This window comes from Anabrus simplex, chromosome 1 (assembly GCF_040414725.1).
Source record: "Anabrus simplex isolate iqAnaSimp1 chromosome 1, ASM4041472v1, whole genome shotgun sequence".
Taxonomy (NCBI): Eukaryota; Metazoa; Arthropoda; class Insecta; order Orthoptera; family Tettigoniidae; genus Anabrus; species Anabrus simplex.
In genome coordinates, this window is record NC_090265.1 from 31,312,511 (window position 1) to 31,456,689 (window position 144,179).

Here is a 144,179-nt window from a genome sequence, read left to right on the forward strand (position 1 = left end):
GTCAGTGCTTTCTGATCACACTAGTCACATTTGAATGCCTCAATGAACTTTGGAACAACAAAAACGTTAAGTTTTAAAACTAAATTCCTACTTCCCAGATAACGTAATGAGTGACCCGTAAAATTCAACATATTTTGCAGGAAGTAAACACATTTTTTTTTAGGGGTAGCGTATTGCTCCACGATCTTTCATCAAAATGAGGCACATCAATGGACTGTCAGTAGTGGCCGAGGATATCTGTCCCAAGCATGATTGTCAGTTGGAATTTTCTTCCCCAACTCGAACCAGATAACCACATAACATGACCAAGGAAGACAACTCCAGAGTGACAGGTTTTTCTGAAAAGGCATGGTGTCATTCTTAAATAAATAATTGGTAAATAAAAATGTAAACAGACTCTGGGATGGGTTTAAAGAAATTGTTGAGGAATGCGAAAACAGGTTTGAACCTTTAAGGGTGGTAAGAAATGGTAAAGACCCACCTTATTATAATAGAGAAATAAAGAGACTAAGAAGGAGGTGCAGACTGGAAAGAAATAGAGTTAGAAATGGCTGTGGAAGTAAGGAGAAATTGAAGGAACTTACTAGAAAATTGAATCTAGCAAAGAAGGCAGCTAAGGATAACATGATGGCAAGCATAATTGGCAGTCATACAAATTTTAGTGAAAAATGTAAGGGTATGTATAGGTATTTTAAGGCAGAAACAGGTTCCAAGAAGGACATTCCAGGAATAATTAATGAACAAGGGGAGTGTGTATGTGAGGATCTTCAAAAGGCAGAAGTATTCAGTCAGCAGTATGTAAAGATTGTTGGTTACAAGGATGATGTCGAGATAGAGGAGGAGACTAAGGCCAAAGAAGTAATAAAATTTACATATGATAACTATGACATTTACAATAAGATACAAAAGTTGAAAACTAGAAAAGCGGCTGGAATTGATCAGATTTCTGGGGATATACTAAAGACAATGGGTTGGGATATAGTACCATATCTGAAGTACTTATTTGATTATTGTTTGGTCGGAGGAGCTATACCAGATGAATGGAGAGTTGCTATTGTAGCCCCTGTGTATAAAGGAAAGGGTGATAGACATAAGGCTCAAAATTACAGGCCAGTAAGTTTGACATGCATTGCATGTAAGCTTTGGGAAGGCATTATTTCTGATTATATTAGACATGTTTGTGAAATTAATAACTGGTTCGATAGAAGGCAATTCGGTTTTAGGAAAGGTTATTCCACTGAAGCTCAACTTGTAGGATTCCAGCAAGATATAGCAAATATCTTGGATTCTGGAGGTCAAATGGACTGTATCGCGATTGACCTGTCTAAAGCATTTGATAGGGTGGATCATGGGAGACTACTGGCAAAAATGAGTGCAATTGGACTAGACAAAAGAGTGACTGAATGGGTTGCTATATTTCTAGAAAATAGATCTCAGAGAATTAGAGTAGGTGAAGCTTTATATGACCCTGTAATAATTAAGAGGGGAATTCCTCAAGGGAGTATTATCGGACCTTTATGTTTTCTTATATCCGCTTTTTGCAGATGATGTTATTCTCTATAGAGTGATAAATAAGTTACAACATTGTGAGAAACTGCAACGTGACCTCGAAAATGTTGTGAGATGGACAGCAGGCAATGGTATGTTGATAAACGGGGTTAAAAGTCAGGTTGTGAGTTTCACAAATAGGAAAATTCCTCTCAGTTTTAATTACTGCGTTGATGGGGTGAAAGTTTTTTTGGGGATCATTGTAAATATCTAGGTGTTAATATAAGGAAAGATCTTCATTGGGGTAATCACATAAATATGCTTGTAAATAAAGGGTACATATCTCTGCACATGGTTATGAGGGTGTTTAGGGATTGTAGTAAGGATGTAAAGGAGAGGGCATATAAGTCACTGGTAAGACCCCAACTAGAGTATGGTTCCAGTGTATGGGACCCTCACCAGGATTACCTGATTCAAGAACTGGAAAAAATCCAAAGAAAAGCAGCTCGATTTGTTCTGGGTGATTCCCGACAAAAGAGTAGCGTTACAAAAATGTTGCAATGTTTGGGTTGGGAAGAATTGAGAGAAAGAAGAAGAGCTGCTCGACTAAGTGTTATGTTCCGAACTGTCAGCGGAGAGATGGCGTGGAATGACATTAGTAGACGAATAAGTTTGAATGGCGTTTATAAAAGTAGGAAAGATCAAGAGGACAAATTGGGGCAAATATTCATTTATAGGAAGGGGAGTTAGGGATTGGAATAACTTATCAAGGGAGATGTTCAATAAATTTCCAATTTCTTTGAAATCATTTAGGAAAAGGCTAGGAAAGCAACAGATAGGGAATCTGCCACTTGGGCGACTGCCCTAAATGCAGATCAGTATTTACTGATTGATTAATATCAATACCATCTAAGATAATATAAAACTACCGCGCGAGTTGGCCGTGCGGTTACGAGCGCGCAGCTGTGACCTTGCATCTGGGAGATAGTGGGTTCGAATCCCACTGTCGGCAGCCCTGAAGATGGTTTTCCGTGGTTTCCAATTTTCACACCAGGCAAATGCTGGGGCTGTACCTTAATTAAGGCCACGACCGCTTCCTTCCCACCTAGCCCTTTCCTATCCCGTCTGTGTCGGTGCGACGTAAAGCCATTATCAAAAACGTGTAGATATTTTAGGCCTATTAAAAATAGTACATATGAAAGAAAATGCAATAATCGTGAATTGATTAGCTAGCTTACCTTCGAGCGTGTCATCAAGTAGGGAGACCTATTTCCAGAACTGTTGCTGATCAGGATTACGATTATGGTGTACTCTCTGCTTGATTACCATTTCATCTATGATAAGGGATCCTAACGTTTCCTCCACGCATGTCAATTTCGTGGCTTCGTAATGGAGGTTTTCTTTAATGAGGTGGTGGTGGTGGTGGTGGTTATTGTTTTAAGAGGAAGTACAACTAGGCAACCATCCTCTGAAAAATGAAAACCTGCAACCTGTTTTCCAGTCATTGACCGGGTCAGGGATGTAATGAATGAATCATATATAGGCTATTAGTACGATGGGGTCGCCACTCCCAAAGTGATTTATTAACGATTGATAGATGCTATGAAATGAGAATGGAGAGTGTTGCTGGAATGAATGATGACAGGGAAAAACGGAGTACCCGGAGAAAAACCTGTCCCGCCTCCGCTTTGTCCAGCACAAATCTCACATGGAGTGACCGGGATTTGAACCACGGTATCCAGCGGTGAGAAGCCGACGCGTTGCCGTCTGCCGACTGAGCCTCTATATAACACTAATCTGAGGGGAAAAAAATGAACGGATCCGATACTTCGAAAAATGAAGATATAGGCGAAAGGAAGACAAAGGCCACGGGAACCTAATACCGTCGAGGTCGTAAAAAACAAGAGTTGATCAAGAAAAGTCGGCTAGGATAGATTAAAGTGAGGAGCTAGCACAAGTAAGTGAAATCAATGCCAGGACTCAGCTAAGCGCCCCGTGATCGCTAACCCACGCTTCAAAGTTCAGAGCCCCTCGGGCCCCTTTTAGTCGCCTCTTACGACAGGTTGGAGATACCGTGGTTGTTATTCTACCGCTCCCACCCACAGGTGGATCTTTAATGAGGGATGTTATTCTAGTTTTCTTCCATTCAAAAAGGCAACATAGGCCTAATTCTTAAGTGTCTTTTGATGCGGTATTCGGAGGCAGTGAAGTGTTCTAATGAATCTGTAACCCATAAACTGAAGTCTCAATATTTAAAATGTAAATTACAGACTCTGGATGACGTCCCAGGGGACCAAAGCGAACCTAATCCCCCCCCCCCCACCTCCCTGTCTGGATGTAGCAATTATCCACTTCTCCTGACGAATTGGACTTACAGTACGATATACTATATTTTATAGTATATATGAAATTTACTTGGAGTTCACTTGAACACTAACAGTAAGTGAAATCTATAAGTAAACGTATTAAAAACACTTTTCTCCATATGTTAATGCACTACAGCAAATGCAAACTATAGCAAGATGTTGAGACATCTGGCGGTTGTACTTCGAACCTGTTTGGGGACGGTTTTTATGCTCAGAACTAGCGCACACTCTATCCTAGGCAGTAAGGAACCTGGGAAACGCACTTCATTCATATTCTCAACAATGCAAGGAAACAGGCGGCGTACGAAATTGAATACAACAATCAGCCTGAAGCGATACCTCCCATCACCAAAGCAGAGGTGTCAGACACTATCAAAGCTACAAAATGCAAAAGAGCCGTTGGACCAGACGGGTTTTATAATGAGCACCTTAAAGAATCCGCGCAGCATCTAGCAGAAATATGGTCCAAACTGTTTAATAAATGCCTAGAATTAGGAAATATTCCCGATGAATGGAGAAAATCAACATTTATAACCCTCTATAAAGGGAAAGGTGAAACCAGCGACCCAAACTCATACAGAGGAATCGCTCTAGAAAGCAATATCTTCAAGCTGTTAACAAGAATCCTAACCAACAGGATAGTTGAAGAAGTAGACCCCAAAATGCCAGAAGAGCAATTTGGATTTAGAAGAGGAAGAGGAACCCTGCATGCAATCCAAAACCTACTCAGTGACATAGAAGAAGCACAACGGCTTCACAAAGGAAAATTTTATGCAGTCTTCATAGACTATACAAAAGCCTTCGACATAATAGACAGGAATATACTAATGTCAAAACTCCAAACTATGGCTGGAAATACTCCCCTTACAGCTCTAATAAGAAATATTCTGGCATACAACCAGATCACCATAGATGATGCGACCCATAAAACAAAGGAAATCACCCAAACTAATGGAGTGCTGCAAGGTGATCCACTCAGCCCCATACTATTCAATATTGCCACCGCGGACGTAACAAAAGCAATCAGAGAAAGAGCAAAGGATGCAGTGATCTGCATATATGCAGACGACATGGTCCTAGGGTCACAAAGAAGGAAGAGCTCCAACACGCTTTCTCAGCGCTGGCTGAATGGGCAGGAAATAACAGCCTGAAAATAAACTGAAAAAAAAACTCAACAGATGGTCTTTCGGAAAGGCGGACGAAACGCAGCAAACGACAACGTAGAATACGAAGACGGCAAAGTGGAAATAGTAAACTCATTCAAATACCTGGGAATAACCTTACAGACTACTGGGACGTTCAGACTACACATAAAAGACAAAGCAGTTGCAGCCATGAAAGCCATGTACGACATCAACAATCTACAGCAGTTATCCTTAAAAACAGCTATGCGCCTATTTGACACAACGATCCTACCAATACTCACCTATGGAATCCACTTGATATGGGAAAGACTAACAAAGAGAGACCTCGCCACCATAGAAGGAGTTAAGGCAAAATTCCTAAAGACCATAATGGGCATCTCAAAATACACGCGTTCCCGCCTAACATACGAACTAGCACGGGAACCCTTTCTTATTGAAGAACTGAGGATAAAACTACCACTGCCATCCACAATGAATGTAGAAGCACACCTAGAGGAGAGGCGGAAGAAGAGAGAAGAAATTCCGCTAGAGTTCTACAGCACAGATGCCATGTTGGATCGAAATTGGACGAACGCCAACCAGAAGCTAAGACATGTGATAATAAAACTAGCAGTACACGGGTACCACCATAAAATATGTAAAAATATGTCTTATCACGACCCAAATGAAAAATGTGAATGTTCACTGTGTGATCAGTTCTGTGACATGTATCACATCACAAGATGTAAAAACAACAACAAATCTCTATGCGATTATAGCAAAGACTAAAACGGTCAATGATCTTTGTAATGCACATTCGTGCGCTTTTCTAATAATAATAATAAGGAAATGTTCTGAGTTCAACGGATAAGACAATCACAGTCTTAAAGAATAGTTCAGTAAGGAAATGCTCCGAGTTTAGCGGATAAGAACATCACAGTCTCAGTGAATAGTTCAGTAAGGAAATGTTAATAAAGTTATTTGCGTTACGTCTCACTAACTACTTTTACGGTTTTAGGAGACGCCTAGGTGCCGAAAATTAGTCCCGCATTAGTTCTTTTATGTGCCAGTAAATATACCGACATGAGGTTGACGTATTTGAGCACTTCCAAATACCACCGGACTGAGCCAGGATCGAACCTGCCTAGCTGGGGTCAGAAGGCCAACGCCTCAACCGTCTGAGCCACTCGGCCCGTCAGTAAGGAAATTTTTCGAGTTTAGTGCTATCCAGATTTGACTATATCGGTCCGTATATTATCGAGAATGGTCAAAGAAATGGACTTAGGTTAACCAAAGAGAGATACATTGTCTGAAGATTTGTACGCGATTTGAAGCGTTTTTGTTTAGTTCGAAATCTGTGCTTTAACACAAAATGATTCCAACAGGACAGATCAACTCCAAACACCGCTAGAGAAAACTTACACCTTCTGCAGCGTTATTTTCAACAGCGCCTCATCTCAAAGGGAACAAGCGAGTTCACCTCGTCTGCTGATGCTTATTTGTGGGAAATACTGGCGGAAGTGTCTAGCGTGATCCAGTGCCTAGTGAGATTGAGGAGCTGCAAATGAACATCTCAAGCGTATTGCATTCAGTTACACGAGCCAAAACTGCAGCGATATTTAACAAATTACTGAGTCGCTAGAAAACGTTTGGTATTGGATGGATGACTTTTGGAACATCTATATTACACTTCTCTTTAGATGTGTTGAAACACGTAACGTCTCCCATTCAAATTACTTAACTTTTCTTTGTTCCTTAAGATGGTTAATAAATCGCCAAATGTTCACTTGATGTGCGACCGCAAGTCTCTGAAAGTGAGAGCAAAATCCTTCAAGTGCGTTATTGGTGCGCGGCCTTTCATTTAGCACTCTACTCTTCTCCTTCTTCCTTTCCTACCCCTTTTCCCGCGGGTGCGAACTGAGTCGAACATGTGGATTTGGCCTTGTTTTGCGTCTGGATGCCCTTCCTAACGCCAGCCCTACATGGAGGGATGTAATCACTAAATCATGTTTCTGTGGTGGTTGGTAGTGTAGTGTGTTGTCTGAATATGAAGAGGAAAGCGTTGGGACAAACACAAACACCCAGTCCCCGGGCCAGAAGAATTAATCGAGACGATTAAAATCCCCGACCCGGCCGGGAATCGAACCCAGGACCCTCTGAACCAAAGGCCTCAACGCTGACCATTCAAGCCAATGAGTCGGATTATTTAGTAGTCTACTAAATGGTAGATATTCCATGTCTTCGTCCTCGTGCTGGGTGGCCAGTAGTATAATTATGCCAATTCAACATAAGATGAATGCTACAAAACATCTTCAAGAAATCTGTCACTTAAAATATCCCAAAGCATTCGCAAGTCATTTAGTGAAATGAACGACAGTCACATAATTTCCCTCAGTATTCGGGAGATAGTAGGTTCGAACCCCACTGTCGGCAGCCCTGAAAATGGTTTTCCGTAGTTTCCCATTTTCACACCAGGCAAATGCTGGAGCTGTACCTTAATTAAGGCCACGGCCGCTTCCTTCCCACTCCTAGCCCTTCGCTGTCCCATTGTCGCCACAAGACTTATCTGTGTCGGTTCGACGTAAAGCAAAAAAAAAAAAAAAAAAAAAAAAAAAAAAAAAAAAAAACCAACATAATTTCCAGTATTTGATGTCTTATTTCAGGGCCGTCGACCTTGATTGAAGTGGCACCCACTGACTATTGTCTGAGTGATTGCCACTCGAAAAGCGTTCATTTTGGCGAGCTCAAAGCTGCACATTGCATAGGTAGGATACATTTGAGATTTAAGTCCACAGGAAAGCAGCTCGATTTGTTCTGGGTGATTTCCGATAGGAGAGTACCCTTAGAAAAATGTTGCAAAGTTTGGGCTGGGAAGACTTGGGAGAAAGGAGAAGAGCTGCTCGACTATGTGGTATGTTCCGAGCTGTCAGAGGAGAGATGGAGTGGAATGACATTAGTAGATGAGTAAGTTTGAGTGGCGTCTTTAAAAGTAGGATAGATCACAACTTGAAGATGAAGTTGGAATTCAAGGGGACAAATTGAAGTAAATATTCGTTTATAGGGAGAGGAGTTAGGAATTGGAATAATTAACCAACGGAGATGTTCAATATTTTTCCAATTTCTTTGCAATTATTTAAGAAAAGTCTAGGGAAGCAACAGATAGGGAATCTGTCACCTGGTCGACTGCCCTAAATGCAGATCAGTGAAACGTCGTTATCTCGAACCACCTCGAGAGCTAAATTTTATTTTGAGTTATCGAAACTTCCAGATATAGAGAATACCGTTTTTGAGCATGTATAGCACATAATTGAATCATATATATCTGCGGGTTTATACTGAATACATTATTTTTAACAGTATTGAAAGATATAGAAACAAACTCTTGTTACGACATCACTTTAATTATAACACTTATTATAGTAACTTTTTAGAAGACAGAATACAGTACATACCGTAGTGAAACAAGAAACATATCTCCGTTAACATCTTTGGAAAAAAATCCGTTAGTCTCTCCTGTTTGTTACGGTTAACCTTTCCTGCCTTCGCGGTGGAACTTCTTGTCATTGCCACGCAGCCGAGATTCGTAAATGGAGCTTGTCATCCGCGACTTCGTGGGTTGCTTTCGTACGTGACCGGTAATTAATTCACATCCGAGAAACAGCGAGACTTCGCCGATTTTCCGATCACTAGAAGTTTTAGTTTATCGGTTCCCGAGCATCACTGTAACCCTTGTTAACTGTTCCTCACAAACCACCAATGCGTATTGCACACAATTCCAGTTACAGAGTATATTCTACTTCAAGGGAGGAAATGTTCGCTTCGAGAATTCGAGAAATTTGTATAACCAAATTTCGAGTAATAGAGAAATAAATACACGTTAAGAATTGGACAAATGGCCGGGAAATTTGAGTTACTTCGAGATACTGAAAATTTGCAAGACCGACTACAATATATATATCAGACCGCAATATCAAAACCAAGATGGTGGACGTCGTGGGTGCAGTAGCTGCCGACTGATGAAGGTTAGGATAGCAGGCAATAACTTCATTTCGACGATAAACCAACTCACGATTTTCGGAGATGTCGGAATTTCGTCCCAAAGAAGTTCTTTTACCTGCCAGTAAATTTACTGACACGAGGCTGACGTATTTGAGCACCTTCAAATTCTACCGGACTGAGCCGGGATCAAACCCGCGAAGTTGGGGTCAGAAGGCCAGAGCTTCAACCACCTGAGCCACTCAGCCCGGCGTCACATTAAATTACTTGTGTTGATACCACTGAAAGAGCTACACAATATCTGGTTCAATCCGCCAGAAATTAAGAAATAATCGCGTACTTATTTTGCAAACGGTGGTAGGTAATTTAATATGATAAATGTAACATCATAAGGAAAATCACTCTTGTACCTATGAAAACACTTCGCGAACAAGTACTCATCACATATGATCAACTAGAATCACGCATATTCTGCTAGAATTGATGGACAGCCCCACAGCAAAAGAGAACAACAAGCTGATTATTTCGAAATGTCACTTAGTCAAATAACATTTTCTCTTAGATTACACTTCGCTGGATAGATGGAAATACATTATAAAACTGTTAAAATGATATTTATAACATTATTTTGAATGTTTAAAAATAATTTAAGGTGCGAAATTCCTCGATTTATTCACTCTCATAAGAACTATGAAACATAACGTGTTGTCTTAGTTTCGCAGTGGTGGACAATTTCTAATGTTCAGCACTCGATGAAAATGAAAATGAAAATGACGAAAATGAACTACACCCGAAATGATTATGCCAGCCCAATGAACAGCCCCGGTGATGTTAAGCCTTCCTTACTGGAAACTCTTATATCATATGTTGACATATGATATAGTAGCACTTCCAACCATGGTGGTAAACTTAGCAATGAAGAGTTCAGACACGAAATATATAATAGGATTTTCCCCATTGAAGAGCATGAGTAAAACAACTCTATTGACTCTAAACCATGATGTCTTCAACCTACATGGACGAGCTACAATTTGGTGTAGACTGCTTGATAACAGATATCCGCAGCATGAATCGGAAGGTATTGGTACAATAAAACCCCTGAGTTACAAACAAATCTAATCCCTGCAAATCCCCCCTGTGGGTGGGGGCGGTAGAATAACACCCACGGTATCCCCTGCCTGTCGTAAGAGGCGACTAAAAGGGGCCCCAGGGGCTCTGAACTCTGAAGCGACCACGGGGCCCTCAGCTGAGTCCTGGCACTGCTTCCACTTACTTGTGCCAGGCTCCTCACTTTCATCTATCATATCCGGCATCCCTTGGTCAACACTTGTTCTTTTCTGACCCCGATGGTATTACGTATGGATGCCTAGGGAGTCTTTCATTTTCATGCCCTTCGTGGCCCTTGTCTTCCTTCGGCCGATACCTTCATTTTTCGAAGTGTCGGACCCCTTCCATTCTTTCTCTGTGATTAATGTTATATAGAGGATGGTTGCCTAGTTGTATTTCCTCTTAAAACAATAATCACCACCAACACCATCCCTGCAAATCACTATTTCTTCTGTGTAACAGTTTTCAGATTGCTCCATCTATCACACTATAAGTTTTGTCATACACCAAGATCTAGCCAAATGTTCCCGCAGGCAAGCACAGATTCTTTCAAAATACAATTGCATCTAAATCACACGACACTCTGAAGCACATAGACACTGAGGGAACATCACCATATCAATTATCAATATCTAAATGAATTGTTTTTTGAGGAATACGAATAGGTCAACCATTTAGAATTAGAAAAAATAGTCTTCCCTAATCTCAGACTTACTCTCAGATGACATATGCATCCTACTGTTTTGTAGAAATATTCACGATGTATGTTCCTAATCCACTTCTCTCTTAATGTTTTATTCCGTAGAGAACTTAAGAATAGATGTATGAGAGGCACTGCCATAGTTCGATTTAAATCCGGTTCACAACAAGATCAAAACTAATATATTCTCACATGACTGCGTATAATTCCAGATCCTAGTGACCAGTGACCCATATAAATACACTCACACACTTATATTCTACATAGAAACTAATACTTATCGTCAACTTACATGAAATTACTCCGACTGAATGAGAAAACTAAAACGAATAGGCTCACCGTTATCGGTTGGAAAGAGATCTTCCCTAACCACAAATTTTGGTTACACACACAGCCTAGTACGATAGTTTGGTCTTTGACTTCCAAATTTTCCGGGTGAATATTCCTTATCCATTTCTCCTGTAGAGATCTATCTTCAGGGAATTTAAAAGCTTCAGCAACGGTATAATTAGATCTACAACCACGAACGCAGCAGGAACGACCCATTTTGTGCTACGTTACAGCACGACAATACAAACACTATTATACATCAAAACTACCATCATATAAATTTCTAACAAAACACCATACTGATAAACCGTTATAGATTACTATTTTACCAAACATATACTTAATACTTCAATAACTCAATCAAAATAACACTCTTTAACAGAATGTAAACACAGATATGAACCAACCACATGTCTCAAACGCTCGCCCACGAAGTCGCCATTTTCCTCCTAATCGATAGTAACATTAAGGTCTGATATTATTGTAGTCGGTCTTGAAATTTGAGTAATGGAGGTTCGAGATATCGAGGTTCGACTGTATTTACACGCCTAAATAAAACAGGCCATGTATTGTACTTCAGTGTACTTCTTTCCTGAGCGTACTGTATTATCATGTATAATACACACCCTAAGTACTCGTAATGATTCATCTGTTCCAGCCATCTTAGGTCTCTTATCGGCGGACATCACCTTTGTATTGGACATGCTAATTGACATACACATGCCTTAGAGCTGGCAGGCATCTGAAAATATTTGTGTAACGAAGTAGCGTCAAGTAACAAAAGGTTATTTCCAGCACAGTCCCTGTACCAGTACATGGCCACTTTGCTCATGCGCAACACGAAAAATCCTATTTAACACAGTCAAAATTGTGTTCATGCATTCGTCCGTGTACTACAGTCAGGCTTTCCAAATAATTCTAACGATCGGAACTAGCCCGCGGTCTCGTAGAAAATCTCCGTCCACCGAGGAAAATTTTCAGTTTGGGGAATAGATAAAAGTCTGATGGTGCCAAATCAGGTGAATAAGGTGGATGTGGCAACAATTCGTACCCCAGTTCATGAAGTTTTGCCATGGCAATAACACTTGTGTGCGGCGGAGCGTTGTCCTGATAAAAGATGACCTTTTCCCTTGCCAAACCAGGCCTTGTTTCGCGTATCTTTTCCTGTAGTTGGTCTAGGAGGTTTGCATAGTATTGCCCCGTAATTGTTTAGCCAGTAGGAAGATAATCTATCAGCAGAATGCCTTTTGCATCCCAGAAAACTGAGGCCATGACCTTTCCGGCCGAACGCACTGCCTTTGCTTTCTTTGGTGGTGGTGAATCAGCCTGTTTCCACTGCTTTGACTGCTGTTTTGTCTCTGGGGTATAGTAGTTGACCCAAGTTCCATCTGTAGTCACAAACCGGCGCAAAAAATCTTGTTGGTTGCACTGAAAACGGGCCAGACTTTATTCGGACATTTCCAATCTGGTGCGTTTATTGTCCAATGTTAAGAGCCGCGGCACCCATCTTGTGGATAACTTTTTCATTCCCAATTCTTCGGTTAAAATATAATATAACCGTTCAGAAGACATCCCTACAGATTCAGCAATCTCCGGCACTTTCAGTCGACGATCCTCCATGACCATTTTATGCACTTTTGCGATAAAATCTGGGGTCGTAACACATTTTGGCCGTCCACTACGCGGACCATCATCCAAGCTCTCCCGACCAAATTTAAACTCGCTGGTCCACTTGGCAACAGTTGAAAATGAAGGAGCAGAGTCCCCCAATGTGTTCTGAAAGTCGGCATGAAATTCCTTTGCTTTCATACCTTTCTTTACAAAGTATTTAATCACTGCTCGAATCTCAGTTTTTTCCACTGTCACAAATCACTACGCGGGAACAACAACAAAGAGTCGTCACTACCACACTCCTGCAGCTAGAGCACTGACGCGCCACGTGTTCACTCACAAAGGATGTGTGATTATTGCGCGGGAATTTCGTTGCTCTAGCACTGACATCTAATGGTGATTCCGAGAACTTTTCAAACCGTCCCACGGCCGACTGGATACCTCGCTGCGCTCCTTATACCGGCCTTGGCAATCGCTTGTGAAGCCCAGCATAAAGCTGTAATTGGAAAGTTTCACCATAATGCCGGTGGAACGCTGGCCTACTACCCACTGACAGGAAGCTGTATACCGCAAATTGCCGCATTTCCAGTTTTATTTTTTGGTTTTGCTGTCGTAAATGTTGGCAATGTGTTCGCAATGAGGTGCTTGTTGGCTTGATAATTAAATCTGATAGTTATGCGCTAGTGAGTTAATTTTTTATTGTGTAGTGTGGTGATTATATTTTTTAAAATTGTGTTTACAAATTTTGGAATTTGAGACATTCTTGTGCACCTTTTCGTATTTCGAGCAGAAATTTTATGGAAACAAGAACAAAGTGATTTCTCGCTGTAACTTCGTCCTGAACAAGGATTTTAATTTATGTGCTAATTCGTTTTTAATGGTGTGTTGATTTGCTTTTCTTTAACTGTGTTAGGAAATATTCGAATGTATATTGCTGTGTGCCTTTTTTGTATTCCGAACAGGAAAAAAAGCAAAGGGACACTATCATTTCACGAATTCTCTGTAGACGAGGACAAAACAACGGAGTGGCTAAAAGCAGGTAACACTCTCGTCTTAGTTTTCCGTTTCTAAGTCGGTTATTTACCTTCGTTCTTTCTTTCTCTTTTCTTACTCTGTTTACCCCCCCAGCGTTAGCTTTTCTCTCGGACTCAGTGAGGGATCCCACCTCTACCACCTCAAGGGTAGTATTCTGGAGCGTGAGACTGCGGGTCGGGGGATACAACTGGCAAAGATGACCAGTACCTCGCCCAGGCGGCCGCAACTTCTATGCTGAACAGGGGCCTTGTGTCGGGGATGGGAAGATTGGAAGGCATATCCAAGGAAGAGGGAAGGAAGCAGCCATGGCCTTAAGTTAGTTACCATCCCGGCATTTGCTTGGAGGAGAAGTGGGAAACTATGGAAAACCACTTCGAGGATGTCTGAGGTGGGAATCGATACCACCCTCTACACAGTTGATCTCCCAAGGCTGAGTGGACCCCGTTCCAGCCTTCGTACTACTTTTGAAATTTCGTGGCAGGGCCAGGAATCGAACCCAGGCCTCTGTGAGTGGCCGCTAATCACGCTAATCAGGTATTTTTACCCATGAATTTTCTTTCATAGAATAATCCTTTAGGCGGTGTCGTATTTGCCATATGACAGCAACACAACACATTTTTGTTCAAGATAATCTGAACTTTAACATTTAAACATTGACGAGTAAGAATCACTACTGCTATGACGGTAAGGCCAGCGTATGAAGTGTTTTTACCTGAGCAATGGGGCCGATGACCTAGATGTTAGGCCCCTTTAGACAACAAGCATCATCATCATCGAGCAGAGAACAGTTTACATGTTATTTACTTAAAATACTCTTCTCTCACTGAATTTTTATTTAAAATTCTTCTTCTTCTTTCGCTATTTGTTTTACGTCGCACCGACACAGATAGGTCTTATGACGCCGGTGGAATAGGAAAGGGCTAGCAGTGGTAAGGAATCGGCCGTGGCTTTAGTTGAGGTACAGCCTGATGTGAAAATGGGAAACCACGGAAAACCATCTCCAGAGCTGCCGACAGTGGGGTTCGAACCCACTATCTCCTGGATGCAAGCTCACAGCTCACAGCTCCACGCCACGCGGCCAACTTGTTCCACCCTACTGCATTTCAAGTAAAATTATTTTCTGAATTTAGCATGGCCAGCTTGCCCGGTATTTAATATTCTAGTGAAAGGTATGAATGAAATGTAATCTGAAACTATATATATTGAAATTAACATTTAAACATGTTTGAGTCAAAATATTTATGTTCTGCATACAACGAATATGGAAAAAGTAAGACTCTTATGTTTTGTCCAGCCCCCTTCCTGAGAGCAGCGCTTGAAGAATTTTAAAACTTTACTTAATCTCAATATTAACATCAGAAGACAAAAGTATTGTGGTAAGTTCTGCTATGTATCTAAATGCCATGATAATAAAAACTATTACTATTATTCTTCACAATTAATTAACGTCAGTTGGACTACTCCATCCTCCGCAGTTTCATTTCACGACGTTGTTTTGGCACATATAAATGAAAGTAGCCTTTAGGGTTAATCATTTTAAGAATATTAGTCAATGTAACATACTATTTTATTCCCTAAATTAAGATACATCGGCAATCAGAGTCAATATCAGAACGTCAGCTGGACTAAGTATCTCCCCCCAGTTCCAGTTAAGATTAATCGTTTTAACAGTATTAACCCATGTAATATTCTCCATAGCTCTAAATTACGATAAATCGGCAACCAAAGTCAATATATTTTCCATAAAGAAGTATGCATTTCTACCGCAAATAGGTCGGCCGCCAGCGCCACGTGTCGAATTGTGTAACTACTCCGATTACAGTGCGTGGACCCGATTGTCAAGGCCGGTAAGGAGCTAGCTAGAACGACGCATCAAGTCGGCCGTGACCGTCCTCGTAAAAGCGTGTACTAATCAGTATATTTCTGTGGCATGCGCAGAAACACTTAACTACTGCCTCCCGATGTACGCTTGATTCTCCCTTGCGATACCTTGACCAGATCTTAGGACATTGAGGTTATTATGGAAAGTAACAACGACCTTTTACTGTCTTCGTGCAGTGAATATGAATAAGAGCTACTATTGTTTGCAAAAAGAAAAAGATTGAAGATCTGTCTTTAGTTATTTAGGTATTGTGTTATGTTAGGCCTATAAGAAGGATCTCTGCCTTTACTGGCAATCAATCAATCAATCAATCAATCAATCAATCAATCAATCAATCAATCAATCAATCAATCAATCAATCAATCAATCAATCAATCAATCAATAAATCAATCAATCAATCAATCAATCCTGATCTGCATTTAGGGCAGTCGCCCAGGTGGCAGATTCCCTATCGGTTGTTTTCCTAGCATTTTCTTAAATGACTGCAAAGAAATTGGAAATTTATTGAATATATCCCTTGGTAAGTTTTTCCAGTCCCTAACTGTCCTTCCTAAAAATGAATATTTGCTCCAATTTGTACTCTTAAATTCCAGCTTTATCTTCATATTGTGATCTTTCCTACTTTTAAAGACTCCGCTCAAACATACTGGTCTACTGATGTCATTCCACGCCATCTCTCCGCTGACCGCTCGGAACATTCCACTTAATCGAACAGCTTGTCTTCTTTCTCCCAAGTCTTCTAGCCCAAACGTTACAACGTTTTTGCAAAGCTACTATTTGTCGGAAATAACCCAGAACAAATCGAGTTGCTTTTCTTTGGATTTTTTCCAGTTCTTGAATCAAGTAATCCTGGTGAGGGTCCCATACACTGGAACCGTACTTTAGTTGGGGTCTTACCAGAGACTTATATGCCCTCTCCTTTACATCCTTACTACAATCCCTAAATACCCTCATAACCATGTGCAGAGTTCTGTACGCTTTATTTGCAATCATATTTATGTATTGTTTACAATGCGCTATGTCTTCTGGTACGGGCTAGAATAAATTTGTTACTGTCATTGACCTGTCTCGGTCTCGTCCTTGACTCTGACAATTATGAGAGTGACCGATATTTGAGCGATTCCTCATGCAGCCAGTCCCTGCTATGAATGGTGTGAAAATATCGTTCATAGTGTCGGTTGGTGCATGTATTTCAATGGGCTTGGCAGACTGATATGTAATAGTAACTTCTGGCTCAGTAAGGAAAGCAACGGGAAACTACCTCACTTCTCATTTTCCTAGTATGCCTCTTCAGTGACATCTAGGCTATGTATGACAGCTGTTGGCGGAGCTGTGGATGATCAGACCAGCCTCGGGCTGAATACATACATACATGAAGGATCTACGAGGTTAATAATCACAATATAATTGAAATATGATGCATTTTCAGAAGAAACTGTGCCTTATTATGCTGGAAAGGACTTTTTTCCATTCTCTTATTGTATTTTATTTAATTTATTTCGTATTGATATTTTCATGCACTGATAAATTATAGATTAAATCGCTAGATATGAAAACTTGTTTATAGGACTTAATATCAAAATTTCACGTTAAATAAAATCGTATAATTAAAGAAAAATTGTGTTTTTTAATATTTAAATGAAATATTGTGTTATAACTGGGGGCTCTGCCTGCTGTCATTTCTTGATGGATACAGTACTTTTGCATCCATCTCTTGGCACAGGCCAGAGTAAAGTGTAGCTTCCACCGAAGCCCCAGTCAACATCCATGGCTGTGACAATATGGAAGCTGCTGGTGTATGAGTAGTGCTGAGTAATGACATTCAGAGCACGGCTAGTGCGTCTGAGTGTTACGAAAGGTGCTGCTCATAGGGTCAGTCATGCTGCAATAGTACTTTCTGACCCAGTGAGGAAAGCAATGGCAAACTACCTCACTCCTCATCTTGCCTAGTACGCCTCATTTTGGTGCTGTCATTGGTTTTTGGGGTTTCCTTATAACCGCATAACCTTTAGTGGTGCTATTTGAGGATCCAACCAGCCTCTGGGCTGATGACCTAACAGACAGACAACTGGGGGCTAATATCAAGAAAGCTTTATATACTCCTTCCGTTCATATTGTAGCTTTCATTGGACTGTGTTACTCCAATTCCGTGGTAAAAGAAGGTATTCCTCCATGCCAGTTAATAACATGAACAAGAATCGATTCCAACACGCGTGCGTTAGTCCCGTAACCAATAAGGAGCCAGCGCACGCGTATAGAGCGATACGTGAATGCGTCCATGTACTATCCGTGAAACTTTTAGTGACACCTCGTGAGGGGCAAGGAGGGAGCACAATTCTTCCAGTAGAACTGCCAACTGAATGGAACTGAAATCTAAATTGCATCGATAGTGTTATCGATAAGAAATTTCTAAACCTTTATTGTCTAAAGCCCACAATTGCGTCACACACGTATACATGTACATAGTCATGTTGGGACATTTTTCTGTATTGTCGATATAATATCAATCATAATGAAATACAGTAGTATAGTGGCATACCTCATTTTACTAGAGGTGCTTGGATAGGCAGGAAATATTTTCATTCTCTTAATTGTGGAAATACATAGATTTTCCCCTATAAGCGGCAGATCGTTCAATCGACGTACTGTGGAGGAAAAGCAACTGTTTATTTCCTTTTTATCTGTATCACGGCAGTCTTCTACGTCTGCCCTCATTGTGTATAGACCGTGGTGTTCTTTTCCAAGTAGGAGTTCTAAGGTATTCATGTGACGTACTTGGATTTTCCTCATCCATTGCAATAGGTTTCATTGCTTTATTGTGAAAATAACAATAGTAGGTATTTGAAGTTTTGCGATCACACTACCAGATGTCTTACGGCGCTGCATAATCGATTCACTTTTCGTGTCATAGGTTGCCAATCCGTATCTCGAAGATAACCGAGGTCTACCGATTCAGCGCTAGGGAGCCGAAGTGTCATGAAAAGTCTCGCGGATATTACTGGAAACGAACTGCGTGTTGAAGCTGCGATGTTACCTAGCAACAGTACGTTGGGAGCTGAGGTGCACAAGACATGGCCATCCATCAATACTTCACATCGCATGCTGCAACTTGATTTCCTTAATGGGAAATTTAATAACATTAAAAAATAATGATGAATTTCGGATAAAATCTTACCCTAGTCAGCGATGCGGAAATAATGTCCCGATTTCAGCATATCTTAGTTAACATTTCGCTGTCAGTTAATACTGGTAATAACCTTTTTGAAATGAGCGCTGTGGAACAGAATTGAATATTTTATACGTTAGGTTTAAGTGTGTCCCTACTTCGGGCTCAGACTGTCACAGAAATTAGAACCTCCTTGTGATGTGAGAGGGCAGTGAGATGGCTAACATTTATCATGTCAGCCTGTTGTTTTCTACAACATTCATTTCTGTCAGACAACATCAAGCCATGTTTCTCCTTATCATACAGCAGGGTAAGCGCTGTAGGGTCGCCGATCTTCCCAGGTAGAAGAACAGCTTCACTACTGCAACACTCCCTAGTAACTCGAAGTCATTCCAGTGTCATCCGTGGGAGAAAATCTCAATTGAATAAACTTATATGGTGGAGTATATCTTATTTTTGACATAAATCAACCTATATCTTATCAATGGGGATCGTCTAAAAATTAGCGTCATGAAATTAGCTATGAAAAATGTGTGACACGACGTTACCTAGCAACCTTGCAGGCTGTGATTATGGATGGCCATGACTGAGAGACATATTAGAGTTAAGATAGTCGATATAATCGTGCAGGCTGTGATGTGGTCTTGATGGATGGCCAAGACTGGGAGCCATACTGAAAGGTCTTTTATCAAAGAGGCCTCATTTCATCATACTATAGAACAAATAGTGAGTCAGTATCCGCCGTTTCGATGGACAGAATCCTTCACTTGTCGCCTCCAAGTTCCACACAGGTGTCTCGCAAAAACTATTCGTTAAATGCAAATAAATTAATTCTTATCAATTTTTGTTTCATTTATTAAAATACATGTTTATGAAAATTTGATTTTTCCGAACGGGAATTCGATACATTTTTTCTCTTTAAGGGTTATTCTTTATTTTCAACAACCTCGTGAACTTCATAATATGAATGAAGTGCATTCCCACTAGAGAGATTTAATAATAATGTTATTGGCCTTACGTTCCACTTACTACTTTTACGGCTTCCGGGGACGCCGAGGTGCCGGAATTTAGTCCCACAGGAGTTCTTTTAGTGCTAGTAAATCTACCGACATGAGTCTGACATATTTGAGCACCTTCAGATACCACCGGACCGAGCCAGGATCGAACCTACCAAGTTGGGTTCAGAAGGCCAGCGCCTCAACCGTCTGAGCCACTGAGCCCGACTAGAGAGATTTGTATTTCAGTTTACTTCCGTATAATTTTCCTACTTCCAAACCACTAGCAGATATCGTGAATTCATCCCTTGAGTGGGGGTGGAAGATCAGTAGAATTCATCCACGGGATCACCTGCCTGTGATTTAAAGGGCAGCTAATAAAATCTCTGAGAGCCTCCGTGGCTCAGGCGGCAGCGCGCCGGGCTCTCACCACTGGGTTACGTGGTTAAAATGTGAGATTTGTACTAGACAAAGTGGAGGCAGGACAGGATTTTCTCTGGGTACTCAGGTTTTCCCTGTCATCTTTCATTCCAGCAACACTCTCCAACATCATTTCATTTCGTCTGTCATTCATCAATCATTGCCCCAGAGGAGTGCGTCAGACTTCGGCAGCCGGCACAATTCCTATCCTCGCCGCTAGATGGGGGCTTCATTCATTTCATCCCTGACCCGGTCAAATGACTGGAAACAGGCTGTGGATTTTCATATCTAATAAAAGCTCTCATCTTAGGATCGTGCGTTGGTGAGCACAGGGTTTCTAGCTCAATCTGTGCCAGGTTTTTCACTTTCATCTTTCCTATCCCATATCTCTTGGTCAACTCTTCTTCTTCTCCGACCTCGGCGACATTAGATCTGTGAGGCCTAGGGAGTCATTGGGTTTCACACCCTTCGTGGACCTTGTTTTTCTTCGGCCGATACCTTCATTCTGAAATGTGACGACCTTCGTTCCTTTTCCCTTCCTATTCTCAATGGGGAATAGGTGGCGAATTGTGCTTCCACTTAAAACAACAATAATCTTTCATATACATTGTGAAGCTTGGTGTGTGGCGATGGTAACAACAGGAGGCCTTAGTTAAGTATCGAGTTGCTTCTGTTTTCTAGTGCCAGGCAGCTCGCCTCATATTTTCTCACATGATTAATACGTGTTCATTTTGACCCTTTCATAGTTTCGGTAATACCATCCCCGCTCGTGTCTGTTCTCCTTCAGTAGCTGCTAGCAGGAAACGTGGAGCATTGCCTATCAGCCCTGCGCATTGAAAACGTAATCACAGACAATTCAAAGCGCATAAAAGTAGCTATTTGGTTTACGTCGCACTGACACAGATAGGTCTTATGGTGACGATGGGACAGGAAAGGCCTAGGTATTGGAAAGAAACGGCTGTGGCCTTAACTAAGGCACAGCCCAGGCATTTGCCTGGTGTGAAAATGGGAAACCACGGAAAACCATATTCAGGGCTGCCGACAGTGGGGCTCGAACCCACTATCTCCCGATTACTGGATACTGGCCGCACTTACGCGACTGCAGCTATCGAGTTCGGTGCATAAAAATAACGATGAAAATACTCTGTAAACGCACCGTGGAAAGCATGAAGTTCACAGGCATAGGGCTGTCTAATGCGTATGTGTGTGTTTCTGTAGTGAAATGGCGTATGGCTTTTAGTGCCGGGAGTGTCCGAGGACAAGTTCGGCTCGCCAGGTGAACGTTTTTTGATTTGACACCCGTGGGAGACCTGCGCGTTATGATGAGGATAAAGTGATGATGAAGACGACACATACACCCAGCCCCCGTGCCAGCGGAATTAACCAATGATGGTCAAAATTTCCAACCCTGCCGGGAATCGAACCTGGGACCTCTGTGGCCAAAGGCCAGCACGCAAACCATTTAGCCACGGAGCCTGACAAATTTCGTGTTCTCATCCCCAGGTGGTGCAGCTCTTTTCAGACACACCCCTCTGCATGAACCATTTCAACCACATATCAGCCCTCGTGCCATTCTTAAATTTCTGACAGTACCGGGAAACGACTCCCGGGCCCCCGAGAACGGCAGCTGATAAGAAGCCGTTACGCTACGGAGGTGGACAGCCTAGTGTGATGTGTGCAAGTACAAAGAGTGGCCGAGCCAGACTGACTGCCCCGGCCGGGAATCAATCGAATTCGGGACCCTGTGAGTCGAAGGTCTCACCATGCACTGTGTTGAACATGGCATGATCTTAGCGTTTGAGGAGGGAAGTCCTAGTTGTCTCATAACGTACTCGCTATAAGGAGCAATCTAACTACTTTTACGTTTTTCAGAGATGCCGAGGTGCTAGAATTTAGTCGCGCAGGAGTTCTTTAACGTGCCAATAAATCTACCGACACGAGGCTGTCGTATTTGAGCACCTCCAAATCCAGAGGGGTCAGAGCCAGAGCCTCAATCGTCTGAGCCAAAAGGATTGTAATTTTTAGGAACAAATAAAGAATATATTCTCACAATTTGTTATATTTTATTCACTTGGAATTCGTCACTCATATCCCTAGAGTGCTTTCAACATTGAGAGCAAGTGATCGTGAGGTTTTCATTCGAGAAATAGTGAGTTTGAACCCCACTGTCGGCAACCAGCCCTGATGATGGTTTTCCGTGGTTTCCCATTTTCACAACAGGCTAATGCTGGGGCTGTACCGTTCCTATCCCATGTCGCTGTAAGAGCTATCGAAGTCGGTGCAACGTAAAGAAAATTGTGAAGTAAAAAGAGATATGTACGTAGTTGGTTCAGCAGGCCGTGAAGGACCTTGGAGGAGTGGAAGATTAAGGCTTCCACCATTGTTAACCGCGGCACGTGATGGGGTGGAGTGGTTAGCTCTACGCCCGGCCACCTTTGCCCCCAGGTATTAACCTGGTACTCATTTTTGGTGTAGGCTGAGTGAACCTCAGGGCCATATGCACCTCCGGAACTGGAAATCTCGTTTCTTAAATTTTACGACTTCCTGACGGGGATTCGAACCCACGTCCTTCCGGGCGAACCGAGCACGCCTTCACCGCCTCGGCCAGGCAGCCTCTACTCTGCCGGACTAGTGCATCAAATATGGATTTCTTCTCTTTCATCTTAAAATGCCTTCCACGTATGACTAACCAGTAGTGCACTTTCCTTTTCTTTTTTTGCTTTACGTCGCACCGACAGAGATAGGTCTTATGGCGACGATGGGAGAGGAAAGGCCTAGGAATAGGAAGGAAGCGGCCGTGGCCTTAATTAAGGTATAGCCCCAGCATTTGCCTGGTGTGAAAATGGGAAACCACGGAAGACCATCTTCAGGGCTGCCAACAGTGGGATTCGAACCCAATGTCTCCCGGATGCAAGCTCACAGCTGTGCGCTCCTAAACGCATGGCCAACTCGCCCGGTACCCCATGTCCTTATACGGGGTCGGGGATAAGGTGAGATGAAATTATACGCAATGATTTTGCTGCCAGATGCCCTTCCTGACGCCAACTTCAGTTGAGGTGCTAACGGCTGTGAAATTAATTATTAATGGTCTGTGACTTCGGATGATGCCTGGTGCAGGTCATTTGATTTGACCCCCGTAGGCGACTTGCGCGTCGTGATGGAGATGACATTATGTTGAAGACACCCAGTCCCCGTGCTAGGAGAATTAACCAATTATGGTTAAAATTCTGGACCCTGCCGGGAATCGAACCTGTGACCCATGTGACCAAACCATTTATCCATGGAGCCGAACGTCGATGAAACGAAGGATGGTAAATGAAATTGGCTAAGGAGGTGGCACAGTAACTCTCCCGGCAATTGCCTTGAAGTGAAAACCATCATCAGGACGGCGACGGTGGGGTTTGAACCCATTTGCCTCCCGACTGCAGCACTTGGCTCCATAGCCTTAGCGCGGCCACTCTGCTTGTCTTTCAAATGCCTACTTATTGCTAAATTGAGGGAAGTTCGTTGCAACTAGTTGTAACCCACTAATTTTTGACGTCAGGGCGGTCTGCGATCCGAGATTTGTCATGAGCTGAATTAGAGTATACCTTGTGAAAATGTTAGGACTACAGCGCTGCTATTAGGACTCATGCGCTTGAGTTTTAAGTCGCTCAGGAAATGACCGGGCGCAGGGAACGTGCAGTACGAGGAGCACCCAGTCAGAAATTTCGTTTCACGCAGGATTCTCTCTAACCAAACTAAACCCATGGCACTACAGCCCTTGGAGGGCCTTGGCCTACCAAGTGACTACTACTCAGCCCGAAGACCTGCAGATTACTAGGTGCCGTGTGGTCAGCAAAACGAATCCTCTCGGCCGTTATTCTTGGCTTTCTAGACCGGGGTCGCTATCTCACCATCAGATAGCTCCTCAATTCTAATCACGTAGGCCGAGTGAACCTCGAACCAGCCCTCAGATCCAGGTAAAAATCCGTGACCTTGCCAGGAATCGAATCCGGCGTCTCCGGGTAGAAGGCAGACACGCTACCCCTACACCGCGGGGCCGGCCCTGCTTCCCTTTAGGTACAGTTTCATCATGAAGTTACTAATCAACAGAATTATACTGCACTTCTAGATTGAATATAGTTATCTACTAAACGAAAAATATTTTTAAAATGACCTATTATAGTATGCGCACTTTTTAGTGATAGATTTTTGTACTCGTTGGAGAAGTAAGAAGGGTTCCGTTAATACTGCCAACTGAATGGAAATGAAATCTGAATTGAATCGATAATATGATCGATCGATATGAATTTTATAAACCTTTATTATTTTAAGCAAACAACTGTGTCACACACACAATATATAATACTATATAACATTTCCCGTTGCGAAACGTGTTCCTAGCATGAATTTTATAGTTTGGCTTTGCTGTGTAAACAACAGTACGAGTACTTAACGTGTACGCCAGATGGCGCACAGCGATGATAAGCGATTCTTAGTTTGTGTTTCAAAGGTTGCCAATACGAATCTCGAAGATAACCGAAGTCGACCTCTTCAGCACTAGGGTGTAAATCTATCACTAAAAAGTGCGCAGATAGTATTTACCCATAATTGTTTTCTATTTACCTAATTTAATTTAAATAAAATTTTGCTCATTGAATTTGAATAAACGAAGTAGTTATTACTTCTCCGACTCATTGCTTGAATGGACAGCGTTGAAGCCTTCCGTTCTGATGGTCCCGGGTTCGATTCGCGGCCGGGTCAGAGATTTAATTGCCTTTGATTAATTCTTCAGGCCGGGGGACTGGGGGTTTGTGTTCGTCCCAACACTTTCCTCTACCAATCACCAGAGAAATACGCAACAATGATTACATCCCTCCATATAGGGTTGGTCTCAGAAAGGGCATCCGGCCGTAAAACAGGGCCGAATCCGCATGTGTGACACAGTTCGCACCCGCGACCGCACAGGTGTGGGAAAAGCGGCAGAAAAAGAAGAAGAAGAAATATTTACTTCTTAACCTGTTTACCCTCCAGGGTTGGTTTTACCCACGGACTCAGCGACTGATCCCACCTCTACCGCCTCAAGGGCAGTGTCCTGGATCGTGAGACTTTAGGGTCCGAGCATACAACTCGGGAGGAGACCAGTACCTCGCCAAGGCGGCCTCATCTGCTATGCTGAACAGGGGCCTTGTGTGTGGGGGGGGGGGGGCGGGGATGGGAATATTGGAAGAAATGGGCAAGAAAGAGGTAAGGAAACGGCTGTGGCTTTAGATTGCTTACCATCTCGGCATTTGCACGGAGAAGAAGTGGGAAACCACGGAAAACGACTTCGAGGATGGCTGAGGTGGGAATCGAACCCTCCTCTACTCGGTTGACCTCTCCGGGCTAAGTGGACCCCGTTCCAGCCCTCGCACGACTTTCCAAATTTCGTGGTAGAGCCGGGAATCGAACCCGGGCCTCCAAAGATGGCAGATAATCTCACTAACTACTACACCACAGAGGTGGTGGTGGTGGTGATTATTGTTTTAAGAGGAAGTACAACTGCGCAACCATCCTCTATATAACACTAATCAGAGGGAAAAATGGAAGAGATCCGACACTTCGAAAAATGAAGATATCGGTCAAAGAAAGGCAAGGGCCACGAAGGGCGTGAAAATGAAAGACTCCCTAGCCCTCGCAAACCTAATAGCGTCGGGGTCGGAAAAGAACAAGAGTTGACCAAAAGAGGTCGGATAGGATAGATGAAAGTGAGGAACCTGGCACAAGTAAGTGGAAGCAATGCGAGAACTCAGCTAAGGGCCCCGTGGTCGCCAACCCATGCCCCAAAGTTGAGAGCCCCTGAGGCCCCTTTTAGTCGCCTCTTACGACAGGCAGGGGATACCGTGGGTGTAATTCTACCGCCCCCACCCACAGGGGGTCTACACCACAGAGGCGGCGAAATAGTTTCCATTTAAATAATATAACATTTTGTTTACCACCTTGAGGGTGGTTTCAAGCGTTCACATTTAAAAAAAAATCATAATTATGGAGACTTTTTTCCAAACTGTGCTAAGGCAGTTGATGTGTCCATAATGTTCTTAGCCACAGTCTGCTATATTGCGCATGAGCAGTAGAACACGTAGTAGTAATGTTTTACCACGCCATTTCTTGCGGAACTGAGGAACAATGTGTGATTTAGATTTAGGGAGTGTTTAGTTAATGCACAGGAAAATGAGAAGAGTAGGAAGAGAAAACTGAATCCAGAAAATTGGGACAGAAACAAACGGAAGTATTCTCGGCAAAGACTGCAGTCATTATATAACGAAGTAATGCATGGCAGGGGATTTGAATATAGAAACAATTGTTGATTTCCACAGAAAGATTCGTGTTTTTAAAACCAAACCTGAGCAAGACAAGTTTCTTGTCACATACATCAGGCTCTTTCTAGAGATCCTGCTACGAATCCTGCTCAGAAATCGAAGAGAACAAGATAAGTGAGTTAAAGAAGGATGTGGAGAAACTATTAAAATTTTTGCAGGTCAATCCAAAGGATTGATAATGCTCTGGGCCACAGCACATCACTAGCTGCGGACAATGACGATATTCACTGGGATGAAGAAGAACCTTTTCTGTAATATAACCCTGAACTCAAACTGTAAGATTACTTTAGGCCTAGTTATGTTCCAATGAAGGTGGCACTCAGGAATGCTTTTGTTTTTATAATCTATGTACTTAACCACTCATACTTTTTCCATAATGAACTAAGTCAGCATGACTTAGTTCATTTTGAATCCCCCCCATGGCACTACAGCCCTTGAAGGGCCTTGGTCTACCAAGCGACCGCTGCTCAGCCCGAAGGCCTGCAGTTACGAGGTGTCGTGTGGTCAGCACGACGAATCCTCTCGGCCGTTATTCTTGGCTTCCTAGTCCGGGGCCGCTATCTCACCGTCAGATAGCTCCTCAATTCTAATCACGTAGGCTGAGTGGACCTCGAACCAGCCCTCAGGTCCAGGAAAAACTCCCTGACCTGGCCGGGAATCGAACCCGGGGCCTCCGGGTAAGAGGCAGGCACGCTACCCCTACACCACGGGGCCGGCATTCATTAAAAATCAGCCTTAAAATCCAGTACTTTTCCGAGAATAGACGTTTGTATTGCAAAAATAATAATCGTTCTATTTTTAAGAGGCAGTTAAGAAAGGCCATGGTACAAACATTATTAATAATACCTAAATATATAAAAATGCTTCTCCTGAAAAATACTATTTTTTGACTTAGTGCGTTTCAGTTTCATTAGTCTATCGTGAATAGGAGCCCAGCTGTATCAGTTTAAATTTTGCCCGAAGTAGGCTGACAAATTATGGCAGTTACCTACCTTCTGTCCTTAGTCGAAGTCTACCCTACTCGGTACTCGGATAGGCTGATCAGATGCATATAGATAAAAAGGAGGACAAAACTACTTAAAAAGGAGGACACTATCAGAAAATTGAGAACGTATACATTATCCATTGAGAGTCTCAATTTAGACATATATCCTAATATTTTCGCATACATGTATCCATTTCAATATTATAGAGTAAATTCTTACAAAATGTAAACAGTGAAACTAATTTAGGCCTACACACCTTGCTGGTACTTTTCTGAAGATCCAATTGTCTTTAAGAGTTTTGGCTTGTCTATGTAACTATCTTGAAATACTTTGCCCATTTATGATTGTTAAACTCAGGGTCATTAATACTCTCATACAGGAATTGTTTGACATTGCAAAACTGGTCAAAAGATTTCACATCGTCAATTTGAAAGGATTTATGCAGCTTACAAATAAAGAATATTTTTCTCAAAACTACAATCATCCATATCACTTTTCAGCGCCATCCATTTAAAACAGACCAAGACCCACCTTTTAAAGCATTCGTAGCATGATTCATACAACATAGCTTCCTCCATATAAAGACTAACTTCTTTATCAAAACCTTCTTTTATAGCATTTTCTAACTTCTCTTTCACTTTCAGATAAATTAACTCCCCTTGCGGCGAGGTATCCCACCTCTAACGCCTTTCGGTCAGGGGATACAACTGGGGAGGAGGACCAGTACCTCGCACAGGCTGCCTCACCTGCTATGCTGAACAGGGGCCTGGTAGTGAAGGGGGTGAGAAGTTTGGAAGGGAAGGACAAGGAAGAGGGAAGGAAGCTGCCGTGGCTTTAAGATAGGTACCATCCCGGCATTTGCTTGGAGGAGAAGTGCGAGTTCACAGAAAACCACTTCGAGGATGGCTGAGGTGGGAATCGAACCCTCCTCTACTCAGTTGACCCCCCGAGGCTGTGTGAACCCCGTTCCCGCCCTCGTACCACTTTTAAAATTTCGTGGGAGTGGCAGAATCACTCCGTTATATTTTCAAGAATATAGTATACTTTCCTTTCTATTTGCCTAATATGTACATGAAATACGGACATCAATGAATGTAAATGCCATAGGTAGACTTCACCTAATGGAACTAATATCTTAGGTGACATGCCATGTATTGTAAATACATAATCACGTTTCTAGTATATATAGTGATACGATATCGGTGATGCCGACGCGTAATGATGAACACTCGTATAAACAAAGGAGTATAATAAATTACCCCAAAATTAGGAGATTCATTATAAAAGAGACCATTTCGGGTTTTAAAAAAAGTCGACCAGGATCCCGGACAATGGTCTAAACAGGACTTGTCCGGATAAATAGGGATAAGGACGTATAGTCATCTCAACCTGGGTTAAAATAAACGACTTATAATGCGGTACGTTTCTGAATTTCTCATGTTAGGATACTGTTAAGTTTTCCAATTATCATAATTCAATTTATGATTTACGTCCTATATATATATATATATATATATATTTTTTTTTGAAATAATGTTAGATTTGAATTAAAAATCAACGAAGTGAAACAAAAATAGCGGGTACGTTTTCCAGCTGAAGCTCGGGAGGCTGAGAACACCACACTCTTGCCATCTAGTGTTGAACTAGTGAACTTATTCCCCAAGAGCTTCGCGTCCCGCTGCACTTTAACTGTGTGCCATCCAGTGTCAACACTCGCAACTACTGTCAGTGAAGCCGATAAAGCAGTTCTCTGCACTCTCCCGTCCAGCGGCCACTCGAGCTAATCCCCGAGGATGAAGCGAGCGGGAATCGCGTACTTCTATTGTTAGCGAGAGAATGGAGATTTGTCTGGTCTTGTCGAGATTAGTGGCTACAGGATTAACAAGTAGCAGGCAGTTTTCCTCTCAAAGAGTGAATGTTTTACGGATACAATGGCTTACATTTCTCCCTGCATTCAGCTTATCTGGGTTGTCGGTTCCCATTTAAAGTACGATATCGTAGTATTCTATGTCTGGGCATACATTTTATTTCACACTCAACGACTAAGATTTGAATACAGGGTACAGTGAAATGTGGCCGAAGGATGTATAATATCACTCTTATCAGCCCGCCTCTGTGGTGTAGTGGTTAGTGCGATTAGCTGCCACCCCCGGAGCCCGACTTCGATTTCCGGCTCTGCCACGGAATTTGAAACGTAGTACGAGGACTGAAACGGGATATACTCAGCCTCGGAAGGTCAACTCTGTAGAGGAGGGCGGGAGGGAGGTTCGATTCTCACCTCTGTCTTTCTCGAACTGGTTTTCCGTGGGTTTCCCCAGTTCTCCAGGTAAATGCTGGGATGGTACGTAACTTACGACCACGGCCGCTTCCTTCCTTCTTCCTTGCCTATTCCTTCCATTATTATCCCCATCACACACAAAGCCCCTGTTGAGCGTAGCAGGTTAAGCCGCCTGTGCGAGGTACTGTTCCTTCACCCCAATTGTATCCCCGATCAAATGTCTGACGTTCCAGGACACTAACCTTGACGCGGTAGAGGTGGGATCCCTCGCTGAGTCCGGGGGAAGAACCAATCCTGGAGGTTAAACGGATTAAATAATAATAATAATAATAATAATAATAATAATAATAATAATAATAATAATAATAATAATAATAATAATAATAATAATAATAATAATAATAATAATAACAGCTGTCTCTAAATGCCAACACAGGACTCCTTGAAGAACTGGAGAAAAAAGAGATCCAACGAGGAAGTCTACAGCAAAATAGAGAAAATTACCGACACAATCAGAAAAAGACGGGCACGATTTTATGGTCATCTGAAAAGAATGGACGGAAGAAAGTTAACTAAAGAAATCTTTCACTTTTTTGATTTAAACCCCAAAACTACAATTCCCTGGTTTAGAAATACCAAAGAAGACCTGCAAATGTTACATATCTCAGCTAAAGACGCCCTTAACAGAGATCGCTTCCGCAAGATAATATTGACGAACGGGCTAAACCGAGACGAGCAACCGAACCCCTTGGACAGAGGAGCGTAAGCAGGCCCACTCACAAAGAATGAGGAATGAGGGAAATTTGGGCTCTAAAGAAGGCCAAGTTCAGTGTCAAATGCAACAATACTTAAAGTCCTTGATGGCCCCAGCGAATTATATAATAATAATAATAATAATAATAATAATAATAATAATAATAATAATAATAATAATAATAATAATAATAATAATAATAATAATAATAATAATAATAATAATATTAAGCATGGCTAAAATGGAACCGTAACAAAAGTCTGGAAAACCATAAAAACTTCTTAGAAGTTAGGAAAACTGCAACTAAAATTATCAGGAACACCAAGAGGCAGTACAATAAAAATATCATTGAACAAGCAGAGAGGGATTTTGAAAGAAACAACACTAGAGACTTCTACCAAACTTTTAAATCTCAAATAACACCCTACTCAGCCCCTACACTTCACCTTCGGGGAGCTGACGGAAATCTGAAAATGAACAATGAAGAGTGCACCACAGTTCTAGCAGAGTATTTCAACAACCTTCTAAATTCAAGGGAACCCAAGGAGAAACTGCATTTCGAACCTCAGAATGTTACTAAGTCGGACTCTCTCCCACCAACAAAGGGGGAGATCAAGAAAGCCATTTCAGAATTGAAATGTAACAAAGCAGCGGGCGAGGATGGAATCATAGCAGAGCTCTGGAAATACGCTGATGAGGAGTCAATCCAAAGTATCCATGAAATCATATCAAACATCTGGGTGACAGAAGCGTTACCTAGCGACTGGACTTCAGCTATCATCCACCCGTTACACAAAAAAGGCGACAAATCAGATCTCAACAACTACAGAGGGATTTCCCTTGTATCAGTGACGTATAAGATACTCTCCAAAGTATTACTCACAAGAGTAGAGGCTCAACTAGACTCCTGCATCGGAGAGTACCAGGCTGGGTTTCGCAAGTCAAGGTCATGCGCCGAACAAATCCTGAACCTCAAAACCATCATCACTTACAAAAACCTAAGCGCCTCACCCTACGTGGCAACATTTGTTGACTTTCAGAAGGCCTACGATTCAGTAGATAGAGAGTCACTCTTCCAGGCACTCGCTGAACTGGGACTAGATAAGAAAACCTTGAATCTAGTGAAAGCAACTCTTACCAACACTACTGCCAGAATCAAATTCAGAGGGGAACTGTCCCAGAGATTTGAGATCAAAACAGGTGTTAGACAAGGGGATGGCCTATCTCCAATCCTCTTTAATTGCCTACTTGAAAAAGTCATTCGTGAGTGGACGAAAATGCTACAGGATGACTCTGGATTGAGAATTGGCTACAAGAAAGACAAGTTAACAGTCAACTGTTTAGCCTTCGCAGACGACCTTACACTCCTGGCATCCAGTGTGGAGGAAGCTATCCATCAACTATCCTCTCTCGACCACATAGCAGCTAAAGTAGGGCTGAAGATCGCCATCAACAAAACACAGTTTATCACCAACATCAAAGATGCACCCAAATCAATCCCACTGGGGGACAAAACAATACAAAGGACTAAGTCCTTCAAATACCTAGGAGAATGGATAACCCCAAACATGAATGAAGATCAGGCCATGAACAGCAGATGCATCAAATTGGAAAATGCCTACCACCTATGTAAGAGTATGTACAAATCCAAATCCCTCTCCCTTAACCTCAAAATCAGGCATTACACTACTGTAGTGAGACCGTCAGTACTATATGCCTCAGAATGCCTAAACATGGTAAGAAAAGGGCAACTTAGAAAACTGGAGCTGAAGGAAAGGAAGATCCTGAGAAAAATCATGGGCCCCATTAAAGAAGAAGGCAAGTACAGAATCAGGCACAACAACGAACTGTACCAACAATTGGAGAGCATTACAACATCTATGAGGAAGAGGAGATTGAACTTCTACGGTCATGTCATGAGAATGGACAATCAGAGGCTCACCTCCAGAATCTTTCACACCATCTCTAGAGGGAAAGCGACTAATGCCAAGTGGGCAAGACTCGTCAGAAAAGACCTTCAAGAATTGGACATTGCTCCCAGTGAAATTTATGACAGGAATAGGTACAGAACGTTGATCAGAACATCAAACTCTCTCCAGTCACTAACAGAAAAAACAGTACGTCCGGGAGGAGGTGTGAAATGGACTCAGGAGCGAAAAGACATTCACAGTGCAAGAATGAAGGAGTACTGGTCAAAGAAGAAAGCTGCTAGAGATAAGAACCACGTGGTCCATAGCAGGCCCAAACGGAACTAAAAAAAATAAATAATAATAATAATAATAATAATAATAATAATAATAATAATAATAATAATAATAATTGTACCGGGCGGTACACCTCCACTCCGCTAATTTAAAAATTGCGCCAGGTGAAACTCCTCTGCTGGAGGAAGTCTGAACTTTATTGACAGTATTAATTTTCTACCGTCTCAGAAAATGTCACCACGTGGAAAATTTTGAGTTTTTGAACTGTGTCATTTTTGATGTGTTTTTGTTTCGCTTGAAGTAAGAAGTGTGAACTTTCTCTTCTAGAGGACACTACTGAAGATCTACAATAGTGCAACCTAGTGCGGAGTCAAAGAACTATTTTTTTGGAGAAAATTTAATTTCAAGAGTTTGTTCTTTGTTAAATTTCTTTCTGTCATTGTTTAAGTTGGCAATATTTACCCCTTTCTTCCCCTTGTTATGAATGTATCCAATCCCGAATTTCTTCAATTAATTTCTATCCAATCAGATGTATCTTCCCCCAACTTGAATCTGTTGCGGGGTCCTATCCAATAAAGAGTTTGTGGGAGGGTGTTTTCATTCCCCTAACGCCTAGAAACTTCCGCGAGAGTATTTAAACAGCTGATTTTTGGGTCTCTCGGCCACTTCTGTTCCATCTTTCAGTGTGTTAAGTACATAGCAGGGGGCGGGAAGCGCCTCTTTCTTCTCCAGCCGTTCAACACAAGGTAATGGCCGATTAATAACTTCTTTCTTTGCTAGCTCAGCAGTTTAACTTTCGGGGCGGGTTCTAAGCGTTCAACCATGTAACCTTTTCCTAAAATGTAACTTCTCTTTTCATCTATTCTCTTGTAAAACGACATATTGGGATAGAGAGTGCTAACCCTCTCGAGCTCCCACTCACATTGTCTTCAGGTGAACTTATTTTCTCGACCTATTTTTCGTTAATGTAAAACAAATTGTTCTTTTCTTAAGTCACCTCTTTAGCATGGGATTAGCCCTTGTATTAACGGCCTAGTGCCAAGTAGGTCTTAATCAAAGTGTATTAGGAGTGCAAGTTCGCCTCCTCTCAAATTGTTATTTTAGAGGTCATTTAATTAACCTGCTTTTCTTTTAATAGACCTCAGTAGATTGGGTATTTTACCCCTGTGTTTATGTCCGTTGAGGACAACTTGAAGGTGGAGTTTGGTGTGGCCTGGGAGAGGCTTAAATTTTGAGAGCGAGTGGCTCTTTTGAAAATTCTGGGATGTATGCCTCATGGAGGTTTTTCAGTGTAATTTGGAGCAAGGGCTCCTAGGTATGAATGGGGTTTTCTCCCCCTCTGTTAAAACTTGTGTTTGAGGTAAAACTGAGCTGATTGCCCAAGCATTGTGAAGTCAGGGCGCGAAGCCCAAATTCTGTAAATATTGTAACTAACCCCTTTTGAATTGCTACTTTGTACCTGCCATGCTTGTTATTTCTTTGTTTTCGAAAAGAAAATATAACCTTGTTAACTTTTAAATTAATTTTACATTCCACTATAATTTCGTAGCTTGAAACCCATTCACACCCGCACCTTCTTTCACCTCTACCTACCACGGAAAAGTCCGTAACAATAATAATAATAATAATAATAATAATAATAATAATAATAATAATAATAATAATAATAATAATAATAATAATAATAATACATGGTGCATTGTACAGGGTGGAAACCGAAATTCCAAGTTAAGATTGTTAGTTCGAAATGATTATTTTTTCGTGGTTTACTCCACTAGGTTCTTCCTCTCTCTCTGCCGGTGGGAACCGAGATTCCTTCTCCGCCCTTCAACAGGGTGCTACCATCTGAAGCCAGATGGTCCCTGTTTTTTTTTTTTCACGAAGTCGATACTCCTCCCCCTCCCCCATCTCTTGCACGATGAGGACCCGGGCTTGGGAACGGCATAACAGTCTCAAAAGTTAAATTTATGGGTGAGATATCACGACCTTTAAAAATACAAACAGGTGTCAGACAAGGTGATGACTAATCTCCATTCCTTTTCAACTGTATTTTAGAGAAAGTTGTGAGAATTTGGATCGAAAAACTGAAGCACCATAATATATCACCATTTATGCTGGGGAGGAAGAAGAAAGGTGTTGCAATAAATTGCCTAGCATTTCCCGGGGTTTTTGCCATATTCTCTGTAAGCAATGCAGCAATACAAGTAAATCTTCTGGAAGAGACAACCGACATGGCAGGCTTAAGAATTTCGGCAGATAAAACAAAATTCAAAACAAATATAAAAAATGCTCCAAAATTGCAAGGAGCAGATGTTGGTTCAATCGAAGGATACAGCAATTCAAATATTTGGGGAAAACAATCCAAGAAAATGGTTTGGAAAAATCTGCTATAGAGACAAGGATACACAAAATGCAAAGAGCATATCGTCGCTGGAACGGTAAAAGGTTGTATCCCACAATACTCTTCCTATCCATTATTCTCCTTAAGACTGGTCACGCCTCCCAGCCACATATGGATACGCAGTCCGTCAGAACAATGTCCGTTGTGTTCGTTTTCCTATGTCGATAATTAAACGAAAATGAACCTTACATGCATTGTTCACTAGGAGTGCGTAAATACATAATGCAAACGTGCATTCCTACAGTACGGTACTGTAAGGTTCATTTTCCTTTACACATGGGCATAGGAAAATGAACGCAACAAAATTTGTTCTGATGGACTGCATATCCATACGTGGCTGGGAGGCGTGGCCAGTCTTAAGGAGAATAATTGATAGGAAGAGCTTTGTGGAATACAACCTTTTACCGTTCCAGCGACGATATGGTATAACGCAAAATACATACAACAAAAATGTTTATCTGAAAATCTAAAAATAAAGCACTACAACACACTTATGAAACCAGAATGCTTATATGCCAGTGCATGCTTAGTACTCAATCATAAACTTGAAAGATTGGAAGTACTAGAAAGGAGAATATAAGAAAAATATTAGGCCCTCTAAGATCTACAGAATTTTGTAAATTAAGAAGTAATAACGCATATTTATCAGAACATAGAAAACATGTCTATAACAGTTCGGACGAGGGGTCTGCTATTTTTTGGACATATTTACAGAATGGACAACAGTAGACTAGGCCTAACCAAAAGATCTTCACGTATCTTTGGAAGTATAAGTCAACAATCACCGGGATTCAAGAGATCAAACAAAGACTTGGAAAGAAACATCAGAGAAGAGGAAGTAATTGAAAGATAAATTTTCAGGAAGAAAGTTTTAAAGATGGAAGAATTCCAAGGGACGGAGGCAATAAAACCCGGCACAAAGTGGTCTGAAGAAAGAAAAAAAAAGCATAGTGAAATAATGAAGGAGCATTGGAAGAAAAGGAAGGAACAACAACAAAGGATGAAGAATTGAAATTAGAACATGGTCTCTAGTAGGCATTAACGCAAGAAGAAGAAGAAGAAGAAGAAGAAGAAGAAGAAGAAGGATACACGTTGCTCATTAGGCAGAGGAACACAAAAAGGGGCCACTCACAAAGGGAATTCTGGGCTCAAAAGAAAGCAAAGTTCAGTGCGAAATGTAACAAGACTTAACGTGTTCCTCGATGGCACCTGGTTTTACCCTTGTGCCTTTTTGCCAGGCGGATAAAGAGGAGGAGGGTGAGCCCTTTTGCCCTTTTAGCCTTTAGCCCCTTTGCCCTTTTGCCATTTAGCCTTTAGCCGGTTTGCCCTTTTGCCATGTAGCCTTTAGCCAGTTTGCCCTTTTGCCATGTAGCCTTTTTTGGCCTTTTATCCTTTAGCCATTCTTCTTTATGCGGTTGCTCAGCTCCAAGATCTAAGGTCGCCTCTCAGAGTTACGTCTTATGAATAAAGCATATGTATTAAGTCTTACACCATCTCCCTAGTACCATGTGTAGCTGCCACCTGCACGGGTTCGATTCCTAGTCAGGTCGGTGATTTCTTGTAGCTTGAACGTTATGTGTTTTTGAATGTAACTCACAATCATTTATGATACTCATCAGTCCATAGGAAAAACTGCTGAGTTCGATCCCCCGTTAAGTATAGCGCGATCATTTTTTTCGGTTCTGAACACAATGTTTTAATCTCTAAGTCATGTCAACAATATTGTAAGCCACTATAAGTCTCTTAGCTTCGAGCCACAAAGATGCTTCCCAATATTAAACGCCTATGAATAAGGCATATGTACTGTATTAAGCTTTACACCATTTCCCTAATCCCATGTGCAGCCTCCATCTTGTTCCAAGTTCAGCTCTAAGATATAAGGTCGCCTTCCAACGTTACAATCCTATGAATAAAGCACATGTATTACGTCTTACATTATCTCCTTAGTCCTAACAGTACAAAGTGTAGCTGCTAAGCTCGTGGAGGGGGAAGGGCAAGCGGTTAGGTTAACACCTGATCAGGGTGCGGTTAAGCCTGCACAATTAGGTAGGATGTAAAGTTTTGTCCTAGCTGGTATAGGGAAGGACAATCGGCGTACGAAAGTTACAAGTAGTGAGCCCCTGAGGCAGCCCTCTAGTTAAGTCTGTACGAATAGAGTATAGCAGCCATCTTGCATAGTACCCCTTGCCTCAATTCTCGAATGTGAGGCTGATAAAATTAATAGGGCATAAGTTACAAATTGTGAGTCCCTGTGGTAGCTCTGTAGAGTTGGGCTTATTCCAGACTCAGCTATAGACCCCTTTGTGCTAACAGATGCAGAGCTGTGTTCTAAGTCGAAGAGTTGAAGCCTGTTAGGGTCATGTCAATTTGTAACCGCATGCTATCTCCCTCTTCAGACTGTTATACTGGCAACTGTGTTCAAGGATGTTGCTTGCATAACATAACCAGGTACACCCTCAGCAGATTCCTAAAGCCTCGTCGCTATGAGTAGAAGATGGTTTTCGAGTCAAAAGAGTTAAAATCTACCATCCAGCTAAACCCTCCGAAGTTGTGACACTTGCACGGAGTGACACTTGCACGGAGATGGAATGTGTTGACACTTGCACGTAAAGACAAAAATTCCTGAAAATTACTAAGCATGACTATTTTAAACAGTGACACTTGCACGGAAGCCCAAAGAGGGTTGGAGAACCAGAAACAGGGGAGGGGAAGGCCCACTCGGTAAGTGGAATTCATTGCTACAGTTGATATGTGTGTGACAAGTCAACGAAAGATAATACAGTTTTAGGCGAGACAAGTCATGTTTGCATTCCGGACGACGCGGCGAATGAAGTGAAAAAAATGTAGTAAATGAAAAGAAAAAAAAAAGTGCAAGGGGAACAGACAGTATGATTTCAACAGTTTACACCGGAGAAGTAGGCCAGCTCTTCAATAGAGGCTATGGCATGTCACATACAAGTGCCAAACAGTCATTACATCGCATCCGACGGAAAAGAATGGGACCTACAAAAGACCCGATCGATTCTGGAGGTGTAATAATACAGGAAAGACACAGAAATGAACGATGGTGTAAAATTCCTACTTGAAGACGACAACAGGAGGATTAAAGACAGGATATTAGTGTTTGCCAGCGAGAAAGGAAAATCTGCTTTATCAAGTTGCTCTTCCTTCTTTGTCGACGAGACCTTCACAAGTTCAAGCAAGCAGTTTGGGCAGTTATTTAACATCCACGCCGATCTTGGCAGTTCTTGGGAAGAAACCAACACGATACCAGCTGTCTACGCGCTGTTACCAAACAAGAAACGGGAAACCTTATGCTCGTTTCTTCGAAGCTGTTAAAAACAACGTACCAGGATAGGACCCTGTGACACCCTGTAAAACGATGTTTCCTCAAGCTGAGATTTTTGGTTGCAACTATCATTTTAATCAATGTCTATACGAGATCGTGGCCGTGTTACTGCGTACAGGGAAAATGAAGAAATTAGACTTCATATTCGAATGTGTTCAGCACTAGCGCACATTTCCCTAGAAATGATTGATGATGGTATCCGACTCGTTGGCTGAATGGTCAGCGTACTGGCCTTCGGTTCAGAGGGTCCCGGGTTCGATTCCCGGCCGAGTTGGGGATTTTAACCCTCATTAGTTAATTCCAGTGGCCCGGGGGCTGGGTGTTTGTGCTGTCCTCAACATCCCTCCAACTCACACACCACACATAACACTATCCTCCACCACAGAAACACGCAGTTACCTACACATGGCAGATGCCGCCAACCCTCATCGGAGGGGCTGCACTCGGTAGAAATAGCCACACGAAATTATTATTATTGATGATGGTTGGCTATGTATTCAGGAGAGCTCGCCTGCAGAATCTACAGGTGTTTTACGACCATGTCGTCGATCAATGGCTGGATAACGAGCACATGCCAAGGAATTTGTGGAAGGCGGCATCGGACCAATAACGTTTCTGAAGGCTGGAACCAAAGAATAAACAGTTTAATTTCGAGAGCGCACCCGAATGTATATTCGCTGATCAAGACTCTTCGAGATGACGAAGAGTACTACGGTCACCAATTTGACAGGATAGTTTTGAATATCGATGGGAAGAGAAGAAAGAAATCAGCAGTGAAGATCGTTGAGAGTATTTCAAAGGTCTTAAAAATACTTGAAGTTGATGGCAAACTAAGATCATTAGTTTGTGTTGCTTACGCTCAGAAACTGCAGTGAAACTACCCTGGAATATTATAGGATTTGTAAATCATGTAAATATATAAATATACTGAATCATAATTAATAAAGAGAAAACGTGACAGTGGAATATCAATGCATAACCATGCAAATATCTTGAATCAGCACTTAAAAAATAAAACACTTGACAAACTTGCATAAAGTGAAAAAATATATCTACGAGGAACGCAAAGAGACTACCTCCCCGTGGTGTTCCCTGGAAACGGCGCTAAGTCGGCTAAATGTCTCTTACAATGTACAAAATTAACCAGAAAAACAAACCCCATGGCGCAACAGCCCTTGAAGGGTCTTGGTCTACCAAGTGACCGCTGCTCAGCCCGAAGGCCTGCAGATTACGAGGTGACGTGTGGTCAGCATGACGAATCGTCACAGTAGTTATTCTTGGCTCTCTACACCAGCGCCGCTATCTCGCCATCAGATAGCTCCTCAATTCCAATCTAACCACCTCGAACCAGCCTTCAGATTCAGGTAAAAATTCCTGACCCGGCCGGGAATCGAACCCGGAGCTTCCGGGTAAGAGGCAGGCACGCTACTCCTACACCATGGGGCCGGCATTTATAAAATTAACAGCTACTTATAAATTGCATCTAAATTCACTACCGTGATTACCAGAGCTAGGATTTTATGACATGTAATCTTTTAATCGATTCTAAATAGACATTGCTAACTTGAATAGAAATCCTTATCATAGTTCTCACATTGTAGTAATGCTAATTACCGAGCAAGTGGCCGTGCGGTTATGGTCGCGCAGACGTGAGCTTGCATTCGGGAGATAGTGGGTTCGAACCCCACTGTCGGCAGCCCTGAAGATGGTTTTCCGCGGTTTCCCATGTTCACACCAGGCAAATGCTGGGGCTCTACCTTAATGAAGGCCACGGCCGCTACCTTCCCCATCTCCCACCCTTCCGTCGCCGAAAACCTTCGACGTTAAACAAATAGCAAAAAAATGCTAATTTATTAGGTTATTTTTGTCATTTTTTGCCATTTTGTATTATTAGGTCATTTTACAAATGTGTTAGTCATTATGCGGTCATTTTATGGAATTTATTGTCCGGCTCCATGGCTAAATGGTTAACGTGCTGGCCTCTGGTCACAGGGGTCCCGGGTTCGATTCCCTGCATGGTCGGGAAGTTTAACCATAATGGGTTCTGGCTTCGTTCCGCTGGCACGGGGGCTGGTTGTACGACCCGCAGGTCGCCTACAGGAGTCAAATCAAAAAGACCTGCACCTGGCGAGCAGAATAATTTTTTAAAATACTTTTTGAGCTATTTTCTTACATGTTGAAGCATTTACGCGTGTGGAATTGGATATCCAGGAGGGGCCAGTATTTATGTGCATCTTCGTCAAAGTACGTAACAAATTAGATTAGGTATCCAAAATTTATGTTAGTATGACCATCCTACTTCTGACTCATCCGTGCAAGTGTCACCATCCTACTTCTGACTCATCAAGTAGAGTGAAAGGCTCCGTGCAAATGTCACTCCGTGCAAGTGTCACCATCCTACTTCTGACTCATCAAGTAGAGTGAAAGGCTCCGTGCAAATGTCACTCCGTGCAAGTGTCACCATCCTACTTCTGACTCATCAAGTAGAGTGAAAGGCTCCGTGCAAATGTCACTCCGTGCAAGTGTCACCATCCTACTTCTGACTCATCAAGTAGAGTGAAAGGCTCCGTGCAAATGTCACTCCGTGCAAGTGTCACTCCGTGCAAATGTCACTCCGTGCAAGTGTCACTCCGTGCAAGTGTTCCAACCCCAAACCCTCCATTCCCTATTCAGAGAAAGTTAAACAACTATAATTACTGTCAGACTCAGCTCGAGGCTCTCTAGCCGCTAAACCATGATCGGAAGTTAAGATCCCCTGGTACCCCTTTTAGTCGTTTCTTACAGGAGTATTTCATCACCCTCTGACCTATGTTACATCACTCTACCGAGAGCCGAAAATTAGGAAGGGCATCCGGTTAGGAGGATAGAACCTCGAATTAGGCCAATACGCGAAAAGCCCTAGCACAGCCCACATCGGGTTAGTGCCATAAAAGCCCATGTATATACAAGAGCCCCTCTTGCAGCAGCCATCTTGCTTCGGGGACCCTAGCACTAGGAAGTTGCACACGGCGGCCATCTTGCGCATTAATCCCTAGGCCGTCTCCTTAAGTCCTATGTATACCGCCTATCCTAATCTGGGCTAGCTTTCTCCACAAGAGCTCATGTATAGTCGCCATCTTGCGCATTAGCCCCTTTGCCAGCTCCGGCTTTTTTTCCCTACTGAGTGGAAAAGAAGCAGTCGTGGTCTAAATTAAGGTACGGCCCCAGCATTTGGCTGGTGTGAAAGTGGGAAACCACGGAAAACCATCTTCAGGGTTGCCGACAGTGGGGTTCAAACCCACTATCTCCCGGATACAAGCTTACAGCTGCGCGCCCCTAACCGCACGGCCAATTCGCCCGGTATCACCTTTTTTAAGCAAACACTTACGTACCCATGTTGTTTAAGTGAAGGTGCCAATCTCCTACACACCAATTACGATTCACAAATCTCACTCCCAGTTTTCCACATACCCACTCCATAGCCTCATTTAAATCCCGATCACCGTCCAATCAGTACCTTTCCAGTCCTAGCTCTTCACTATAACAGCGTCCGGCTCATGGCTTAATGGTTAGCGTATTGACCTTTGTCCAGGGTGTCCCGTGTTCGATTCCCGGTCGGGTTGCGGGTTTTAACCTTCATTGGTTAATTCTGAAGGCCCGGTGGTTCGGTGTTGTAGCGGATTCGACTTACCTCCACCTCATCCAGCTTTTGCCTCCGCACTTCACTTCGGGTGTCGAAAAATTGCCAACTTTCGTCTCTGCCAGCGCGCCGAACTACATCATCGGCGCTAGATTCTACTCCAAAATTCCAGCATGTTCTTCGCCGTGTGTTTGGGCAAGTGCGTCATAATTTCTCCTCTGTCCCTCTTCTCTCCATGTGGCTATATAAGCCGGCTCTATCGGCCTACTATTCGAGAGACGTTCTTCGACAATTGGAGAAAGAGGGGCTTGTTTATCATACTGATGCCAATTTCTACTTATTTTCCGAACCTTTCCACATCAGCATGGAACTTCATGATTGCACCATGAGGTATAGTAACTTGAACTCGTGCATTATGCATTCACGTGACTAAATATTCTCGGGTCATTGTACTCATTCAGATAACCAATATGAGAAATAGTGGATTCCTAATTCCTTCCACTTGTAACGCTACTTGAACATTTTTAATTGAATTTTATTCCGTCAATATTTTCGAAACTTCTGTACTTCAAAACTGCTTGTATATTTTACTGTGAAGATTCCATTTGACTGTTAATCAGGCAATCTATTTGGCCCCCATGTATCTGTGCCTTGTAACTTACTTCAAGAATCGTGCAGGCTAATGATTTCAAGTTTACTCTCCTCCTACGGCACGGCTTCACTTTGTTTTAACTTCTGGATAACTTTCCTTTCACGCATATTCTGTACATTCTTTGTAATATTTTTCATGTGGACTTTTCATTCCTGTTCGCGACCTTCACCTGTATTTTCCTACTACCTTCTTATGTACGTTCTCTGGGAAACATTGGTTTTGTTCCATGTGTATATTTTATAATGTCTGATGATATTCCTGTTGTGTAATACTGCATCGCATTTCCGTAACCATTCCTTTGTAATCATTCTGTAACGCATCACGGTATGAGCTGTAATATTCTATGTTTTTGGTCATGCTGTTGGTAACTCGTCATGTTTGTGCTGTGAATACATCTGTTTTGTAAAACCGATGTTGGTATTCTTGTTTTACACTCTTGTCTCTCATCCATATTTATTTTATTCTTTTCCCACTGCTCACCTTTCCTTGCCCAGCACTGGTTAATATGTTAATATGTTCCATATTTTTAATAATCATCATCCACGTGACTGTGGGTGTGCTGTGTTCATCACAGGCAGGGCCCCATTCTCATAGACTCGCAGGTCGCCAACATGGCGTCAACTCGGAAGACCTCTTCGGAGGCCACAATTACACCATGACAGCGTCGTTTCTGTGGAATTCAAACTATGAAAGGCACATTGAACTTAATTGCAGCTTCATGTCGTCTTGTACATGTCATTAGTCTCCAGGAAGAGCGACTTCACAGCAAGTTGCATGAAGGATGAATGGGAACGAACCTCATACATGCTTCATCGCTTGAGGTGGGGATGTGTATTGGAAGTCGATATATCAGCCTCGATAGCTGCATCACGACTGGCGCTCTGGGGGCATAGCCGCTTAAAAATATGTGACTCTTTCCTCTGAATCGGAAACCAGTGTGGCATGGATATATGAATTGTATTATAAAATTCAGAAACAAAATCACGGAAGGAATCCTCATATTAGTAGGTTATTTCCAGATGTATATGTCCACTGAAATGAGAAAACCGGTCGAGTTGGCCTTGCGGTTAGGGGCGCACAGCTGTGAGCTTGCATCCGGGAGATAGTGGGTTCGAGCCCCACTTTCGGCAGCCCTGAAGATGGTTTTCTGTGGTTTCCTATTTTCACACCAGGCAATTGCTGGGGCTGTACCTTAATTAAGACCACGGCCACTTACTTCCAACACCTAGGCCTTTTTTATCCCATCGCCACCATAAGACCTATCTGTGTCGGTGCGACGTAAAACAAACATACATACATACATACATACATACATTATCATTATAGACTGTTATGCCTTCCAACGTTCAGTCTGCAAGCCTCTGTGAATTTACTAAACGTCGCCACAATCCTCAATTTGCAACTAGTGTTGTGGCCTCATTTAGTTCTATACCTCTTATCTTTAAATCGTTAGAAACCGAGTCTAACCATCGTCGTCTTGGTCTCCCTCTACTTCTCTTACCTTCCGTAGCAGAGTCCATTATTCTCCTAGGTAACCTATCCTCCTCCATTCGCCTCACATGACCCCATTACCGAAGCCGGTTTATGCGTACAGCTTCATCCATCGAGTTCATTCCTAAATTAGCCTTTATCTCCTTATTCCGAGTACCCTCCTGCCATTGTTCCCACCTGTTTGTACCAGCAATCATTCTTGCTACTTTCATGTCTGTTACTTCTAACTTATGAATAAGATATCCTGAGTCCACCCAGCTTTCGCTCCCGTAAAGCAAAGTTGGTCTGAAAACAGACCGATGTAAAGATAGTTTCATAAAACAAATTATAAGAAGAAAGAAACGAGAAATGAAATATTACGGAATGTTTTTTTTAATTTCCCATTGGGAAAATCTGATGTTGATATTATGTCCTTCAATAAAATGTGTGATGCGATGTTAGCTAGCAACAGTGCAGGTTGTGATGTGTGCTGCGGCATGCAGCTCTCAAGGTACTGTTGCTAGGTAATACATTTCGTTACACGAATTTTCGGATGACCTCCAGCTCTAAGGGATATTCATGCCCAAACTGTTACAGAATGTTGTACTAAAATAATTAATCCGAGAACAATGATATACACAGTGAGTTATTCTGAATTAAAGGGCGGATGTGCTGCAGATCACACGCTCTTGTAGACCGTTAAAAAATATGTGTTGTGTTAGTCATGTTAAGTTCTGGAAATGACTTATGGACATTTCTGGACGTCTTAAGTTTTAGAACAGTATACAAAGTATTTTACAAACTTAAACAAAAATGTTGTACATTAATTGTGTCATTATAGTTGCACATATTTTAAAATTTACTTTGGTGATCCTTTTTGATTCACAACAAAGATGAATTGCGGGAGTGTCTTCAAAGTTCAAATAATGTCAACATCACACGTTGGCTTATCTTCGTGTTTAGGATGTATTCCAGTATAATCTCTGTTACATTGAAAAGTATTATCATAAATTTTGAGTTCTGGTACAGATTTCCAATCTTATCTATAGTTCTTAGTTATTAGTCTATAAGTTAGTATTTGTATGTATGATTTATTTTTTGTATATATAGTATTTTGTGTGTATAGTTGTCTTTCTTCCTTGTTTTGTGTCATTCCATTAATATGTATTTTAGTATTTGTAAGTTTTATTTGTTTATTATTTTTACTTAATATTTGTATGTATTATTATCTTCCATTATTTGTATTTATAGTGGTTTGTATGTATGCACAATTGTTTTTCTTCCTTCTGTAATGCCAAACGCTAAATAAATAATAAGGAACTTGTACCAAATAAGGCCCACCTAACGTTTAGTCGCTTTTCACTCCTCTTGTAAGGGAGACGAAATTTCTGAAAAAAAGCAGTAAAATATATTCCGGTGTTTGCGACATTAAATGTAAGCCTCAAACATTGTCTAACTTGAGTAGTATATCCACAATAAAAGAAATTAATAACTAATACCAATATGCCTTATAAGGAGCACCTGATCCAAATAAGGCCCTTAATTGACTCACAATAAGGCCCACCCGTATTTCTTAAAAAGGTAATGGTCTGAGCTCTTATTCTTTACTTCGCTTTATTGACACAAGGTAAAATAGATTAGCCTTAAAAATAATTGCAAAACATCCCAAAATCGGCAATTTGAGCCTTTGACGCAAATTAAAAAAAACAATCTTGTGTAAAAGTATAGAGTGTCTTTTGTGAAGAAATGTTTTGATTTATTTATTTCAGAACATTCAGAAAATGTACAATGCATTCTTAAAACATATAGGAAGATAGAAAATTACCATAAATTAAAATGCATTTTCACATGACGAACACCAGTCACTTGGAATGTTGGCCGTACGGTTAGGGGCGTGCAGCTGTGAACTTGCATCCGGGAGATAGAGGGTTCGAACCCCACTGTCGGCAGCCTTGAAGATGGTTTACCATGGTTTCCCATTTTAACACCAGGCAAATGCTGGACGGTACCTTTATTAAGGCACGGCCGCTTCCTTCCCGTTCCCAGCTTTTTCCTGTCCCATCGTCGCCATGAGACCTCTCTGTGTTGGTGCGACTTTAAGCAAATTGTAACCCCAGCATCAACGAGAGACACGTGAAATTTTGAATTGTGTTCTATCCTGCTATTCTCACCCATTCTTGATGAAGATATATTTTGTAGGTTTTACAGATACTCTGTCAGATACTGTGTATCCACAATAGATGTGGAAAATCCAGCTTAATAATTTATGCTCCACCCCATTCCTGGACTGACTAAACTCTCCTTGACAGGTGTTAGGTACAGCCTTACCAAGTTCTCTCTCTCGTGCTGAGTTTTCTTCAGACCTTTCCTCTTCACTCAAACATGCACGTATTCTCTTGAGTGAATTAATCTAAAATAAGAAGGAACGTGGAAATTCACAAACGGTAACGGTTATTTAATAAACGTTAAGATAAGAAATTTTGCTAAATTACACTTTTTCAAATTTTGTTTAACCCTCTTTACACCCTCCTCCTCCTAAACTACTTCCCCCATCAGAAAATTAGTTGAAATACCCTTACACTGTAATATCGTAGGTTAAAAATACCAGAATATTGTTTAATGTGTGAAAAGACTATACAAGGCCCAGGTGGGCCTTATTTGGAGTACTAGGTGTTGGTCTTATTGGGCGCCACCAAGTTTGAGTGTAGTTGCAACAAATATACTGTTGGTCCATTTTAAATTAAACTTACTTTTTTCAATAACTACACCCACAGTCTTAAAGTGCACAATGTCCTCTACAGCTAGATATACTTACAAGGGCACCACTTAACTGAAAGCGTGTGTTATAAAGTGTATAAACACACCTTGCAAATAAGAACCGCGCTTGCCTTTGTTGAGGGTTGTCACAAAACTGCCGAGGAAGTGACAGGGACATGAGGTGTCGTGGAAGTTGTTCCCGCCCCTCTCGTAAGGTGTCAGGAGGTAACGGAATCGCGGAGAAATTTCGTTTTAGTTCTATTTATGACGCCAGGGTGGTGGAGTACGCCTTATATGGAACCGGGCCTTATTTGGTACAGTTACCTTAGTGCTTTTTCAAAATATTTTTCTACACCTATCACATCTGTGGGCTTGTTCAGAATCTCTAAAATGAGTATTTCAGGTCCAAAAGTGAATAGGCCAACCACCAATGAAAACTGAACTAATGACAGGCCTGGAATTTGTAACATTGCCTCCTCAACGTACAGAAATGAGTTTTGAAATAGGCAGTCCTTTCTACAATTCAATAGCCCAAAAGTGGGGGGTGAACCATAATATAAATTACCACTTGTTATTGCAGAAAGATGCTATACAATACAAGGGTGAACCATCATATAATAGACATGCAGGAGAATCTAAAAGTCTTTGTAAATATGACAAATGTGTTAAATAACAAATTATACTTTCTACTACTTCAGCCATACAATATTGTTCCATTACTTCATCACAGTTCCATATACACTGATTCAATAAATTGTACTATTTACGCTATATCGGCGATGAGTATTTGTGAGCTCGAAAAATACTTGTAAACTCGTCGAAAATTATACAAAGTTTATCATCATTCTGGACCGGCAGTGTCTCGTATTTCTGTAAATTGTGCAGTTTAAAAAAACTGTACACAGAAAGCGTTTTATACAACAGTAAACATGTGAGCGTTGCTAGATCGCCATTGCGACAAGCACGTGATCTCATGATCTTTTCTAAAGAATCTTGGTTAAATTTCGCTGATAACAAATATTTAAAACTTTTCCGGGGATTCCGTGGTTACCAGAGGTGCATGAAGCTGCTGGGGTGAATGGGTGGACACGCAATTAACTAGAGTACAAGTTAACACACTAAATTTTGAAATTTTTCTTTCCTTCTTTTCATTTTAAAATTTTATTTTGAAATTTGATAAATAAAAGATTTGAATTGACAATAACAATCTTATAATGAGCTCGTCAGCGCCAACAACACTGACTTAAAGTGCAAAAATCAGGTGCAACTTGAGAGAATTACACGTAGTAATTTTCACAGAAAAGAGCTGGATTGTTCTTGGCAGGTACAAAATTTACAAGAGCATATTTGCTCCTATCCCTCACACTACAAGGGAGTCAGAGCTGCAACTACATCATAGTCCAGCCTCACATCAGGTTTTAATAACGCACTTACAACCCAACGGATGTCCTTAATTAGGGTGTTAATATAAAGTTGCCCCAATACGGGCTTATCTATTGGTCAACAGTTTATCACTTTCTGTTCCAGAAACATAAATGGGGGCAATGAGTTTCCATACGAAATGGCCTGTTTGTTTGTAATCGGCCGTAAACAAAATGCAAAGGAGGTGAAACACTTGCACTCCTTCTAGAAATATCTGAAACCTTAAGAGCGCTACTGGCCCAAGGATACACTGGAGTGGCTAATTGAGAAACAATAAATACCAAATGAATGTTGAGAATTTTAGAGGTTTAGAAACTTAGTCACCCCCATACCAAGTTGAATGGGAATCAACAGAGGGTAATCACTCTCTGTTCACTTAAATTACATATTTCCCAGCAGGGAATAGAACACAGTCCTCAGACCGGCCAAAAATTCTACATTTGAACTATCATATTTAGAAATTTACATAAAATAAAAAACGTTGAAACCTTCCCCTCAAGCTATCTGTTTATGAATGTTCTGGCGTTACCTTTAGTAGATGGGCCTTCCGAACGCTGATCGCAGCCTCTGCCGCTGAAGAACACGCAACACTCAATAAACTGGAGCGATGAAGATGACAACACGGCCCTAAAGCGCCCAGCTTTTATAGTAGTTCGAGGGGAAGTTTCCAGAACTTTTACAGATAGGATGGATTCCTGTACACACTCCCAATTTTAATTGGCTAGCGAAAATATTTACAAATTTCTGATAGGTTGATAGCTATTTAAGAATGAAGCAGCAGAAGTGTAGACAACTTTGATACATAAACGATCCTAAGAACCAGGTTGATAAACCTCAGAATTAAAAATTTCTTCATGTATTAATTATAGTTTATCCCTCAAGATGGAGCAGTTAAATCTATGGTAGAGACATCTAACAGTTGAAAACAAAAATATCTTGTAATACATCAGTTCAAGTTAGATTACACAGATGGCCTTATAGAAGGCGCGCAGTTTAACAGGCCGGGAAAGTGTGCCCCCGGTTCAAAAACCTCAACATTCTAGCAAATATTTTGCAAGGTCTGTTTTTAGTTTTAAAGGTTAATCTGAAACCATCTACTGTGCTACTTTCCCAAAGTTTACATACAATGCTTGTCAAACTGACTGGCCTGTTATTTTCAGCTTTATATCTATCATCTTTTCCTTTGTACACAAGGGCTACTATATCAACTCTCCATTCATTCGGTATAGCTCCTTCATGCAAACAATAATCAAATAAGTTCTTCAGATATGGTACGATATCCCAACCCATTGTCTGTAGTACAACCTATGACAATAAATTTCGGTGAATAGTCCTGTACTATCAACATAGATGAACAACGCATGACAGTGACCTTACTGTCCTTCGAAATAGTCCCCTCCCATAACTATGCAATGCTGAGATCGGCGATACATGTCCTGGAAACTTTTCAAGAAGGCTTCCTTTGGGATGGTGTTCAAAAGCCTCGTCACGTTTCGTTGGATGTCAGGAATATCGTCACATCTCTTTCCTTTCAAAGCGAGTTTGTTGCTTGCCTAAAAAGGCTCTAACCTTTTTCCGACGAGGGGATCCCGGAGAGCGCCATTCCACGCTTTTCCGTTTCGTTTTAGGGTCGTACCTGAGACACCAGGTTTCATCCTCAGTGACAATACAGTTCAAGAAATTTGGTGCCGCATCCGCCGTTTCGACAAAATCCTGCGAAGTCTCTGAACGTGCCTGCCTCTCATCGTCAGTCAAGTGATGTGGCACAAGACGAGAACACGTTTTCTTGTTCCTTAACTTCCGGGTAACGTTTGTCGCACGGATTCACGGTTAATCGGCAGTTCATCCGCTATCATGTGCACGGTAAATCACCGATCGTTCGTGATTAATGTCCTCACCTTCTCAATGTTTTCGTCACTGACGGCGGTCGCCGGTCTTCCGCTACGGGGTTTGTCAGAAACACTTTTCCGGCCTCCTCAAAAACGGGCGAACCACTCGTACACACACTTCAAGGACAGTGCTTGATCTTCATAAACACGTACCAGCATCGCATGCGTTTCTTTCCGTGTCTTGCCAAGCTTAAAACTAAACTATACATTGATATTTTGGTCGTTCATGTTCCTGTTCGCAGTTCAGAATAAACGCACTAAACACGCACTGTGTCAAACAGGTCTTACACGGCACACACACGATGCTCAACTGAACAACGTTGGGAGCAGATGGTCAAAACCTGCTGCTACACAGGTGCAGCGTTCTGTGTCGCCAGTAGTGCCGAATTGACCGTTCTGACTTCATTCACCGAACTTTAGTGTCACACGTATATCCCCGAAACCTTATCAATTCCAGATGTTTTTTTAGTTTTCAATTTTTGTATAACACTTCACACTGTAAATATCATTGTTATCATAGGTAAATTTTAGTACGAATTTAATATTAGTCACTTCCCGTATCTGGACATTATTCTTGTAATCAACAATCCTTACATACTGCTGACTGAATACTTCTGCCTTTTGAAGATCCTCGCATACACACTCCCCTTGTTCAATCTTTACATACTGCTGACTGAATACTTCTGCCTTTTTAAGATCCTCGCATACACACTCCCCTTGTTCATTAATGATTCCTGGAGTGTCCTTCTGGGAACCTGTTTCTGCCTTAAAGTACCTACAGTATATTATACCCTTCCATTTTTCACTAAAATTTTTATGATTGACAATTATGCTTCCCATCATGTTATCCTTTGCTGACTTCTTTGTTAGATTCAATATCGAAGTAAGTTCCTTCAATTTCTCCTTACCTTCACAGCCATTTCTAACCCTATTTCTTTCCAACCTGCATCGGCTTCCTAGTCTCTTTACTTTTCTGTTATTATATAGTGGGTCTTTACCATTCCTTACCAGCTTTAAAGAAGAACTAAACAAAGATCATCACATAGCCATAGAGGGTATAAAATTCATTAAACCTTTCCTTACAAGTTAAGCTCCGACTACCAAGTCGCTCATACGTAATATTAGCTAATGCAAATAAACCTGAAGACTATAACCCATGAGCAATCATAATAGTATAACTTCTGCTAAAATCTCAAATACTCAATGTTATCAAGGCCCCTAATACAATGTGTCATGTAATGTCATGCTTTCACATTCTTTAACAACTGCTTTTTAAACTCATCCCAGAGTCTGTTTACATTTTTCCTTACCGTTTTCCACCGATTATATTTACAGCACTTTGAGAAACTCCCTCATGCCATATGGTACTGCCTAAAGGACCTACTTTTAAGACCTTCCTTTCAATCACATTTTATCAGCGTGCTTCGCTGTGAGAAAACAGTGTATGTGCATATTACAGAAACTCACCAGACTGCTTTCAGTTCAAAAGAAACTCAAGATGTTTACGTCCGGCAAGAGAGAAATGATTCTACAAGCATTTCCGAGCGAAAACTGTCGTCGGCGAGGTTACTACTGGTGAAGCAGACAGGTGAGTCAGTGGGAGCTCGACTTAGGCTATTTATTTATGAAAATAGTACCTGATTTTCTAACTCTATATAACAATAGTGATTGATAGATTATAAAGTAATGTGGGCGTAATATTATTACTATCATTGTAATTCAACGAAAGTAATGATCAGTGTGCATGTCAAAAGAATTCGTTCGCAATGCTTTAAAAGTGAAATTAGAGATAATGCTAATTTAATAAAGTAACTTAATCACTTTAAGATGTAGCCATTAGGTAGTGGTATGGGACTTCACCAATACGCTAATGCATCAATTCTGTTGAAGTGGTGGTGATTACTGTTTTAAGAGGAAGTACAACTGGGAAACGATCCTTTATATTACACTAATCCGAGAGAAAGAATGGAAGGGATCCGACACTTCGAGAAATGAAGGTCTCGACAAAGGAAAGAAAAGGGCCACGAAGGGCGTGGAAATGAAAGTGCCTAGGTCACGGAAATCTAATCCAATACCATCTGGCTCGGTTAAAAACAAGAGTTGACCAAGGAATGTCGGATAGGGTAGATGAAAGTGGGGAGCATGGTACAAGTAAGTGGAAGCAACGCCAAGACTCAGCTAAGGGCCCCGTGGTTGCCTATCCGCACTGCCAAGTTAGGAGTAAATATGGCCTCTTTCATTCGCCTCTTACGTCTGGTAGGGATATTGTCGATGTTATTCTACCACTCGACACAGAGAGATGATAATAATAATAATAATAATAATAATAATAATAATAATAATAATAATAATAATAATAGGTAAGGTAAGGGTTATTCTGCCCGAAGGCAGGTCCGAACCTCCGCAGAGGTGTTCCTGAGCCGGAGTTTACGTGCGGTAGGGTGGCCAGTTTCTTTCCGCTCCTCCATTCCCTTACCCCCACCAACAGTGCGTGGCAACCCATCCAAATCCTGACCACGCCCAATGCTGCTTAACTTCGGAGATCTCACGGGATCCGGTGTTTCAACACGGCTACGGCCGTTGGCTAATAATAATAATAATAATAATAATAATAATAATAATAATAATAATAATAATAATAATAATAATAATTGTACCGGCTGGTACACCTCTACGCCGCACATTTGAATTTTCCGCCTTAAAGTACTCCTCTACAGGATAAACTCTGAACTTTAAAAACTGGATCAACTCATTAGTTTCTCAGAAAATGTCACTACAGTAAATTTTGTGATTACGAATTTGTCAATACTGTGTGGATTTCAACTTGTTTTGTTTTCCATTGATCAAGAAGTGTGGACATTCTCTCTAAAGTTTTCTCTTTAGTAAATTTCGTTCTTTCATTTGTGGGTTGGCAATATTAATCTTCTCTTTCCGCCTGTTTTGAATTGAGCCAATCCAGAATTTCTGTAATTAATTTTTGACCAATCATGTATTTTTTCTTCGACTTTAAACGTATTTTCAAGACGGACCAAGAAAGAAAGAGGGTGTGGCTTGATTATTCATGAGGAGTTTCGAATCTTCCACGAGAGTATAAAACTGCTGATTTTCTTGTCTCTGGGCCACTCGAACAACATCTAGCATAGTGTATGGAAGTGTAGCAGGAGGCGGGAAGCGCCTCTTTCATCCGGCAGCAGCTCTTTAACAAGGTAATGGCCACTTAACATCTTTATTTCTTGCTAGCTCAGCAGTTTAATCCGCGGGGAAGGTCCAAAACCTTTGCTATGTAATAAACATGTAATCTCCCTTCGTTTTTGTAAAACTTCAAATGTCTTTAACTGTAATTCGGGGATAGAGAGTGCTTTACCCTCTCGAGCTTCCCTGCATACTAGTTTGAGGTGACTACGTTTTATAACTGGTTTTCTACATTTCGGTAATGTCTTAAATTTTTCTTATACGAGTCACGTCCATAGTTTGGGAATAGCCCCTGTTTCATCGGCCTAGTGCCTCTTAGGTTTTAAAAGGCTTCATGTAGGAGTGCAAGCAACGCCTCCATTCATCTTGGTATTTTGGGCCATTTACCATCTGTTCTTTTACCTCTGAAGCCCAGTAGGTTGGGTACATGATAACCCCGTTTCATTTGATGTAAACTGTGCCTTGATGGCAATTTAGTGTAAAAGTCTGATTTTGCCTTTAATAGGCTGGAAAATTTGAGAGCGGGTCAGCTCTTTCTAGTATTTGGATATGTGCCTCTAGGAGGCCTGACATTGCTAGGTGGGAGCAAGTGCTCCATGTTATTAGGGGTTTTCTGCCCTTTGGTATATATGTGGTTGTGAGCGGAGAGCTCAGTAATTGTATAAAGTGGGGCTTGTAGCCCAGTGTGTTAAATTATCTCTATATCTTGGTATATCCGGTCTTGCACCTGATTTGTTAACTTGTTTTTTTTTTCTTTCTGAAAGTCTATGTGAAACTTGTTAATTTTTGCTATTTTCAAAAATATAACCTTTGATGCAATTTTAATCAATATCTCAGCCTTGTAGTTAGACCCATTCCAGCCCGCACCTTCTTTCACCTCTGCATTCCACGGGGAGCCCCGTAACAATAGTAATAATAATAATAATAATAATAATAATAATAATAATAATTAGTGAATTAGCCCACTCAAGCAGGCAAATACAGAAAAAAAGCCAATAACCACAGTGTTCAAAAAATGGCAATGGGGTAAGACATTAGCTCAGTTAGGCCCACAAGGTGGCGCTGGACACAGGGAGCCCCACACCAAACATCGATCAGGATTACTTCTCCAACACAATACATCATAACGAGCCAGGCCTCCCTTTGTAGGAGGACAACCAACTGCCCAACACATCAAGACCAGCGTCACCGCCTTCTGGATACTGGTGGGGGAGGGACGGTGATAAAATATCCTTCCTTATATTGTTTTATAATGGAAGCTTGAAAACTAACAAATTGTACACAGATTTTGTACGGTATGATCAAATATATCATAATATTTTAGCCATTTTTCTCCTAAGACGGTCACTTTAGCAACAGTCGGTGAACCACAATTAATTCTAGGATAGTTAGTTTGAATTAATCAGAGCTGCCAGATCTCAGCTTGGAAAAAAGAGGACACGTCGTAATGAGTGGAAACGTTATGTAGGTACTGAAAGAAAGTGTCAATACATAACACAGTGTGGGCATTCGGGAGATAGTGGGTTCGAACCCCACTGTCGGCAGCCCTGAATATGGTTTTCCGTGGTTTCCCATTTTCACACCAGGCAAATGCTGGGGCTGTGCCTTAATGCGACGTTAAGCAACTAGCAAAAATACATAACACATACAGTAAATACATAGGCTAATATCCGAATTCCTGTAAGCCACTGTATTTAATCTTAATTCTTCACTTCCACACTTGATTCGAGAACTGGAAAAAATTCCAAACATAGCTCCTTTTGTTCTGGGTGACTCCCAACAAGAGTAGAGTTACGAAATTATTGCAAAATTTGGGCTGGGAAGACTTAGGATTAAGGATAGTAGCGGTGATTAGGAGGGGGTGGGGGGTACAGTCCGCCCTCACTCCCACGCTGTGGAGAAAACATTACATTTGTATTCCATTTTAGCCGGCTGAAACAAGGAATTATAGGAATTATTAAAACAAGCAATGTGTACAAGCCCTGTTGTCTTATCAGCTAATTCTTTCCTTTATTATCTTTACTTATTAACCAAATTATTAGCGGAAATACTCATAAAATATCGTTCGTCGCGGCTAACATATTTTTAAAGTGCTACAGCAAGTAGTGGACACTGAGGAAGGGTAGCAGGGGTATATTTATGTCAAAGGTCATGGACACTGAGATATGATTCACCCGCTTGGTAGGCGCATTCATCAGCTTATTTTGCTATTTTTTTTTACATCCCACCGACAAAGATAGGCCTTATGGCGACGATGGGAGAGGGAAGGTCTAGGAATGGGAAGGAAGCGGCCGTGGCCTTAATTAAGGTACCAGCCCCAACATTTGCCTGGTGTGAAAATGGGAAACCAAGGAAAAGCATCTTCAGGGCTGCCGACAGTAGGGTTCGAACCCCCTATCTCCCGGATTCAAGCTCGCAGCTGCGCGCCTCTAACCGCACGGCCATTCATCAGTCTGGCAGTCTCTCTAGTGTCTGTCAGTTTCTTGGTGTGTGATCAAATACTAAATGATTTTAATTGTATAATCACGTCTTACATCTATTTAATTGTAATACATGTGCAATTATTGTTACTTTAGTGGAAGTTTTATTGTAGAGTATTGAATCAAAATATCAAAAATACTGTTATTGTCTCAGTCGGAAGGCTGTCAACCTTTACCTTTCTGTTAAAATTCGCTCAGAGGGCATGAAAACTTACCATTTTGTAGATTTTTCAATTTAATATATATACCCCCACCCGCTATGTCCCACAAACCCCGGTACGTTGTTGTCTGTACTTATTTTGCCTCACGACTTCTAATTTCCAATCGGCGCTACTGATTAAGGAGATGAGCTGCTCGGCTTAGCGCTATCCTCCGAGCTGTCAGTGGAATATGAAGTTGAATGACATTCGTACACGAATACCTTTGAGTGGTGATTTTAGATGTAGGAAAGATCACAATATGAAGATAAAGTTCGACTTCAAGAGGACAAATCGGGGTAAATATTCGGTTATAGGAAGAGGAGTTAGGGATTGGAATAATTTACCAGGAAATTTTTTCGATACATTTCCAAATTATTTGCAATTATTTGAAAGACTAGGTAGACAACAGATAGGGAATCTGCCACCTGGGCGACTGTCTTAAATACAGATCAGTGCTGACTGATGATTGATTGAGAGACTGAGTGTTTCTCAACGCAGCATGTAACATGCAGTCATCACAATGACCAGAGAAATACATACACTCGCGTGTTGATCTTCATCTCTGAGGCAAGGAGTAACTAAGTTCTTGACCAAAGATGGTGCAGACAAATAAATGAAGATCACAACCATCCATAATAACCCCAATGGGCTCGTATCCAAGGAATTTGGCTTTGGAAAACACGAATATGCACTGCTTGCCTGTTTCATAATGCCCGATATAATATTTTCAGCACAGAAGGTTACATTGTAATTAAATATATTACATTTCATGTTAATCAAAAGCGCAGGGACCCCATTAATATGATGAAGAGGTCATTCAGAAAGAAAGTCCTGCTCAAGACGCTGTTTCACTCCACAGCAGAACAATCGAGAGAACTTTATCTGAGAGGCCATGGTCATTAGTTCTAGTCGTTAAGTTTGAAGTACTGCACTCACTCCTTTTCCCAACATTGTATGGCTACTTGTTCAGTTGTTCAATTTTCTGTTATCTCAAACCTCTCCCAGAACCAACTGCATTCCAACCATTTCAATTATAGAAGAGTTTATAACAGGACTATCAGGAGTCTGAATTTTTTAAACTAGGTTGAGATATGAGCAACATTGATCTGAAGTCTGTATTGCCGTGTATAGCTCACTTCGACAGAGCTATGAAAAATATATACAGTATTTTCTAGTACCTACGTTATTCCACCAGTTGACCGGGCGGCGGAGTTTCTCTTCGTGACAGGCAAAACATTGTAACTTAAATGCGAGAATTTTATGTCACATCTGAAGTTCACTGTATTTTGCTGTAGATGGCTCTGAAGAGCGGTATCGATCATTGAATGCGATACACAAATGATCGACTGTTATTAAACAGCTTTAAAATCCAAGACTGAAATTTTTAGCTTCACTTTGTTCCTATTCACTCATACAAAATGGCAAATAATTTTGATAAGATTGCGGTATTAAACAGCCAATGCTCTTTAGGTGCGAATGAACTACTTTTGCGTTTGTGACCACAAATGCTGTCCTATAGAATTGACTATATAATGTGTTCAGCTGATGTCTTGTTAATACGAAATTTATCTTTGACTGCAAAGTCATTGAAATTGAAGTTTAGGTTAATATGTTGTCTAAAAATGCGGTGTGATCTTATTTCAATTTCAAAATTACCGTTACTAGAGTTCATTTTGAATTACAAAACATTTGCGGAAATAAACTCTCTAGTTATGTACACAATACAGGCTACATATGAAGGATTACCTATCACCTCTACAATGACAATTCTAAATTTTTTCAAATATATCAAAAGCTAATGACATATATCTGATTCATGATATGAACTTCATCATGGTTCTGTATTGACGATTAAGTTATCTAAGTTGAAAAAGCTAGTGTAATTGTTCCACGTAGTCAATAAGCTACATTCAAATGTATTCACAGTTCAAAACTGCAAAAACATCAGATTAAAAATAACAGTGCGTGTTGGGTTTCACTAGGCCATTTTCAGCTGCATAGAAATAACATTGGCTTGCCCGCCTGGTGGCCATGATCGTTAAGGCGCTGAAGTCTAAAAACGGTCTAACATCGAGGTTAGCCGGTTCGAGTCCCGTTGGTCGAAAAAATTTTCACCATCAGAATGTTGGCCGGCAGGGTAGGGGAGGTGGTGGTATACAATTTCTAATCACTAGATTGCGTGCCAAAAGCCTGGATTAAATTCCAAACCTCTCCGCAGTGCTCATATGGAGTGAGGGCATATGACGCTGTTGATTGTGATTCGTCCGTCGGATGGGGACGTTAAGCCTTGAGCAGACCCCTTGGTGCTATTCGACAGGAGTAGGCTATGTGCCGGCACCGGGTTTCACCCTCTCCCTACTATCATATATCACGTCATTCATTTCATCTCTCATTAACTCCTCTGATGAGGTTGACGTCAGGAAGGGCATCCGGTCATAAAAAACCGCCACGACAAATTCATCTCACCTCATACCCGACCCCGTAGGGAAACGGGACAAGGGTTGGACAAACAACATAGAAATAACATTGGCTTAGAATTAATGTATAGAAAATTACAAAATATGAGTAAAATGTACAATCATATGATATACTTTAAGATAAAATAGATGCGGTCTAAATTATCATTAGATGAGAGAGTCACTCTACATTATTTGCAAACTCAAACATTCTGGATATTTTCATATTAAGTGGAACAATAACACTAGCCAATATGATTTTGCGGTAAAGTAGAAAATATGTAATTCTTATGGAAATCACTGCCCTGATTCCGAAAATGATGATATTTGTTCCTATCACGTCTATTTTGGACGCAATTCGGTGTTTTAGTATCTGCATGAATTCGTAAGATGTAATGTTGCGAGATGATCAGGGCAACTTTTTTTTAGAATACAATTATGTGATTTGTTTTGTTACTGTTAGCATTTTATTATACGTTTATTGATGGCTAAATTTTCATTTTGTAGTTGGGGGTTTCCTGGTAAATTCATAACAAACTCCCCCAGATACGCAATAGACCGCGAGGTATGTAGGATTGAAGATAAGACAGTTGAGCGTTTGTCTTTCATCTTAGACCACTTGAATAAACAGACGTGTTAAAAGCCCCAGCCCTTACGCAATGTTTATGATGGACTGATAAATCAGTTTCCTTTCAAAGATAACAGTCCGAAAGTATTATACTCACGAAGATGAACTTGTATTTTGTACGGATGTTTCAAATCTTCTACGTAAATTGGGAGAGAAAGAGTACGATCCTAGTAACTGGTGTGTTTTTATTGACCCTTTGATTCATAATACAAATGTTCTGGCATCCGTACCACTTGCACACTCCACAAAAGTGTCTAAAATAGACCTTAAAGTTGGTGCTTGAAAAAAAAAATCACGATTATGGGTGGCAAATTTGCGGTGATTTGAAGATCATTGGATTGTTGCTGGGACAACAAAAAGGCTATACAGAATTTCCCTGTTTCTTATGCGAATGGGATAGCAGGGCACGGGATAAACACTGGGATACAGTGAATTGGCCAGAAAGGAAACAACTACAACCAGGATCCAAAAATGCCTTGAATGTAAGTCTTATTGACCGTGAAAAAATTCTACTTCCACCCTTGCACATCAAATTAGGATTGATGAAACCGTATGTCAAGGCATTAGATAAATGTAGCCTACGCCCCCAATATTTATCCACTAAATTTCCATCATTATCAGATGCTAAAATCAAAGAAGGTGTATTTGATGGACCACAGATTCGTAAACTGATGAAGGATAAAAATTTCACAGACACGATGACCAAAATTGAGAAAGAGGCATGAAACGCATTCAAAGATGTAGTGACTAAATTCCTTGGCAACATTAAGGACACTCAATACAAAGAAATTGTAAGGAAAATGTTGGTAAAGTTTAAGGAACTCGGTTATAATATAAGCCTTAAGCTTCATTTCTTAGCTTCGCATTTGGATTATTTCCCTTCAAATTTAGGAGCTGTCAGTGAAGAACAAGGTGAAAGGTTTTACCAGTATCTCAAAGATGCAGAACGACGCTATCAGGGACGTTGGGATGTGAATATTATGGCCAATTACTGTTGGTCGATTGCACGAGACGACCCTTCTAGAGATCATTCGAGAACTTCAAAAACGGAAATTCCACGGAAAACGGGAAAAGACGGAGGCGTGAATCTAACCTGCACATAATGTAAGTAACAAAACTTTGTATGTTTAACCATGTAATTTTTAATCAAGGTACGGTTATAGTAATTTAAAAGCAACTGTACAGCCGAAACTAAATAAGCCCTTTATGTTTCAGTTTCACAAATTTCAATATACATTAAAAATCTAATACAAACCATCTACTTGCTTACAAAGCAGCATTTATGTGTATTTAATGCATGCAAAATATGATTACGTTTGCAAGCTGAGATTTCCATTAATATATCAAATTTAATCAATACTAAGTATCAACAATTTTACGTAAGAACAAAATAACATTTTGTAAAATTGCCACTAAACCAGACGTGATACGCCAAAACTAATTTTTTTCTTGAATTCTGCGTTAAGAAATTCATAAAACCCAAATATTTTCGTTTTTACCGCACAAAAAAGTTTTCTTTTGCAGGCTAGTGTAATTCTACTGAATTAGACTTTCGAGCTGCCAGTTTTTATATGACACAAATTTCAAGAAGCAGGAAAAACTTTTATTATAATATCATTGTCATACATCACCTTAAACTGCTTATTGTCACACCCACTGTCATACTACAGTAAGTGAATTTCTCAACTAACGATGTTTTAATTCCATCTATTTCTTCTTAAAGTACATCATATGATTGTAAATTTTACTCATATTTTGCAATTTTCAATACAATAGTTCTAAGTCAAAGTTATTTCTATCAACTGAAGATGGCCTCATGAGGCCGAAACATGTACTGTTACTTCAAATCTGATGGATTTATCAATTTTGAATTGTGAACAACCTTGAATGTATCGACTAAGTGGGACAATTTTACTAGTTTTTTCAACTTAATATCTTTCACAACACTATAGGTAGGCTAAAATTTGACAAATTTGACAGCTTTTTAGCCGTCAGTTCAAAAGTTTTATGAAACACATATTTGTAAAACTGTCGTGAACATCTACGTGAGAATTTTATAAACTTGTAAGTTTTATAAAACTAAATTTGTCAAAATGTAAACCTGTCTGACAATATCCTGTCACCTGTAAGATTGTAACTTTATTGAAATAGAGCTCAGATGTTATTTCACTTGTCAGGAGGCTACTACAGTCTGCTGTCAATGACATCGTCGGTAAACAAGCCTTCGTTGTTGACACGTGTGCGGAACAAGAACGTTCTGTGAGGTCATGTGTTACTTTCGTGATTAAAGTCAGGCGAGTGTAAATGGTGGTGGTGGCGACTTTTGTTTTAAGAGGAAATACGTCCGGACAACCATCCTCTCTAAAATGGAAGAGGTCGACAATTTGAAGAATGAAGGTATCAGCAAGAGGAAGGGAAGGGCTCGAAGGACGGGAAAATAAAAACCTTCCTGGGCCTCACAAAACCTAATGCCATCGGGGTAAGAGAAGTATAGTCCGAGGAAGGTCGGATAGGAAAGATGAAACCGAGGAGCCTGGCACAAGTAAGTGAAAACAATGCTGGACTCAGTTAGAGGACCCGCCTACCCGCACTTACAAAATGAAACCCCCCGAATCCCTTTTTAGTCGCCTTTTACGTCAGGCAGGGGATACCGTGGATGGGAGGAGCGGTCTCTGCGGAAATAAGATGCAGTTATTTAAAACAGTCTGTGAGCGTGTTCTTATGTTGTAATTCATGTTAGTAATCACGTGCCCGATCCCTGAAGACACGGCCGTGATAAACGAAGCCATGGCTCTCTTTGATGCAAAGTAGATTAGAATTTCGTCCACATCTAAGGTGTAGTTTTAGTGTGATTAGCTGCCAACCCTGGAGGCCCGGGTTTGATTCCCGGCCCTGCCACGAAATTTGAAACGTGGTATGAGAACTGGAACGGGGCCTCGGGAAGTCAATGAGTAGACGGGGATAGATCCCCACCGCAGCAATCGTCGAAGTGGTTTCCGTGGTCTCCCACTTCTTCTCCAGGCACATGCCGGGATGGTACCTAACTTAAGGCCACGGCAGCTTTATTCCCTCTTCCTTCTCTATCCTTTCCAATCTTCCCATCCCTCCACAGGGCCCGTGTTCAGCATAGCAGGTGAGGCCGCCTGGACAAGGTTGTGGTGGCGAATATTGTTTTAAGAGTACAACTTGGCAACTATCCTCTATGTAATACTAATCAGATAGAAGAAGGGTGACCAGATATTCAGAGACAAAAATCAGGACCTGATCGTAAATATGATCTAGCAGCGAACTTGATCGCCGATTTTAAGCGATACCAAGCGTAAAACGCATACCAGGAATCATACATTATTACTCACTACTGCATGATAAAACTTAAAAACACTCTGATTTTAGATGCTATAGAAAAGGAAGTAATGTGTTCCAATAACAACAATTCTTCCTCTTTATCTGTTTACCCTCCAGGGTCGGTTTTTCCCTCGGACTCAGCGAGGGATCCCACCTCTACCGCCTCAAGGGCAGTGTCCTGGAGCTTCAGACTCTGAGTCGGGGGAAGAATCCGAACCGTCCAGACCAATCGTCGTCCGTGCAGAGGCAAGAATCTAATAATCACCACCACCAGGTATCGAAGCAAGCATAGTTCCTAAGTACAGAGGTTGGCAGCACTGAGAACTGCTACAGAACATCCTGTCCAACGACATGAAAGATGTCGTTGATCCTGTACGAGTAGGCCGCGAGCGAGGAAACAAACGACAGTCGCTATGCGTGGGTGGCTCCCGGGCTGGACTAATGATAACAAAAATTACCAAATTTTATTAACCTATTAACCTACTTATGCTATTACATCTGTTTACATTACAACACAGAGTGTTACATTAACACGTTGCAGTGTGAAGTCACTGTGACAGGTTCTCGTACTTTACACTTGAAGGAATTGTTTTCAACAGCGTTTAGTTTCCACGCAGTATGTCATAAAACTCTACGCAGTTATAATCCAAGTTGCACCTAGTGATTACCATGTGTTTTACATTTTCAGGCTTTAGCCTGGATTATTCATTTGTCCAAACATTGTTCGTTAATGAAAATACCCGTTCTGTATGAGCATTTGTAGCAGGGAAGCTTAACACAAATTCTAAAATAACACCAATATTCCTAATATTTCTATCTTCAAAATTAGTGAATATTTCCACCCACCTCAAATGAGTTGGTGTACGAGCCGATTTCCATTCCTTTACTTTAGTAGCTGTAACTTATTCCCTGACATTACCAATCTCATCAAAAAGCATTGTATCACATATGTCTTTCCCAGTGTACGTAAGTATAAAATCTAATGACCTTTGTACATCACTCCATTCGAACACAGACTTAAGATCTCCCCAAATTAACACACTGAGTTCAGATAAATGAAAATTCCACTTGTCTAAGTATTCCAAGCAAGTGGAGTAAAATGTTTCAACATTTTTCTTGAAATGTGAAACATTAACAAAGCCATCATTTTCAAGGTTCTTTAGTTTAGATTGAACAACTGAGGGTACAAACACACAGTCTTGCCTGTTTGGGAGCTTTTTCCTGAGTTCGTCAAGTACTTTACAAGCATCCAACATAACAACATGTTGCCCCTCTCATAACTGAATGACACTGTGAAAAATTGTTGCTTGAGTATGCACAAAATTCAACCACACCTCAGACAAGGGATCACATCAAAGAACTGTTTGATTACAGTTTGACACCTGCTTTTTGATTCATAATATGATTTCAGGGCTGGATACAACTTCAGTACTCGTTCAATGGAAGGTAACAAGGAAAGCCACCTTGTTCTACAGAAACCAAGAATTTTGGAATACTCAGTTTCGATGAAAACACAAAACTCAATCAAGGAGGCCTCACGTAAATGTGAAGATATGAGTAGATTTCTGCACTGCTCTTTGAATACAAACTGGAAGACAGTCCACAGCAGTTTGTATTGTATTGTTGACAATGTGAGCACTGCAACTAACACCAACAATCGATTTCTCAAGAGACTTCTACACGATGGAATAAACATTTTTAGAACCTTTCCGAGATGAGCCACCGAAGTTAGTGTTGTCTGCACAAAGTCCAACCACTTTACTTTCAAGATGAAAATCATTTAGCGTTTTCAGAACAAATGACGAAATGATGTCAGCAGTTTCTCCTAGTGCCTGTTCTTCAAAATCTAACAATTTTACCTGTACCTCCTTCTTTTAAATAAAATAGCGAACAAGAAAGGGAAAGTTTGGTGGATTTATGATTTGAAGAGTCTGTGTAGACCGAGACATGGTTCACATTTTCCAAGTCCTTTTTCACTTCATATATCGCAAATGGATTAATCACATTAGTGATAATAGCTTCACACTTTGTCTTAGCACACGAATATTTTGGTTCGAAACACTTCTGAAGCAGTTAAGACGTGCAGTCTGCCGATCGAGATGTTTGGTTATATTTAACAGTATGGAATGCAAAACTGCCTTCAGAAGCTGCCAGTTTCTGTTCAGCTGACCCCAGTTCAGCTCCTCGAAAGAAAGTAGCGATAAATGAGCTGGATGCAGCAGCATTGCCAGCTTTTTCCGCCGTTTGCTATAGAAAACAGAACTGAACATTTGGTGCAACGAACGTCACTTTTCGATTTATTTGGTACTATAAACGGGTAGAGAAACTGTAATTCGGCATTTAGTACACATTTACCTTTAACTTTTTTCATGGTTACCACGGCTAGCTTAAACCCACTTAAACCACACTACCTAATCATCTGGTTAATCACCAGTAACGTTGCTTACGTTATACTCATTCTTCTTCTTCTTCTTCTTCTGCGAAGGTGTGGTTAACCTCATGCGTTATCGTCTAGTCACAAACGTTATACTCAAAGCCGTGAAAGAGCTGTTGTCACAACTACACTGCTCCAAACTGCTCTTCCCGTCCAGCGCCCTCTACTGTGACTGCGCTAATACGCCTTCCCAATAGAGCAATATGAGCGATATGGGCCTAGTTCCCATTTTTACCACCGAGGGTTGCTTCCCTGGCATTGAAACATGATTGTTCATTACAGCACACGTTAAGTGCTTTGTATATTTCTGTTCAAATATATAGTAAATCACTCAATAAACATATTTGAATCACACCTTACCCCTTAGTAAAGAAATTCAGTGAAGAACGTACCCCTCTGCAGCGGAGAAACCGTACAAAATAATGTTAACGGTAGGTAGTAAATACTGTAGAAAATAAATAATTTCACACACTTTTCTATTTCTAAGTGTTTCGCGTTCAAATCTTTCAAAGATCCATGTTATTTAAGAATACAGGAATAGCACACTCGCAAATAACTTCACTCAATAACTATGAATGTCCTATTTCAGGACAACTGAAGTGAGGACGGTCACGCAACACAGGCACTAAATAGTTACTCATAGACGCAACAGGATTTTTATGCAAAACTGGTTGTGCTTTCAATACAACTTTCAAAATCCACAGTGGCGAATCAGATGGGTACTGCAGCCTGCTGTTTTCATCTATTTTATAAATCAAGTCTATTAGCAATGTAGAACACCTTGGTCTTGTCAAAAGAATCAAGCATCTTGTCCGGCTGCAATGTTGCTACATTTGTGCTACTGACACGTATGTCGAATCAACTTTTTATCGATAACAAGTATTTGACAATGGTACCTGCATCAAAGCATCGCTCGTATCTGTGTACGAATGGTCTTTTAAATATTCTAGGGCTGTTATTACTTCAGTCGCGAAAATATCTTTCTCGCGCCGCACATTCAATTTCTTAAACATAGACGGCTCGATGCTTTTGCATGTAAGAAGAAATGAACCGGTTTCACAGTTTCACTTGATTGCATCTGATACAGTTTCTTGATAAAACCACCATTTATATCCTGGGAACCATCAAACATAGATTTTTTGAGTAAAGAATTCTTTACTTTTCAGAATGTGCCATTTGTTGAAAGCAAGAACAGGCATTTCACTATCAACAGGATGACAGATTTTCGGTTTAATGTGTTTTGAAGAAGACATTCTTCTTATCCTGCTAACATTAGTCTTATGATTATCACCCACAATGCGCAACACGAAAAAACCGCAAGCTTCGACTTCCTTTATTGTTTTGAGCGTTAAAGTATGCAGCTCTGTATCTAAAAGCCTCTTAGAGAAGAAAAAGTCTGCCGTAACCTTTATTCTGTAGTCACAGCAGAAATTATAAAACAGAAAATGTTATTGACTAGTGTCATTCCATTTCTACTTTCGCTTGCATGGCAGTCATCTTGAGTAGTTTTTATTCGCTCAACATGGAATGAAGTATCTCTCTGTTGAAAGAAGGTGTCGAGTTTCTTGTCATATAACATCTGCTGTTCGATGGACTACCAACAATCATAATCTTTTTTTTTTTTTTTTTTTTGCTAGTTGCTTTACGTCGCACCGACACAGATAGGTCTTATGGCGACGATGGGACAAGGAAGGGCTAGGAGTGGGAAGGAAGCGGTCGTGGCCTTAATTAAGGTACAGCCCCAGCATTTGCCTGGTGTGAAAATGAGAAACCACGGAAAACCATTTTCAGGGCTGCCGATAGTGGGGTTCGAACCTACTATCTCCCGAATACTGGATACTGGCCACACTTAAGCGACTGCAGCTATCGAGCTCGGTCAATCATAATCTCTCTGCTTCATTTAGGCATTGCCTTTCTGCTAAGAGGCGCTCCTTTACTAAGGGCCGGTATTATGATGAGGGTTTAAACTGGAAGATTGAGTTAAACTGTAACTTGAGTTTAAACCGATGTTGAGTCTTATAATGGCCGGCCTAAGTTAAACTGAGGTGAAGAAGGAAATGTACGATCTTGGTAGCAGTGACTTGCGAGAAAAGACGACTGTCGATAATGTTTTGCAGTGACTTGCAAGAAAAGATGACAATCAATAATGTTTTGTTAACTTCTTGTAGGTAAAATGGCGGATAAAAGCAATAAACGTTGTCCTAATTTTACTTGTAAGGAAATAGAAATGCTTATGCAATTAGTACAGAAGTATTTATATATAGTCCGTGAAACAGTGGCCTTATGAATTCCTCCGAAATCCCCTATTTTAATAAACATACTACGGGAGGCATAAAACCGCAATGCTATTAGTAGCTGACTAAGGGGTTCTACAGCATGATGTTTGAAATAGAAGGAAGTTACTTTATTTTCTAAAATTTACACTTTTGACATTCAAACAGTTCAAAAAGTCATTTTTACATTCCTACCTTTTCGTTGCATGTTTTATTCTAGTACTAATTTGCTGAAATAGGGTTATGACAGTCTATTTTGTAAGCCTAAACCTATTTAAAAACTATTTTTCATTCCGTATATGAAAGTGACGTCGCCTTGCTCGGAAAACTCGTAGTGCTCATGGTCGTTCAATAATTTGAAGCACTTCTTCGTCATCGCTTAGTATTTCTTCAAACACCTCAAAAATATCTTCGAGATCCATTCGTTCTGCCATGTTGTAAGGTTATGTATTCTTAAACTTCAGTTTAAACGATAGATGAGTGGCAGTAAAATTAATCTCTAGTTAAACTTAAGATTAAGTTTTATAATATACGAGTAACAGATAAATCAAAGTTTAAACTGAACCAACAGCTTAAACCTTTATTATAATATCGGCCCTAAGTGTGTTACTCCAGTCTCGCAGTTTAAATCTCCTACGTAGCGTGAAAGTGTGGATTTATTCGGTGTGGCAAGCATATCGTTTCGATGATCTCGCATTGAATTTCGGTAAGAAATCCTTTCTTGAAATAACATTTAGCCATTTAGTAATTCATGAAACGAAATCCCACTTCCCGATCTGCTTTTCATCTTACATTAAGGTACACAGCAGTAAACAATATTGTGCACATACACATTAAGACGGTTCACGACCAAAGAAACAATCCAAATAAGGTAAACACAGGCTCAAATTATACAAGCACTCTTAGCAATGATCACAGTTGTGCACATACACATTAAGACGGTTCACGACCAAAGAAACAATCCAAATAAGGTAAACACAGGCTCAAATTACACAAGCACTCTTAGCAATGATCACAGAGCGTGTCTATCAAGCGGACTAATGCCAGCTTCTCAGCGCTCCAAGCGCCTGAACTGGTAACTACGCCGTGTTCGCTCGTTTACATGTGATACTGGGAGAATGAGAAGGCGTGTATTAGCGCAGTCATAGTAGAGGGCGATGTCCCGTCGTGAAAGTAACGACCGCAACAACCGGAAGCGGGAGTGTTTATATTTGAAGCTGTAGCCATCTTAAAATAAACATTCCTTATTTCTCGTTCCCTTTTATTCGTTTGAAACATTAATAATTACATATACCACATTCTGCAAAAGAAATGAAACCATTTATAATGCAAAAATATTTCGCAGTATTTTCGCAGGATATTTATACAATTGTTGATTCTGTTCGCTGACCGCAGGATAGGGTGTTAAAGAAAAGGAGTGTCCTGCGAGTGTCTGTTCACCCTAAATGGGAGGGATTCGACACTTCAAAAAATGGAGATATCGGCCAAAGAAAGAAAAGAGCCAGGAAGGGCGTGAAAATGAAAGACTCCCTAGGCCTCGAGTGCTCTAAAACTATCGGGGTCAGAAAAGAACAAGATTTGACCAAAGGAGGTCGGATAGGATAGATGAAAGTGAGGAGCCTGGCATAAGTAAGTGGAAGCAATGCCAGAACTCAAATAAGGTCCATGTCGTCACCAACACACGCTGTAAAGTGCAGAGCCTCTGGGGCCCCTATTAGTAGCCTCTTACGACAGGATACCGCCCTTGAGGCGGCAGAGATGGAATCCCTCACTGAGTCCGAGTGAACAACCAACCCTGGACGGTAAACAAATTAAGAAAGAATGAAAAATATTAGAATTTCTGAACGAGAGAGATTAATGTGGCAGTTGTGATAATCTGATCATCCATCCGCATTTCGACCTCGACCAATGTTTCCTAACTAATCTCGATTAGTTAAGTCTTTGTAGTGATGGAATGAATTTAGAATAAGCAGCTTTAGTGTCTGTGGTAAACTACCTTGTCTTCTTCACTTGATTTCAATGTTTCAGGAAAAGGTTTATGAGGAGGTTCTGGGCATTGAGTATTTATGACAGGAAATTGATATCAGTGGGGCTGGTTTGAAGACTAAGTAGGGGGGAGGGGATTTTTAGGAAGCGGCCGTGTCGTTAATTAAGGTACAGCCTTAGCATTTGCCTGGTGTGAACATGGGACCCTACGGCGAACCACCTTCAGGGCTGCCGATTTTGGGGTTCGAACCCACTATCTCTCTAATGCATGGTCACAGCTGCGCACCCTTAACCGCGCGACTATCTTGCTCAGTCCAGGAATTTCTTAAATATGTAGTGTATTTAAAAGGTAAATATGTTCATTTTAAGGGAGGAAACAGAGTAGTTTTAAAGCTATCACACAAAGATGTAGACGTAATAAGCCATTTATTGTTCTCCATTGTGTAACATGAAACTAAGACCACATGTTTGTAAGATGACGAGCAGCTGTTTCAGTTCTAGACAAACCGCAGACGAAGAATCGAAGAGAATGGAAAGTGGCCGTGGCTCGGTAAGATAGATGGACCGTGTCGCTGCAGGACGCTAATCTTGAGCTGGCAGGACGCCAGGGGCGTCGCGAGGCGGGGCTAATGGTGCGCAGGCAGGAAGCGAGCGAGGGCCCAGTCCACCGATAAGGGCCGCCAAGTGAAAAGAGCTCTTTTATGGGCCAACATGTAAGACGATTGAGAGATAAGGAAGTGGGAAGAAATCTCTGAGTGCACCGCGAACTCGGGGGGAGAACATCTAGCTATTGCTTTATGGAACGAGTGAATTGTACAGCAGGTTGATTGTTATTACTTTATGGGAATAATGACTACCCATTCATTTTGGGGCAATATGAGGACACTCTGTTGCTTTATGAGAGATAATAACAATAATTTTACAAAATAAAAGTTTTTAATACGTCCGTGGTGGTGGTGACTATTGTTTTAAAAGGAAATACAACTCCGCAACCATCCTCTATATAACACTAATCACAGAGCAAAAATGGAAGGGATCCAACACTTCGTAAAATGAAGGTATCGGCCAAAGAAAGACAAGAGCCAGGAAGGGCGTGAAAATGAAAGACTCCTTAGGCCTCAAGTGCTCTAAAACCGTTGGGGTCAGAAAAGAACAAGATTTGACCAAAGGAGGTCGGAAAGGATGGATGAAAGTGAGGAGCCTGGCGCAAGTAAGTGGAAGTAATGCCAGGACTCAGCTAAGGTCTTCATTGTCGCCAACCCACTCTCCCAACTTAAGAGCCCCTGGGTCCCTTTTAGTCGACACTTACGACAGGCAGGGGATAACGTGGGTGATATTCTTCCGCCTCCGTCCACAGGGGGATTTATTACGTCCTCCTGTTCAATATATGTATCCGTCTTTTGAGAGTGTGATTTTTATTCTAGCATATTTCGGCTCATTTTGAGCCATCTTCAGTGAAAACATATTAAAATATTAAATGTTAAAAGAGTGTCATTAAAACCATTGTGAACGAATATCTAAAAAGTAGTGAGACGTGATCAATGTAAAACCATACGAGGTTGTGGCAAGGTTGAAAACCTCTAAGTCTAAAAGTTATGTATGCCACTCTAAAACGAGGACGAAATCACACATTAAAACATAAGGACAGTCAATCTTCAGCGAGCATGTGACAGACGACAAGCTGCTCGACTAAGCGGTATGTTCCGAGCTGTCAGTGGAGAGACGGCGTGGAATGATATTAGTACACGAATAAGTTCGAGTGGTATCTTTAAAAGTAGGAAAGATCACAGTATAAAGATAAAGCTGGAATTCAGGAGGACAAATTGTGGAAAATATTCGTTTGTAGGAAGGGGAGTTAGGGATTGGAATAACTTACCAAGGGAGATGTTCAATAAATTTCCAATTTCTTTGAAATCATTTAAGGAAAGGCTAGAAAAACAACAGACAGGGAATCTGCCACCTGGGCGACTGCCCTAAATGCAGATCACTATTGACTGATTGATTGATTGATTGATTGATTGATTGATTGATTGATTGATTGATTGATTGATTGATTGATTGATTGATTGATATTGTCTACAGGCCAACAGAAATTAGTGGACGTAGTATGAAAGAGAGCAAAGGCCAGGTACAGCGTTGTGTGACTCGAAATAGTGGAAACCGTCAATGTTAAGTAAAGTCCAATCTGTAATGGAAAGAAGGAAAATGTATGTGAAAAGCTTGAGAAATAGACAAGAGGTAAAACGAAAAGAAAACCTGCGACTTACTTATTAAATAATTGCCCTCTCGAACGGTCTGACCTTTTTGTTTTAGATGTCTCGCTTCCACTAGTCGTGTTCGTGAACAGGAGGACGCAATACAAACTTTTCTTTTGTAAAGTGAAACCGTCAATACGGAATGATACTGATATCTTGTAAGCTATAATAATAATAATAATAATAATAATAATAATAATAATAATAATAATAATAATAATAATAATAATAATAATAATAATAATAATAATAATAATAATAATAATAATAATAATAATGTTATTTGCTTTACGTCCCATTAACTACTTTTACGGTTTTCTGAGACGCCGAGGTGCCGGAACTTAGTCCTCCAGGAGTTCTTTTACGTGGCATTAAATCTATCGACACGAGGCTGACGTATTTGAGCACTTTCAAGTACCATCGTACTGAGCCACGATCGAACCTGCCAAGTTGCCAGCCATTCAGTCCAGCGCTTTATGAAAGACTAGCAAATGTACCCGTGCTTCGCTACGGTATTCTACATTGTATACGGATTTCTCCGTAAATTACTGTAAAGGCAATGAGTAAGATTATATTAAATTTCATGCCTCTTAGCGCTATCCTTGAAACAAAACCGGGAGGACGCCATACGTTGTTTCCGATGTATGGTAGACATTAGGGAAGTTTTGAGGATAATGGCAGGCCACATTTCCTTCTGCCTATCACAATCGAGTTCTGGAGTTTCTATTATAACGGCAGGATCACTAAGCAACTGCCATTCATAATAGAGATGGAGAATTTTCATTATAAAGACATGTCCTAATGCAAGTCACAATCGGGTTCAAAAGATTTGATTATAATCGAGAAATGCAGCGCTATCTAACGTATCAACAATCGAGACATGACAGTAAGTCATAGGGTCAAAGTTGTTGATCTCTCCAAATAGAACGGCGATTGTGCTATCTTTTTTGTAATACGACTTACCGTTTAGTCACCAATTATCCTGAAACAAAGGTCTGCACCGTCATTAAAATGCATCCATATTTTGATAATTTCCGGTGCCAAAAGTTATACATTTGTACAGCTTGGAATTTTTCCTCAAATAAAAGAGTGTCCAGATATTGGGATTAGCATTCGCATACATGCGGAGAAATTAAGGAAAAATATGGTACAGTTAAGAAGTTGAAATTAATAGAGAATAGGATTATAACTGAGGACAGCAGGATAGGACATATACTTAATTACCAAGTGGATGTATTGGAAAATAAAATGTCCCTCAACAAATTGTGACGGTATGAGGTACGGATATAAGAAGACGGTAACAGATTAGAAATTTAGGCGCAGGGAGTCCTAGGTAAAGAGATAAGAAGATGCCTTTTGGTGTTATTACTTAAGCTATTCGAGGGCGGTTATAACCTCCAATGATATTCCTCCAATATCCCGCAGAATGGCCGATTTACGTCTCTGTTGTTTTCTATCCAAGGAACAACCCCGAGTTTACAGGAATGATGACGAAAATGGCAATACGTTACTTCCCTAGAGGCAAGCAGAGACGTTGCCATGGTAACCCATCGGTTTGCTGTCGGTCTGTCCATCAGTCAATGAAGAGCATGAGACTCGTAGAAAATAGTAATTTTCTCCGTCATTTGAAGAGTAAGCTAAATGATAAACAAAAAAAAGTTGTTTATAATGAAGAGACGTTTCACCTACAGTCGACGGATTTGAGAGAAAATCAATAGTATAAGAGAAAAAGGAGGACAACTGTTCTGGTTTTCCTATAAAACCCCGTCTACTCACAAATTTTTAAATCATATGCATATCAAAACCTTCCCCGAAATGAGTATACTCTAAATATGATGTTTGGTCGAGATCTATCCAGCATATTCGCCGTGATTGTGGAACAAACAGACAAGAAAAATTAAAACTACCGATACGGTCTACAGTTGACCTAAAACGGATAAATATCTGAAAATTTGGCAAATCAAACGCAATTACACAGAGCGGACCCCCTACAACTTTATTTATATAGTTGTACCCAGGCAGTTAATTAGGGAAAATATGAGGACCAGCTTTGATTTATAGAACAAGTGTCCAGCTGGTTAAATCAGTAAAATATGAGGAAAAGCTATTGCTTTGTGGAATGAGTAATTAGCTTGCTGGCAATATTCCAAAGGGAACCATCGAAAATATTCCTAAAACTTTGCATAAACAAAACATTCCCGTTATTACACTGTCCTGGTTAAAACGCGTGTTTGCCCAGTCCCTAGGCATTTCCTATCGGAATTCGTGATAAAATTCCCCGTTATATCGCCATTATTCGGTAAATAATACTTGTTAAAACTTTTACCCAGCGTTGGCTTGGGGTAAAAATGGGAAACTACTAAAAACCATCTTCGGAGCTGCAGGCAGTGGAGTTCGAAGCCGTATGCCGCTAACCACACCGTCTGCTCACTCATTTAATGAACAAACAACTTCTTACGGCACTGAAAGAGCTTCTTAAATGAATATAATTTACGATTAGTTATACTCAAATTTCCGGATATACTTGGTAACAAGACAACTTTCACTAATGAAAACAAACACACGCTAGCACCCCAATTGCCGCCAATTGGACAATTTCGATAGGTCGGTTAATGTCTGAGTAATTGCAGTTGCTCTTGGATAATCACCCCTGATAGGCAATTGTTTGAAAATTATCGAATGTGATTCGCATTTTTTTTCGATTTGTAACCTAGCGGTTAGTATTTACAAGGCAGCGAATAAATCAAATATGGCGGCAATTACAAAGAGATTTGAAGAAGCGATGTTACCACATTGGTATGCAATAATTAAACAGTATTATATTCTGTTTATTTTATTAATATTTTTTAGTAAATATAATTCAGTAAATGGTCGTACCGAATACAACTCTTGGTTTCGTCTTGTTCAGATAATCTCCCTCGCGCTGCGCTCTCGTGAAATTATCCGCAAGATGAAACACATACCTTATATTATGTATTTTAATCTTTTTACAGACGAATGAAGTCCCGTGATGGCAAGACATTAGATTTCTTGCTGGATGTTCCCGAATCGCTAAGAAACAGAAATATCAGAGTAGCTCAACAGTCCCTGTTCATTACGTCTGGCAGTTCCTTCTGCCGGGAGCGTATTCGTGGCTGATTTACTTCAAAGCAATAAGAGAGCTTCACGGAAATTCTTTCGAGTTTTAATTTCCTCCCTCTAGTAGCCCTGATGAAATTTCTACTTCACTTGAATGGTGGATTTCACTAACTGCTAGATGCTCTTTGTTCACTTTCGTAAGAAGTATTACAGTTTATTTCTTGTGGTATAACCGATACACTCCAACGTATTAGTAATAATTGATCACTTCTTTTTAACTGTATATTGTTGTATTAAATCATGAAAAGTAAGAAATCGTAAATAAGTGTCGTTCGATTATAGAGAGTTTATAAAAATCTATGTAAGTTTCAACTATCACGTATATCATGTGTAAGCCAATGTAAATTCCTCTACGGTAATACGGTACTCATATTTCCTTCCTCTTCCGCACATGTCTTTCACCCCCCTCCTGTTTCTATCACTCCTCCGCCAATCCACCGAATCTCCTGGCCAGAGACAAGGCGTTACCTTCTAGGTGGCCCGTCCCTCCCCGTTAGGGAGGGGATTGAAAACATTTATGATGAAAACGGATTGCCGAAAATTTGACGTGAGTAAATTGGGGAATTTCCCCTATGTTTGATGAGATAATTGGTGTCAATCATTAAAGGAATAAATTACTGCCAAGTGGCATTGTCAATGCTTTTCACCAAGGTTGCCGCCCTTCAAATTCCGGGCAATACTCATGGCTACCATGGTTCTGATCACCATACCCCTTTAGGTGGGAGTGGTGGAATAACACTCAACTTTAGCTGAGTCCTGGCATTGCTTCCACTTAATTGTACCAGGCTCCTCACTTTCATCTATCCTGTCCAACCTCCCTTGGTCAATTCTTGTTCTTTTCCGACCCCGACGGTATTAGAGCACTCGAGGCCTAGGCAGTCTTTCATTTTCACGCCTTTCATGGCCGTTGCCTTTGTTTGGCCGATATCTTCATTTTTCAAAGTGTCGGATATCTTCCATTTTTCTCTCTCTGATTAGTGTTATATAGACGATGGTTGCCTAGTTATACTTCCTCTTAAAACAATAATCACCACCGCCACCACCTGTACTTCCTCTTAAAACAATAATCACCACCACCACACCACCACCTGTACTTCCTCTTAAAACAATAATCACTACCACCACACCACCACCTGTACTTCCTCTTAAAACAATCACCACCACCACCACCACCACCACCACCACCACCACCACCACCACCACCACCACCACCTGTACTTCCTCTTAAAACAATAATCACCACCACCATCTGTACTTCCTCTTAAAACAATAATCACTATCATCACCACCTGTACTTCCTCTTAAACCAATAATCACCACCACCATCTGATCGCCTTATTAACAGTCAGGGTAAACTACAAGCTTCCTTGCTTCATTCCAAGATTTACGAATGATATTGTCTGGTGTTGGATGAACAGCAAATGTTGTGTGCATGTCTACGCCATAGTCCCGTTTTCTGATTCGAAGTCGGGGATAAAACGGGATGAAATTTTTCTGTCATGTTTTTTACGGCAGGATTCTCTTCCTGACGCCAGAAGTTAATGAAGGTGAAATGAGTGATGCTGAATGTAATTGGATAAGAGGTGGAAGGAATCTGCTATGGCTAGGGTTGCCAGATGACAACGGCTCGAAAGCAGGACTTTTGAGTTCAAAAAGCAGAACAAAACCAGGACAGCATGAAAATTGCTTATATTTTTTGTTAAAAACATTTATTTAGTGTACCTAATTCATATTGCTTGGCCACAAGTGAAGTCTCGAAAGCAGAAATGTCACTGACACCTTATTCATGTTGACTGTACTTATCAGAGCTACTTATTTTATTGAGCAACTCCTTATTGTCTTTTAAATAGTCATAAAACTGGTTACAAGTGAAGTCTTGCATGTTACATTTCACTGACACCAACCATTTCACAGAGTCAACACTTAACCTATTTCTTTCTTTGGTCCACTGTGCATTTATTACAGAAAATATTCTTTCTACGTTGGCATTATGTGCAGGAATTGCAAAATACTCTCCTGTCAATTTCAGTAGCTCGGAGGAACATGTATTGACACTATTTAGAAAACCAGCCCATTTATCATGGACTGGTTCCTTTAACATATTTTCATTCTGCTTTTGCACTTCAACATACGTTTGAAGATTTACAAATTGGTTAAATAATCTAAAATCATCAATGTGTACACCTTTAGTACTAAGATATGTAACAGTATCTTCAAGGTTAGTCCAGTTGAAATCTGAAGTTAAAGTCATCCATTTAAAAGTACTGAATTCTTCGAGTGATTGTAACCATTTTCCAAGGTAATCCAGGCATGTATTATATACAACATGGACTTCTTTCATGAAGGAATAACTGTCTTCCTGAAACCCTTCCTCTTTCAAAGTTTTCATCATTTCTTTCACTTTCATAGGAACAAAATTATTTGAAAAACGAGCTTGTAAAATGCCAACAGTTTCTTCAAGTGCCTGCTTCACTTCAATAATGGAATTATTCTCCTTTCAACATGAAGAATGTTCTTTTGAAAGACTGACATTAAAGACTGGCAAAATATTAAATACATTTCACTTAACTTATTGGTGAAAAACTTGTTCAAAATTGTTGGCGAGTTATCCACCGATAGGAAATAAGACCCAAGTGCTGGATACAGTTCAAGCATCCTTTCAACAGCTAGAAAAAATGACAACCAATGAGTCTTTGTATGCTTCAATAGGGATTTGTAATTCACATCAACAAATTCACAAAACGTTTTTAGTTCTTCATTCCTCATGGTGAATGTAGAAAAGTAGTTGAACACTTTTAACACAATGCTTTCAACGTCAATTGACAATAAATCAACTCCATGTTGAACACAATTATGAAACACGTGTGCTGGGCAGCCTACTCCAATAAAGGTTTCATTTGAGGTTAGAAAATACGTTATTATCTTCTCTTCTTTTCAGGCCACCAAAATTCGTATTGCAGTTATCTCCTCCAAAAGCAATGCACTTCTCCAAAATTCCATTTTGTTGTAAGACATCTAGCACCACTGAAGATATTGTTGCAGCTTTTTCACTACTAACACGGTGCACATCAACTAACCTTCCTTGCAGCCCTCCATTCCTGTAGTCGAAATACTGCATGAGCACAGGAAACAGTTTTATATTCCCATGATTGCTGCCATCCGTACAAACACCAATGTATGATACGTCTTTGACTTGTTTAATGGCACTTCCTACACAACACAGTCCAAGTACATAATTGACAATGGCCTCAGACTTTGTACGAGCACAGTGAATATTTTTCCCTATTTCAGAATCAGGAAATAATTTAGATGGAAGCTTAGACATACAATTCATAGTTTTGTAGCTCCCATGATGAATAGCATTGTGGTACACAAGAACTCCCTCTGCAACAATCGCCTTTTCATTTAGTGATGTGTTCTTTTAAAAAATGTCAACACATTATTTAAAGTTGAAGTTGATGCACTTAGAACATTAGCTTTATGTTTGTCCGTTGTAATGTGACTTTCTAAATCCATAGCTCCACGATTAGCCACAGAAACGTATGTTCCTGGTTCACATACTAGACACATGGCTTCTTCGAAGGTGCGGCCCTTTTTGAAGCATTTATATCTTTTCTCCAATTCAGCAGTGAACTTGCACTTTCATTTCCCCTTAATACATTTAACGTACCAACAGATCACAACGGATATTGTAGAGTAAATCACAAGGATTGCGGCACAACTAAGCAGCAATACGGACGAAAATTATTTGTCTTTAGCTTCCTTTTCCGTATGCTATCGCCAAGTTCGACTATCGACTTCGACCAGCGATAATATACTAGACAATTAGTACGTTTACATGGGGATTGAGATCCATTTAAGTACACTTACCGTATTGAATACTATCCCCGTTTATATGTAGTAGGCTATTTCAATATCGTATTGAATCCGCCAGGCAACATCGACGTATACGAACGATTCAGAATTGTAGTAAAATCGACATCACCTCTCAGAATTTAAAAACGCCAAATGCAGGAGAAGCCCAGGAGATAACTTTCAGTTTTGAAAGTATGTGTGGTATTCCAAATGTAATTGGTGCAATAGAGGGAACGCACATTCCAATTTTACCCCCCAACAGAAGGTTGTCGTGATTTTGTTAATCGCAAGGGCTGCCCATCTTATAATATGATTGCAGTTGTCGATCATTTAGGGCCTATACAGGTAAATATATTTACTGGCTTATTATATTTGTAATTTCGACAGAACTTTGATGATGATGATTTCATCAGAACAAACATGGAGTGTGTGCGCAGTCGTTTTCAATACGATTTCAGTACGATCCGCATTTACATGGAACTCAATTCGAACCGAGTACGATACGATCCCAGAGTTTACCGTATCGACCTTGAGACTCAATCCGAACTGAGTCCCCGTTTACATGGTGTTTTCAATACGGGAATTGTCCTCAGATCGATCTGAATCCTGCATGTAAACGTACTAAATACTAGGTAATGCGAACGAGAGGAAGCATGACCAACAAATGGCAAATAAGTTAATATGGGGAGGGCAGCTGATTCAGAAAGTGATGGAGCCAACTAGAGGGAAGAATATTTTGGATGTGGTGCTGATATAACCAGATGAGCTCTATAGAGAAACTGAAGTAATAGATGGTATTAGTGATCACGAAGCTGTTTTTGTGGTAGTTAAAAATAAATGTGATAGAAAGGAAAGTATTAAAATTAGGACTATTAGGCAGTAACATATGGCTGATAAAACAGGCATGAGGGAGTTTATAAAAAGTGATCGCTGGAAAATGGTACATAAAGTGTAAACAGACTCTGGGATGGGTTTAAAGCAATTGTTGAGGAATGTGAAAATAGGTTTGTACCTTTAAAGGTGGTAAGGAATGATCCACTATATTGTAACAGAGAAGTAAAGAGAGTAAGGTGGAGGTGCAGACTGGAAAGAAATAGAGTTAGAAATGGTTATCGAAGTAAGGAGAAACTGAACGAACTTACTAAGAAATTGAATCTAGCAAAGAAGTCAGCTAGGGTTAACATGATGGTAAGCATAATTAGTGGGCATACAAATTTTAGTGAAAAATGGAAGGGTATGTATAGGTACTTTAAGGCAGAAACAGGTTCTAAGAAGGACATTCCAGGAATCATTAATGAACAAGGGGAGTGTGTATGCGAGGATCTTCAAAAGGCAGAAGTATTCAGTCAGCAGTATGTAAAGACTGTTCGTTACAAGGACAATGTCCAGATAGGGGAGGTGAGTAATACTAAAGAAGCATTAAAATTTACCTATGATAACAATGACATTTACAGTAAGATACAAAAGTTGAAAACTAGAAAAGCAGCTGGAATTGATAACATTTCTGGGGATATACTAAAGGCAATGGGTTGGGATATAGTACCATATCTGAAATACTTATTTGATTATTGTTTGGTTGAAGGAGCTGTACCAAATGAATGGAGAGTTGCTATAGTAGCCCCTGTGTATAAAGGAAAGAGTGATAGACATAAAGCTGAAAACTACAGTCCACTCAGTTTGACATGCATTGCATGTAAGCTTTGGGAAAGCATTCTTTCTGATTATATTAGACATGTTTGTGAAATTAATAACTGGTTTGATAGAAGGCAGTTTGGGTTTAGGAAAGGCTATTCCACTGAAGCTCAGCTTGTAGGATTTCAGGAAGCTATAGCAGATATTCTGGATTCAGGAGGCCAAGTGGACTGTATAGCGATTGACCTATCTAAGGCATTTGATAGGGTAGATTAAGAAAGACTACTGGCATAAATGTGTGCTATTGGACTAGAAAAAAAGGAGTGACTGAATGGGTGGCTATATTTCTAGAAAATATAACTCAGATAATTAGAGTAGGCGAAGCTTTATCCGACCCTGTAATAGTTAAGAGGGGAATTCCTCAAGGCAGTATTATTGGACCTTTATGTTTTCTTATATATATGAATGATATGTGTAAAGAAGTGGAATCAGAGATAAGGCTGTTTGCAGATGATGCTATTATGTACAGAGTAATAAGTTACAAGATTGTGAGCGGTTGCAGGGTGACCTCGATAGTGTTGTGAGATGGACGGTGGGAAATGGTATGATGATAAACGGGCTTAAATGTCAGGTTGTGAGTTTCACAAATAGGAAAAGCCCCCTCAGTTTGAATTACAGCGTTTATGGGGTGAAAGTTCCTTTTGGGGATTGTTACCGTTGTTTGGTGGATTAGCAGAGGTGAAAGAAGGTGCTGGGATGAATAGGTCTCAATATACGATTTTAAAGTTAATTTAAAATTTAACAAGGTTATATTTTCTTTTTAAGATCAAGAAATAACAAATAAAACAGGTACCCAGTAGCCTAGCAACAAATCGAGAATGTACAATTACAGTGTCACAGGATTTAGGCTCCGAGAGCCAGACACATAATTCTTGAGCAATTAGCCCAACTTTAGCCAGATACCATGTTTGACAAAGGGGCAGAAAACCCCAATCATGCCCAGGAGCTCTTGTTCCCTATTACTCAGTAAAGCCTGCTCGAGGCACACAGAAATCAAAATTTTAAGAAAGAGCAACCCGCTCTTAAAGTTCAAGCCTATCAAAAGCCACACCAAACTCCACCTTCAAGCTGACCTCCAAGCACATGAAAACAGGGGTAAAAATACCCAACCTACTGAGGCCTACTCAATAAAGAAACAGGACAATTACATGGCCTCCAAAATGCCAACTTGAGAGGAGGCGTCCTTGCACTCCTAATACACTTTATTTAAAACCTATTTGGCACTAGGCCGCATATGCAAGGGCTAATCCCATACTAAAGAAGTGACATGATAGGAAAACTTATTACATTACGAAACGAAGAAAAATGGTTGAGAAAACGTAGTCACCTCAAAAACAATATGAAAGGGAGCTCGAGAGGGTTAGGCACTCTCTATCCCAATTTGTAGTTTAAAGAGATAGAATTTATACCAAGAGTCTATTACATTTTAGAGGAAAGTTACATGATAAAAGGTATCGAACCTGCCCCGAGAGTTAAACTGCTGAGCTAGCAAGAAAAGAAGTTATTAAAAGGCCATTACCTTATTGATGAACCGCTGCCCGACGAAAGAGGCGCTTCCCGCCCCCTGCTACATAATTTACACAATGATAGATGTTACTGAAGTGGCGCAGAGACCCGAAAATCAGCAGTTTATATATCCTCGCGGAACATTCGAGACCTGTCATGAATGATAACACCCACCCACAAGCATTTTATTGGACGGCCAAAACATTACAAGTCAAAACTGAAGAAGACATCTAGGATTGGTGGAAAATTAATTACAAAAATTACTCATTGGTCGAATTCAAAACTGGCGAAAAGAGAAGGGTTATACAGCCGACCTAAACAATGAATGAAAGAAATTTAACAAAGAACAAACTTATGCATACTAAAATTCTTCAAAAAAAGTTCTTTCACTTCGCACTAGGGTGCACCGTTGTATTTCTTCAGTAGTGCCATCTAGAAGAGAATGTTCACACTTCTCACTACAGAGAAAACAAAAATAAATCGAAAAAGACACAGTTCAGAACTCTTCAAAATTTACAGATAGCGACATCTTCTGATAACCTTTAGAATTAACATGGTTGTTAGAGTTCAGGCTTCCTCCAGTAGAGGAATTTCAACTGGCGCAAAGTTTGAATTAGCGGCGCGGAGGTGTACCGCCTGGTACAGGGATCATTGTACGTACCTAGGTGTTAATACAAGAAAAGACCTCCATTGGGGTAATCACATAAATATGTTTGTTAATAAAGGGTACAGATCTCTCCAAATGATTATGAGGGTATTTAGGGGTTGTAGTAAGAACGGGGAGAGGGCATAAAAGTCCCTGGTAAGACCCCAGCTAGAGTATGGTTCCAGTATAAGGGACCCCCACCAAGATTACTTGATTCAAGAACTGGATAAAATCCAAAGTAAAGCAGCTCGATTTGTTCTGGGTGATTTCCGACAAAAGAGAAGCGTTACAAAAATATTGCAAAGTTTGGGCTGGGAAGAGTTGGGAGAAAGGAGACGAGCTGCTCGATTAAGTGGTATGTTCCGAGCTGTCAGTGGAGAGATGGTGTGGGAGGACATCAGTAGACGAATAAGTTTGAGTGGTGTCTTTAAAAGTAGGAAAGATCGCAATATGAAGATAAAGTTGGAATTCAAGCGGACAAATTGAGGCAAATATTCGTTTATAGGAAGGGGAGTTAGGGACTGGAATAACTTAGCAAGGGAAATGTTCAATAATTTTCCAATTTCTTTGCGATCATTTAAGAAAAGGCTAGGAAAACAACAGATAGGGAATCTGCCACCTGTGCGACTGCCCTCAATGCAGATCAGTATGAATGATTGATTGATGATGATAATGTCAAATACTACAGGAATTTGAAACGTTTAAACTGCAGCTGAAGTCAAAGGTTATGGAACAAGCGAGTGTAAGTTTACGATAATGGGTTTCCAGTTGGAAAAGTTCATTTTAACATTATTAGACGAAAATACGAACAATCAGCAAATAATTAAAAAGTAAATACGGACGTCTGGTAACCATAGCTATGTCCTATGAGTTGGAACTGTGCGGGCATTTACCTGGAAGTGAAAAGAGGATACCACGGAAATCCAGTCTCAGGACAGCCGACGGTGGGGTTCCAACCCTAGCGTCTGCCGAATGCGGCCACTCCTTTTTATGAGGTGGTGGTGGTGGTGGTGATTATTGTTTTAAGCGGAAGTCCAACTAGGCAACTATCCTCTATATAACACTAATCAGAGAGAAAGATTGGAAGGGATCCAACACTTCGAGAAATGAAGGTATCAGCTAAAGAACGACAAGGGCCACGATGGGCATGAAAATGGAATACTCCCTAGCCGTCGAGTACTCCAATACCATCGGGGCCGGAAAAGAACAAGAGTTGACCAAGCGAGGTCGGATAGGATAGATGAAAGTAAGGTGCCTTGGACATTCCCCCTTGGTGGAGGCGGTAGAATAACACCCACGGTATCTCCTGCCTGTCGTAAGATGTGACTAAAATGGGCCCCAGGGGCTCTGAACTTTGGAGCGTGGATTGGAGAGCACGGGGCCCTTAGCTGAGTCCTGTGATTACTTTCACTTACTTGTGCCAGGCTCCTCACTATCCTATTTGATCTTCCCTGGTCAACCCTTTTTCTTTTCCGACCTCGACGCTGTTAGTTTCCCGAAGGCTAGAGACAATTTTTTATTTTCCCGCCCTTCATGGCCCTTGTCTTCCTTTGGTCGATACCTTCATTTTTCGAAGTGTCAGATCCCTTCCATATTTTCTCTCCGATTAGTGTTATGTAGAGGATGGTTGCCTAGTTGTACTTCCTCTTAAAACAATAATCACCACCACCATCATCATGGTACAAGTAAGTGGAAGTATCCCAGGACTCAGCTAAGGGTTCCGTGGTCGCCAAACCACATTCCCAAGTCCAGAGTCTTTGGGGCTCCTTTCAGTCGCCTCTTACAACAGACAGGGGATTCTCGTGTATTCAGCGAGATGCATCTTTGTAGGGAGGTTTTTACGACCGGATGCCCTTGCTGACGTCAACTGTTTCAGAGGAGTTAATGAGATGAAATGAATGACGTGATATATGAAAGTAGGAAGGGAGGATGAAACCTGGTGCCGCCACATAGCCTACTCCTCTCGAATAGCATCAAGTGTTCTGCCCAAGGCTTAACATCTACAGCACTATCGACCGGCGGTTGTTGCACGTTCCGCGTCCAATATGTCTGCCAAATTTTGAGAAACGAACGATTCATGGCCTCTTTTTGAACATTCAGAGGAATGCACGTGACGTGAAATTTTCTGCTTTAAAAGTCCACTTAAAGAATAGGACATTACTTCGATCGGCAACTATGTCGAGATTCTGCCTACGGCCTGTACGTAGATAAACACGCGCACTATTTTCTAAGTACTCTGGGTCGTAGGTGGGATTCTGGAGCAGCATGACTGTGTTCAGAATCTACATTCAAGTTGCGTGAGAACATCGAAGGAACAGCATTCAGAGTTAAGTGTGAACTGGACAAAAAATTTGCTCATGAATATTAAAGCAATTTCTTCTTCACACTTACAGTAAAGTGCAATCTATGTATAGAGGTGTACTTACAGTTTCTTGGCTTAGGACTTCGTGAAAAATTTCAGCAATTTTTCGCCAGACTCAACAGCAGACAGGAAGGACTTGCTAGTTTTTACTACTGTATGCAGTGCCACCTCAATGGTGATTTCGTGTAATATTAATTTCCTAAACTTTTGTCTTTTACTTCAAGATGTGTATATTTTTCACTGAACATAGATAATACGATCTTCCTAACTATCCTGCTTATATCACCGACAAACTGAAGAAATGAATGGACGATCCATGAGCATTACCGATGTTAGAGGTACCACCATCAACACCTTGCACACCGGAAAGGAAAGTGCCAAGTTAACTGAATTAATCGTGCTGGTGGTACCTCCAAAATTCAGCAATGAAGTACTTTTCAGACCCATCGATATATAATATAATACTCTTGGGAGACAAAACAGAATAAGCGGTTTAATATTTTAATGGGTGTGCAATGTTAACGCGTAACTCTGTATATATATAAAAGGTTAAATTTCACCATTCGTGTTATCGACTAGCCCATTCGTGGCATCAGACGAGAAGAACTGATTCCCTTCAGCTTTTCTTTCGATCGTTCCACTTGATAAGATTTTGAGTTCCCCTTCTTAAAGTCCGCCGTGTGCTCCGCACGTCATAAGTGGAACTGCCTGAGGAGTAGTCAAGGATTGTACCGGCATGAAATGAGATTTCGGAAGTAATTTCCACGTTCGTTAGCGCTCTGACAGTTGTTGTCGAGTTATTTGGCTAATATAATTGTTTGTTCAGACACGAGGAGGGAAATTACACAGTTACCATTACTAACATTTAGTTCGCTTAGCGCAGGTTGAGGTTCAACGAGAGTGCGGTAAACTTTGTAACCGTGGGATGTCTTCAGTTTGAAAAAATGACATCTGAGTTTTGTGTTGATAGTTCATAAGAAAAGAGTCGCCCGTTATATTTTCTTCTTCTTCTTCTTTTCATTCTTATTATTCCTAGTCCCGCGATGTAGTGTGTAGCGCGCCTGTCTCTAAGCTGGAGAACCTAGGTTCTTTACCCGTCCAGTCCAAGGATTTCAAGTACTAACTGAGGACTGGAATGTGGTTCACTCAGCCTTATGAGACAAGCTGAGGAGCTGCCTGATACCGAGATGCTGCGGACCGGTCACCAAAGTGTATGTCATAACGCTGACCATGTGACAATCAAATAGCCGCAGGTCATGTGGTTGGACAGCAATCGCCCTTAACGGGCTGTTGCACGACGGATAAACTATTATTATTATTATTATTATTATTATTATTATTATTATTATTATTATTATTATTATTCTTTCGATTCGGCCATCTAAGGACCACGTCTTGCTTCATCGAGCTTTTAACCTCCTCCCAGTACTTTCGCATTAGTTATCGATGTCGTTGCTTCTTTTCTTCAGTCCACATCTTGCCTCTTGTAAGCTTAGGTTTTTCTTGGAAATATCGGTGTCGTTGATAGTTTCTGTTAAAAAGGGCGGGGGGGCACGTTCCTAGATATCGTTGTATGTAATTCCCACTTCTTGTAAACCTTTGTCCACTTCAGTGAACCAAACTCCCTTGGTTTTATTTTCGAGAAAGTAGGTGAAAATCCTATTTGTCAATCGCATTGGCTTCATTCTTGTTATATGGCAGTAAAAGGTAGTTCTCCGTTTCCTCATGGTGTCAGTTACTTTTTCCACGTGTGTGTAAAATTCGTGGTTTTACCGTCGCCTATTTTCATTGTTTTCTTGTACTGGGCCCAAGATTTTTCTTAGAATTTTCCTTTCCTTTACTTCCAGGTTTTATATTAGTCCCTTCAGATGCATTGCAAGGCACTCTGCAGGGCACAAGGCCTCTGGGCGGATGAATGTGTGGTAATGTCTTAACTTGGTGTTTCTTGTTGTTAATGGCCTTTGTTAGATTATATGCCATTTTCATTTTCCTGATTCGCGACTCGAGAGCTGCCTTCTCACAGAGATTTTATTATTATTATTATTATTATTATTATTATTATTATTATTATTATTATTATTATTATTATTATTATTATTAGGGATCAAAAGTTGAAGACCTACCAATTGCCTAAAAAGACCTGTAAAAAGACCTAAAATATCCCCCAAAATGTAAAAAGTGGCAAAAAGAAGGTAAAAATGCTATCCAAATTCATTCAAAATTTTAGTTTAAATTACATATTTAATGAAGGAATACAATTTTTAAATGCCAAATTCTTGTGTTATGCAATATTCAATGAAAATATATGTGAGTGAAATACTTCTTTCTTCAGATATAATATATTTTTAGATTTCTTCTTCTTCTTAATCTGCTTAACCTCCATGGTTGTTTTTTCCCTCGGATTCAACTAGGGATCCCACCTCTACCGCCTCAAGGGCAGTGTACTGGAGTGTGATACTCTGGGTGGGGAATACAACTGGGGAGGAGGGCCATTACCTCTCCCAGGCGGCCTCACCTGCTATGCTGAACAGGGACCTTGAGGGGGATGGGAAGATTGGAAGGGATAGACAAGGAAGAGGGAAGGAAGCGGCCATGGCCGTAAGTTAGGTACCATCCCGGCATTTGCCAGGAGGAGAAGTGGGAAACCAAGGAAAACCACTTCGAGGATGGCGGAGGAGGGAATCGAACCCCCCTCTACTCAGTTGACTCACGAGGCTGAGTGGACGCCGTTCCAGCCTTTGTACAACTTTTCAAATTTCGTGCCAGAGCCAGGAATCGAACCGGGGCCTCTTGGGGTGACCGCTAATCACACTAACCACTACACCACAGAGGCAGACATATTTTTAGATTAACATAATTTAAAAAAGGAATTCTGTGTTCGTTAATGAAGTACTTGCAGAATTTAGAATGAAATATATCAACCAGAATGTATTCACTAAAGCCGCAATGGACATTCCGCAGGAAGTATAACTGGAATCATATTTCGCTTAACCACACCAGAGTTACGTATATCGGAATTTCGAAACCTTACCTCAGTTGGCTTTGCAGTAGCCTACATCACAATAGTCATGTCCAGGTTCTTAGGTGTAAAGAATCGTCGCTTTTCAGACAGCACACTGCGGTACTTCGAGAAACTTCCCTCCACATCACGGGTTCATACTTGAAGCAAGTGAGATCTTCCTCTTCAAAAATACTTACGTGAACATTTTCTCCTTTGAATATTTCACTTATTCTTCACATAATTTGATGACCTGTTTCTTTCAAGCATTAGTTTCATTGTTTAATTTCAGTTCGTTTTCTCTCCTACTACAGTAAAGATGTTTAAGAGCTAATTGTAACTCGAGTTGAGAATAGGAAGTACAAACGTAGTCAAGGAAGGTGAGTTGCAAATAAAGCCGTTAATAACTAAAAAATATCCTTTAAGCGAAAAAAGCCGTAAAAGGCAAAAAAGAAAGGACAAAACCCACCACTTTCTGGTCTGCAATGACCGACAATGAACATATATTATCTTGGGCCTCTACACCAAGAAAATTGACACCATCCAGAATCAGACAATGCGGATTATCAGCGGTGTCATCAAAACAACCCCACTACACTGGCTTCTAGGTCTTAGCCACACACTTCAGTATTTTTAATATTCAGAGTCTGACAACCTGACGTTAGATTTCAAAATTAGATTTATACATGGTGTACAAGTCACAATTATTTAAGAAGTTAGCAATTCTGTGTTGGTAGCTAGGCCTGTAATAACATTTATATTATAATACATGTGGCATACAATAGTATAGTCATTGTCTTGAACAACGTATGTGATGACTGTAAAGTTAGCTTACATGTAAAATTTAAAGAAATCAACATTACCATATTCCAGGTTACATGGTTTTATATATCAAAATATGCAACGCAGTATCATCAAACTATACACAGAAATGTACTTTTTATGTACTGTATGACTTATCGGTAAGTAGGCTATTTAATCGTAACACACGCAGAAGATAGAAAGTAATATGATTAGTTAATCGATGGGTAGACAAAATTGTATTACGTAGTTCCACATGATATACTGCAGTATTCTACTCGTGGCACTAATATAAATAATAACGAAAACCTGCTACTTTTTATTGGTTGAAACAAGCAACTGTCGTGGTCCCGTGTTAATGACGGCTACGGTGTGATCCCCGCAACGAGCAATTAAATATTGGTATCACTATACAACATAGTTTTTCAGAAAATACTACTTGTCGTTCAGTGAAAACAAGCAGTTATCATGACCCCGGAGTGTACTTGTATTCAGGACTCGTTTACGGACCACCCGCGGTTCGATCTCCGTGATGTGCGACTGATTCTGTTCCCCGGTTCGGTTAGTGCTCGTAGATATCCGCTGTATTTTATACATTCTATTTGCTAATATCGGTTTTGTAATACATTGTTATTACTGTTATCATTACCTTCTTTTTCTATCGCTCTTCCCACAACTGTGGGGTTGTGGTTGTGAACTGCGTCACCCATGTGGATTTGGCCCTGTTAAATGGCTTGACGTCCTTCCTGATGCTAATCCTATATAGAGGGATGTAATTACTATTCCGTGCTTCGGGTGGTTTTTCATGTGGTGTGTTATCTGTATATGAAGAGGAGAGTGTTGGGACAAGCCAGCACCCAAGCCTGAGCTATTAAAATACCCCACCGCCCGGGAATCGAACCCGAGACCCTCTGAACCGAAGGGCAGTACGCTGACCAATCAGCCATGGAGTCGGTCTATTATTGTTATCATTATAATGTATGGTAAAACTTAACTTGATGCTAGGTGGCAATTATAACCACGTCCTTAAAGAGATGAATAGCCATAAAAGCTTGAATTCGAGAATATATCAATAATGATATCTCACAGGGTGAAAATGAATAAGGCATAAATGATCGGGAGTGACCTTTTCTGCAAACCTTTTTAATGCACAGGTTTGAGATAAAATAGATATTTTCGGAGATATTTGGAAATTTGCTAAAAATAACACAATTGTGAAAATCTCTGTTATTATTCCTTACACGGTAAAATCGCATGAAACGTAAAAGATCGGAAATTATATTCTGAACAACTTTATGTACAGGTTTTCGATACGGCGAATATTAAGGGAGAAAGCTGACATTTACTGCCTTGACCTCCATAAAATTACTAACCCATTTTGTTATTATTCTTACCATTAGGCTTATAATGGATGTGACAACTTTACTCGTTGCTGGGAGCGTCTTATAAAGTGGTACTTTCAGAGCTGAAAACAAGCAATTGTCCAGATTAATTTTAAAACCCCTTCCAGATCTGTTTCTGCATCCGTAAGCACAACAGCCTGCCGTAATTTTATTCAAAACTCAGAAATACGTAAATTCCCTCACGTTTAGAAACTAATAATACTAAATAATCCTTAGTGTTTAATAAAAAGTTATTTTCGGTAGCATTAAAGTTATAACAAGTAGCCTGTAATTCGCTGAAACTGCATAAAGAGTGATCTTACCCTGTGCGGAATGCAATCAGAATCAAGAACTCGTTGGCCACACTGTACACATAGAGTCACTGTAGTGTATGAATTTAACGCATACTACAGTTTGTTCGCCTGACATTAACCTACCAACACACACAAGTTGAGTCCGCCAAACACTGGCGTCTGTGTTGTATCGTTCAGTGATCATGTCGACGTTCGTGTCTGAAAAAACGAACATTTGAGGCACGCATTGCTTTTCTTACTTAATGAAAAGAAATGGCTGTGAAAAGTCATTGTTTGCCGCTAAGAACATATGGTGAACACGCTATATCGATTAGAACATATGACACATGGTTTCAACAACTTAAACGTGGTGATTTCAATGTGAAAGGCATTGCGCGTTCTGGAGTCAAACTCAACAGCATTTGGCACAAACATTAAATGTGTCACATGAAACAATTAGCAGACGCTTACGATCAATGAGGAAGATCAATAAACTCGGAAAAATGGGTCCCACACGATTTGAATGAAAGGCAAATGGAAAATCGCAATGTCACGTGTGAAATGCTGCTTCAATACCACGAAAGAAGATCATTTCTGTACCGAATTGTGACGGGTGACGAAAATGGATTTATTTTGAAAACCCGAAGAGGGGAAAATTGTGGCTGTTACCTGGCGAAACCGGTCCTTCAACACTAAGGCCAAATCGCTTTGGCAAGAAGACCATACTTTGTGTGTGGTGGGACCAGAGTGGTATTGTGTATTACGAACTCTTGAAGCCCGGCGAAACCGTTAACGCACAACGCTATCGCTAACAAATTATTAATTTAAATCATGCATTGATCGTAAGACGACCGGAATGGGCCAGAAGACATAGCAAAGTGATTTTGTTACACGAAAATGCGCCACCTCACACAGCAAAACCAATTAAAGACTCCTTGAAATCGCTTGGATGAGACATCCTTCCGCACCCGCCGTACTGCCCCGACCTGGCCCCATCTATAACCTCTTCGCATCAATGGGGCACGCGCTCGCACAGCAGCAATTCAACAATTTCGAGGGAGTTGGAAAAAGGCTCCACGGATGGTTTGCCGCAAAAGACAAGCAGTTTTTCTGGCATGGTATTCATAACTTATCTGAAGGATGGGCGAATGGTATAAAAGCCGATGGCCAATATTTTGAAAAACCAAAAAGTGAATTTCCCTTGCAGATTATGTGTTTACTTTACCATAAAAACTGGCAAAAACTTATGCATACGCCTGGTATTTTCTTCTTCTGTGTGCAAGGAATGTGACCTGTAAGTTTGATCGTACTTTATTTTTACACCATGTATAATATCAGGTCACTTAATAAAGATGATGTACCTCATTATAGACTGCAAAAGGCAGGTTAAAGCCATTTCATTGTTAGATTAAGATGTCTAATATACTGCCATCAGATCTAAAAGGATTACTGTTCTACACATGGAAAGTTGTAGCGGAAACGTGGCGGATGTATCGGCAGTTTTATACAATATTAGCTGTTGTACCCGTGCTTCGCTACGGAATTCTACATTGTATACAGAATTCTGAGTTATGTAGTGCACACGTTGTGAGCAAGATTGTATTAAATTGCATAGCTCTTAACGTTACCCTAGAAACACGACAGGGTAGTCACCAAACGTCTTTTCTTATGTGATGACTGGGTTGGGGAATTTGCAATGTAATGGCAGGCTCACTTGTCTACCACCAGTCACAATCAAGTTGGGGAATTTTCATTATAATGGCAGACACTCACTCTCCACCTACCGTTTTACATCCTCAGAAAGACTGTCGTAGTGGTTTCCCAACTGAAATCAACATAGGTCACTACAATAACGCCAGTAGGAATGTCGCGATTAAAAGCAATGCCAGCATATGAAATACTCGATCAAATGAAAAAACACATATTTTCTCCCTTTTAATGAACAGTACTCGTTGCCGATCTAACAGTCCACAGTTCCAGAGCTGCAGACAGCCGTGAGTCGTGAACACTCTTTAATTTCGGGGGGCGGGGCGAATAATGGGTCCCAGGGCAAAATCTACGCCCTTTTACTCATCTGTTTAATAGGACTACCTAACCAGTCGGAAAATCTCAATTCACTACACTAGCGGGGAGGAACCTATTTGACTTGGAGGTAAATGAGGTTGACGTCAGGAAGGGCATAGGTCGTAAAAAACTCTCTAGGAAAATTCATCTCACTTCATACGCGAACCCGTAGAGAAACGCGACGCCGGATGAGTTGGCCGTGCGGTTAGGGGCGCGCAGTTGTGAGCTTGCAGATAGTGGGTTCGAGCCCCACTGTCGGCAGTACATACGATGCTTTTACTGTGGTTTCCCATTTTTCACACTAGACAAATGCTGGGGCTGTACCTTAATTAAGGCCACGGCCGCTTCCTTCCCACTCCTAGACTTTTCCTGTCCAAACATCGCCATAAGACCTATCTGTGTCGGTGCGACGTAAAGCCAATTGTAAAATATATGATGACCGGGCGAGTTCGCCGTGCGGTTAGAGGCGCGCTGCTGTGAGCTTGCATCCGGGAGACAGTGGGTTTCGACCTCACTGTCGGCAGCCCTGAAGGTGGTTTTCCGTGGTTTCCCATTTTCTTCACACCAGGTAAATGCTAGGGCTGTGCCTTAATTAATGCCACGGCCAATTCTTTTCAACTCCTAGGCCTTTCCTATCCCATCGTCGCCATAAGACGGTCGGTGCAACGTAACACAAATTTTAATATACATATATCATGATACCTGGTAACATTACCATCAAACTGCCCTAATTTGTGATGAGATGGAGTTGAAATTTATTTGGTCGTTAAGTAAGACGGATGTCCGCCTCTGTGGTGTAGTGGTTAGTGTGATTAGCTGCCATCCCCGGAGGCCCGGGTTCGATTCCCGGCTCTGCCACGAAATTTGAAAAGTGGTACGAGGGCTGGAACGGGGTCCACTCAGCTTCGAGAGGTCATCTGAGTAGAGGTGGTTTCGATTCCCACCTCAGCCATCCTGGAAGTGGTTTTTCTGTAGTTTCCCACTTCTCCTCCAGGCAAATACCAGGATGGTAGCCTTCCTAACCTAAGGCCACGGCCGCTTCCTTCCGTCTTCCTTTTCTATCCATTCCAATCTCCCCATCCCACACCAAAGCCCCTTTTCAACATAGCAGGTGCGGCTGTCTGGGCGAGGTACTGTTCCTCCTCCCCAGTTGTAACCCCCGACGCAAGGTCTCACGTCCCAGGACACTGCCCTTTAGGTGGTAGAGGTGGGATACCTCGCTGAGCCCGAGGGAGAAACCAACCCTGGAAGGTAAGCAGATGAAGAAAGAAAGAAAGAAAGAAAGTACGTCGGAGGCTCATCAAAGAACGTAAAACGAGCACGTACCCACAATATGTCAAACACTTCTCTCGTTTCTCTCTTTTTTCACAATTTGCTTTACGTCGCACCGACACAGATAGGTCTTCAGGGCTGCCGACAGTGGGGTTCGAACCCACTATCTCCCGGACTGCACAGCCAACTTGCCAAGTCATGATATATTTTAGAGTATAGAGATGATGAGAGGGGTAACTCAGATAAATCAGTGGTTTATTCCAGAATTTAAGGAAGTTACAGGCTTGTACAAGGACCGAATGTCTTAATTTGCATTTGAACTTAACTTTTGGGTTCATCAATTCAAACTTCTGAGACAGGGAGAAAAGTGGAGCAAGCGAAGGAGAAATTGACTCCCGCAAGTTGGTGTTCCTCAGTGTCCTCTACTAGACACAAATAGATTCATTTATTCAAAGGACCATGCGCTGCTTCATAGCCACAACTCCACTTTCCTGCTCTGTTTTTAAACCAAGTACCTCTACCCTGCTAATGGTTTAACGTCGTACTACCGCATCGAACGTTTTCGGCCACGGAATGTTGGGAAAGGGCTAGGATTGCGAAGGTAGGGGATTTGTCTTTATTAAGGTCTGGTCTGAAAATGTTAAAACACGGAAAACCATCTTCTGGTATACTGGGGGGGGGGGGTGAGATTCGAACCCATTATCCCCTCCGAAGAGAAGCTCACAGCAACGCGACCCTAACAACACCGCCAACTCGCTCATTGCTATCTTTACCATCAGCTCTTTTACAATGATTCAAAATCTTCTGGACAGAGAGAGTGTGTTTTCATTTTGGTGGCCCGCTTCGCCTCTTCAGGGTGAAAAATGAAGACACATATCACTATAGTCTGTTATGCTTTTCAGTATTCAGTCTGCAAGCCTCTGTGAATTTGCTAACCGATGCCACAGTCCTCTATGTGTAACTAGTTATATGGCCTCGTTTAGTTCGATATCTCTTGCCTTTAAATTGTTAGAAACTGAGTAAACATCGTCGTCCTGGTCTCCCTCTACTGCTCTTACCCTCCAAAACAGAGTCCAATATTCTCCTAGGTAACTTATCCTCCTTCATTCGCTTCACATGACCCCACCACCGAAAGCGATTTATGCGTACAGATTCGTTCATCGAGTTCATTCCTAACTTACCGTTTATCTCCTCATTCCGAGTACCCTGTTGCCATTGTTCCCAATGTTTGTACCTGCAATCATTCTCGCTACTTTCATGTCTGTTACTTCTAACTTATGAATAATATATCCTGAGTCCACCCAGCTTTCACCCGTAAAGCAAAGTTGGTCTGAAAACAGACCGGTGTAAAGATAGTTTCATCCGGGAACTGACTTCCTTCTTACAGAATACAGTTGATTGCAACTGCGAGCTCACTGTATTAACTTTACTGCACCTTGATTCATTCACACTGACTGTATTACCATCCTGGGAGAACACACATCCTAAATATTTGAAATGATCTACCTGTTTTAGATTTGTATCCCCAGCCTGACATTGAATTCTTGGACTTGTTATCTACTGACGAAAACGAAGACTTTCATAGGATAGGATAGGATAATACGTCCTCTATAGAATATTTCTACATCATAGGGCATGGCTTGCAATCAACAGTTTTAATCGTCGAGCACATAGTTATTTATATCTAACAAGATCCACATAATTTTTGCAGGGGAGAATATACGTAGAAACTTACAGTCAATAAATTCTCAGACTTGACGCCTGGAAGATAGGCACCCACTCGGCTCTGTTTGTTGCACACGATGCCGCATTACACGGCGTACACCGACACAGAACCACATCCACCCTCAAAATAATCGCTTTGGCCATTATGCACGTTTGCCAACGTTGGCATAGCTGCTGGAAGCACCGTTGAAAGGAAACACCATGTTTTGTCTCCAGTTATTATCCGGTTGAGAAACATCGGATCATCGTCAGCATTATTGATGAGGCCACCACAAATCGTCATGCGATCATCACGTTGGTCTTGCGACAGAATTCGTGGCACACTATGCTGGGTAACACGAGGCATGTTGAGGTCATCCGTCAGAATTTTGTGGCAAGTACCATGGCTGACTCCTATTGCTGCTGCGAGATCGTCTGCCGATTGCGAGCGGTTAGCACGCACCAACGTTGCAACTTCTTGGATTCTGCGTTCCGTTCGAACTGTTTGTGGCCGACCAGTACACACATCATCTTCCAAACTGTCCCGCCTTTGCACAAAACTTCGGTGCCTCCTAACAACAACACTGCGACTCAATGCCTCCTCACCGTAAACCTGCTGCCTCATTTGAAATGTTTCGGCAGCGGTTTCGCCTAATTTCTGGCAGAACTTGACTTTTGCCCGTTGCTCAAACTGTGACATGTCAAGGTCCGACGGGCGCATTCAAATCACCGTCACAGCAAGGACCGTACGTCTGCTTCCGGTGCATGCACTCAACTGTCTCTTGCAGGGACAAGAGACTAACTGACATGGTACCATACCACGGCGCCACCTATGTGCTGTAGTGCACCACAGCGCCATCATGCGGTCAGTCTCAGAATTTAATGACTCTCAGAACTCAATGACTGTACTACGTATAAGACTACTATCTGATATAAGATATCGAGACAAAAGCAAACATTAATCGTAAGTGGCTGTTGATATCGTAAGGATACCCACTAAACCTCCAGTTGTACTTGGAGTGCAAACCACAGTTATATGTCTTTTCGTTTCAAAAATCCCACATTCCATGGACGGGAATCGAACAGCGTCCACCTTACTGAGAAACGAGTTACAACGCTACTTAGCTATCTCGTCCCCTAGATATTGTAATCAGTGGTACCTGAAATATTACTGTATGTTGACTAACACTATTGGTGAGAAAAACTGTCAAGTCGACTCTCTGTGCTCAACGAATAGCTCTCATTGGCAGAACATGTAAAATAACCGGATCGAGAATGTATCGGTCTCTAGAACCAGTGCTAACATCTCAATCGAGCAACCTTCTGATTACTAGAGCAGAATTAAAAGAACTTTGTGGTTTAGACAGATGCTCGTAGGCATGTGTTTAGCGCAGTCGGCTAAAATTTGTCGACAGAAGGTAAGAAACGGCAAGATGAAGGAAGAAGATGATTGGCTGCTTTCAAGGACAGGTCTGGTGGGCTAAGTAACGCTTGGCTTTCACGTGCACTCGGACTGTCAGCAATAAATATGAGGACCACAACGTTATTTTAATAGAACTGTAGGAGAGGCTCCTCTTTCCGCCATCCCCATCCTGCAGGGGAAGAAATAAACCTCTCTTTCGTTTGAAAGATCTTTACTGTCAATGTCCAACTTCCTCCCTTTCATTTATGGTCATTCTCTTTCGCCGCTGGTACATGCAGAGTGGGTCTCGGCCCATAAGTGGCCATGGCTGGTCCGTGGTCCTCCGGCTCTGCACTCTGACCAGCTTTACCGTGGCTCTAGGCCTCTGCATTCGGGAGACGGGACTGCGCTGGACCTCACGGCTGGCCCCAACCGTCGGCTGTCCTGTGAATGGTTTTCCGTGGTTTTCCTTTCTCCTGCACTAAAGTGAATGCCGGGACAGTTCCTAGTATAGGCTACGGCCGCCAACTTCCTCACCTTCTCCGAGCATCTCCTTCACCGTAACAAATCTCCCGGCGTTACCGTCTGAGAGGCCCGCCTCCCCCTTCAGGGGAGGAATGAAAGCAGTTCAGTAGTTTTTTTTTGCTATGGGCTTTACGTCGCACCGACACAGATAGGTCTTATGGCGACGACGGAATAGGAAAGGCCTAGGAGTTGGAAGGAAGCGGCTGTGGCCTTAATTAAGGTACAGCCCCAGCATTTGCCTGGTGTGAAAATGGGAAACCACGGAAAACCATTTTCAGGGCTGCCGATAGTGGGATTCGAACCTACTATCTCCCGGATGCAAGCTCGCAGCCGCGCGCCTCTACACGAACGGCCAACTCGCCCGGTTGGTTCAGTAGTAGTAATCCTATCGCTCGCTCATCGAGATCATGGCACAGTCCAAACTGAAGATCGCCGGACTACCAAAACGTAAACAACATCTTACAGACCATGAAGATAACTGTACTCGGAAGTAGTATAATACAGGGATTCGGCCGCCTCCTCCTCCTCCCGCGGGAAATTTGAATTTTGGCGGGAAATTTGAATTTTGGCGCGAGATTTGAATTTGTAAACAAAGCCACGTGCTTTTTGACAGCTGTCATCGACAACAACGCATCGCTAACCTCACTGCTGCCATCTTGACGGGTCTAAACCTCAGTGGTACCAACTTAACCTCACAAGCGCGAGATTAGAATTGGTAAACAAATCCACGTGTTTTTTGACAGCCACGTGCTTTTTGACAGACAACAACGCATCGCTAACCGCAGTGCTGCCATCTTGACGGGCCTAAACCTCAGTAGTACCAACTTAACCTAACTAGCGCGAGATAAACAAATCCACGTGCTTTTTGACAGCCACGTGCTTTTTTGACAGCTGTCATCCGCCATCTTTAATCAAGAGAGCACCGTGCTACCCTCTTTATCGCAGTAGCTGTAAATTCGTCACCTATCATCGGCAGTGCTGTCATCTTGGCGGGCCTAAACCTTAGTGCTACCAACTTAACCTCACTAGCGTGAGATAAACAAATCCACGTGCAGCTGTCATCCACCATCTTTAATCTATAGAACACAGTGCTGCCCTCTTTAGCTAGATACCTGTGGTGGCAGGCAATTCTACGTGACAACAGCCATCTTTGAGCATCGTGCTGCCCTCTATATGGTGGCGGCAAATTCTACATGCTCTTGTTTGGAAACAAACCCACCGCTATTTTTGACAGCCATCATCCGCCATCTTTAGGCAACAGAGTACAGTGCTGCCCTCTTTATGGCGGCGGCAAATTCTACATGCTCTTGTTTGGAAACAAAGCTACATGCTTTTTTTTGACAGCCATCATCCGCCATCTTTAAGCAACAGAGTACAGTGCTGCCCTCTATGTGGTGGTGGCAAATTCCACGTGCTCTTGTTTGAAAACAAATCCACGTGCTTTGTTTTGACAGCTGTCACCCGCCATCTTTAACCAACAGAGCACTATGCTGCTATCATGCGGGCAATTTCGTTAGCTGTCATCCGACATCTTTAATGAACAGAGCACCGTGCTGCCCTCATGCGGGGCAATTTCGTTAGCTATCATCCGCCATCTTTAATGAACAGAGCACCGTGCTGCCCTCATGCGGGGCAATTTCGTTAGCTATCATCCGCCATCTTTAATGAACAGAGAACCGTGCTGCCCTCATGCGGGGCAATTTCGGTAGCTGTCATCCGCCATCTTTAATGAACAGAGCACCGTGCTGCCCTCATGCGGGGGCGATTTCGTTAGCTGTCATCCGCCATCATTAATGAACAGAGCACCGTGCTGCCATCTTTGTGTTGGCATCTTTATTCTTTGACATGTGGTGGCGGCAAATTCCACATCCGCCATCTGAGAGCACCGTGCTGCGCTCTTCATCGTAGTAGTGGACAATTTAAAAAGAACATGTCAAGGAATACCTTTGTTCTAGGAGAAGAAAAGACTACAGTTCTGAACGGCTTGCGTAAGATAGCGATTGTTATAACCTCCTTTTCCCTGCTCTGTTAGGGCATAGCTTTATCGAATACTTGAAGAATATAACAAAAGAAGTGATTAAGAATATAATCGATACAACATATGATCAGAACATTGAATGATGTGTTTTGGGGTGCACCTTCGTTCTAAGAGAATCGAACCCGAGACTGCTGGGTGAGAGGCAAGCACACTAAACCAAACCGTAGGAGCCGGCAATTCTCTTTCTATATCATAATTTCATGTGGCTATTTCTAGTCAAGTGCAGTCAAAAAATAAATCCTAGTCTTGTTGCATCAGGAAGGGTAACTGGCTAAATCCTGGTCTTTCAGCGTCAGGAAGGGCAACCGGTCGTAAAACAGATTCTTGCGATTTAAACTCTTACGTCAGGAGGGGGCACTCGGCTGTAAAACATATTTTTAATCCCAAGAGAATCGAACCCGAGACTGCCGGGTGAACGGCAAGCACACTAAACCAAACCGTAAGAGCCGGTAATTCTCTTTCTATATAATAATTTCGTGTGGCTATTTCTAGCCAAGTGCAGACTAAAAATAAATCCTAGTCTTGTTACATCAGGAAGGGTAACTGGCTAAATCCAGGTCTTTCAGCGTCAGGAAGGGCAACCAGCCGTAAAACAGATTCTTGCGATTTAAAATCTCATGTTAGGAAGGGCACTCGGCTGTAAAACATATTTTTAATCCCAAGATAATCGAACTCGAGACTACCAGGTGAGAGGCAAGCACACTAAACCAAACTGTAGGAGCCGGCAATTCTCTTTCTATATAATAGTTTCTTGTAGCTATTTCTAGCTAAGTGCAGTCTAAAAAAATAAATCCTAGTCTTGTTACATCAGGAAGTGTAACTGGCTAAATCCTGGTCTTTCAGCGTCAGGAAGGGCAACCGGCCGTAAAACAGATTCTTGCGATTTAAAATCTCATGTTAGGAAGGGGCACTCGGTTGTAAAACATATTTTTAATCGCGGCCCTGCCACGTTAGGAACCACATCTAGCTGTAAAAAAGGAGCTCCAAACATTTACAGTGTTAAGCTTTAGGAACAGGCTATGGGTTACATTTTTTTGTTCTACCGCATAGAACACTATCTTTGAAGTTGTATCGGCTCAGTCAGTCAGAGCGAGTGCGGAATGCATGCGTTGACTGAAATTGTACACTCGGCTTCCGGTTGTAGTAACCTTGAACGAGGACATTACGTGCTGATAAGCCACTTGTAACTCACGGACCGTTTTCTTAGCTGTGTAGCATTTAGCTGGTGTAAGTTCCTAACATAAAATATTATGATTGTACGGAGAGGTTAAAACACAGTGCCAGCACATAGCCTACCCCTATCGAAAGAGCCTGCACGGAGCCGGCATATAGGCTACTCCTGTTGAAGGAGTCTGCACAAGGTTTAACGCCCCCATCAACAACCCTTACTTAATGCTGGCTTTTTGCACGCCCTCGAAGCTGCTTAAGAATGTAATATACTACAGTACGGAGAGGGTAAAACCCAGTGCCGGCACATAGCCTACTCCTATCGAAGAAGCCTGCACACAGCTTATCGCCTCCATCCGACAGATGAATCACCATCAACATCTTATACTCACAATCATTTTCGAAGGAGTCTGCACAAGGTTTAACGCCCCCATCAACAACTCTTACTTAATGCTGGCTTTTTGCACGCCCTCGAAACTACCTAAGAATGTAATATACTACAGTAGGGAGAGGGTAAAACCCAGTGCCGGCACATAGCCTACTCCTACCGATGAAGCCTGCACACAGCTTATCGCCTCCATCCGACAGATGAATCGCCATCAACATCTTATACTCACAATCATTTTCGAAGGAGTCTGCACAAGGTTTAACGCCCCCGTCAACAACCCTTACTTAATGCTGGCTTTTTGCACGCCCTTGAAACTACCTAAGAATGTAATATACTACAGTAGGGAGAGGGTAAAACCCAGTGCCGGCATATAGCCTACTCCTACCGATGAAGCCTGCACACAGCTTATCGCCTCCATCCGACAGATGAATCACCATCAACATCATATACTCACAATCATTTTCGAAGGAGTCTGCACAAAGTTTAACGTCCCCATCAACAGCCCTTACTTAATGCTGGCTTTTTGCACGCCCCCGAAACTACCTAAGAATGTAATATACTACAGTAGGGAGAGGGTAAAACCCGGTGCCGGCACATAGCCTACTCCTGCCGAAAGAGCCTGCACAAGGCTTATCGCCTCCATCCGACTGATGAATCACAATCAACATCTTGTACTCACAATCATTTTTGAAGGAGTCTGCACAAGGTTTAACGTCCCCATCAACAGCCCTTACTTAATGCTGGCTTTTTGCACGCCCTCGAAACTACCTGAGAATGTAATATGCAACAGTAAGATCGCCTCCATCCGACAAATGAATCACCCTCAACACTCATGTGCCCGCTATCATTCTCGTTACTTCGAGAGATAGCGGGTTCGAACCCCTACTGTCGGAAGCCGTAAAAAAGCAAATGCTAGGCGAGGGACCTGCGCGATCGTCATAACGTGTAATTACATGATCTAGCCAGATGCGGTTTTAGCTCAATACCTTTAAGTGCCTACAGGTAAGGAATACCGCGGATGTAGCTTAGTACCCTCCCGTTTAAGTCTAGAGGTCGAGGATCGCGCGCTAACTTTCCAAGGCTCGATCCGCTGCAGAACTAATAAATTCTGACACCTCGGCATCAACAGCAGGTTCGATCCCGGCTTAAATGCGTCAGCCTGCAGAACTCAGCGTAAGACCCTCAGGAGAGCTCTTGTTGCATAAACATTTCGTTCCGACTGTACTGCAAACGTCTGCAATTCTTGATATCCGCTTGGTAACAAGCAGCATATTTACTCGCTGCAGTGTGCGTGAAGCGCTCACAGTTCTTTGTATGTGTTTATTACGTGCACATCTCCGGTCTAAGTACTGTCCGCTGTGAATATTATTCTTCGGCCTTCAACTTAAGGTAAGCCTGAACTGTTAGTTACTGTCTGCAAAACAACTTCTACGCTAGGTAATAAACATCTACATTCACATATGTTTGTTCTTTTCTTTTTAGGTACCGTTCGAGTTACAGGCTTGAAAGTACGCATTTTATTCATCCGAGTAACAGTCTGCAGCACGTGCATTTTTAAGGTATGTTTTCGAACTTTGTGTTGTAAAGATAGCTAGGCTAGCTGATGTACCCTACACTACATTCATATATGTTTCTTCTTTTTAGGTACGACCAGAATATTATCATTCGAGTTTTAGGCTTGAAAGTACGCATTTTATTCATCTGAGTAATAGTCTGCAGCACGTGCATTTTTAAGGTATGTTTCGAACTTTGAGTTGTAAAGATAGCTAGGCTAGCTGACGTACCCTACACTACATTCATATATGTTTCTGCTTTTTTAGGTACGAGTAGAATATTATCATTCGAGTTACAGGCTTGAAAGTACGCATTTTATTCATCCGAGTAACAGTCTGCAGCACGTGCATTTTTAAGGTATGTTTTCGAACTTTGAGTTGTAAAGATAGCTAGGCTAGCTGACGTACCCTACACTACATTCATATATGTTTGTTCTTTTCTTTTTTGGTACAACTAGAATATTATCATTCAAGTTTCAGGCTTAAACGCACGCATTTTATTCATCCGAGTAACAGTTTGCAGCGCGAAGATTTTAAGGTATGTCCGACCTCTATACGTTGAAACTTGGTTTCTTCCAAATATCACAACTTTAATCTAATCATAAATAGTTGTTCTCTTCAATCCTCATGCTATGGACGAGGTTAATCTTATAATTTCAAACTCACAGCAATGTCCGACCTCTATACGTTGAAACTTGGTTTCTTCCGCACATCGTAACTTTAGTCTATTGATAAATAGTCGTTCTCTTCAATCCTCATGCTATAGACGAGGTTAATTTTATAATTTCAAACACACATAGCTATGTCTGACCTCAACAGGCTGAAACTTGGTTTCTTCTAAAACATCGCAACTTTAGTCTATTGATAAATAGTTATTTTCTTTAATCTGCATGCCATAGAAGAGGTTAATCTTATAATTTCAAACTCACAGCTATGTCCGACCTCTATACGTTGAAACTTGGTTTCTTAAGAACATCGTAACTTTAAGCTAATCATAAATAGTTGTTCTCTTCAATCCTCATGCTATAGACGAGGTTAATCTTATAATTTCAAACTCACAGCAATGTCCGACCTCTATACGTTGAAACATGGTTTCTTCCGAACATCGTAACTTTAGTCTATTGATAAATAGTTATTTTCTTTGATATTTTATGCTGCAGAAGATGTTAATCTTATAATTTCAAACTCACAGCAATGTCTGACCTGTACAGGTTCAAACTTGATTTCTTCCGAACATAGCAACTTTAGTCTATTGATAAATAATTGTTCTCTTCAATGTTTTATGCTGTAGAAGAGGTTAATCTTATAATTTCAAACTCACAGCAATGTCTGACCTGTACAGGTTCAAACTTGGTTTCTTCCGAACATAGCAACTTTAGTCTAATGATACATAGTTGTTCTCTTCAATCTTTCATGCTGTAGAAGAGGTTAATCTTATAATTTCAAACTTTCAGCAATGTCTGACTCTATAGGTTGAAACTTGGTTTCTTCCGAACATAGCAACTTTAGACTATTGATAAATAGTTGTTCTCTTCAATCTTTCATGCTGTAGAAGAGGTTAATATTATAATTTCAAACTCACAGCAATGTCCGACCTCTATACGTTGAAACTTGGTTTCTTCCGAACATCATGACTTTAGTCTATTGATAAATAGTTGTTCTCTTCAATCCTCATGCTGTAGAAGAGGTTAATCTTGTAATTTCAAACTCACAGCCATGTCCGACCTCTATAGGTTGAAACTTGGTTTCTTCCGAACATCACAACTTTAGTCTAATGATAAATAGTTATTCTCTTCAGTCAGCATGCTGTAGAAGAGGTTAATCTTATAATTTCAAACTTTCAGCAATGTCTGACTTCTATAGGTTGAAACTTGGTTTCTTTCGAACATATCAACTTTCGCCTAATCTCTATTGGTTGTTCTGTTCAATCGTCATGCTGTAGAAGAGGTTAATCTTATAATTTCAAACTCACAGCCATGTCCGACCTCTATAGGTTGAAACTTGGTTTCTTCCGAACATCACAACTTTAGTCTAATGATAAATAGTTGTTCTCTTCAATGTTTTATGCTGTAGAAGAGGGTAATCTTATAATTTCAAACTCACAGCATTGTCTGATTTCTATAGGTTGAAACTTGGTTTCTTTCGAACTTAGCAACTTTCGCCTAATCTCTATTGGTCGTTCTCTTTTCAGATGTTCCCCTGCTGTGAGGAATGCAATGTAACGTCTACAAGGCGAGATAACTTCATGCGCCATATGAAATCAAAACACCCTAGCATAACATCTGCTTTATGTAAAGTTAGTAGTGTGTATTTCGCTAACGTAGAGCGATACGAGGCTCACTTAGTAGAAGCGCATCAGGTATCTACTTACCCTCAGGTAATAGGAGAAAAGCGTAAAAAACGGATGTAGCTGTAGAAAGTACTAGTAGTAAAAAACCTAGAAAAAATCATGAACTTCAAACTATTCACTGCGAGCACTGTAACACTGATGTACCATCTTCAGATTTTCAGGGACACTTACGGAGTAATGCGCATAAAAATAATGCGTGTAGAAGTGGTAGTAACGCAAACATCGAGGAAATTAATACAGCATTTAAAAGTAGGTTTTCTAGTTACAGAATTCGCACCAGTCAAAAGTTTCAGAGCACTTCAAACTTCTTAAATTGTGTTCAACCGGATGTACAATAGCTTCTTGCTAAATCTTTGTCCAATCATAATTTATTTAAAGTTAATTTTGAACTTTTCGCCTTGTACATTAAAAGCACGGATGAATCCGAAATAACGGAATTAAATCATTTAATACGAAGAATTTTGTCATAAGTGAGTCGACTAATTTTGGTGATGTACTTAGGGATGTCTCGAACATTATTTCAACTAAGAACGAGGAATTTCAGGAAAAGGAATCAGGGTGGGCTTTAGTTGAAATAATGTATCTAGAAGTTAACATCAATAAGTACAATCCCATGCGAGGTTCATCGTACATCGAGCTGCCGACATGGATTCAGCGAAAAGAAGCTGTTGTAAACATCCAAAACAATGACGAAGCATGTTTTGCATGGGCGGTGATGTCGGCTTTAAATCCTGCTAAATCGAATGTAGCGAATAGAACATCATCGTATCCACACTATTCAACGCAGCTAAATTTCGATAGTATAGAATTTCCTGTGCAGTTAAAGGATATTAAGCGCTTTGAGGAACTAAATAACATTAGCATTAATGTGTATGGTGTAGAGAAAAAGTCTGTAGTAGGTCATCTGTATTATATATGTCATAAGAAGAGTAATCATGTTAACTTACTCTATATCGAAAACAGTGAGAATAGCCACTTTTGCTGGATTAAAAATCTGAGTAGACTTGTTGGTAGTCAGTTGTCCAAAGAAAGGTATATAAAGTGGTTATGTGATGGATGCTTGCAGTATTTTAGAACTGAAGATCAGTTAACGAAGCATTCCAAGAGTGACTGCAATCATGTACGTACAGAGATACCTACTACAGGCAATGATGTTTTAAAATTTACAAATTTTCACAAGCAGATGTGGGTACCTTTCGTGATTTATGCAGACTTTGAAGCCATCCTCACGCCATGCAACACATACTTACCTAATCCTGACAACTCTTTCACTAATACTACGCAGATGCATGTCCCGTATAGCTTCGCGTATTACATCAATTGTAGTTATGATAGTACGCTTAACAATTTAGAGCTGTATCGAGGACCTAATGCTGCTAAAGTATTTTTAGAAAGACTTGAAAGTGATGCAGTTCGTCTTGGTCATATTCTAAATAGTAATATTCCTATGAAGCCACTCACCGAAATTCAGTTAAATGATCATGAACGTGCTACAAAGTGTAGCATTTGTGATGGGGAATTTTCCGAAAATGACCCTAAAGTTTTTGATCATGATCATTTAACTGGTTTCTACAGATGTGCCGCTAATTATAGCTGTAATCTTAAGTACAGAGTTCCTAAATTTATCCCTGTAATTTTTCATAACTTATCTGGTTACGACTCACATTTCATCATTTCACAATTTGGAGCTTCAGATGAAAAAGTAGATATAATCCCTCAGAATAAAGAGCGGTACATCGCGTTTGCAAAGTCTGTAAAAGTAGATGCGGAGCATTCCATAAAACTGAGATTCCTTGACTCGTTTCGCTTCATGGCGAGTAGCCTCGATGAACTTTCTAGTCATTTACAGCCAGAACAATTTACGGAAATTCGACGCGTTTGTCCTGAAGAATCGCAGTTTAATTTACTTCGGCGTAAGGGTGTTTTTTGTTATGAATATCTTGACTGCTTAGAACGCCTCGAAGAACGTGCTTTACCATCGAAACAATCCTTTTACAGCACGCTGAATTCAGCAGATATTAGTGATGATGACTATTTACATGCACAACATATCTGGGAGCAGTTCCACATTCAAACGCTGGGTGAATACTCAGACTTATACTTAAAAACGGATGTACTTTTGTTAGATGATGTTTTTGAAAATTTTCGCAGTGTTTGCAAGAAAACCTACAGCCTTGACCCATGTCAGTATTTTACTGCGCCTGGATTAAGTTGGGATGCTATGTTAAAATACACGCAGGTGAATTTGGAACTGCTAACCGATATTGATATGGTGCACTTTATAAAATCGTCTATTCGAGGCGGTCTAAGTCAGTGCAGCGGGCGGTATTCTAAAGCAAATAATAAGTACATGCCGAGTTTCGATTCTAGTCAGGAATCTCAGTATATTGTTTATCTCGATGCTAATAATCAGTATGGGTGGGCAATGAGTCAGCATCTACCGGTGAGTGGTTTCCGCTGGCTAACGCAGTGCGAAATTGATGCTTTACAGCTGCACGCCCTAGGCGATGAAGCTGATAAAGGCTATTTCCCCGAAGTTGATTTACAGTATCCTAAAGAGTTACACACTTCTCATAATGACTTACCGTTCTGCCCTGAAAATGTGAAGTCCCCGTACATCGCATCAACGACTAAAATGCTAATTGCTAATTTGTGTGATAAATCTAAGTATATCATTCATTACCGAAATTTAAAACAGTGTTTGCAGCATGGTTTGAAGTTATCCAAAATTCATCGCGTACTAGAATTTAATCAGTCACCGTGGCTAAAGCCATATATCGATCTGAACAATAATTTAAGAACGAATGCGGTTAACGAGTTTGTAAAGATTTCTACAAGCTCATGAATAACCGTGTGTTTGGTAAGACTATGGAAAATGTTGACAAACGCGTTGATGTAAAATTGATTACAAACTGGGAAAATATTAAGAAAAGGTATGGTGCTAACTATTTAATAAGTAAACCAAATTTCCACAGCTGCACCATCATACATGAGAATTTAGTTATTATACAGATGAATCGTGTTAAGGTTAAGTACGACAAACCTACCTACGTCGGCTTTGCAGTACTTGAATTGGCTAAAACACTCATGTATGAATTCCATTACGATTATATGATGAAGAAGTACGCGCATAATGCACAATTGCTCTACACAGATACCGATTCGTTTATTTATCAAATCAAAACTGATGACTATTACAATGATATAAAGCCAGACTTGGGTAGGTTTGATACAAGTAACTATCCTGCAAATAATCAATATCATCTACCGCTAGTGAAAAAAAAAGGTTCTAGGTAAAATGAAAGATGAATGTGCTGGGAATATTATCGATTCATTTGTAGGTACTAAATCCAAGTCGTATTGCATAAAACTCTTAAATGAACTACAAATAAAGAGATTGAAGGGGGTTGAAAAGAATGTCGTTCAGAATCAGCTAAGTTTTGAAAACTATAACAATTGCATTAAAAGTAATCCACCTGTTTTGCATAAGCAAATGTCTGTCATTAGAAGCATGAAGCACCAGTTGTACACTCATTTAATTAGTAAGGTAGCCCTTAATGATTGCAAACGGTTTGTCATTCCAAATTCTACCAACACTCTAGCCTGGGGGCATAGTAATATTGATAGGTACTACTTTACATAAAGCAGATGTGTGTAAACATTATGCTAGAGGTGTGTACTTTGTAATATATACGTAACGCTGTCTTACATCACAATTCACTGTACATATTGTATAAAGATGGGGAGAGGTACGCTGAAAGCGTAGTACGGCAAGTTTAAACTTGTACATACAAGAATTGCGTCGTGAATGGGAGAAGTACGCAAACATCACTACGGTAAAATGATTCGAGATAAAACTTGTACATACAAGATGTAAATAAATAATGTAGAATTGGCATATTCTTTTATTTTAGATTAGGTATTACCTTCCTCCCGCTCCTTATTTGCAAGATAGAGTTTCGTTTATTACTCAAAGAAGAAAAGCAAGAAAGAAGGTGATGAGCAGATTCGTAAGTATGTTATTGTCTAGCTCATGTTGAGAAGAGAAATTTTTTCTTTTTATAAACAGTGTTTGATTGCAATGCAGTGTTCAACAACACCGAACTATAAACGGTAGTATGTGTTCAAGTCTAAACTTGAAATACTCTTGATTTTGCAATGCATGTTCGATAGAGATGTAGCTTGATAGATGAAGAAGAGCAGCTTAGTAAGTATGTTGAGAAGATATTTTGTTTTTCTTTCTAAACAGTGCTCGATTCTAGTCATACAATGCAGTGTTCAACAACATCGAACTCTAGTATGCAGTTCAAGTTGTAATATGTTTTGAACAGTAGTATGTGTGTTCAAGTCTAAACATGCATCACTGCGGGTATGCGAGCGGATGACAGCTAACGAAATTGCCCCGCATGAGGGCAGCACGGTGCTCTGTTCATTAAAGATGGCGGATGATAGCTAACGAAATTGCCCCGCATGAGGGCAGCACGGTGCTCTGTTCATTAAAGATGTCGGATGACAGCTAACGAAATTGCCCGCATGATAGCAGCATAGTGCTCTGTTGGTTAAAGATGGCGGGTGACAGCTGTCAAAACAAAGCACGTGGATTTGTTTTCAAACAAGAGCACGTGGAATTTGCCACCACCACATAGAGGGCAGCACTGTACTCTGTTGCTTAAAGATGGCGGATGATGGCTGTCAAAAAAAAAAGCATGTAGCTTTGTTTCCAAACAAGAGCATGTAGAATTTGCCGCCACCATAAAGAGGGCAGCACTGTAATCTGTTGCTTAAAGATGGCGGATGATGGCTGTCAAAAAAAGCGCGTGGGTTTGTTTCCAAACAAGAGCATGTAGAATTTGCCGCCACCACATAGAGGGCAGCACGATGCTCAAAGATGGCTGTTGTCACGTAGAATTGCCTGCCACCACGGGTATCTAGCTAAAGAGGGCAGCACTGTGTTCTATAGATTAAAGATGGTGGATGACAGCTGCACGTGGATTTGTTTATCTCACGCTAGTGAGGTTAAGTTGGTAGCACTAAGGTTTAGGCCCGCCAAGATGACAGCACTGCCGATGATAGGTGACGAATTTACAGCTACTGCGATAAAGAGGGTAGCACGGTGCTCTCTTGATTAAAGATGACGGATGACAGCTGTCAAAAAGCACGTGGCTGTCAAAAAACACGTGGATTTGTTTATCTCGCGCTAGTTAGGTTAAGTTGGTACTACTGAGGTTTAGGCCCGTCAAGATGGCAGCACTGAGGTTAGCGATGCGTTGTTGTCTGTCAAAAAGCACGTGGCTGTCAAAAAACACGTGGATTTGTTTACCAATTGAAATCTCGCGCTTGTGAGGTTAAGTTGGTACCACTGAGGTTTAGACCCGTCAAGATGGCAGCAGTGAGATTATCGATGCGTTGTTGTCGATGACAGCTGTCAAAAAGCACGTGGCTTTGTTTACAAATTCAAATCTCGCGCCAAAATTCAAATGTCCCGCCAAAATTCACATTTCCCGCCAAAATTCAAATTTCCCGCGGGAGGAGGAGGAGGCGGCCGAATCCCTGTATTATACTACTCTCGGAGATCTGTACAGTGTGGACAAAAGCAGATGTTCGACTGCCTCTGGGAAGGCTACTATGGCATGGATCAAAGAAGCTCGGAAAGACCTTCAAAGGTACAACATCCCGAAGGTCTAAATGGTAAGAAGGAATACTTTTCTGACCACAGTACCACAAACAGGAAAGGCTTCAAGTTGAAAGAAAAACTAATAATAATGTTATTGTTTTTACGTTCCACTAACTACTTTTACGGTTTTCGGAGACGCCGAGGTGCCGGAATTTTGTCCCGCATGAGTTCTTTTACGTGCCAGTAAATCTACCGACACGAGGCTGACGTATTTGAGCAACTTCAAATACCACCGGACTGAGCCAGGATCGAACTTGCCAAGCTGGTGTCAGAAGGCCAGCACCTCAACCGTCTGAGTCACTCAGCCCGACGAAAGAAGGACTACAAAGACTCGAACAGCAAGGACGGAAGAGCCAAGGCAGCAGGTCAACGAACGTATGGAGTACTGGAGACAGATGAAACTCCTGACAAGGAAGACAAAATGAAGTTTTAGCGTGATCAATCCACAATTAATTACTTTAATTTATTCTTTTTTAAAGATTGCACTTCAGATGAATTTTTACAATATCTTATTTGTTTGACGCTACTACTATTTCCTTGAGTTCAGATCGAAAATTGAATTTGAAAGAAGATACACTTCAGGAGAAAACGTACCTTTGTACGAAAATAATTATATGTTGTGAAATTGATAGGAGTCCGCCTCTGTGGTGCAGTAGTTAGTGTGATTAGCTGCCACCCCCAGAGGCCCGGGTTCGATTCCCACCTCAGCCATACTCGAAATGGTTCTTCGTGGTTTCCTACTTCTCCTCGACGCAAATGACGGGATGGTAACTAACTTAAGGCCACGGCCGCTTCCTTCCCTGTTCCTTGTCTATCCCTTCCAATCTTCCCATCCCCCACAAGGCCCCTGTTCAGCATAGCAGGTGAGGCCGCCTGGGCGAGGTACTGGTCATTCTCTCCGGTTGTATCCCCCGACCCAATGTCTCACACTCCAGAACCCTGCCCTTGAGGCGGTTCCCCGCTGAGTCCGAGGGAAAAACCAATCCTGGAGGGTAAACATATTAAGAAAGAAAGAAAGAAATTGATAGGAAAGTCTGAAGTTGATCGTTGAGACTAGAATATTTAAATTCCACGCCACCGGGCGAGTTGGCCGTGCGCGTAGAGGCGCGCGGCTGTGAAGCTTGCATCCGGGAGATAGTAGGTTCGAATCCCACTATCGGCAGCCCTGAAAATGGTTTTCTGTGGTTTCCCATTTTCACACCAGGCAAATGCTGGGGCTGTACCTTAATTAAGGCCACGGCCGCTTCCTTCCAACTCCTACGTCTTTCCTATCCCATCGTCGCCATAAGACCTATCTGTGTCGGTGCGACGTAAAGCCCATAGCAAAAAAAAAAAAAAAAATTCCACGCCCACATTATATCATCATATTCAAAAGCTCACAACATAAAAACTAAGAGAGATACAATAAGAAATCAGGTTATTTAAATAGAGAATTGATACGGAACGTCGACTAACGCCCCTCTAAGAGGATGTGGTTCCCCCCTCTGGTTTAAAGATATCAGTTTTCATTTATTTATGTATTTGTGAATATTGCAAATTTGAAATATGTTTTATTATATACAATTAACTGGATTGTCCAGAAACATTCCTAATACACTCAAAAACAATTTAAATGACGTGTTGACACTTGAGGTTTCGCTCCCTTTTCTGTAATGAATTCAAATACATTCATATTTTAATTCCTATGGAGAAAATGTTGTTGAACATCTAAGCGAATGTTTGTGTTGTGGCTGCTGTGTTGAGGAGACTTGCTGATCCAGAACTACTGCTTAAGTGCTTGCATATTCGAACTCAGAACCCTAATGAATCATTCAACAGTGTCGTAAGGAAGAGTGTTCGAAAACCAGTGTTTGTAGCATATCAGCCATTTTTGCAGTAATGTTATTGATACTGTCATCATTTTCAGTAAGGGAGGAGTGTACTTGTGGGATGAAAGTAATGCGGCAATAAGGGATCGAGCCAGGCGAGAAAATCCTCCACATATTAAAAAAATTAATGATATAAGGAGGAAAATGTCAGACTTCGATGCTTATACTATCTCCAAAGCATCGAGAACTGTGCAGAGAATTCAGAAAAGGTCCACGAACGACACTGATGACTCCGATGTTCCAGAATATGGTGCTCGTATGCATTAAGGTAATATTGATCGCGCAGCTGTGAGCTTGCATTCGGGAAACAGAGGGTTCTAACCCCACTATCGGCAGCCACGAAGATTGTTTTCCACAGTTTCTCATTTCAACACCAAGCAAATGCTGGTGCTGTACCTTAATTAAGGCCACGGCCGCTTCCTTCCCATTTCTAACACTTTCCTATCCCATCGTCGCCATAAGACCTATCTGTTTCTGCGCGAGACGCAAAAAAAAAAAAAAAAAAAAACAGGAAAAAGAGTTAATCTTGATTTGTGGTATTTAGGAAGAGGTACCAGGCACATGAACATGGAATTTCAATCAATTATACTACTGGTTGATTTACACATTTTGTAGTTTTTAATTTAATGAATTACAAATTTAATTTTTTTGCTACTAACTCTTAAACTACCGGTACCTATAAAAATGGCTGTCGTTAATTTAAAAAATCAATCAATCAATCAATCAATCAATCAATCAATCAATCAATCAATCAATCAATCAATCAATCAATCAATCAATCCTGATCTGCATTTAAGGCTGTCACACAGGTGGCAGATTTCCTATCTGATACCTAACCTCTTCAAATGATTGGAAATAAATTGGAAATTTATTGAACATCTCCTTTGGTAAGTTATTCCAATCCCTAATTCCCCTTCCTAAGACGAATATTTGCCCCAATTTGTCCCCTTGAATTCCAGCTTTGTCTTCATATTGTGATCTTTCCTACTTTTAAATACACCACTCAAACGTATTCGTCTACTAATGTCATTCCACGCCATCTCTCCACTGACAGCGCGGAACATACACACTTAGTCGAGCAGCTGGTCTCCTTTTTTCCAAGTATTCCCACCCCAAACTCTGGAACATTTTCGTAACGCTACTCTTTTGTCGGAAATCACCAGAACAAATCGAACTGCTTTTCTTATTAGATTTTTTCCAGTTCTCTAATCAAGGAATTCTGGCGAGGGTCCCATACACTGGAACCATATTCTAGTAGGAGGGGGGGCGATGGGAAGATTGGAAGTGATAGGAAAGGAAGAGGGAAGGACGCAGCGGTATCGGTAAGTTAAGTACCATTCCGGCATTTGCTTGGAGGAGAAGTGGGAAACCACGGAAAACTACTTCGAGAATGGCTGAGGTGGAAATCTACTCAGTTGACCTCCGGAGGCTGAGTGAATCCCGTTCCAACCGTCGTACCGTACCACTTTTCAAATTTCGTGGCAGAGCCCAGAATCGAACGCGGGACTCCGGGGGTGGCAACTAATCACACTGACCACTACATCAGAGTGGTGCACTTAAATTAATGAATTAAATGAATTAAAAATTGTTCTTTTATGGTTATGTGTATGTTCAGTCTTCAGCCCTAAGGCTGGTTGGATCCTCAACAGCTCTGGCATCAGCTATCATAGGTGGCCAGCCTGAAGTTGCTATTATATTATTCTGCCAAGCCCACTGAAATGCATGCACCAACCGACCGTATGCGCGACATTTTCACACCATTCATAGCAGGGACTGGCTGCATAAGGAATGGCATTACTAGCATCGCTCTTACCTCAGTCACTTTCATATTGTCAAAGCCAAGGATAAGACAGAGACAGATCAATGAAAGTAACAAAATTGCTCTTGCCCATACCAGAAGACATAGTGCACTGTAAACACTAGGTCCTGCCAGCAAAGGCATCTTTTATGGTTACAAAGTCTTAAACTATCTATCAAGAATGCGTGGCAACTCTTCTTTAAAAATAAATTAGATCTACTTATTTTTCGAAGTCTAAATCTACCGTTGTCACAAAAGACCTCAAGCTATATGTCCACACAATTTTATAGTGATTTTACTGATAGTCTTCTCAAAATGTGTAATTATGTAGGTAAAATCAGCATTGCGAAGATGATGAGTACTACTTCCTCTTAAGAAACTTTCAAATGAAGGAATTTTGTCAGAGAAAGGAGTCTCCTATCTATCTGTGAATGTAATGACATGTGTCTACGCATTTAAGTAGTTCTTAATGTCAAGCGATGTCGCCGGTATTCGATCCTGCATCCTCAAATAGAGAAAGCAAGCACCTAATAAAGTCCGCTTCGCAGCCGGTAACGAACACAGAGTGTTTCTTAAATCCCACACCAGTGACCCTCAGTGACTCGGCGAATTCAAGCGTTCAGTATACCGGTTTTTCCTTGCCTGTCAAAACAGGCTCCGCCAGCAGAGCGTCGTTCAACTGTCAGATTGGCGCGAGCACAAGCTACGGTCGCCATATTGATTATTACATCAATTCCATCCCTGTTTTTTAACGACGTGCAACTGACGGAGAATGAGTCATGGTAGAGGAGGGGGTGTAGAAATTAATAGAGTACTACAAACGAGGAGAGACATTAGTGGAAAGTAAATGAAGTGACTTGCAGAGGAAACATTTCAGATTTAAAGGGAGATATCGTGGTAATCCAACAAGTAGTTGGTTCTGGGACACACTCTTACGTTCTTCACGCGTATTTAGCTAGGGTTGTATCGGACTTTCTTTTTCATTATTATTTCTCGCATGCATGTAAAGTAATTTTGTGGCATCCAGCGAGTTAGTAACGATGTTCACATCTTGCAGCTGTAAACTTGCATTCGGGGGGTAGTGGACTCGAACTCCACTGTTGGCATCCCTAAAGATAAGTTTCCTTGTTTTTCAATTTGTTTTGCTTGTGTTTTAACGTCGCATTAATACATCGAAGGATTTAGGCGACTCTGCAATGGTGGAGGTGGTGGTATTTATTGTTTTAAGAAGAAGTACAAATGGGAAACCATATTCTACTAACACTAATCAGAGGGAAAAGATAGAAGGGGTCCAACACCTCGAATAATGAAGATATATACCAAAGAAATACAAGGGCCGCGAAAGGCGTGAAAGAGGACTCAAAAGGCATCGCGAATCTAACACCGTCGGGGTCGGAAAAGAACAAGAGTTGACCAAGGGATGTCAGATAGGATAGATGAAAGTGAGGAGTCTGACACAAGTAAGTAGAAACAATGCCAGGACTCAGCAAATCCACGCTGCCAAGTTATGAGCCCCTGCGACTTCGGCGACTCTGCAATGGGAAAGGCAGCAGATGGAGGCGAAGGTTGTATCTGTGGCCTTAATTAAGGGCCACTCTCAACAATTGCTTGGTGTGAAGATGAGGGTCAAACCATCTCCAGGACTGAGAGCGAACCCTCTCCTAAATGCACGGTCATAGCAACGCGATCCTAACCTCATGGCCAAGACAATAGGTTTTCTTTCCAGGCAAATGTTGGGGCTGAATCTTAATTAAAGATCATGACAGCTTCCTTCGTATTTCTACAGTAGCACTATCCTGTTCCATCGTCGTCACAAGGCCAGCCTCAGGCGGTGCGACCGTAAAACCTATAATAAAGGAATAATAATAATAATAATAATAATAATAATAATAATAATAATAATAATAATATCAATAATAATAATAATAATAATAACAATAATATACCGGGCAAGTTGGCCATACGGTTAGTGGCGCGCAGCTGTGAACTTGCATCCGGGAGATAGTGGGTTCGAACCCCGCTGTCGGCAGCCGTGAAGATTGTTTTCCGTCGTTTCCCATTTTCACACCAGGCAAATGCTGGGGCTGTACTTTAATTAAGGCCACGGCCACTTTCTTCCTACTCGTAGCCCTTTCCTATCCCATTGTGTCGGTGCGGCGTAAAGCCAATTGTAAAAAAAAAAAAAAAAAAAAAAAAACAACCTGACTATGAATTGGATTGATGAACAGCGGAAACTGTCTCTACAGTCATGTTATATAACGTTGGTTTCTGTTGATTTGATGATAGAAGTTGAACAGTTTCAGATGTGAAAGAGTAGGGATATTGAGAAACTCTCAACCCATTACAAATCTGTGAAAGTGGACATAAAACACCCTGATTGGCAAGAAATGCTGCTATTGGCGCTTTTATGGGGGTACAGCTTACTGTACTATACTGAAATGTTGGTAAATTCTAACTTTTTTCTCTACTTGTATAATGTTCACATTGAAAATTAATGTAACGCTCACTTTATTCTACATTAGAAAAATAGTGTTGTAATTAAAAAGCGAAATAAAAAGAAATCAAAGTTGTTTTCAAATTCTCCTTGTACGACAGGCAGGGGTTACCGTGGGTGTTATTCTTCCGCTCCAACCCAAAGTGCGACGGCTAAAAGTGGCCACAGGGGCTCTTAACTAGGGAGCGTGTGTTGGCGACCACGGGGCCCCTAGCTGAGTCATGGCCTTCCTTCTACTTACTTGTGCCATGCTCCTCACTTTCATCTGTCGTGCCCGACCTCCCTTGGTCAACTCTTGTTATTTTCTGACATCGACGGTATTAGGTTTCCGAATCCTGGGTAGTTTTTCATGTTCACATCCTTCGTGGTCCTTGTCTTTCTTTGGCTGATACCTTCATTTCTCGACGAGTTGAACTCCTTCGATTTTTTCCCTCTGACTACTGTTTTTTTCTCTCTGATTAGTGTTATACAGAGAATGGTTTTCCAGTTATACTTCCACTTAAAACAATAATCACTACAACTACCACTCATCGTTGTAAAGTGCCACCGGTCTGACCACTCTGCCGTAGACTTTAGATTTTAGATGCAATAGCATTTTCTTATGGCACAGGACTCCAGTAACTTGGGGGCCTTTTGATCCATGCGGAACAATTCCCGTTTTCAAAAGTTTTCAAAAGTTTTTAGTATAAATAATTTTATTGAACTTTAACATGGAACTATTGGTATATTTCTACAGTTCGTAAGGAAGGCCATTCTAAGTCATTATCATCTAATTGCTCCGAGCCGTCCAGCCACATTCAGCAATTAATTATAAAACTACCTTTCCTTTAACAGGAACATTATTATTGTTGCATTTATGGTGTGTTAATTATTTTTCATAAAAGTTTAATTTTGCAAACCCTCTGGTCCACTTCAACAGTCCCCTGTCACTGCCAGCATTTACTTTCCGATTCCATAGCGGCCTTGATTCTCTATTCTGAAATCGCTTAGCTTTGCTATGCTCAGAAGTTTCCGAGCGCACAAGTAGGTTGCAGTGCAACCAGCATTGCCGTTATTGTAAGGCAAAATCTGAAAGATGAAATGTCGTGAAGTGACGCTAGTCTGTCGATGTGTACTCTGGCTCATCGTAGCTAAAGTACCCGTTTTTGTACGGATTTTATGAGCAATATTAAAGTGGTTAATGCGGCAAAATGAAAGCGAATTACAAATCTACTATATATGAATCCTAATAATATAAAAGAAGCAGGGTACTTATATGAATATAATACGAATGTGATGACGATGATGATGGAAACGGCTGAATAAACAAACTACAGCCCACAGCAGTTCTCATACGTTGATAAACACGATTAGGACTCTCAACAGTACAACCACGGCCGACTTGATGCGTCGCTTTAGCTAAGGAGCGCAGCGAGGGATCCAGTCAGCCGTGGTACAACTGTAGCTTTCCGCAGAATGGAGTGCTCATTCCTCAGCTGGCCTGATGACAAACGAACAACGACTTTACACTCTAGGGGAACTTTGCCCGCCGTAAGTGCAGTGCCTGTGCACGCGGAAACAAGTCTCCTCCCCTCACTCGGTTTGTAACTTCTCCATGTTGCTGACTCAGGGCTGTGACAGGCTCCACTTACCTGAATTGATCTACAAGCAATAGCTGAAACTTACGGCTACATAAGGATTGGCAAATTAGTCTGTTAGTGAGTGTATTTGTGTACTTTAGTACCAACACAGCTGCCTGAAGCATATTTTCTTTTGTTTAAGTTTATAAAATCATAATGTTTTGTTACAGAAGGGATGAAGGCATATTATTCGGCGTTATCCTGCTTCATAATTGTTCAAAGGAGAATTGAGCATCCTGCGCCCCTAAAAAAAAAATATATATATATATATATATTTTCTACTTCCTTGTTTATGACAGCCTTTAAAGTACGATAATTATTTACTTTCCTGTACACGGTGATTACAAAGCATGTTGTTTCGCACATTTGATGCAAACGTCGTGTGAACCCTCTTAATTACGAATGTCCTGATGGAATGAATGAAGCCCCATCTAGTGACGTGGATAAGAATTGTGCTGACTGTCGCACTCCTCTGTAGCAATGATTAATGGCCTACAGATGAAATAAAATAATACTGGAGAGCGTTGCTATGGAATGAAAGATGACATGGAAAATCGGAGTACTCGAAGAAAAACCTGCCCCGTCTCCGCTTTGTCCAACACAATTCTCATATGGAGTGACCCGGATTTGAACCACGGAACCCAGTGGTGAGAGGCCGGCGCTCTACCGTCCGAGACACGAAGGCCCTTGTATGTCCTTGTTGTTGTTTGAGTCATCAGTCCATAGGCTGGTTTGATGCAGCACTCCATGCCACCCTATCCTGTGCTAACCTTTTCATTTCTACGTAACTATTGCATCCTACATCTGCTCTAATCTGCTTGTCATATTCATACCTTGGTCTACCCCTACCGTTCTTGCCACCTACACTTCCTTCAAAAACCAACTGAACAAGTCCTGGGTGTCTTAAGATATGTTCTATCATTCTATCTCTTCTTCTCGTCAAATTTAGCCAAATCGATCTCCTCTCACCAATTCGATTCAGTATCTCTTCATTTGTACGTCCTTATATGAAGGAAATGTATTGTACGGCGTCCTGTAGTTATGGAAGTGTAATATGCAGCCCTCCAGGCTTACGCTGTCTGAGAACGTCCTGGGCTAGCGCTCGTGACACCTGTTTCTCATGCACGCAGAGCTGTCAGTCAGCTTGTGATCTTGACATGCCAAGCGATCGCAGTCAAAAGCACAAGAGAGCTCAATTTCTCGAAAACTTTTGAGATACGCAGAAAATGCATATGACGTTTATGTAGGAAATGTAATTTCAAGACCAATCGGTGCACTTCATTTTTGTTGGGGCCAGCCGTTTACCCGTTATTTTAATTGATGTAAGGCAAGAGTTGTCCGCTTCTGTGGAGTAGTGGTTAGTGTGATTGGCTGCCACCCCCAGAAGCCCAGCTTCCATCCCCGAAGTTAGTGGAGTATTACGAGGACTAGAACGCGGTTCGACTCTCACCTCAGCCATCCTTGAAGTGTTTTTCCGTGGTTTACCACTTCTCCTTCAGGCAAATGCCGGGATGGTACCTAACTTAACACCACGGCCACTTCCTATCCTGTCTATCCGTTCCATTCTTCCCATCTCCCCACAACGCCCCTGTTCAGCATGTGAGGTGAGGCCAGCTGGGCGATGTACTGGTCCTCCTCCCCATTTTAATCCCCCGACTCGAAGTCTGACTCTCGAGAACACTGTCCTTGAGGCGGTAGAGATGGGAGTCTTCACTGAGTTCGAAGGGAAGAAGGGTTCTGAAGGATAAACGGATTAAGAAAGAAAGAATGAAAGAAAGAAAGAAAGAAGTAAGGCAATAATTGCCCAAATTTGGGACATTTCTTTTTCTAATTGCTTTACGTCGCACCGACACAGATAGGTCTTATGGCGACGATGGGATAGGAAAGGCCTAGGAAAGGGAAGGAAGTGACCGTGGCCTTAATTAAGGTACAGTCCCAGCATTTGTGGGACATATCTAGTGAAGCGATAATCGAATAAAAAATAATCGCTTATTCGATTATTTCATTTTGTTCGATTACGGTATTCGATTATATTTCTCATTCGATTAATTTTCAATTATTAGTTCGAATGAATGAGGCAGTACGCCTCTGTGGTGTAGTGGTTATTGTGATTAGCTGCCAAACCCGGAGGCCCGGGTTCGATTCAAGGCTCTGCCACGAAATTTGAAACGTGGTACGAGGGTTGGAACGGGGTCCACTCAGCCTCGGGAGGTCAGCTGAATAGAGGTGGGTTCGATTCCCACCTCAGCCATCCTGGAAGTGGTTTTCTATAATTTCTCACTTCTCCTCCAGGCAAATGCCGAGATGGTACCTAACTTAAAGCCACGGCCGCTTCCTTCCCTCTTCCTTGTCTATCCCTTCCAGTCTTCCCATCCCCCACGAGGCCCCTGTTCAGCATAGAAGATGAGGCCGCCTGGGCGAGGTACTGGTCTTCCTCCCCAGTTGTATCCCCCGACCCAGAGTCTGAAGCTCCAGGACACTGCCCTTGAGGCCGTAGAGGTGGGATCCCTCGCTGAGTCGGAGGGAAAAACCCACCCTGGAGGGTAAACAGATTAAGAAAGTTCTTTTTTTTTTTTTGCTAGGGTGCTTTACGTCGCACCGACACAGATACAGTAGGTCTTATGGCGACGATGGGATAGGAAAGGCCTAGGAGTTGGAAGGAAGCGGTCGTGGCCTTAATTAAGGTACAGCCCCAGCATTTGCCTGGTGTGAAAATGGGAAACCACGGAAAACCATTTTCAGGGCTGCCGATAGTGGGATTCGAACCTACTATCTCCCGGATGCAACCTCACAGCCGCGCGCCTCTACGCGCACGGCCAACTCGCCCGGTAGATTAAGAAAGAAAGAAAGAATGAATGAGGCAATTGAATAGCGAATGTTTTTGAAATAATTGATGTTATTAAGACAGTGAATTCACTGATTTAGTTTCAACATTTGGGGATACGATTTGAAAAAGACGTAGGCTATTTCTGTTTTTCATGAGAGTTGATCTATTCGCTTATTTCAATCGATTATCCATCCGAACACTTAAACCGAAAAAAAAAATGGTTTTATGACGCATCCAAATATTCTATGCGATGCAACTGAATGATATTTGAAACTCATTCGATTATTTTATTCATCATCGTCATCATCATCATCATCATCATTATCATCTGTTTACCCTTCAGGTTCGGCTTTTTCCTTCGGACTCAGCGAGGGTTCCCACCTCTACCGCCTCAAGGGCAGTGTCCTGGAGCTTCAGACTCTTGGTCGGGGGATACAACTGGGGAGAATGACTAGTACCTCGCCCAGGCGGCCTCACCTGCTATGCTGAACAGGGGCCTTGTGGAGGGATGGTAAGATTGGAAGGGATAGACAAGGAAGAGGGAAGGAAGCGGCCGTGGCCTTAAGTCAGGTACCATCCCGGCATTCGCCTGGAGGAGAAGTGGGAAACCACGGAAAACCACTTCGAGGATGATTGAGGTGGGAATCGAACCCACCTCTACTCAGTTGACCTCCCGAGGCTGAGTGGACCCCGTTCCAGCCCTCGTACCACTTTTCAAATTTTCGTGGCAGAGCCGGGAATCGAACCCAGACCTCCGGGGGTGGCAGCTAATCACGCTAACCACTACACCACAGAGGCGGTTTATTTTATTCGATTATTTAAATAATCGGATTCAGGTTATTCGATTATTAAAAGTATTCGATTATCCCATCACTAGACATACCCCTGAAAATCCCCAACTAGTTCGAAACGGTGAAATATGTCAAAATCAAAATTATCCCTTGAGTGACTCGAGACTTCAAGCTATACCCTTATCACATTTCAGCACCATCGGTCCAATAATTTTCGAGCCTAACAAAAACAAACAAACAATCAAACAAACAAACAAAGAAACAAACTTGCCAGGCTGAGTGGCTCAGACGGTTGAGGCGCTGGCCTTCTGACCCCAGCTTGGCAGGTTCGATCCTGGCTCAGTCCGTGATTGGTGAAGGTGCTCAAATACGTCAGTCTAGTGGGTCGGTAGGTATATTGGCACGTAAAAGAACTCCTGCAGGACAAAATTTTCTGAAAAATGTCAAAAGTAGTTAGTGGGACGTATAGAACAATAACATTAAATTTATTTAAACTCTTTAAGTCTTTAGGCTTTTTCAATCGTGAAATTACCAGAGTTTCGCCCCAGTGTCTTGGAAAGGTGTAGAATTACAACTGATGAGCCCACTGCTACACTGGAACGAAACGCTGGTAATTTCACGATTGAAAAAGCCTAAAGAATTAAAGAATAAATGTTTTTAACATTTGCAATCGGTGAAATTAAATTATGGTTTCTTTCTAGGAAATTTATTTTTATATTAAATTCATTATTAACAAACAAACTGACAGATACGATCTCATTTTTATGTGAAGTTGTAATCCTCAGACCTCTTCAAATCGTAAAACTGACGACTTCACCGTACGTTAGTGTTTTATTTTATTCACTCAATCAATCACAGAGGCTACCAGAGATCATGCAGTCATTTATAACGGGACGTCTTTCTCCTTTTATTGTCTGCTTAAGCTTCCTTTCACTGGAAACATCTTCATAGTCAACAAAAGAATATTATTGTTTTTACGAGAGACATTTCGCCTTGGTGGGGTAATTTATTTTCTTACTGTTGTGTAAATTATATTTATGATGACTTCTGGAGGTCAGCTTCAGAATGAATGTCTTTGGTGTATACAACAGGCTGTATAATTTCGTATTTATCTGGTTAATAGGTTTCAAAGAAGCGACTCACTGATGAGAACACCAATTATTGTTTTCCATTTAGAATAGATTTCGATGGAAAAATGTAAATGTTCCAAGGTAACGGAAATTAAACAAGTGATAACAACAAGCTTGTAAACAACACTGAATGCGTATCAGTGCTCCGAAAAGAACAAGAGTTGACCAAGGGAGGTCGGATAGGATAGATGAAAGTGAGGAGCCTGGCACAAGTAAGTGGAAACAACTGAATTAAGAGCCCCGTGGTCGCCCCTGGGGCCCCTTTTAGTCATCTCTTACGGCAGGCAGGGGATACCGTGGGTGTTATTCTACCGCCCCCACCCACAGGGGAGAAGTCCAAGAGTCTCTGAATCTAAATGTAGTATAGCTACCAAGCAATTTATTACTGTTGGAATCATTTGGGTGGCACCGACGACTTTGTGTTGATGGCAGATTGTGTGGAAAATGTCTCCACAGATCGAGTTGGCCCTGCGATTAGGGTCGCGCAGCTGTGAGCTTGCATTCGGGAGATGTTGGGTTCGAAAACCAGCGTCGGTATCCCAGAAGATGGTTTTCCGTGGTTTCTCATTTTCACACACTGTACGTCAATTAAGGACTGCTACCTTCCCAATACTGGTCCTTTCCGACTGCACAGTCGCCGAAACCTTCGATATGTTACTGTGACGTTAAAACAGTGACATAAAATTAATAATAATAATAATAGTAATAATAATAATAATAATAATAATAATAATAATAATAATAATAATAATAATAATACCTGCAATCTAACGAGGTGCTGCGAGTATAAAGGGAAAATTAGCATTTCCGAGGTTTAATTGATGCCAGTAAGGGAGAATCCTAAGTGGGGTGAATGCCAAATAGATAATAATAATATTGTTTTTTTATGTTTCACTAACTACCTTTCATGGTTTTCGGAGACACCGAGTGATAATTAAGCTATTTTTAAAGAGTAATCTGGACAATCATCCTCCCTTAAGACTATTCAGAGAAAAATATGGAAAAGGTCTGATACTTCGCAGAATGACGAAGTCTGCAGAGGAAATTGAAGGACCACAGAGGGCGTAAAAGAATGAGATTCTTTTGGCTTCGAAAGCTAATACCAGCTGGGTCGGAAGAAAACTAGAGTTGACCAAGGGAGGTTAAAATGAGCGGCCTAGCAGCAATAAATCGGAGCAATGCGGGGTTCAATTGCAGGACCCATGTTCGCAATCCGGACTTGCTAACTTGAGAACCCCTGAGGGTTACTATTTTCAGCGGGGAATGAATAACGTGAATGTAATCTACCCTCACCTCCCGCCCACAAAGGAGGGGGGGGGGGCAGGATGTGTATTCTCTAAGGGTGTTATTTTCCTTCTTTCTTTATTAATCTGCTTACCCTGCAGGTTTGGTTTTTCCCTCGGACTCAGCTAGGGATCCCACCTCTACCACCTCAAGGGAAGTGTCCTGGAGCGTGAGACATTGGATCGGGAGATAGAAATGGGGAGGATGACCAGTACCTCGCCCAGGCGGCCTCACCTGCTATGCTGAACAGGGGTCTTGGTGGGGGATGGGAAGATTGGAAGGGATAGACAAGGAAGAGGAAAGGAAGCGACCGCGGCGTTAAGTTAGGTACCATCCCGGCATTTGCCTGGAGGAGAAGTGGGAAACCACAGAAAACCACTTCCAGGATGGCTGAGGGGGGAATCGAAACCACCTCTACTCTTTTGACCTCCCGAGGCTGAGCGGACCCCGTTCCAGCCCTCGTACCACTTTTCAAATTTGCTGGCAGAGCCGGGAATCGAACCCGGGCCTCCGGGGGTGGCAGCTAATCACACTAACTACTACACCACAGATGCGGACGGGTTTTATTTTACTACTTAAAATTGAATCAAGGTGCATGAAAGCAGTTGCAGTCAAACATTTATCTTCCAAAATATCGGGAATGACAGTGTGGTGAAATTGTCTATTTAAAATAATGTTGCTCAGGAAGGTAAGGGAATGGAGTGAATGAAACATTTCCAACATATTCTTTTGTTTGATTTTAATTGAGCAGTAAAACCTGCTGTAGGAGACGGATCGAATACATTAACTGGGATCTAACGCGCGCCTTTTTCAGACAAATTTAGTTTCCCAAATCCTGGGTGCGTATAAATATAGGTGGCGCAACAGATTCTTATATAAACTGGACTATTACGCTCAACTTTCGGCTTCAACGTGAACTTCGTTTCTGCTCGGGTTACCTCGTTGCTTATCGTTCCTCATTTCCACTTCCCCTGCTTTCGTATTTTATTTTACTAGCATTTGTAGCATTGTTGATAATGAAAGCTTCATTGTGACTTGTGGGTTAAGAGTTTAAATCAAGACGTAGAAGACGGAAAGCGATGGGTTTCATATGAAGCAAGCTTCAAACGGAAGGTAAAGTTAGAGAATTCGGTGTAACAGAGAGCAACGCTCGTTTGTGACGCCAGCAAAAAGTGGCTCTATTTGCTTGTAAAGCAACGAGAAAACGTTCACTGGTCCTCGAAAAGGAAGTCATCCTTGAGGTAGATGAAGAGGTTTTCTAATAAATTCATACGGGAAATCAGGAAATCCGTAAATATTGACCCACTGTCATATGAAGTAATGTTAACACGCCTTTATTGTAATACTAGCAAGATACCCGTGCTTCGCTACGGTATTATACTGACATTTATAATTGAATGCTTATTGTTTTAGACGTATAATCCGCCGAAATTCGCGATCTAACGCGTTTTATATTATTTTACGGCACGTTTCCTCCCATTTTTCAATCTTCCTTTCCAGCAATCGATTTCGTACTTAACGGGCTAGGCTCAGGTATTCCTCCCGGTCAGTTGGGTCCGTAAATCTTTGCCATCTTTTCCTATAATCATTTTTAATATGGATAAAATACTTCAGGAGATCCGGCGTGGTGTCATATTGGGTGCCTTGGCGGCACTGAACCCGCGGCCGGACTGCATTCTTAGTCATTACCCGTCCAGGAGCCGTTTCCAGCGCGGTCCGCACATTTGACGACGGTCCGGATTATTATTATTATTATTATTATTATTATTATTATTATTATTATGTGTTGCTGGAATGGCTGATGACAGGGAAAACCGGAGTATCCGGAGAAAAACCTGTCCCGCCTCCGTTTTGTCCAGCACGAATGCCACATGGAGTGACCGGGATTTGAACCACGGAACCCAGCTGTGAGAGGCCGGCGCGCTGCCACCTGAGCAACGGAGGATCCTTATAAGTACATTAATAACAGTAAAATCAATTGGTCACCTCCTTCTACACCCCACCGCCGTTAAGTTTATTTACCACCACACCCCCGCGCCCTCCCCAAAAAAATTAAAAGAATGCTTGTTCCTTTATGTTTAAGGGAGATTCCGAACACCAATGTTCACGTCTATTACCTTCAGTTTTGAGATGTAAGTATCCCTATAAAAATAATTTACTTTTTTTCACTTCATTTCACAATAATACCCCCCCCCCCAAGTGAATTTTCCCGCAAAAAATACTTGTTTCTTTAATAGTAAAGGATCTTCTAAATGCCAATTATCACGACTCTAACTTCTTCAGTTTTTGATTTATGTGTCCTCATGAAAGGAATTCAACTCCTTTACACTCCCGCCCTCCAAGATGGTTTCCCCACCAAAACGCGTTTTTCTTTGTTATTAAAGGAGATCCAAATACGAATTTTCACGTCTGAAACAACTTTAGTTTTTATTAGATGTATGTATTCTAATACAATTAAGTCAATTAATTTTTCAATTCTTAAACCCCCCCCTCCCCTTTCATTGGATTTTCCGAGAATACGTGTTTCTTTACTTTTAAAGCAGATTGCAAATATCAAATTTCACGTCTGTAACATCTTCATTTTTGAGATATCAGTAGCCTAATTAAAAGAATTCATCACCATTTTCAGTCACTTTTAACCCCCCCTCCACCCAAGTGGTATTTCCGAAAACTAAAAGTACACGTTTCTTTATGTTTAATAGAGATTAAAAAATACCATTTTTCACTTCTGTAACATGTTAAGTTTTTTTAGATATACTGTAAAAATTCTCATTTTAAAATTTCACCCCTTTTGAGTTCCCCTTAAGTGGAGTTTCCAAAAACAAATCACCTATATTTCTTTACATTTACAGGAGATTTACACCCACTTTTTACGTCTGTAACATTTTACGTTTCCAAGATATTCTGTAGATATAGTCTTTCAAAAAATTCACCCCAATTTGTCATTCCTGTTTAACCGCCATTAATTGGCTTTTCCGAAAGCTAAAAAATACGTGTTTCTTTATTTTTAAAGGAGATCCCATATGCAAATTGTCAGTTCAATAATATATTTCGTTTCGGAGATGCTCATTAAAGGCATTCAACCCATTTTCACCCTTTTACACCCCTCCTATTAGGATTTAAAGGAAACAAAAAAAAATACGTGTTCCCTTATTTTTAGAGGAGATTTTAACTACCAATTTCTACATCTGTAAATTTTAAAGTTTTAAGATGTAGACACACTCATTTTGAAAAATCCACCCCCCCCCCTTTTCACCCCCCAATATTTGGATTTTCCAAAAACGAAAAAATACGTGTTTCTTTACTTTTAAAGTAGATCGAAAATACCAATTTTCAGGTCTGTAATATCTTCAGGTTCTGAAATATAAGTAACCTTATGAAAGGCATTCAACCCATTATTCACCCTTTTACACCCTTCCTATTGGGATTTTCCGAAAACAAAAGAATACGTGTTTCTTTATTTTTAAAGGAGATTCTAAATACCAATTTTTACATCTATAACCTTTAAAAGTTTTGAGATATAGATACACTCATTTTAAAAAATCACCCCCTTTTCACCACCCCCCCATTAATTGGATTTTACACAAACAAAAAATACGTGTTTCTTTATTTTTAATGGAGATCTGAAACATCAATTTTCAGGTCTGTAATATCTTCAGGTTCTGAAATATAAGTAGACTCATGAAATGCATTCGACCCATTTTTCAACCTTTTCCACCCTTCCTATTAGGATTTTCCGAAAACAAAATATACGTGTTTCTTTATTTTTAATGGAGATTCTAAATACCAATTTTTACATCTATAACCTTTAAAAGTTTTGAGATATAGATACACTAATTTTAAAATATTACCCCCTTTTCACCCCCCTCTTAATTGGGTTTTCCAGAAACAACAAAATATGTGTTTCTTTATTTTTAAAGGAGATCCCAAACACCAATTTTCAGGTCTATAATATCTTCATATTCTGAGATATAAGTAGCCTCATTAAAGGTATTCAACCCCTTTTTCACCCCTTTTCACTCCTATTGCGATTTTCCGAAAACAAAAATATACGTGTTTCTTTATTTTTAATGAAGATTCTAAATACCAATTTTTACATCTGCAAACTTTAAAAGTTTGGAGATATAGATTCACTCATTTTAAAAATTCACCCCCTTTTCACCCTCCCATTACTTGGATTTTCCAAAAACAAAAAAATACGTGTTTCTTTAGTTTTAAAAGAGATCAATAGTACCAATTTTCAGGTCTGTAATATCTTCAGTTTCTGAGATGTAAGTACCGGTATCCTGATTAAAGGCATTCAACCCATTTTCCCCCATTTTCACCCTTTTTCATCCCTCCTATTGGGATTTTCTGAAAACAAAAAAATACGTGTTTCCTTATTTTTAAAGAAGATTCTAAATACCAATTTTTACATCTGTAAACTTTTAAAGTTTTGAGATATAGATACACTCATTTTTAAATTTCACCCCCCTTTTAACCCCCTTAGCGACGAAATATCCGAAAATCCTCTCTTAGCGAGCACTTACATTGTAATATAAATATATCCCCAAAATTTCATTTCTTTATGTCCAGTAGTTTTGGCTCGGCGATGATGAATCAGTCAGTCAGTCAGGACAAGTTATTTTATATATATAGATGGGAAGTAGATAAGTGGAAGCGATTGTTGAACGAAAGCAAAACAATAATAATAATAATAATAATAATAATAATAATAATAATAATAATAATAATAATAATAATAATAATAATAATAATAAGTTAATAACAATTCTGCCCCACAGTTGCGAACTTCAATCGCAAGTAAACAATTTTTTTAAAAGTAAGCTGTGCAGTAGATTCGATGTAAATACGCTTTCCTCGCGAGTCTACGTTACGGGTATTGAGAAAACGACTATAATAATCACCTCTCGACAATAAGATCTGGGCGGCCCCTCTCCCCGGTACGTCGGCGCACACGATTCCGGCGATCACTGCGGGCAAGACAGAAGCGCGATTCATCACTAAAGACGACCGTATGTCATTCATCGAGCCACGTCGATCTTCTCGACACCAGGCCAGCCTTACACGTCGCTGTTGTGGGGTCAATGGAACACCTTCTGCATGGACACGGGCTCGTAAGCCAGCTGCACGCAGGCGATTACCAACTGTTTGTTGTGTAACGTGGGGTGCTACAGCTGCTCGAATTTGCGCTGCTATTGCATGGGGTTCCATTCGGGCCATCCGAATGATGCGGCGATCCTCTCTCACAGTTGTCTATCGCGCTGGGCCTGTGCCAGGTCTACGAGTGTGGGTACCTTCATTTGACCACTGCTGCCATACACGTTGTACCGTAGATGCCTGTCGGCCAACACGTGCAGCGACAGTCCTTAGCGATAATCCATCCTCACACAGCCCAATTATCCGAGTCCTCTCAAACGGCGACAGTTGTTGATAGCGTGCTCTTCTCTGTCGTCGAGATATGTTTGACGGGGAACACTTCAATGCACGGACTGCAAGTCAACTACGCTACACCAGAGTCCGTATACTGGAGTTGATATCTCCGCGACCAATCACGTGGGGAGACCTGTAGCAACAATCCAATGGGTCTGAAACTTTGATCGTTTACATACCTACATGGCATCGTTCCATATCTTGAAAATCAACACAAACGACCTATGCTTTCATGGTGTTGCAATTTCCATTTTCTTAAGTGTAATTCACAAAAGAAATATTATTATTATTATTATTATTATTATTATTATTATTATTATTATTATTATTATTATTATTATTATTTCCGGCTACATGGCTAAATGGTTAGCGTGCTGGTCTTTGGTCACAGGGATCCCGGGTTCGTTTCCCGGCAGGGTCGGGAATTTTAACCATCATTGGTTACTTTCCCTGGCACGGGGGCTGGGTGTATGTGTTGTATTCATCATTTCATCCTCACCACGACGTACAGGTGCCTATGGGCGTCAAATCAGAAGACCTGCACCTGGCGAGCCGAACCCGTCCTGGGATCTCCCGGCACTAAAAGCCATACACATTTCTTTCTTTCTTTTTCTTATTATAATTAAGTTAGTATTGTTATCATTAGTGGAGATCATAATTATCGTAACACTTAATCATCATCGATTTAATATTTCATCATTATTATTATGCCCAGAAATACTATCGTAAATTCTTCTTCTTATGCTCTTCAAATTATTATGATAAATTAATTCCACTTGTTACACGGCAATTAACTATTATTATATGTAATGCATGACCCTTTATGGTTCCGATCTTGTTTGGCACTAAGTGATCAGTTAAGACACGATTTACTTGGAGTACTATTATTATTATTAATTTGAAATTTTAATTTCCAATCTTTAGAATTTAATCACATGTGTTAAATCCCATATGAACAACACAGATCCGATTTCACATCGGTCGGGACACAATAACGGTATTCGAACCGCAACCTTACTTAATTTCGTACTGTCATTAATTTATGGGAACTGTTGTATGTCCGGCGCTCCCTTCTCGCTCCGCCAGCCAGCTGCACGCGCGCCTGTGTATCATTCTGCTAGCTTCGACGCGCAGCCCTCAGTGCGCGTGCCTGACCATCGAGTGTACTATAAATAGGAGCTTCCTGTCTGCTCACTTGCCCACTTGCCCCGGTGTCCAGCTCCAGAATACACCCTACGTCGAGCACGGAGGCTACTCCTCTTGAAAATGTGCTTCGACCAGGTGGACTGAATTTCTGGCAGTACGAGGTTTCACCTCTGGTCACCGCTCCCTTACCTGTTTCCGCTGCCTAAGTTCCTTAATTCTTTTACAAGCCATTTTCATTCCCTAATTTATGCAAGCTACCTTAGTTTCGCTAGGTGGAATTTCTTCAATCAATTGAACTTGCTTTTTAGGAATTCATGCACTTCAACAAACAAGGACTCTCATGAACATTTATGTTAGTGTGCCAGATAGTTCTCGACTATCAACGTGTCAATTCACGAAGACTATCTTTTCAAGATAGAAGTGTATATAAAAACTGCAAACCTGTACATATTGTATAAAGACAGACTTTTCTCAAGATTCAATATTCTTTTTTGCTTCAAAATAAATTTCAGTTATTTGTGTAAATATCAAAAAGTGAAGCAATAAAAGTTGTGTTTTGTAAACTTCAACCTTGGTTACAACACAACTCTATGGCGACGAGGTAAAAAAGCGACACTACAATTCATCGGCCCCAGTCGCCAACTCTATGGCGACGAGGTAAAAAAGCACCAACTACACGTCTTCAGCCCCAGTTGCCAACTCTATAGCGACGAGGTACACACGAAACCAACACTACAATTCCACGGGCCCAGTTGTCAACTCTACGGCGACGTACTACACAACAACGACACTCCAACCAGTTCTGACACACAGCTTACCTTACTCTTTCTTGCACGCATCTCGAAATGGCTACTGCGGAACAACTCGCTACGGTTTTCCAAGCCTTACAGCAGCAACAACAACAGTTTATGCAACAACAACAGGCAGCATTAATTCAGGCTATTCAAGCTATTTCTGTCTCTACACAGCCATCAGCTATTCCTCCGTTCTCTGCTTTTGATCCGGCTAAGGAAGAATGGTCAGTTTATTTAGCCCGCTTGCAACAGCATTTCATCTGCCATTCTGTCACAGATGATCAACGCCGCCGCGCACTATTTCTTAGTTCGGTTGGCCATGCTACGTGTGAATTACTACGTAAATTAAGTCCAGAAGAACACTTATCTGAGGTACCCTTCACGCAGCTCTTAGCCCGTCTCACGGAACACTATGCCAAAGCTCCTCACATAGTGGCTGCTCGCTATAAATTTTTTCAAAGCAGAAAGCAACCCCATCAGACACATACTGAATGGATAACTGAATTGCGTGGTCTAGCTAAACCCTGCCAGTTCATCTGCTCCAAGGACGGTTGTGGTTCATCCTACACTGATTCTCTCATTCGGGACATGATAATTTTACATACTCCTGAAGACAAAATACGTTTTGACGCTGTCAAGCACAGTAACCCTTCTTTAGAAGACGTCCAGCGTATTGCTACGGTTTATGAGCTTACTACCAAGACTGCCGCAGCCATAGCTTCTCCACACGAAGTTGCACAAGTCTCGCCTCAAGCCCGCAAGTCCTCTGCTACAGTGAACCGTACGGATAAGGCGCTATCCACCAAGCATTCTCGCCAGGTTCCCTCTCGTAATGCTACACGGAAGCCCAATTCTAAAAGCACCTCGAAACTCCTGCCTTCCTGCCGAGGTTGTTTCAAGCATCATGAACGTCGTGACTGTCGTTTTTTCAAAGCTACTTGTGGACGATGTAATAAACTTGGACACATTCAGACTGTCTGTCAAAGTTCGCTCCGCCCTGCTAAGACTACTGCAGCGCGCCGGAAGCATATACAGCCCCGCCAAGACCTGGAAGTTGATCAGATCAATCTTATTCTTCCCACAAAGGATTCTCACAAAATCATCATTCCTCTCTCATTCTCTGATAGATCTGTCGATTTTCAATTAGACACTGGATCACCTGTCTCTATTATTAACCTGACTACCTACCACGACTTAGGTTCACCTTCATGCTCTCCAGCTGACATCCAGCTCGTGACATTTAACAAGAAGAAAATTGACATCAAAGGTCAAATTAAGCTTCAGGCTAGTTATAAAGGAATTCAGAAGGCCATTCCTCTTCTCGTAGTTAACAACTACACTGCATCAAACATTATGGGCATGGATCTATTTAACTTATTTGGTTTCCAGATACATGACAACATTAACGTCGTATCTACATTGCATCCTACTTCTGACGTTACCGCTCTCCTAGCGCAGTTTCCTGAAGTCTTCGACTCTCAGCTCGGAACAGCAAAAGACTATACAGCTCACATACAGCTGAAATCCGGAGCTAAGCCTCGCTTCCTCAAAGCACGTCCAGTACCCCTAGCACTTCAAGACCAGGTCACGAAAGAATTAGAAAGATGGATACAAACTGGAATTGTAGTACCAGTTACTTCTAGTCAATGGGCTACTCCACTCGTGGTAATCAAGAAACCTGATGGTAATGTTCGACTTTGTGGCGATTTTCGATCTACAGTCAACGCACAACTCGACACCGATATCTTTCCTATTCCACGTCCAGAAGACTTATTCCGTCGTCTCTCTGGTGGACAATTCTTCTCTCGAGTTGATCTTAAAGAAGCATATCTCCAGCTACTTTTAGACGAAGAATCTAAGAAATTTCTCACCCTCAACACTCCTCTCGGACTGCTCCAGCTCCAGCGGCTCCCTTCGGTATTTCATCCTCAGCGGCTATTTTTCAGCGCTATTTGGCTCAACTCACCGCCTCAATTCCCGGTTGTGCTAACTACCTGGATGATATTATTGTTACTGGAAAAGATCATCAGGAACATCTCACCAATCTCCGCCTTCTTCTCCAGAAATTGAAAGACAATGGACTACGAGCGAATCTCGCTAAATGTACCTTCTTTCAGCCTCAAGTTCACTACCTCGGACATATACTTGATAAGAATGGAATTCGTCCTAGTATGCAGAATGTCTCCGCGATCGTAAACATGCCAGCACCTCAGAACCTCAAGCAGCTCCAGTCCTTCATAGGCAAAGCGAACTATTATAATAAGTTCATTCCACGCTTCGCTACAGTGGCAGCTCCATTAAACGCTCTACGTAAAAAAGGTGTTAAGTTTCAGTGGACTCCGCAATGCCAACAGGCATGGAAAACAATCAACAGCGCCTTAATTCAAGCTATACAACTCACTCATTTTCAGCCTGACACGATCATAACGCTAGCTACTGACGCTTCAGACTACGGTGTCGGTGCAGTTCTCTCCCAGAAGGATCGTCATGGACAAGAACGCCCCATCGCCTTCGCTTCGAAAACACTTAATGACCATCAACGTCGATACTCACAGATAGAGAAAGAAGCTTTAGCCATCATCTTTGGTATTCGCCGTTTCAATGAATATCTTTATGGCAACCATTTCCTGATCATTACCGATCATAAGCCTCTCGTACACTTATTCCATCCTGGTAATAAGATCCCAGAGAATTCCCTCAGAAAGCTTCAAAGATGGTCCCTGTTCCTTTCTGATTATTCCTATCAGATTGTATATCGAGCCACATCCCAGCATTGTAATGCTGATGCCCTCTCCCGCTTACCCGTTGGTCCTGATACTGCCTTCGATTCTCAAGAATCTGAATGTCTTCAGTTGGACATAGAACTTGAAGATACTGTATCCAGTTTTCCTATTGATGCTACCTGCATAGCTAAAGCTACGGATAAGGACAGTACACTTGCTACTGTACGTACTTACATCCGCAACGGTTGGCCTCTTCAGAGCACACTTCCTGCCCACCTGGCACCTTATCATCGTATGCAGCATCGTCTCACGACTCGTGCCGGAGTTGTACTACTAGAAGCAGGCACCATCTTCCGAGTGGTTATCCCACTTAGCCTCCAGAAACAAGTTCTCGAGTTATTACACCAAAGCCATTGGGGTATCTCCAGAACAAAGCAACTCGCCCGTCAACACTGCTACTGGCCCGGTATTGATGCCGCCATCGACAAGCTAATACGTCATTGTGAGCAATGTCAAACGAATCAGAACGCCCCGTCTTCTGATCTTGCTTCATGGCCTCCTGCTACTACTCCATGGGAACGAGTTCACATCGATTTCGCAGGTCCTTTCCTCAATTCCATGTGGTTAATAGTCATCGATTCACTGTCAAACTTTCCATATGTCGTGGATATGCATTCGACTACTACAACCGAAGCTACCATTCGTGCTCTCCAGAAAATCTTTACTACAGAAGGTTTACCGCAAGTACTCATTTCGGACAACGGACCTCAATTTACAGCTACTGCTTTTCAGAACTTTTGTACACATAATGGCATTCGTCATATCCTAGCACCACCTTTTCACCCTCAATCTAATGGTGAAGCTGAACGCTTCGTGCAAACATTTAAAAGAAGTATGAAGAAAGCTGTCTCTTCAGGCTTAACTAAAGACCAAGCCTTGCTCCAACTCTTAAACAACTACAGAACTCTACCCGGTGCTGATAATATCACTCCTGCACAGAAGCTCCATGGACGACCTCACAGAACTTTACTTTCTCTGTTACAGCCTCTTCCGGCCCAGCATAAGACCTCACCAACGAAGTTCTCCCTCAACGACAAGGTCTACACCAGGACATTCAAATCCAACCCACTCTGGATACCTGGAGTCATCTGCAGATCTTTGGGTCATCGTCTCTACGAGATACAGACTACGGAGAAACGTATCTGCCGCCATCAAGATCAGATACGTCTGCGCTACCGCCCCTGTCCAGCTATTGATGCTATTGCTAAACCAGATAAATCTATTGCTGAACGCGCTTTAGATCATTTAATAACAATGGGTTCCTTTCAGGACGAGACAGCGCCACTCCGCCCAGTTCCAGCTCCGGACAATACAACAGAGATATCAGCAGCTCCGCCCCAGCATCGCAGTCGCCGCCAGCGCCGCCGCCGTTTCACGCCGTACCGGCGTATTTAGGAGGGGAGGGTGTTGTATGTCCGGCGCTCCCTTCTCGCTCCGCCAGCCAGCTGCACGCGCGCCTGTGTATCATTCTGCTAGCTTCGACGCGCAGCCCTCAGTGCGCGTGCCTGACCATCGAGTGTACTATAAATAGGAGCTTCCTGTCTGCTCACTTGCCCACTTGCCCCGGTGTCCAGCTCCAGAATACACCCTACGTCGAGCACGGAGGCTACTCCTCTTGAAAATGTGCTTCGACCAGGTGGACTGAATTTCTGGCAGTACGAGGTTTCACCTCTGGTCACCGCTCCCTTACCTGTTTCCGCTGCCTAAGTTCCTTAATTCTTTTACAAGCCATTTTCATTCCCTAATTTATGCAAGCTACCTTAGTTTCGCTAGGTGGAATTTCTTCAATCAATTGAACTTGCTTTTTAGGAATTCATGCACTTCAACAAACAAGGACTCTCATGAACATTTATGTTAGTGTGCCAGATAGTTCTCGACTATCAACGTGTCAATTCACGAAGACTATCTTTTCAAGATAGAAGTGTATATAAAAACTGCAAACCTGTACATATTGTATAAAGACAGACTTTTCTCAAGATTCAATATTCTTTTTTGCTTCAAAATAAATTTCAGTTATTTGTGTAAATATCAAAAAGTGAAGCAATAAAAGTTGTGTTTTGTAAACTTCAACCTTGGTTACAACAGGAACACCATGTCCTTCCAAGACAAATCTCAAATCGCATGACACCTAGCGGCTGGGAATCTCCATCCAGTCCCTGCGAGTGCTAAACTATTCTTTCCTTCTCATTTGAAGTCCATTTATTCCACTGGAACTCTTCAAAACATTTTATTTATTAATCCCCGGTGCGTGGACTCTTATGCCACTCATAACACCGGAATCGGCGTAGGCCTCGGGATTCATCTGTTTTATCATCAACATCAGTACGACTCAATTTTATCTCATCCGTCTCAACTTACAAAATAAAAAATTGGCTTAACCCACTCTGGGCCTTCAACATAGTGTGACCATCATATACAAGTTCCTCTATCGCTTTTAAACCTATTATATGATTATTATGGAGTCCAAAAAACGTTAAATCAAGAATTAATATAGAAAACAAATTTACTACTCGAATTAAAGACTTCCACGTGCAACATGTTTTCTCCGCATTTAACTTTGACTGGCTTACATTCTATAAAATCAGGCCCGTGCCTTATTCACAAAGTATTATTATTAAACACTCATTTAGACATAACTCGTCCATTTATCACTCCGACACTTCTAATTATTTTTATACTTGACCTCTAATGGCGAAACTTCACGGCACACATAATCATTGATATTTACATACAAAGCAATCGGACTTCAATACTGTCCCACAATATTGAAATTCACTGGCAACTCTGTACCTCTGGATAATCTTACAACATCCTTAACATGTATACATTTTACGAGAAACTGACCTAAGTCAGACAAACATCTCTGGAGCAATTCTAATATGAATCTCAATTTATCTTTACGTGAAATATGCTCCTGTACAATCAACCATGAACACTTAAAGCACTTGAACAAAACAAAATCAACCCTAATTTACTCTATTAAAATAATCAAGAATATTATGAGTGCTTGGTATAATTATTTACATATTAATTTGTCCCTTTGTCTACCTAAATTGTACGAGCCGTGAAGCGGCATCGCTTGACTTTCAAGTTACCATATTAAAGGATATGGTCTCTCCCCGTTAACGTTTAACAAATCTACATAATTTAATGTGTATTTGTACTCATCTCAGCCTGCAGTCTGCTAGACCGGACGAAACGTCTCATGGCACTTCGCGGTTTAGCACTGCATTCTATTAGCTGTCATGTCAGCTTGAAGAAATAATCAAATGCACTTTGGAACTTTACACATTTTTACGTATTAAATTTTTAACATATGGCAATTTTACACTCAGAACTATTTTAAATGAAATAATACACTTCTGGCCTTATGTCTGACCCGCCTAATTTACACATACATATCTTCGTTCCTTCGCGGCACGTAGGAACTGCTGATATTAATGTGATCACCTTAACGGCCCGGCGCGCATTTGGTATCCGAACTCGGCACTCCCGTAATATTGGCGTCCTTGTCTATTAATATCCGCGAGGCTGATCAGGTCTTGTTCCGAATCTACAAGTCTTCGCAATTGTTTGATAACTGCTATAATTTTCCGGGTAGGCAATTACTGCTGGTGACTCTAAACTTTATAGAGTCGATTGGCTTCACTATACTAAAGACATAATGACCGCTCAAACAAACTTTAGCAAGTGTCTAGGCGAGACGTTCAGTTACGCGTGGTGACGGTATGAATACACAATTTCAAGTTATAAGCCGTATGGACTTGTATTTATATGAGTTGCTTCTCCTCTCCGGGTTTGCGAAAGGTCACGGTAGAGTAAGGAGCTCCAGTTTAACGCAGACCTGCCTGTGGCTTAGACTTGTGGTTCACTGACGTGATAATGTATTTCTTACCTCTGTGTAAAATTTCAACTCACTTCTGTCGCTGGTAATTAATATAATTGCAAATTTAGCTTCTGTATTCTTGGCGGGCAATTTGGCGCTATTTGTCGCATCTCTTGCCTTCAACCAATCAGCGAATAGCGTCACTAATTTCTAAGAATTATGACAGTAATTCTTCATTAACTAATAACTTGTAATATTGGGTCATGTTTCTACAATTTTCCTGATCACGAATCTGTATTCAGTTTTCCTTTATAAATTTAATCCGCGAAGTTAATCTTTATATCACTTCCTATAATATAAAGTTGGCTTAACTGCTTCTCCCCGGCGAAGTTTACTATTGGTCCGTAGCTAAGCGGGAGTATGAAATCTCATGTTATTCCTTTAAGTACCAAGGACAAGCTTCAACAAGGGCTCGGCGTAGGATTTTCCGTGACGTCATTTCCACGAACTCCTACATGACGTGCTCCCTTCGTTGAGTATGTTGGCTAGCCCTGGGCAACGTATTTTCTGGTTGGGTTTGGAAATAGCCCTTCCGTTCTCTTTCCAACTTGGCAATAGTTCTTGGAATACTAATTTTTGCGGGCCATTGTGTTTCTTTCTGAGTCAGTAATCCTTGTGGAGACAGAAGTCTGTGTGGCCGCTAGGCCAACAATGTACAAATGTAAGATATTCTTGCTTAGCGAATATGAAATATATTCTTTAATAATTCTAATTGAATAATGACGCAGCCTTCAACCCCACCAGGGTGAAATACTGGTCCTTCTTCCCAGTCGTATTCCCCCGACCCAAAGTCTCACGCTCCAGGACACTGCCTCTGATGCGGTAGAGATGGGATCCCTCGCTGAGTCCGAGGGAGAAACCAACCCTGGAGAGTAAACGGATTAAGAAAGAAAGAATGTAATGGAGCGGGCGTATAAGTCTCCAGAAAGATTCTGACTGGAGTATGGTTTAAGTGTATGGGACCCTCACCAAGATTACTTGCCACGAGAACTGGAAAAGAATTAAAAGAAAAAAGCATGATTTGTTTTGGATCATTTCCGACAATTGAGTAGTGTTGCGAAAATATCGTGACTTTGGGCTGGGAAGACTTTGGAGTAAGGAGATGAAAGTGATATGTTGCGAGTTGTAAGCTCTCTCTGTGGATCAGTGGTAGAGTGTTGGTCTCCATCCAACATAGCGGGTTCAAACCCGGCAGGGGTAGTCCGATTTCTGAAGGGTGGACAAAATCGGCATGTAAAAGATCTCTGCTGACACCTTTGGTGTTTACTCGACAAAATTAAAACTCAGCCATAAATGACCAAGAGAGCTTCCGTTTACTCTGCCATCTAGTAGGAATACAGTAAAACGGAACGTCGTGATTGACGAGCAAGCAACCGATGGCGTCAAATTAAAATCTTTGAACACGGTAGCTGAAGCCATGAGATTATTATTATTATTATTATTATTATTATTATTATTATTATTATTATTATTATTATTATTATTATTATTATTCCGAGCTGTCAATGGAGGATGGCGTGGAATGACATTAGTAAGCGAATAAGCTTGAGTGGAGCGTTTAAATGTAGGAAAGATCATAATGTAGTTCAGAATTTAAAAAGAGTGTCTGTCTGTCTGTCTGTCTGTCTGTCTGTCTGTCTGTCTGTCTGTCTGTCTGTCTGTCTGTCTGTCTGTCTGTCTGTCTGTCTGTCTGTCTGTCTGTCTGTCTGTCTGTCTGTCTGTCTGTCTGTGTGTGTGTGTATGTAGGCGCATCACAAGAAAATAGCTGAAGAGAATTTAATGAAAATATGTATGTTAAGTCGGGGAACGAGGCTCTACAGTCTGGGCTATAAATCATTTTATTCACGATGAGTGAAATGGTAGTTTAGGGGAAAGCTTAATATGTAATTCTTAAATATCTATGTTATTAGTGGTCCTATTGATAAAATACTACATAAGTATATATATATATATCCTATACATTTTACCGTACTTGTTATAATAAAAGTGATATTCATGAATTTCTATTTGTCTTGCTAAGTCCATATCAACGACGAATCACGAGAGAATGGGTGAAGAAATGTAATGAAAATCGATATGTAAAGCATAGGAAGAAGGAACTAAAGTCTAGTTTATACATAATTTTACTGACGCTGGGTAAAATGGTAGTTTAATGGAAGGCGCCTAAATTTTATGTTATTAGTCCTATCGAACAATACTACGTAATAAAAGTTATAGAGAATACAACTTCCGATCATTTATGTCTTATTCAGTTTTACCGTACCGACTATTATAACAGAATTCATGAATTTAGAACTTCGTTGCTTAACCCATATCAACGCCGAACATTGCTTACTTGTTTAATTGTGTTAACTTGCGATGATGGTGTAAAACAGCTTCGTCATCGGTCCATATCGCCAAGGAAAGTTGTGAAGGTGACTATGGTAAGGGAGCTATGACCCGAAGAATAAGACAGGAGGGGGCCATGAAAGAAGATGCGGTAATATTCCAGAGTCGGAAGCAAACGAGATGTGAAGGCTTACAATATCGTAAGTTAGTAAAACTGGTCAACAGTAACATTACATTGACCATTGTTGTGATGTGTTTTGTCTCTTCTGATGCCATTTATCTCCGATAGTTGGGATTACTGCTGCGTCCTGCGTAAAACAGCCTCCCTAAATATTGGTGAAAAGTAGCTGGGGAGTTATAACTTTCCACATGCTATGATTGTCCCGTTGATAATGAGTGGTACAGCAAGCAAAACTGTAAAGGTGATGCCCTTGTGGCGGCCACTCCTGGACTAGTGTTGTTTGTTCCATATTTTATCAGAGATTTATATTTTATTATTCTTTTGTTCTAACCTAGCCAACATCTGTATCGACCCATGTACTATGTAGTTGTAGTAATACATAGTGTATATTTAAAAACCAAAAACTACATCTGGTGACCCCGACGTGATCGAACAACGGCAACGTGAGTTCATAAACATGTCCAACCCAACATGCGCCGGGATGCAAGTTTCGCGCGTAACGGTAAAAATACCACAATTTGGGCGTCAAAACGTCAAAGTTTGTTTTTTTACAAGTTGAATGGTGGTGATGGTGATTATTGTATTAACAGGAAGTACAACTGGGCAACCATCCTGTATGTAACACGAATCAGAGAGAAAATATGGAAGGGATCCGACACTTCGAAAAATGAAGATATCGGCCAAAGGAAGAAAAAGGTCACGAAGGGCGTGAAAATGAAAGACTCCCTACGATTCGCAACCTAATACTGTCAGGGTCGAAAAGAACAAGAGTTGACAAAGGGAGGTCGAATAGAATAGATGAAAGAGAGGAGTTGGCTCAAGTAAATCGAAGCAATGCCAGGACTGAGCTAAGGACCCCGTGGTCGCCAATCCACGCTCTCAAGTTGAGAGTTCCTAGGACCCATTTTAGTCGCCTCTTACGACAGGCAAGGGATACCTTGGGTATTATTCTACCGCCCCCACCATAAGTTGAATCCCAGTTTGTCACCGCAAATATAACACATGAGGTAACCAAATATCATTATATCTTGGGATCTCTCGACAGTGAAGTTGCAGAAATAATATCCGACTACATAACAAAACCTTTGTCCACAGACTTAAACCAGTCTTTCTACTGCATAACGTGGAACCTACACCACTCAAGTCCTCAGCGCCAGTGCAATCCTGGAGATCCAATCCCTGGAGATAGCGGATTACAGGTTCTGGTCGCATAGTGAGCTTCCCAAGTAGATATATCCACGTTGTCAATGGGGAGGGAGTAATATGTGGCGCCCAGTGATTCAAGAACTATTAACTCCTTGACTAGTGTTGTTTGTAACCTAACCAACATCTGGTATCTATCTTTGTACTATGTAGTTGTAGTAATAAATAGTGTAGTCTACATTTACACCCTAATATCATTGTCAAAGAAAACTAGATGTGTAGGCCTACAATATCAGAAACCGATACGTGGGTTTCTTTTATACGGGAAGGAAGAGATCAAATGCAGTTCAACAATAATAAAATACAATATTAAGCCTCTTGCACTGAGCGCGCTGATCTACCGGCGCGAGAGGTTATGGCGAGAACGCTCACGGCGCCTAAATATCGGCTCTGTCTTATTCAGGGGTTTCGGTCATTTATGCGGCTATTATATGGTAACAGATGATCGTGACAATAAATTTAAGTGTTGAATTTGCATTTTATTCAACAGATACAGCGTATGCACCAGCCCTACGAAATACTTTTATTTTTGACAAATGAAATATATTGACCGTTAATGTTTATGTAGTGGTTGTTCCAAGTTGTTATTGCGAGGATCTGTTTTTCTTTGTTGAACGTGCTAGCGTCATCTTTTTCTTGTAATGGTCGAATTATTCCGATATCCTTGAATTTTTAGGTGATTTAGACAGTAATACAGAGTTTTTTTTTCGAAAATGATCCCCGTTATGTAGGAAGTGACGAGTTTACCCCGGAGAAGATTTTCGCCCAGTCACAGCTGCTCACAGTGCATCGGACTGTGAAGAACCTGGCATCGATGACATTTACGTGTATAGTGAATAACTTTGTGCCATACTTCATGAGTAAATTGCAGCACACACATCATATTGATATCAAATTATTCAGAATTAAAAGTTCTTTCTTTCAGGTTTAAGAGTAAAGAAGAAACCTTCCAGTTATTGAAAACATATTTTTTGTGTTTTAACAAATTTTACAAAGTTCACTTTTTTGGTTTTACCGCTAATAATACGTCGACGATATATTCATTTCTTAAATGCTCATAGTTTCCTACACCAGTGTGATTTATTTCATTTTAATATGTGTTAAAATGTTTACGTGGTGATTTTTTAAAACTTGGTTATAAGTTCACAAAAATTAGTTCGAGCTGCTTTGAGCAGACCCCTCCATATAGGCTGAGTGCAAGAGGGATAAACTGCAAAGACCCACAGAGAGTAAGGACGAGAGTACGTCACGACGAGACGCTGACAGGGAGAGACATGTCCACTTATGCGCCTCAGAATCTGGGAAACAACATGACGGGTGGACAAAAAATATTACCATGCACATGTTAAGTATTTATCTCATCAAAGACGGGTATTTCAGCTAGTGTAAGGTAAAGTTGGAATTCAAGAGGACGAATTGGGGAAAATATTCCTTCAAAGAAAACTATTCCCTTACCAAGGGAAATCGAAATTATACTCCATCTGTAGGCATAGCCATGCATTAAACTGTCAGGTGACCCCTCAAAACAAAGCGAATAGCGGTGCGTCCGTGTGTCGTCGTGAGATGTTCAATAAATTTCCAAATTCTTTGAAATAAATAATAATAAGACCCACTAGGTAAACAATTGATGGGCGTCTGTACTAAATGCAGATCAGTGGAGAGGCCTATTCAGCTCGATTTCTAAGGAAACACGTACTTACTTAATAAGGAGAAGGAAAACCGTCTCACGTTCACAATCAACAGGTCACCATAACGTGCAGTCGACAATGAAATACTGGGCACCAAGTTTAATGAGTTACAGGCTGCAATTAGTGTACCGTAGAGCTTGAGGTTAGCCGCTGATGCTCGTTTGTCAAGCGCTGTGAGGATTGAAGAGGCCATATTAGATCCCAGGGGAATGAATCAAGCAAATTGATTCCAATTTTTATTTCAGGACTTATTCAGTCTAATAATTTACCGGGAAATAAAGTTAGGAACGACTCTCTTCTGAATGCTCTTGAGAGTAAAGGAAATGTAAAAGCAGGAAAAATAAGCCATAAGAAGACTAAATTAGATCTCCCTTCCGTCCTCAACCTCGACAGCCTGAAAGCCACGTCGGCGTTCTCAAGCTTTATCACAATATATGCGTGTTATTTGTCTGCAGGAGGCTACACTTCGTTCTACCGTTCTTTGATACAGCTCTGAATTTGTAATGTCCCCTTGTATGAAGGTA